The sequence below is a fragment of the Pyxicephalus adspersus genome, chromosome Z (genome assembly GCF_032062135.1).
Source record: "Pyxicephalus adspersus chromosome Z, UCB_Pads_2.0, whole genome shotgun sequence".
Classification (NCBI taxonomy): Eukaryota; Metazoa; Chordata; class Amphibia; order Anura; family Pyxicephalidae; genus Pyxicephalus; species Pyxicephalus adspersus.
This window is the reverse complement of record NC_092871.1, coordinates 7,619,838-7,722,613: the sequence shown is the minus strand read 5'-3', so window position 1 is coordinate 7,722,613 and position 102,776 is coordinate 7,619,838. Positions and strand designations below refer to the sequence as shown.

The 102,776-nt window shown below is 40.5% G+C and overlaps 4 protein-coding genes across 7 annotated transcripts in view; 3 read left to right on the top strand and 1 right to left on the bottom strand.

The window, feature by feature from the left end:
* Positions 1–4,800, top strand: part of LOC140343579 (carbohydrate sulfotransferase 6-like) — a 6,412-nt gene extending 1,612 nt beyond the window's left edge. The window contains exon 2 of the mRNA XM_072430292.1: positions 2,709–4,800. Coding sequence (XP_072286393.1) covers positions 2,722–3,840 — 1,119 coding nt within the window. The 5' untranslated portion in view covers positions 2,709–2,721 and the 3' untranslated portion in view covers positions 3,841–4,800. The remainder of the gene's footprint in view (positions 1–2,708) is intronic.
* Positions 4,801–29,828: 25,028 nt separating this feature from the next.
* Positions 29,829–38,153, top strand: LOC140342997 (carbohydrate sulfotransferase 6-like). Its single transcript, XM_072429419.1, has 2 exons — positions 29,829–29,915; positions 36,243–38,153. Exon 2 carries the CDS (start codon positions 36,244–36,246, stop codon positions 37,366–37,368), a length of 1,125 nt encoding a protein of 374 aa, XP_072285520.1. The 5' UTR covers positions 29,829–29,915; position 36,243; the 3' UTR covers positions 37,369–38,153.
* A 5,709-nt stretch (positions 38,154–43,862) lies between these two features.
* MGAT1 (alpha-1,3-mannosyl-glycoprotein 2-beta-N-acetylglucosaminyltransferase) lies at positions 43,863–69,217 on the bottom strand. Of its 4 annotated transcripts, none has more exons than XM_072429416.1 (4): positions 69,142–69,217; positions 65,244–65,299; positions 46,265–47,085; positions 43,863–45,028 (listed from the first exon to the last, which is right to left on the bottom strand). In XM_072429416.1, exons 3-4 carry the CDS (start codon positions 46,856–46,858, stop codon positions 44,276–44,278), a joined length of 1,347 nt encoding a protein of 448 aa, XP_072285517.1. In that variant the 5' UTR covers positions 46,859–47,085; positions 65,244–65,299; positions 69,142–69,217; the 3' UTR covers positions 43,863–44,275. The 4 variants fall into 4 exon arrangements, with proteins under 4 accessions (XP_072285517.1, XP_072285518.1, XP_072285516.1 ...); XM_072429417.1 differs by lacking the exon at positions 69,142–69,217 and adding an exon at positions 59,634–59,722; XM_072429415.1 differs by lacking the exons at positions 65,244–65,299; positions 69,142–69,217 and adding an exon at positions 52,375–52,469.
* Positions 69,218–69,907: 690 nt separating this feature from the next.
* On the top strand, positions 69,908–79,627 carry PPP1R11 (protein phosphatase 1 regulatory inhibitor subunit 11). Its single transcript, XM_072429810.1, has 3 exons — positions 69,908–70,104; positions 70,618–70,726; positions 77,723–79,627. Exons 1-3 carry the CDS (start codon positions 70,027–70,029, stop codon positions 77,896–77,898), a joined length of 363 nt encoding a protein of 120 aa, XP_072285911.1. The 5' UTR covers positions 69,908–70,026; the 3' UTR covers positions 77,899–79,627.
* The last annotated feature ends 23,149 nt before the right edge of the window (positions 79,628–102,776 follow it).

The window sequence follows — 102,776 nt, the reverse complement described above, 5'->3', positions numbered from 1 at the left end:
TTTATATAAAAGTACTTTAGCCTATAGAAAGGTGGAAAAGATACAGACTGAGGTCATGTGATTTTAATTTATTCTCTTAAAATATGCATCATGGATTTATTTATTCACAATAATTTTATTGGCATTTCTATTGATTACTGTTTTGAATGTTAGCAGATACACTTTGTGCTTTAGGTTTATACTCGAGTCAATATAGTTTTCCTGTTTTTTTTTAGGTAAAAGTAGGTATCTGGGTTTATATTTAGATCAGTTGTTATTTGAGTATATAGAGAATTCAGTATTTAATTTCATAAAACGTCCCCAACCAAGGATTTCCCCCTGTTGTCCAGTGCCACTTCAAGCACTGAAGCCTTTTTTCAGAGATTAGACAAAACAAAACCTGGATATAGTTGTGGCGGGGGGGGGGGTTAAAACCGTTTGTGATTCTCTCAGTCTCTTTTTGCCACCAGCTCTATATCTAAAAAAAACTCCCCCCATGGGACACAGATATAACACATTCCATAGTGTTTTAACCTTTCCCAGGTAATACAAAAATACATTTTATTTTCCACTACAGCAAAGTTCTGGGAAGGGGAGGAAGAAGCAACAAAGGAGTTGGTAAGGTGTGCTGCAAGAAAGGAAGCATGCAAGGTGATTGGCATAGAGGTGAGCCTCAGCTTCTAATGTGATGCTTCCCTTCTTCATCTCCAGTCACAGGGTGGAGATGGGACCTGTAAGTGAAAGTAATAAAGCAGAACTCCCCCACAGGACTACAGAACATATCCACCTTATGGGGATACGATGGGGCATGTTCTCAACAGGGTAAAACAACCGTGCAGAAACAATTGTTAGCTCACTAAAGGGCGGTCAGAGCTCACTGGGCTTCTGGCAGATCAACAAGTACACTTCTGTGCTTGAAGTGTTTTAAAATCGGAGAAGAGTAACAGCTGCCCAGAAAAATGGGGGAGAGGTTAAATTGAGTTGCTTTTTCTGTTCCTCGTAGATGAAAAAAAGGTTTAACTCTGGCAGTGATAAGAGAGCCCATATCAATAATTTATTTTTTTTCCAGGAAAATGCTATCCATATCCTCAAAACAGCTTCTTCCTAAGATGTCATTCTTCCTTTGGCTACTTGGTAACTTCCAACCCTTCGAAAGTGGCCATGGTGTCATGGACTTATCTCCTGAATTGCTGTATTTACATTTATCACGGAGCCATGATTTTATCTTCGTATAGCGACGTTCATATGTAGGTTCCCACCTGTGCTGCACTCTGTCCAACTTCTTTCACCAAGAATGAAGGTCATTTAGACCCTGTGATAGTTTCATATATATTTGTATAATAAAACAGCACGGTTTATGGGAATATGTTTGGATAAGTAACAATAGTTGAGGACTGTTGAGATATTCTGCAGTTAGGCTTTGCTTCGGAGCTTTATTAGATATAATGATTATCATAGAAATACTTCAGTATTTTAGTCACCTAAATAAATCCATTATGGAAAACTTCAAGGTAGATGTTGATTGTCCAAGAATAGGATGAGACGTGTGAAATTTTGTGAAGCCACCCTGTTCCTATGCCATAATCTAATCACGTGGTACCACAAATTTTGATTCAGGTAAGATAAAGGCTGAAGTGATGTGAATTGTCAGACTTCCAGTAGAGATATACAAACAGTTGTGGGTGATGGATGGTGTTTAATGCCTCCACCCATGTTTGGGGATGGTTGTTCCAGTTTAACTTAGATGACCTATTTTTATCAATCTAGTTGTTTTATCTGTCCAAGACCTGCACCTCATTTTCTTTATTCTCAATTAGCATCTGCTTTGACACAATAAAGTGAATAATTATTACACAGTATTTTATATAGCACCAACATATGATGCAGCGCTGTTTAAAGTCCATAGTCACGTCACTAGCTGTCTCTCAAAGGGGCTCACAATCTAATGTCCCTACCATAGTCATATGTCATTACGGTTACGGTTATATGTCTAAGGGAAAGCCAATTACCTTATCTGCATGTTTTTGGGATGTGGGAGGAAACTGGGGTACTCAGAGGAAATCCACGCAAACATGCAGAGAACCTGCAAACTCCATGCAGATAACATACTGGCTGAGATTCTAAACTGGGACCAAGCGCTGCAAAAGCCAGGGTGCTAACCACTGAGCCATCGTGGTGCCCAATTATGTCTTTAATTGTTGTGGTGACATTAACTTAACACTTAAAAAAATGGTTGAAATTTTTCTTAAGATTTACAAAACAAGTCTAGGTGACTATGAATAACCATCTCTAGCTAGAGCAGTGTTTCCCAACCTTCCTAACATGGGGGAACCCTTGAAAAAACTTTCATGTCTTTTCGTGAACCCTGGCTATAGTTACTATATCCACAGATCACAGTATACTAGCATGGTGGTCAGTTGGAAGAATTCCTCTTACAGTGGTGCTTGGTGGGGAAAACCTCACCATTACAGATAGCCAAAAAGATCATTGGTATCAGTTAAACTGACCATATTAAAACAAATTGCTCATTACTCAAGGAACCCCCAGCAACCTTTGTAGGAACCCTGGTTGAGAAACACTGAACTAGACCATGACCTGAATGGAAACCTTCACAGATTTAGGTATCTTTTTTTTTTCTCTGTGTATTAGAATTGTTTAACATCAAGGCCTTAAAACTTTATGGATCTTTACAATTATTTTTTTCTGTTCTTTTTTTATCCCACCACTAGGTTCATCATAACCATGTCCATTCGCTCCATTTTCTTCTTCTTCCTCTTGTTTTTCTTGGGTTTCTTCTTCTACCAGTTTGTCTATGTCAGTCAAAACCCTCACATCCCCTCTTCCGTTCAAAAACAGAAGAAACCTGTGCACATCCTTATTATATCTTCCTGGCGCTCTGGTTCTTCATTCCTTGGGCAAATCTTTAACCACCACCAAGATGTGTTCTACCTCTTTGAGCCTGGACATTCCATCTGGATGAGGTTTAGGAAAGAAGGAGCTACGCTACTTCATTACCTGGTCAGGGACCTGATCCATTCACTCTTTACCTGTGATGTGTCTTCACTTCAGCAATACCTTCCCAGAGGGGGGAAGCAAATTTCTGAAATGAGTTTCTTTTCAGAAAGTCGTGCTTTGTGTTCTCCACCATCTTGTTCTGGCTACATCCCATCAGGGGGTTTTGATCGGCAAAAATGCTTTTACCGTTGTAAAAATGCAACATTGGATAAAATGGCAGAGGCATGCACTAAATATAGTCATGTAGTGATGAAAACAGTTCGCATTTTTGACTTGTCTGTTCTCCTTCCACTTTTCCGAGACCCTGCTCTTGATCTACGGATTCTCCACCTTGTAAGGGATCCTCGAGCTGTGGCATCGTCAAGAAAATACTTTAGTCTCAGCGTTGATGACCGTATTGTACTTAAGGGGTTTATTGGGAACAACAATATCGCTAGTACCCAGGTCATGGAAAAAATTTGCAATGCTCAGTTAGCCATTAACAAACTGGCCATGGCAGCTGTCCCCGTTTTGCACGACCGATACATGCTTATACGTCATGAGGATCTGGCGCTGGAACCAGTTAAAAATGTTAAAGATATATATGAATTTGTTGGTCTAAAAATGTCTGATGATATGGAGAGGTGGATCCATAACATTACCCATGGCGAGGATAAAGAGAAAAGAGGGTTCATGACATTTTCAAGGCAATCATCAAAGGTTGTCCAAAAGTGGAGAACAACCATGGACTTTAAAAATGTGAAAGAGATTCAACATGTTTGCAAAGATGCCATGGAGCATTTTGGTTATTTGCCAGTGAAATCCATAAAGGAGCAGAAAAACATGACCTTGGATCTTATTTTATAGTGGAAATCACTTTTCTTCCCTTTGGCAGCAGATAGGTATTAAGGGACAAAAAGTGAGTGGAATCTCTTTAGCAGAGACATAACAAGCAACAAATACATTTTGTAGATGGTTGTGTAGGGGAATGGCTTTTTTCTATCTGCTAGCGGAGTTGTAACTTTGTAAATTGCAAATAAAGTTGTTGAAGTGTTTCCTGCTCCTGATAGTGTCCTTAGAAACCCCACCAGGATATAAGTAAATGCAGGAAGTACAGGGGCAGAGAGGAGAACATGTGCTCAGGCAGGGTAGGTGCCTGCATTCCTTCCAGAACACACTGACTGCTGTGTCTGTGTGTAGGGCAGTATTATATCATTACCCTCTATAATAATGGGGTATATGTGATATCTGTTATCAGAGATTATTTCCCTCTGTAATCATGGGGTATATGTGATATCTGTTATCAGAGATTATTCCCCTCTGTAATAATGGGGTATATGTGATATCTGTTATCAGGGATTATTCCCCTCTGTATTAATGGGGTATATGTGATATCTGTTATCAGAGATCACTTTGGGAAATCCCTACTGTCAGTGTATCAGCTACATACACAAATATATATTGGCTCTGCCCTTTCAGTTATCTTTGCTGATCTGCGTCCCCTGTCTAGTTACATCTAGCATAGGTTAGGCATCCGAGGGCCCATAGGTAGCAGAGGTCCGGTTGCATTGGCAGATACCTGTGATTGCACGGGTCTAAGTGGTAGTGCAGATAGATTGTCCCAGAGACTTTGCCTGCATCCCTGCAATCCAGGATCACAGCATACACAGCACAATTGTCAGTTTGAGGATTTCCTTGCTCCTGTTTTCAGGATCATCTCCTCAGGACATCTTTGCTACAATCGATTCCAGAGGTCTCTGCAACTCATCCTGACACGGATCATAACTGGAGGTATTTGTGGTTATAGACTGTATTTATACCCGGGTATATCTGTGCACCATTCTCTTGCTGTTTATTGATTGTATATATTGTTATTACTGTTTTTTTTTGAGATATAAAGTTTAGAAATACTCCAACCTGTGTGTTCATTTAGCTGCAATGGTTAATGTTGAATACTGGGTGTTGGGGTTCCTCAGGTGCTGTTTAATATTCCTGTTACTTATTCTGGTTAATGTCCCAGGAAGGGAGCCCCTCTGCTAACAGAGACCCTGTCCTGGGTGGAGGCACTGCCAACTTTATTACTATCCTCACTCTTCCACATAGCGAAGGCCCGGGATCTTCTCTGTTATCTACAGGTTAGCACCATAGCCTGCTTTGTGAGGGGCATTTACATGACCCCCCCCCCCAATAACAGGGCTACAGTTGCTTATAATAAAAAGTTCTTTGTCTCTCTAATGAGAAAATTACTTATTTTAAAAACTCTAATAGGAGGAGCTGGAACACACAAAGGTGGACAAGAACAGTCAGGAATCTATATATGCTCCCCCCACCCCCCAGCTACTCCCTTCCAAAATTTAGAATTTGGGGTTTGGACAGGCCCCTAATTATTTATATTTTAACTGATATGTGTACATTCCTTTGTAATTTTATGTTTAGAAAGTCGTTGCTTACAGTACCTATTGTTTGCTCATTCCATAGTTTACAATGGGCTCATATGACCCGAATCTTTTCAACCATTCTTACTGTGAAATATGTGACACCTCTGTAGAAATATCTGTTGTGTATTTGCATCCTGTACATACAATAAATGACATTTAGACAATTTACCCAACCTAGCAAAAGCTGGACAAGGATGACATATTGATGATGAAAAAGTGAAGCTTTTTTCAAAAAGTTATTACTTTGCTGTATGTTGTGGCATTTTAGCAATGTGTTCATGTAGAGAAAGAGTTCATCTTTTATAAAGGCTTGTTTAGATCTTTCCATTGTGTCGTTTTGCAGGAATGGACACGTTACGGTGCTATTCATTGTCAAAGGTAGCCCACCATATTAACCTATAGCACATGCCTTGCAGTAGCATCAATTTTAATTGGGATGCCTTAAAACAAAGCATGTGTTATAACACATATGTACTACCCATAAACACCAGGATGGACAGTTGTGAATGGCCCCTAATGTGTATGTCATGTAGAGACATTTGCCATCTGCATCTAATATATATATTGTGTTTAAACCTTCATCCACAATTGTATCTACCTTGGTTTTTGCTGCCTCCAGCATGTATAGTCTTTATTGTGTACCCGTGGGATTCTTTTTAAACTTCTGCCTTTAGGTAGGAAATATCTCCTGCCATATGCACAGATAGATTCCTAAGTATTCCCAAAGTTTGTAATGCAGTGGTGTCCCATACTAAAAATTGGCATTTGGAGTATACATGATCACATGATCCCTATTTAATGTACAGCGCTGCATAATATGTTGGCGCTATACAAATCCTGTTTAATAATAATAATCACATGAAGTTTTCTCCTTCCCAACACCAACTGCCTAAGGTCTAAGGTCATTTCCATTCATTATATTTCAGTTCTTTCAATTGTGGAAGCTTAGCATCACTATGGGGGTCCACATGCAATCATAGAATGCCCACTCTCTCAGATTGAACTGTATTTTGTATTGGTATAATGCATCTCAAGATCCAGTCAATACTTTCATCAGGTTTGCTGGCTATTGAAAGGTTTGATAAGATGTTATGATAAGATATGATGTGTATATAAGCTGTATGCAGCACCCATTATTTCAAGATTATATTAGCATGTTAATGAGTTAACAAAACCAGAAAAGGCAAAATAGCTTTAGGATCTCAATGCAAGCCTAAAACCACACATAACACAAGTTCTTGGCATGTGACTTTTATATGCAATGTGCTTAGTGAACTTTTATTATTTAATACAATTAATACATTGTTTTAATATATTGTTATTAAATATTGCATGCATTTGTATTTTTCTTTTCTTTACAAATCTTGCAATGTATGAAAACTCAATAATATCTAAAATTTCACAGAAGGGATTATATTACTGTCATCACAAAATGTGATTACAATATACTATTCAATAATAAATCTGTAGACCACAATGGTAATCATTGTAGTCAATTGGTCTTGAAACAAATTACTGGATGACTGATAGTCATGGTACAGCAGGAGATTTTAGTGGCATACATTTCTTTTACATGATATTTCTTTAACATTATATTATTAAAATATGTAAAAGAAAGAATTCTATTCCAATAAAATTTACTTTCAAAACAGTATTTCACTGTGCAGAATTGCAAATTCATGGTTTCACATATCATAGTGGACTCTATTTCTCATATTCTTATATTTGGTACTTGGTTGCTAGAAATAGCATTAAATTCCTTCTTATATCAATTGCATTATATTAAAATACCAATGCGTTTTGTGACACTACTTCTCTGGCTATATTTATATTCGAGGGAGAGAATCATATGATCTTTCAACAAAAAAGGCCATATTAGATGTGTGTGTGATGTTTTCACAGGTTTGCATGATCAAGGTAATAATTACAACTGTATTAGGACTAAACATCCTAATGATCCCCTGAAAACATCACATGTTGGGAATTTCAGTAGAATGAGCATCTAATTCAGCCTTTATTTAATAGATGGGATGTTTTCCAAACTGATATTGGATGTTAATTTCCCCGGTGTCTTTTATCTGCAAAACGCATTGGGTATTTCAATATAAGTCAATCAATCAATCAAAGTTGTAATCCTTTACAGTTTAAAAATTTTTTTCTATGTAAACATTATTGGAAAATAATTCTTTCTTTTAAATGATATTTTATTAATGTTTTGTATGCCACTAAATTCCCTGGTACCCAGTAATTAGCAGTTGCACTATACAGGGTCTGTCTGTTTAATAACAAGATGTGTTTCTTTATCACAAAGCAGTGAGATGATTCTGATATCTTGCCATGAATGTGTAAACTTCTCCAAACATGCAGGACAAACACTGACTAGTTTGTCAATCATTGTTTAATATTGTTGTGTTTACAAATCATGTGCTGAATTTATGAGAAGTAAAAAAGTTGAGCAATGAATCAATTTGACATTGTTTTGGCATTTGTGCTGACATTCCGCAGCAACTTGAGGTGGAGCCAAACTTTTTCCATAAAGTCATCACTTGTTGCCGAAACCCGGATCTTCCAGTATTATCCTGAAACAAAACCACAGTCACTGGAAACACCTTCATCACCAACAATCAAAAAAGCCCAAATTCACAGCCATGATCATCCTGTTTTGTGACATGAAGGCGTCATTTTGGCAGAATGGGTTCCAGAAGACACAACAGTGACCCAACATTACTATAAGGAAGACAAAACTGAGAGAAAGAGCCAGGAAAAGACGGCAGAAATGTGGGAAATGGTTTCATTCTTCATCAGGACAATGCTCCTTCTCACACAGCGCTTTCTGTGACCGACAAACACATTACTACGCTGGAACATCCTCCATATTCACCAGATTTGGCACCTTGGGACTTTCTTCTTTTGCTAAATTGGTGATTAAAGAGGCAGGCTTTAAGTCAATGGATGCAGGAAAGAAATAAACATCAGATATTAGAAACTTTTCTGCTTGTAAATGTGAATGGAGAGAATATTAAAGGGACAAGCATGAGAATTGTCATATGAATAAATAAAAGTCAGTTATTAAATCAGTCTCCTTATTTAATAGACAGACCTCGTAAAATAGCCAATTATAGCTCCATAGGCATTGCAGTAACAAATTATTTTTAGCCCTTATGATTGCTGTATTGTTTTATATCTCGGCAGTGTTATTATACACTAACGTTTTTATGTTACAGACAATGTTTTATTATAATATCAGATAATTATCAGCTCCTGTTTGACACACAGGAATTATGTTATGCTATGGAATATACAAGCATTTACTGAACTTTTCACTACTGAACATATCTATAATGATGTGTCAGTGTTCAGAGTTGAGAAAAAAAACTGATAGTATTTATCAGCATAGAGAACAATATATTTAAACTAAACCATACTCTAATCTTCACAATTACTCTTGCTGCAATCCTAACACGATAACGTTTGCTGTAACCTTTACACGTATTCTACCCAGCAACCCCAAGACTAATCTCCCCTCCAACCCTCTATAAATCGTAATACTAAACCTCAGACTAACCCTGTCTTCAAATATTTATTCTCCCCCTAATCCTAGCAATAACCTTTACAGAAACCTTTTTTTGTAACTCCAATACTAACGCTCCCCATAAACCTGACACTAAGGGCCATTTCAGTTTGCCATGGGCACAGCCACGATCCCAGCTGCTCCTATTGAAAGGAATAGGAGCAGACCATTTAGTATAGTAAGTTATACATATAGTAGTTTAGTATAGTTATACATAATGATTACCCCCAACAATCATCAAGCAATAGTAATGCTACCTACTGTACATTTTAAGTACAAGCCTGATAAGGTATACAGGGGGTCACATTCACATAGCTTATAGTCATTGCAGTTTCTCAGGAGCGTTCTTCATTGTGTAGGACAGTATGATTCAGCCAACAAACCCATTTTGATAAGTAATAAAAGTTATAGATAATGTAATGCTCTTTATTATATGCATTCCCTTATAAAGAAATATTACTGTAAAAATGATAGCAAACATATATTCCTTAAACATTTTATCATGATCTCCATTGTCTTACTGTATCAGCTCACCTGTCTTTAAATGCATCCATGTGCAAGGCTCTCATTTACCACAACACTCTTATATACAAGGCAATTGCTACTGCATCCGCAATACGTGCATACTCCGCATTCTGCTCAGTACCTCCACCAGCTGTAGACTCTTTTTGTGTTTGTAATGAAGTCGCGTCGGCCTTTCTGGAGGACATGGCGCGTTTTTTGTCTGACGTGGGTTTCTGCATGAAGGAGCGGTCTGGCTGCGATTTCTCCAAAAATGTATCCATCCAGAAGTTCTGCGGATGTGAATGAGCACTATGCCTTGGATTATAGGCGTGAAGCGGGTGAAAGCCTTCAGAAATGAACCCGGGTGAGTAAGAACCTCTCCTTGCGGCTGATACTCCATGAGGCGCCGGAAGTTGCTCATTATATTATTTTGAATTGGGGTTGAATTTTTGCTTTGTTTTTCTGCTTTTTTGCTTTTTCTTCCAGACTTACCTTGTCTGACTCCCTAACGAATGACAAATACAAAAAGTGCAATTCACAGGACTATACATTGGTTATTGAGCTGTGGAGCAGAATGAGGGGACATATTCTTTATATCATGAGTAATTCTGCACAAGTGAATAATAATATGGCCCCGTTCTGTCCTGTTACACTGCAGGTTAACACTTGATCTATTCATCTATTAACTCACTGTGAATTCTCATTACACCTGAATCTGGCATGGGCTACAGTGGAAAGGTTTGCTTTGAAGAGAATGCACAGAGAAAAATAGAATGTTCACTTAGAAAAAACATTTATCAGTAAGCAAGGTTTTTTGCACTTTGATTAGAGAATGTAATCTTTTAAAAGATTACCCAATCACGTACAAGGAAGTCCAATTATTTCCCCTATTTTCTAATACACACATTGTGGTAGCAGCCATTATGTATGGTTAGATCATTTCTTGGTCAGATAAAGAGCTGTGGTATTTTGTTGCTTGCTGTCTATTTAAGTGTCTTTCTTGTCTTTCTATACTTGTTAGGTAGAGGGTCCTAGGGTTCCTCCAGAGATTGCTAGGGGTTCCTTGAGCAATGAGCAACCCCAAGGAGCTTCTAGTCATTCCCTGCCCCATCCAAAATGAAAAAGAATGATTTAGCTGAAGTCTTATTTTTTGTCAGAAAATCCTTGAGCAATAAAACTATAACAACTTCTCTGCCATAAACTTGTAGATAAGGTCAGTCACGTTTGCGTCATATTATCAGTGATTTTACAGTTGCATGTAACCGCCTATATTAACCTGTAGCATTATTGAGCATAACTGTGTGTTTTTTGCTCTATTGTGTGTTTTGTGGTTGTCTACTGGTATTTACACAGAAGAATACTAACATACTATAAATAGTTTACAGTTTACCAAATTTATCAAAGGTCATCAAGACTTTATGGAAATGTTCTAATTATAAAAAGTTAGTAAAAATAACTTCAGGTAGACGTATATAGCCACAAAAAAAGCCCAACAAAAAATATTCAAAAATAGCTTTAGCTGCAAGACTTATATCCAGTGGGAAGGTGGAAGATTGGAGATGGTGGGGCCAAAAAGTAAAAAGGGCCTGGAGATGAAGGGAAAGTGTAGAGAAGAGGGGAAATGATAAAAAGTTGATGGGGTGAATGGGATATGAGAATAAGGAGTGGAGATAGCAATTGCTAGAAATAGCAAAATAGAGATTTACCTGCCAGGAAGATATATATATATAACCAGGAGAAAATGGATTTTTGGCAGCAAAGTTGTATATAGTGTATACTGAGATTTGAACTAGACAAACCTCAAGTAACCTTTAGGCATAACGTAGTATAGTTAACAGAGCAAGGAACGGGAGTACAATAAAATGTTTTGTAAAGCAATGTGAAAATCTCTTTACAGGATGCGTTTCGCCATATGGCTTCTTCAGGGGAGCACAGAGACTTTGATTCATAGAGTTGCTTAATGGTGGAAGCAAGTAGGTACGTATGCAGTCTCTCAGGGGGAAAGTAGGTGATTTTGATTAATGCGGTCTGAGCTTAAAAGAGTAGGAATTCATTAAGGTAGGGATTCCGATGTCTCATCCAGAAGGTCTAGGAAGGAAAAAGATCGGCAGCAATTCAGCCTGCTTGGTTGCAGCCAAGCTTATACAACTTTCCTACCCTTTTCCTCTGGGTTTTATATGATGTTTTTTTATATGGCTTGGCAACTAATATGATTGATGGAGAGTTTTGAGTTCTCCTTTATTACTTGGGAAGATAGATATAAAGCAGCATCTTACCCCTTTCCTGTGCTGGAGAGACACAAGGACAGTACTATGTCCCCTTTGGGTTTTGCAGGGACACTAGCCACTGGGGAAGAGGGAAAGGAACATAAGAATACCTAACCTACCCTCTCAACCACCACCACCAAGCCTGGGCTTGCAGGAGCTTCCAACTGGTTATGCATGTCCCTTTCCATCTTATCAACCACAATTTATAGACCACAGCAGCCTTTCTCAACTTTTTGAACATGGGGGAACCCCTGAAATAACTTTTTTTTTTAGGGAACCCCTGAGAATAGCCAAAGCCCATATTACATTAGCATGGTGGTCAGTATGAAGAAATCTGTAACTGACCTCAAAAGCATAAATTGCTTCAGGAACCCCTATCAACCACTGGAGGTACCTTGGGGTTTCATGGAACCCTGAGAGAGAACCCTGGACTTACAGAGTGGCGAGTAGCTTTTGTCCAACTTTTTTGTGCTGGACTTAGCCTACTACTCCAAGTGAAGTTTTCCGAAAGGGAGTCTGCACAGTTTTTTGGCTGCCTTTTGTGGGGAAAAATTATCTTCACTGGGGGGCAGAGCGCTCCCCCATTGATTCTAAGGTCCCCATTGCCAGTAGACTTTGAAATTCACTACTAATCGCTCCCAACCTTTGGACGCACAATGTCAGATGATAAAAGTGCAGAAAAAATAGCACATGTAGCTCTGCAAGAGTTTTCCTTTGCTTTACTAAAGCAAAATATGTTGATGTTGGAAAGTTTCCCTCCATTTCTGTCTGATAAATCATTGCCAACAGGACAGGAAGAGAAAAGTCTTCCTGAGTACCAGATAGCAGTGGTTACCTTTTGTTGCGATGAGGTGCCAAATATTCTTAATGGCATCCAAACACAGCTTTCCAGCAAACATGCACAGTGCAATAGGCAACAACGCATTAGGGTGCTATGTACTGTGCTGCCAAAAATGCTACTTACACTTTTATATCACATTTTGGTGCATATCTGTTTCAATTTCTTTATTAGTTTTCATTTTAATCATACAAATAAACAAGCCAACATAAAATGTGTCAAAAATTGTTTGTATTCCAACAGGTCATAACTAAACGGTATAATCTCTATACGACACAATCTTTAAATTTCTTTCATTATATATGTCTATCCTAAGTTTTAATTTTTCTCAGTTCTAGGTATTGCTTAATCTCTATCTTTTATTAGAATTATTATCTCGTTACACAGTATATTCCTAGTTGGTTCGTCTTTGTATTGTCAGCTGCTTCCCCTCTGCCACCCCCCTCATATATTCCTCAGTGACAAAATTATCCACTATAACCCTTTACCTATTATCACACTCAAAACAAACGTGTAATAATAAGTAATTTTATTAATAAGAGAAGAAAATAGTATTAATACCTTTACCTTTATTACAACATAATTATACAGACCCTACTTATGTTTAGTGATTCCATCCAAAAAAAAAAACCCTGTGACCTGTGAATCCTTATCCAAATCATATTTGGATTTGTGTAATTAGAAAATATCTCTCAGTGATATATAGGGAGAGAGGAAAGAGCCTTCCATACTTCATCTTTTAACAATTATTCATCCCCTATTGTTTCAATCTTCATATCTCCCTTAATCTTAGGAATACAATAAGGGTTCACCTTTCTTTTCCACTTTATCTTATACTGGTAGCACTGCATATTTTCTTAATATTTTTTGTTTTACTTTATCTAAATATAGCATACTTTTTCCTTTTTTTCCTTTTCCACTCAGTTAAGCACGACATATATACCTAAATACTCTTATTATTACATATAACATCGACAACCACTAAGACACAAAGACCAAGGAAGGATAGGGGACAGGTGGCAGGCCGACTGACAATCCCACGTATGAAAAGGGAATATATATTACAATCTACATAATCAGTAATGTTACTATATGGTCAACATTGACCAATCGCAGCCATTATTCATATAGTGCTCAATCCATGGTGACCATGAAAATGAAACTTGAAATTTAGGAACCGAAGCAGTCAATATCGCTCTCATCTTTTCATTCACCAGGACATTTTAATTTTAACTTGTTGCACATTGGGGGTTTTAGACCACCATGCTTTAGCCAAAACCATTTTGGCGGAAGTAAACAGGTACATTATCAATTTAAATTGAGCATTTGTACAAAAACAATGGTTTCAAACACAGAAGTGCCTCTGCTGTTTTTTTAGGAAATGCACAACCCATCAAAGTATAGGCTATTTGATATAACCACATCAAAATCTTCTTATTTTAGGACACTCGCACCATATATGATAGAGAGTTCCTGATTTATTACATCCCCTGAAGCATTTACCCCGACAGGTCGGTTGGAATGTAGTAAGCCTAGATGGAACCATATACCATCCTAACATCAATTTATAATTGGTTTCTGCCGCTGAAGCGTTAACGCTACTATGGGCCACCGCAGACCATATATGATTCCAATCTTCCTGTTGCAGTGACATACCCATATCTGCCTCCAATTAGATATATAGGATGGTATGGCCATACTTGTTTGAACTAAAGTAATATACAGAGCTGATAAAACTCCTTTTACCTTTATATTCTGTACACACAGTCTCTCAAAGCCACATCATATTATTAGTTCCATCGGTTAATCTCAGCCTAGTTTGTATAAAATGCCTGATCTGGAGATACCTAAAGAGTTCCTCAGATGGGGCTTCATATTTTTCTCTGATCTAGCTAAAAGAAAGAATCCCTGCAATGTTAGTAAAATGACAAATTCTATATAAGTACTTTTCTAAAAACGCCTCGGTTCCTCCAGACCAGGAGGAAACAACGGGTTCCCAGTTATAGAGCTTACTGGGCTATGACCAGACATAAGGCCCCCCGTATGTTTAATAGAGTCCCATATTTTTAATGTATGTCTCAGTATTGGATTGGTGATGAGGCGCCGTTGTACCTCTGGAATCCAGAGTAATGTATCTACTGAAATTCGTGCCAACACTGTTTTCTCAATAGAAACCCATTTGGGAATATTCTTTTGGGCATGATATTGTAACAGGGGAGTAACTTGGGCAGCTTTATAGTATGAACTCAAATGCGGCACCGATAAGCTGCCTAGGTTTCTAAAAGTATGTCTAGGGACTCGTGGGTGTTTTGCGTCATGGTCAAACCAAAGGCAATCCTTTTTGATGTATTAAAATATGGTCTATACGGGTAAATAGTTGATGAGGATGAGAAAAATATGTGTACTCCATTTCTTTAGGATGTAGTTCCCTCCACATATCTGACAACATTTCAGATCTCACCAGATCCATTTATTTGATAATGTATTATCCCCAGATACAGCAGAATCCATAGATGTTTTTCTCTTGTCCATACTTGGTATTAGAGGAACATTGGTGTCACCACACATCATCAAATAGCCTTGCATATTTTTGCGTACCAAAATCATCAGCTGTTCCAAAAAAGGCAATTGATTATCATTGGGAGCATAATAGGACACCAATGTCACTTTAGCGTGATACTTTTGTATTAGGATCAATTATACTTTCTGGTAAACCGCATATATGGAGATTAGAGCAGCGAGCCCTATTCTCATAATCCTCCATTTTATGATGTAAAAGCTGTACTTCCATTTTCAAATACTCAATGGGCCTGAGAGGATAGGAGTACTCAAGGCTGGAGAGGATACACTTTCACCAGTGAAGCTGTTTGATCCAGCAAACCTGGAATGGATTTCTTCAAAGTAATTTGCTTTTTGCTAGCAAATGTTTTGAATCCTGGACCGGATCCATTTTAGGTTTGCTGGGTCGCCCAGCTTTCACTGATGAAATTGTATCTTCTGCAGCCTTGGAGATCTTTATTAAATCCCAATATCCTCTTCATGCCCCTCCAGGTCAGTGGTAACATCATCTACTCGACCCTCAAGTTGTACTTAGTACTTAGCTCCCTTGTAAAGTGCTCTGTAATTTTCTTAGTAGTACTCTCCAATGCTGTGTGTAACAATATCTGAAATTTTTCCAAGAGGCTTTCTGAATCTGAAGGCTGTGGTTGTGCAACTGATTCTGGAGTTGAGGGCAGGCTCCCTGTATACATCTCTGGTTCACTGGAGCTCTCACTCCTTTCCTGACACATGTGAATGGAGGAATCCACAATCTTGGCTTTCCTGCATGCTGAGGCTCCCCGTGTGGTAACATATGCTGCTGTCGGCTCTTACCGTGAGTCAGCATCTGTGTTCTCCTACCGCAAGCCTCCCTCTGTATTACTCCTCGCTCAGGAAGCCTCCTGATGCCAGAACTGCTGCCTGATGTGCACGCTTCAGCCCTGTTTGTCACGGTGTAGAGCGGAGCAGGCTCAGGACCCTGGCATCCGCCTGTTCCGCGCATTCGCCCGTTCCACATTTTGGTGCATATATGGATCCCCAGAATGAATGAATGCCTGTGCATTCATGAGAGTTACATCATGGCGGCCTGTCGGCCAATCAAGGTGGCCAAAGATCCCAAAACTAGAAGAAGAGCGTGAGAAAATGTCAGTGTGTGAGGACAGGTAAGCTTACCTAAATAACTGGGAACATCAGTTTTTTGCAGAAGAGATATAGTCTGAGCTTTCTGCAATAAAGATCCTGCCTGCTCACTGTTCTTTTATTTTTAGGTTTAGTTGCCCTTTAAAGCTACATACTTTTAGTTCAAAATAAATGTTTGGTAAAATAAAACCATTCAATGACATCAAAAGATTGATAATTCTGGGGTGAGACATAGATCCATCCTGATGGTTCCTTATCGTCCTGATCATACATGTAGCATCATCATCTGATATGTTGCTCTTTGCAAACACCCATTCATTAAGGAACAATTTTAAACAATTATCTAACATATATGTAGCTTTCTGTAGAATTCCAGTGTATGGTGTGTGGAGTTTACTCATTGTGAGTGCATTGAGATAAAAGCGCAGCAGACACAGGAGCATAGTTTGAAAGAATTCAGTATTTGGATTTGTTAAAATGTATTTTGACCTTTTTTTGTACAGTACTGTGTTTTTGTCTGGGTTGCTGTTGTTTCTTTCTTTATTACTACTGGTGTGACTGATAATTGCTAAATAATAGGCGTGTTCCAATTACAATATGTACGTGGGTTAAGGATTCATCATAATTGAAGTGTTACACCACAGGGACTGTTACAGTGGAAGTTTACTGGTTACGTTTGCATCGGCACAGAAGTTTTGGATTAAAAAGAATCACAGACAGCTATCTTTTTTTGGTAAGTACCTATTTTTTTAATGTTTTAAATGCTCCTTAACACCACCATTGTTTTGGCTGGTTTCCCAATAAAATGGCCAGGTGATTAGTTTTGTTTCCCTTGGTTTCAATGTACACTAATCTGTTGCATTGGTGAGCTCAAAAAAGTAAATTCCCATCAGCCAGGTTTGTACAGCTCAGTGTACAATACAGAGCAGAGCTGCTTGCGAGGACCCATAAGAGCTACATCCAATATCTTAAAAGTGATTGATATCGCTGAACTCATAAACACATGGGAACTTTAAAGAGGAATCAACATTCAGGTTTGGAGATTGGCATTAGAAAGGATGCAATTAATATAAGGGTTGCATAGGTGAAAATACATTTTAACTGATTTGATGTTTCATTGTCTTAATGGCGTTAAAAGATAAATCTTAAATAGGATATAAAGGACTTGAGATGTCCAACCGAACATGTCCTTCTGAGTATGCCCTTGTGGGGAAACCCATCAAGGGCAGTTTAAATGGAAAAAAGAATACCTGTTAAACTAATGTACTCCAGAAAGAAATAATGACACTCACAAATGTTTTGTATGTTTTTAATTATTTGTATTGAGAAAATAAAATAGTACAGTAAATTTTAAAGAAAAACCTTTGTAGTAACACTTTGTACACACCTAAAAAGTCCAATCCTTCAAGAAAAAAAACTCTTTTTTGATCTTACAATACAGAAAAGACTGTGAACTGACAGGTAAGTTCTTTCATTGCAAACAAGTATGCATGGAATGGACTTTTGGATTATCTTTTGCAATAAAGAACCTACCTGCTTGCAATTTTACATTTTTGAAGTTTAGTTCCGCTTTAAGGAGGTGAGGCATTAATCTGCTGCTATTGTAAGGAGACATAACAAGCTCAATGTACATTTGGCACAACTGATAGTCACAAATGCAAAGTTAATATTTTTGTACATATTTATCCTAGAAACAGGGGATATCTACAAAGGACTTACCAGAACTTGAGCCAAGTTCTGCACAAGGTAGGTCCATACCATTATATTTTCAGAGGTCTTACCTGCCTTTAACACACAAAACAGAAAAATCTTTGATAATATAAAGTTCAGTTTGTGGTTAAAAGAATAGTAAAAAAAAGTCATCATGTTACCAGGTAATCTGATATAGAGACCAAGAACAGATCACATCAATGGTCTGATATGGATATTTTTAGGCATACAAATTCAGTTTACTGATTTTAAAGAAAATCAATACAATAGCAACAATTGATAAATAGACAAAAAAAAAGTGAATTTTGGCCCTTTTGGCACTTTACAAAAGTTACATCTGCACCATATGCAGAGCATAATATTCAGCATAATCTGCTGATAGTAATGATCCCAACGTGTTTCGCCACAATGGGCTTTTATAGGGGTAGTAGCGACAGGCAATATGAAATAAATTGCAAGTAACATTATTATTAATATTATTAATAAACAGGATTTATATAGTGCCAACATATTACGCAGTGCTGCACATTAAATAGGGATTGCAAATGACAGACTAATACAGACAGTGACACAGGAGGAGAGGACCTGGCCCCGAAGAGCTTACAATCTAGTACGTGGGGGAATTTCACACACAATAGGATGGGAGATATGTAGTGGTGGGAAGTAGTGATGGTTTCAAAAGTCAGAAAAAGACAGGTAGGCAAGTTTGAAAAAAGAGGGGTATTTACCAGTAGAAAGGGAGAGGTTGAATAGTTCGGGTAGGGCAGGGGCCAGGGTGGAAGAATGGGCACGTAGGAATGGGTCAGGACTAGTCGATTCGACAGCTATTCAATAGAACAGGAAGATATTGTTCGGGTGATGGAACTTTGAATTTGAACACCATCAAAGTGTTATTTTTCTGGACTGTGTAGAACTGCAAGACCAATCAGGGGAGCAAAGCTCACAGCTCCGCTCCCCTGATTGTTCTTGCAGCCCTTTACTAGTTGTATGTGTTCTTGGATAGAGTTTCTCTATCCAAGAACACAGGAGTCCTGTGTTCTTGGATAGAGAAACTCTATCCAGGAACACATACTACAGGGTGGCAACAGCAATCAGGGAAGCGGAGCTGATAGCTCTGCTCCCCTGATTGGTCTTGCAGCCCTAGCATAATTATAGTAAGTGTTCTTGGATAGAGATTCTCTATCCAAGAACACAGGAGTCCCACGGGATCCCAGGGCACTAGAGGCTAAATGGGGACAAGTCTCCCCATTCATTCATCTCTAGTGCTCTGTGATTGGCTGGGTAAAGGAAAATCCTGATGAAGCTTGAGCTGTCATCAGGGTTTACCTTTCCTCAGCCAATCACAGAGCACTAGAGGTGATAAACGTGGAGACTTTTTAAAAAAAAACGTGGAGTCCCCATTTAACCTGTAGTGCCCGGGGATCCAACACTGACAGGAGGATTCCCACGGCTGTGCAGAATCATCCTGTCATTGTGGGATAACCTGTAAAAAAAAAAGTTAGTTACACAAATCACACACATTCAATCAATTACTTTAACATTAAAAGTTAAGCTTTTTTTAACACATTTTTATTAGGCTCCCACTTTGAGGAGTAATCTATATACTTGTTAAACTTCCAGATGAAGGATAAGCTTCCCAGACAAAGTGTGAAAAGTGTCCTCCTATTTGTGCTGCATGTGTGCAGCTGCTTGTAAGCGTTCAGCACGGCTTCTATCCAACTTTTATTCAAAACTTTTGGTCATGTTATACCTTTTTCATTTGAATCCAATGTAGAAAAATGTGTAAATTTTAGGAAAAATATGGGTGAATATTTAAAACATTTTATAGACCCAATTGTGTTCTAGCAGCATGTCTCTTGGGCTGGTAGCCAGGTGCTAAAATTGTAAATGTCACATGCATGGATGATTATTATTCAGGTAATTCCACTCAATCCACAGATGGACGTTATTTGACTGGGAAATACCTATACCAGGGTACCTATTGTACCTGACGAACAGAAATGAAGGGAGGCGGAATTGGTATTTATGTCAAGAATAACATTTAATGTAGATTCATTCTGGAAATACAAGTCAGACTACATGACCCCACCCTGGTTTGTCTATATGCTGGTCCTCCGGACAGTGTGAGGATTAGGACAGCCTCTTCTCTGAGAAGGAAACTCGAATGACAGTGAAGGGAGAGGATGTAGTTATAAGTAACATGCCAGAATGACATTTTGAAATGTTTACAAAAAGGATCAGAAGAAAGCTAGAGGCGCTGAAAGGGTCCTTTCAGTTACTAAAATGCCAAACCAGAGGTTATCATTACCTAAACATATAAGGATCGGTTGTCTGCTGTTGCTGTAGAAGAACTTTTAGGATTGTACATAAGAATCCAGATACAAAAGTGACTTTCATTGGTTGGTTGATAATTGTTAGGAAGAGACCTCCCTAATTACCACCAGCCAATGGAGGCTCTAGCCACTTGACCATTATAGCGGGCTTGCAAACCAAAGATATGCACAAACAAACGAAATAAACAAATAGCCAAATATCAATAAAAAAGTTAAAGGTCCACTCTTTTCTGGAAATCTCGCTTCATTGTTTCTAACTTGTAACTGTTAGATGGGGGTATAGGGCGATTATAAAACACCAAATATACCCCTCTATTCTCACAGTAAAGTTGGGTAATAGACTAGTTAGATGTGTTCTCACTGATGCCAAATGGCAATCCCTAACACCGGTTAAAATATATGGCCTTATGTTGATGGCATCAGTTTTTAATGCTTTTAAGATTATTCAGATTTAATTAATGGATACGCTTGTACTGCAGTTCAAGTAGAATACATATCCATAGGAATGCAAAAGACATTTGATGCAAGCAAAAGCCATTTGGGCACTTAAGAAATTCTCCAAGCCTGTAATTTAATAATTATGTCTATTTTTCATGTGATCCACACCTGTTGTGCTTTTTAGCCGTTGGCACAGGTCCTCCACAGTGGTGTCTCACCACTTTTTAAAGAATATTTTCCACTTCTTTTTCCACATCTGAAAAGAGATAGGTATTGGGACTTTCTAGGTACATTTTTATCCTTAAAGTATAATACGTTATTATAAAACCATAAATATGAAGGAAACAAGAGAAGTGGTAATAGGAGGAATTCTGTCTAGTAAGACCAGCGATCCAACTCACGTTAGCATCATAGTAACTTTTACTTGTGATTTTTGTTGTTGTTGAAACACTCACAGGATTGTAATGTATATTTGTTCATCATTATAGCTAAGAAACCTTAGTTTATAAAGTTCTATTTTTTGCCACACAAAACCTCTTCTCTTGTTTCCTTCACATTTAATCCTTTACCAATGGGTGACTAACTACAATAGTATCAGGAAAGACTATACCTACCTCAACCTTATCTCTCATTATAAAACCATACAAAATGTATTAACATTTTTGAGCAGTGTAAGGCTGAGGAGCGGTCCAAAGGAGTATCCAAAAAGGTATATGCGTTGGCTCATCTAGTCCCATCTCTTTCAAGAAATTGTAACATCCAGGGGCAAGGATACACCATTCTGTAACTGGTTGAACATCACGTAGATATATCAGATAAACGTAATTAGTCATCATAAATTAGGCACAAAGAATTTTTATAATATTTCAATTAAGATGAAGACAATTGGTGAAAATTTAGTTCAAACAGAACTCTTTGATCATAATACAGCGTAAACAGAACTTCTCAACTAAGCTCTTCAGATAAAACATAATTTGCGAAACGCGTCAAGGACAAGAGACCATGTCAAAGGTGCTTCAGGTCTTTCACAATCCGAGGAATGCCCCTGGCTTCTGCAATATTATACCAAGTTGTCAAGTAAAGTACTTAAAGAATCCAGCAGTGAGAAGGGAATGTACAGATCCAGGAATAGATCTCCTTATGTCACCATGCTCACCCGGTGATGAACTCTGGCCAACAATTTAAACAGGAAATCCCAGGGTTCCACTGATTTTCTACAGCACTGATTTTTGAGCAGTGGAGCAGAAACACAAAGGCAAAGTTGCATTCCTTCTGTTGTGAGTAACTCTACAGATTAATGTAGTGGCATGTTCCATCCTGGTACTGAATGCTAACACCTGATCTGTTCACACCACGCCTGGACTCATTGTACATTTTCATTAGGCTTGTATCCACCCCTCCCATGTTCTATGTATTCCCATACTCTTCCCCCATGAAAATATCAGTAAAACTGTGAAACATTGCCTTAAAATACAAACAATGGACATATGACCTGCCCAGATCTTCTTTTATACCTTCAAGTAGTTACTTTCAGCTGCTTTTAAATTGCTTTGTTACCATCGACCAGATGTTGTGGGGACACCATACATTGTGGCACCACTTGGATGGTTAAAGGGTTTATTTGTGACTTTAGCTGTTTTAAAATCAGACACATTCTGTCTTTTCCTGCCCCTTCCTTTGAACACAAGACTCCTTATGCTCATGGTCTAGCCTCAACTACTTTTTTTCTGAACTGTTTTGCACTGCTACCAACCACTCCATGTGCCAAGGTGTCGGTCAATGCTTACTCCAAGTAGCATAATGAATGTAGCTGGGTTGACCATGCTAGGTAGACCTTCCTTTTATCCCTTCCATGACCAGAGGTCATTAAAGGCAAATGTCAAATATATCAGTGTCATTATGCATTGATTAACTTGCATAGATTTTTATTTGTCATAAAATGAAGATAAAAGGACAAAAATAAATTTTCTACTTAAAGCAGAACTGAACACACTGAAGAGTAAGGTGCAGTGTGAGATGACTGGTATTGGAGTGAGATTTGGTGATATCACTACTGTGCTGCTCTCTGTACTCCTTCCCTGAGGCTCCGACATAAAGGAAGCAAAGCCCTTCCACTACCAAGTTGGCTACCCCCATAGAGAAACAAAGAGCACACCCTACTGTGGTGTACAACCAAGTAAAAGCCCACAAACTTAAATAGTCCTGGGAGAAAGTAGTGGCCAGTAGGGATGGGTGAGCAAGAATATTAAGTTCGATCTCGCGGCGAATCGGGCCTTACTCACTTACCGAAAATGTAAGCGAGAATGGCCTTCTGATTCGCTGAGAGGGCGAGCTCTCACCGAATAGGGAGATTTCCAGGACTGCATCATGCAGCCCTGGAAATCTTCTGCGATCCCCGGGCACTAGAACTTGACTTCCCAGGGAATCCTCCTGTGATCTTCCAATGGTTTCGCAAAATCGGTTCGCCAAAATCTTGCAGAACCATCGGAAGTTCAAGGAAATTTTTGCAAGAATGCCAAAGGCTTTCTCGCTCATCACTAGTGGCCAGAACAAGGATTTTCTGGGAGAATTTATTCACCAGCCACATCGCACACATCACTAGCCCGGCACCAAGGGACAAATTGCTGGGGTGTGTAAACAGCGTTCTGTAGGTGGTCAAGTCAAACATTTAGGGAAGAGGGGCAGGTGTACAAGCAAACATAGGACTGTGCAAACTACTACTGATTAGGGAGTGTCTGGGTCCCTTGTTCACTGACTCCCTTTTGGCACTGCTATGTTTACCCCTGTGACTGCTCCTTTCCCTCTGCCTATCTTATTTTTCGGCAGAATGTAGAATTCAGCCTCCAAAATTCAATTTCTCTTTGATTTTTTTTGACTTTCTAATTATTTGTTGTTTTTAATATCATCATATTTATTTCAGTTATTTTGTTTTAGAGTTGGATATGCATTTAACAACTGTGCCTTCCTTTGTGAGAGGCACAATGACAGGTGAGTCAGACCGCCTTGTATTTATGACCGGCTGTGATATTGATCACATCATCAGAAATCACACCAACTGGTTCCAGTGTCAATCTGAAAATCTTTATCATTGTCTTATTGTATGTTTGGGGTTCATTATCTCCTTACAATGTATTCTCCCACCTGCAGTACTATATTTCCACCACGAGATGTCATTCATATCATAAAGTAAAATATCAGTTACAGTGAAATCTGCAAGAAGTTATTAGGCTGCAGTGATATATATATATATATATATATATATATATATATATATATATATATATATATATATATTGTCATAATAGCTTTTTAATGATAAAAGGGGGATTTTTTATTGATACTATTACTATAAAGCTGTGTAAGCTATTAATCCCATAAATCCATCATGTAATAGTGATGAACAGACATACAAAAATTTAGGTGGTGTGACAACCAAGGCTCCCTTGATAGATACAGAACCATGAGTAGGTGTTGTCACCCCAGGACAAGAGGTATGAAAAAAAACTCCAGTAGAATAAAAGGGAGGTAGTTGTACAGTGCAAAGCAATCAGAGCAATGGAATTGGAACAGTTATTGTGTACTTGGAGTCTGCAAAAATGTACTGACACCGACACTGACTTCACAGCCCTGGCAGCAATACCCAATATTCATTACACTGTTTTTGTTTATGTATGCCCTGAAAAGCCCCCGGTGTTATAGTATTATAGAGTGGTCCTTTCCTTTTTTATGCAAGAATTACGGCTGTATTAGATCCCTAATGCCTCCCCAACATGGTCCCATAATACAGGAGAGCAGGAAAGTTCACTAATCCTGAGCGTTTCATGGTCATCTAAGCTGAGGACATGGAAGTGCTCAGAGTGGAGCACTTCCAGGCTACATGCATGGAGTAGGGTCTGGGTGTGACCCCCATGCTACCCACTGGCTATCCTGACAGTAGTTTTTTGAAGTTCTGGGCTTTAAAGAGCTCTGGAAGATGGGCAAACACACTTTTTTTATTTAAGAAAACCAGATGGGTTCCTATGCCACCTATGTCAGGTGGAAAAAAAGGACCTCAATATTGTACAAGTGCCAACCAGCCAGTGAACCAATCACTTGCCTTATGCTTCTAAAACAAAACCCTGGTGAACCTGAAAAAGAGCCAGTGCAAAAACACCATCACCAAGTCCACCAACACCAAGTCCACTAAGGTGCTTTTGTTCCTTCTGCAAAGAGGACAGGCCTCACATCCCTGACCCCCCTGGGGTGTAATGCACCAGACGCGGGATTGGGTCAACCTGACCCACCTGGCCAAAGTCAGATGGATCCCATTCCTTTGAGCTTGCCATACCCAGCCTGCTGAGTACTAGGTTAGTAGCTCCTCCCACGGGAGACTTCCATTAATGGAGCGCTAACTAACATTCAAAAGTCCAGGAAGGGCTCCAATCACACGACACATAGAGGTGACAGGGCAGCTTTACAGAATTGCTTCTACGTAAAATCCCAGAGTCTGCAGTTGAAATGTAAAACTATTGCATCATTGGTGCAAAAAGCTCACCTCCATAGGCAAACATACCCATACAGCCAACAGCTGTGGCCCTGACCCCGCCTCCCTCTTTTCCTGGCCAATCAAAATAGGAAGACAGGGGCTATGTGTTTATGAAGTATAGCTAACCATGTGCTATTTCTGGATAAAAGGACCTTTTTATTGGAGAAGAAGTATCTGGAAAAGAATACAATACATTAAGTACATTTTCTTCCTGGAGTTTGGCCTTAATGTTTAAAAAAAAAAGCCAATAAAATCTCTGACGGATTTGTTTTTATTATCAGTGTCAGATAAATGTGAACGCTTTACAGCATTTGGCAAACAAGGAATGGACTGGAGTGAGGTTTATGAACTAATCAGTTAATGCAAGCCTGACTCAAAGGACAATTAAAGGCTAGTATCTCCAGACAGGGCCACCAGCCCAACATATCTTAATGCTGGCCAAGGGGACAAGTTCCTTTCTGCCGACCATCCATGTCTTGTCCAGTTAACTTCTCGGTTTACCAGCTATACTCAAACAATGTTCCTCTAGAAAAGTTCTAGAACCAAGGTTTCTCAACTATTTGAACTTGGGAGAACCCTTGAAATAACGTTCAGGTCTTCAGGGAACCCCTTTCTCATAGTACACTTGTCATGAATTATGGGGAGGGGGGAAAGTTCACCAGAATGAACACATAAGGATAAAGACAAGCGACTAGGCCTTCAAAGGCCAGGGAGAGGGAAACGGTCACCACCTACGGACACCCTAACCTAGCCCTGACACCAACTTAATGGCCAGCAATATTACCTACATCATAACTTTTTTCTGCAGTAGAGAGAAGGCACATAGGCGCCATTTACTAGGTGAAGGACCCTGCAACAAGACTGCTCCTACCCCTACCTCAGATGTATCAACTTCTACAGTAAATGGTTGTGACACATCTGGTTGCACCAGTATAGGAGCAGAAGCAAAACACTCCTTCACAGCTGGAAAGGCTTGTAATGCCGCATCCAACCAGACTGAGATATCCGAACCTTTCCTAGTCATGTCTGTTAAAGGTTTAACCACAGTGGAGTAGGTCAAAATAAATTTACAGTAGTAATTGGTGAACCCCAAAAATCGCATAAGTGCTTTCAGATTTTCGGGTCGATCCTAGTTCAACACAGCAGGGACTTTTTCAGGATTCATACGAAAACCTGAAGATGAAAGTAGGTAACCCAGGAATTGCACCTCCGGGACTGCGAATACACACTTCTCCATCTTAGCATACAATTTATTCTCTCTAAGGATCTTTAACACTTGTTTCACGGGATCCTGATGAGTCACCATGTCAGGAGAATAAATTAGTATATCATCCAGATACACCACAACAAACCTGCCCACCAGATGATGAAAGATGTCATTAACGAAATGTTGAAAAACCGCAGGAGCATTGGTTAACCCGAAAGGCATGACCATATTTTCAAAATGACCCTCAGGTGTATTAAAGGCCGTCTTCCATTCGTTCCCCTTTCTGATCCTTACCAGATTATACGCCCCTCTCAAATTCAATTTAGAAAACACCTTGGTGCCAACAATCTGATTTAACAAATCCGGGATTAAAGGAAGGGGGTAAGGGTAACGGACAGTAATAAGGGTAAGCTCACGGAAGTCCAAACATGGCCTAAGAGTTCTGTCCTTTTCGTTAACCAAGAAAAACCCAGCGACTACAGGAGATTTGAATGGTCTAATATGACCTTTAGCCAAACTCTCAGCGATATATTCTTGCATGACCGCTCTTTCGGGTTCAGAAAGATTATACAACTGAGACTTGGGCAACTTAGCTCCGGGAATAAGGTTGATGGGGCAATCATACTCCTGATGTGGAGGTAACTCCTGGCCTCCACTTTCAGAGAATACATCAGAAAACTCAGAAATAAACAAAGGTACAACCTTAGTGGTTACAACAGAAAGCGATAGTGCAATAATCACTCCAATCAAGAATCTGTCGCTTGCCAATCGATGGTAGGATTATGTTTGCTTAACCATGGTAAACCTAGTACCAACGGAGCAGGCAGACCCTCCAGCACAAAGCACAAGATGAATTCTTGATAAAAATCACCCACCTTTTAAACGGATGTCCTGCACCATTTGTAACAAACAATTCTGCGTGAGTGGAGCAGAATCAATTGCAAACACTGAGATATTTTTGTCTAATGCACTAGTTGTTAACCCATGTATGCGGACAAACTGACCATCAACTAAATTAACCCCTGCTCCACTGTCAATAAACACTTCAATTCCCACAGTTTTGGAGTCTAGCGCCACCTCAGCAGACAGGAGAAATCGAGTACTACCGGTAAATGACAAAAGTAAATTCTGATTCCCCACACAGACCACCCAGTGAGAGATGAGGATTAAACACACATATTTTTTTTTTGTTTTCACCTTGGCGCTGAACATAAGGACAGATGTTGACAAAATGTCCCTTCTTATGCCCCAAGTTCTTATTCCCAGGTCCAGAGGTAGCTCCCCCCAACTGCATAGGTTCATCACTAGACATAAACTCAAGAGTTTCTCCACCCAAAGTGTCAGAGGAAGCCCCCACCTTAAATGATAGTACATCCTGGGATTGAGGAACCTTAGAGCTGTCCCCCAGGTGTCAATCCATACATACAGCAAGGGACATTGACCACTTCCAATGACCCAGGATATTTGTGAAACGCCAATGCGTCCTTCAGGCTCTCAGATAGCCCTTGACAAAATTGACTACAGTGAGCAGGATCACTCCACTCAGTATCCGTAGCCCACCTCCTAAATTCAGAGCAATAGGTCTCGGCAGAACGCTTTCCCTGCCGTAAGCCACGTAACTTGGTCTCGGCCAGGAGGATCCGACCTGGGTAATCATAGATAGGACCTAGCGCTCTGAAGAATTCATCTACCGACTGGACAGACTGTGATTCAGTCGGCATAGAAAAAGCCCAAAACTGAGCGTCACCTTTAAGCAATGAAATAATTATACCCACTCTTTGACTCTCGTCCCCAGAAGAGTGTGGATGTAGTTTAAAATTTGCACGACTCCCTTAACTGAATAAAATTGTCACTTTCCCCGGAAAACCTGTCCGGGGCAGCCACCTTAGGCTCAGGACAGGCCTGGTTCCCGCTGTCTGAACCAGCCGCCTGTGGTCTCTGGATCTACGAGACGGAGGTCAGCTACCTCCAAAGACAGTCACTGCAATTGTCTGACCAGTGCAGCAATAGTCTCCATCGCCGCACCGACACAAACAAAATGGCAGTTTTAATTTTTTAGGGCGGTTGATAATGTCAAGAATTATGGGGAGGGGGGAAGGTTCATCAGAATGAACACATAAGGATAAAGACAAGGGACTGGGCCTTCAAAGGCTAGGGAGAGGGAAATGGTCACCAGCCACGGACACTCTAATCTAGCCCGGACTCCTGTCAGTATGAATATCCCCTGAAGGTGGGAATAGTCATACACTGGAACCTAGGCCCTAGTTGCCCTGAATTGCCCTAGGAATAGTGACAGGGTTTGAGACTACTGATTCCTTCCCTGATGAATGAACCAGCGTCTCCCTGAGGCCTAGTAACAACAATAGAACAACAAAACACCAAAAGTAGTTCAACTTATCTTAAATAGCAAATGGAGGAGCAGGACCTCTGGAGAGGACAACACATTAGCTCTTCACATCCAAGTAATGAATATCAAACACATAGCATGAAGTGTGAGGCCAGACTAAATGGAGGAGCAGTAATGACCACCAGCTGCAGCTGATACAAGAGGTGCGGTCATTACAAACAACAACACAGAAACAAGTAAAAACAAAGAGACTGTCAGATAACCTCCCATGCAGCTTGTATAACAGATCCTCTTACCTCAGTCACGGAAGGGACCGTGACAATACTAGTGTGGTGGTCAGTAGGAAGAACTCCTCCTTTACATTGCTGCCCATTGGGAAGAATGTCAGCCTTACAGATAGACCATTGGGGTCAGTTAATAATGACCCGAGAATCAAAAACCCATGGCTCAATGGACCCTTAGCAAACTCTAAAGGAACCCTAGCATTTCAACCTGGTTTAGAAACAGAGGTTGCCAGGGCGTCTTTGAACCTTGGCTGCAATACCTCAAATTTCTAAAGCCTTCATAGTTCTGGAACAAGGTCACGTAGAAGTGCCAGCTGTGTCACTATAATGATCTTTTATTGTGCCTATAAAGGTGATTACTCTTAACACAACAGTAACACAAGGTGATACTGTTAACACAACATGAGGAATAATGTTTATTGGCTTTCAATACAAGAAGCTTTTTTCCCCACTTACCCCCCAATAAATTGGTTTTTGCAAAGGTTCCCGCATACCTGAACATGAAGAGTTTCTCAGGGGTGAAAAGGTTGATAACTGCTTCCCTGTATAATGACATACCTATAAAAAAAGAAAAGAAGGTTAAAGTTTTCTGTGCAAACATGTTCTGCTGTGACATTTATCAGACAAAGAGGACAACCCATGATGACTTTCATACTAGGAAGCAAAATCATTATCTCATTCTGTAAATTCCACATAGGCATAAAGGTGTGTTGTATGTACTATGAATGTTAGCATTCTGGAGAAAGGAATCTTTTGAGAACAAACCCATCCTGGAATGAATATAGAGTGAATATAGAGCGGGGTAAGACCTCTCTTCACCTAATATTTGTATATTCATTATTGTTTTATTACATTATAGCAATGCACATTAATGTCTTTATTAGACCTGTCAGCATTCTGAAATCATTTCTAGGAACACAATGCTGCTGTGCTGAACTGTTGTGTCGAAGAATTTGTACAGCAAACAATGTAAAATCTGCACTCCAGGATAAAAGCAACAAATTCAGCTTGTTTATTAACAGCCAACAAAAGAGGTCTCAAGGGCATTACATTACCCTGGATGCAAAAATCAATCCTCTAATGTGTTTCACCCCTCTCAGGAGTTTATTCATAGAGGAACAGCTCCCTAGGGTATAATATGGATATATACTGTACATACATCTGTCATCAATTCACTTCTGTGTGATCTAGATACACATAGGGATCAAGTTAATAGAAGCAATGCATACAGTATCTTGTTCTAACATTTACCTGCTCAATGTTAGAACAATAACTGACAACAAAATCACAAACAAAAAATAAAATCCTATCATTATATAGTTAAAAAAAATACATAGCAATAGAGAAATGTACCCTATGTACCCTATAATCCAATCTCTCTTCCTAATGAGTTTTTTGCTGCCACCAATAGGATTCTTTATTTGTCCAATAACCCGTATTTTAAAGATGTTTGCACAGGGCTGTTTCAAGGGAGAATATATGGCTGTCCCTACTGTCCTTGAACTGTCCCTCTTTCAGATTCAAGGCCCTCTGTTTCTCTTTCTAAATCAGTTGATTTGTTTGGGGGTGAATATATACACCTCTATAAAATGTAATATTTAACTATTATATATATATTATTTTGCAGTAAACATTCATCCAGCCATCTCATTTTTTGTGCTCTGTGGTCTGCAAAATAGTGGCATGTTGGGGGGCCATTTACCTACATATTATAGGTATCCCTTTCCCCATCCCCAAATGATGTGACTGTAAGATTTGTTGATTTAATTGGAACATTTTACACTTTTTTGCTTTTGAACTGTTGCTTCTTTGTTAAAATAGAATGCAAAAAGTTTAAAGAGCATGAAAGCCCAGTTGATATTACATTTACAACAACTAAATACATTCCAGTTTTGGAAACAAAAGCCTGTCTCTGCCAGAATGCTGCAGAGAGGGGTGCTTTCTCTGTGGAAACAGTGGTGTCTCTACAAAGGTCAAACACACCCCCTGATGAGTCATAGCTACAATGAAATTAAAGCTCTCTGCTGATTGGTTAGATTCAGCTCCGATTCAGCAAGAGGGAGGGGTCCAGAATCTGCATAAAGACCACTGCTTCTACACAGAAAGCACAGGTCCTTCTCTGCAGCATGATAGCAGAGGACAGAAATGTAATGAGTTGTTTTTTGTTTTGTTTTTTTGAGAAATAGAACAGAACCTATTTTTCTTTCTTCCATAGAGGATTGTTGAAAGAGAATTAAAAAACCTAGTGCCTAAAATATCCAACTATATGAACTAAAATGTATGCAATGAGGTGTAAATGGGTCATGGGAGATAAAGAGATCATCAGGACTGAAATGGAAATGCAACAGAGAATGGAACATAATACTGGTAAATTGTGCTAAATAGATTTCCACAAAGAATAGGTACAATTTCTTTAATTGGATAATACATTTTTGATTGGAAAAAGGTATAAAATGTATTTTAGCTGGAATCCTGGGTGTAGCTGTAGCCCATCCCTGCCAACTCCGGTCTATAAGCATGTAATGCGGAGGACTTTGTGTCTTGCTGGCCATGGTGTCCGCCTGTTCCAGCATATATATATTTATATATCTACTCCATGTGAGCAAAATATTATACTCAATTGTACTTTGTGTTTTGTGACTATTTATGGCCATTTTTCTGGTTAATGTTTTACTTTTAATGACTTACAGTATTTTATAAAAAGTTTTTACTGCGATACGCGTTGAATTCTGACCTCCCACTATCTGTTGCTATGATTATGGAGGTTCTCTTCTGACTCCCCTATGTAGGGGCTGTCTTTGGTCTACATTGAAGTGATTTGGGGATCATTTGTATTTGGTAGCACAAATGTGCGTTATATTCATGCTTTTTATTCATTTTAGAGTGTATGTTAATAAAAATTATTGATTTTTATTAAACTGTTTAATTGTTGGTAAAACCACCAGAAAAAGTCCCATTGAAAGTAAGGATATGCACATGTTTTTTAATCCTCATATTTTTATTTCTATGTTTAATTAATTGTGTGGCTATTTTTGCATTTGGTCAGAATCATTCAATACTTCTCTCTCTCTTTATATACATACTAGCTGCCCAGGTGTTTATTTATTCCAATCTTATATTATACAGGAAAAGGAATCAAATAAAGCTATAGTGTTAAGCAAAAGGCACTGAGCCATACATTCACACATACATACATGCAAATATACCTCTGACATACGCTCAGATATACTCTCATATACCACAGCGCTGTACAAAGATCAGCAGTGCACTCACAAGAGTGATATGTCTAGCAGTTTGGTTGAAATGTCTACAAGTGTTTCCTAGTGATCACCAAATATAGCTCTGACATATAGCACAGTGATGTACAAAGATCAGCGGTGCACTCACATGAGTCTGAGTCATATGTCTAGCAATTTTGGTTGAAATGTCTCCATGCGTTTCCTAGTGACACACATACATACATCCAAATATAGCTCTGACATATAGCACAGTGCTGTACAAAGATGGCTGGTGCACTTACACAAGTCTTAGTCATATGTTAAGCAACTCTGGTTGAAATGTCTCCATGCCCCCATTTGTACTCCTATTATTATATTAATAATCCTATTATTATTATTATTATTATTATTATTATTAATAAACAGGATTTATATAGCGCCAACATATTATGCAGCGCTGTACATTCAATAGGGTTTGCAAATGACAGACTAATACAGACAGTGATACAGGAGGAGAGGACTATAAGGCGTCTCACATAGCCCCTCTTATCTCTTGTAATAATACCGACTGCCCTTTGTGGGTGATGATTGAATCGACCCTTATCAGTCCGAATCCCGTGCTAAATTTGTTCTGGAGCCCCCTGTCAATTTGACTGACGACTAGGAGTCCGTTTTTGTTTCACATGCTTCAAATTTGGGATTCTGTTAAGATCAAGGCAAAATTTATTAGTGGTCACCGTCCATTGATGCAGGTATTTGACAACCCCCGTTTTTGTAATAAACCGGATTTTGTGTGGTGGATTCAGCATAATCTTATTACTGTGGGGTCTTTGCTTTCCAACTCAGGAGTACGTGCTTTTTCCTTTTAAAAGGAGAAATATGATATACTTAACCAAGAACTTTTCCACTATTTGCAAATTCGGCATTTTCTCGGTAGCTTGTTTGGCTGTGTTAGGTTCCCTCTATGTGTGAATTTGGGTGTATGTGGGGGATAACCCAGTTACCCCTTTTTTGTACGTTTTGTATATCCTATCTGTCAGTACGGGAAAATGAACTGTCGATAGTCTTTACAGAAGATGATGTTTCGAATTTATGGTTAGCTATCCCCAAAAGCTCCAGGGATGTTATTGCTTTCTGGGAAAATTCCTATAAAGTTCTCATGCGGTGATACCTAACTCCTGCTAGGATAGCACACGCATTCCCCTCATTATCGCCAAATTGAGGATGTGCTGTGAAAGGTAATATGGGCCATATTTGGTGGCTTTGTCCCAAAGTTTCCAGATTGTGGATAAGGGTGTACTATATGATTAACACAGTGCTGGGAATCAATTTACCTAAAGACCTCATGCTTTATTCCATGTCCCTTTACCTAATGTTGACAAAAAATGATCTGTCCTTATTTCGCATGTTTTTACGGCTACTAAGCAAACTATTGCGTGTGCATGGAAAACACCTATTTTAAATTTTATAGAAGTTAAAAATCGTATGCACGGCCCTATGGTCAATGAGAAAATGATTCCCATGATAAGTTTTTGGCTGTCTGGCAACCCTGGTTGGACTATTATTTGCCTTCTCCTAGAACTCATTCTCTTCTTCATATTTGAAGTTATGTTTTTCTTCCTTTTTCTTTTTCCTTGGAACAGGACTTCTTTTTCTCTCCCTCAGTTTCTTTTTTTCCCCTTCTTCTTTCATGATGACGAGGTATAACTTACCCATGTGTGTTTCTATGTTATCCCTTTGTTATTTTTTCATTGTTTTTTTTCCATTATGCGGTTGTGTATTTGTACTAATGCTAATAACATGTTTCTATTTATAGCTGTGAAGTAACAGCTTTATATATTTTTATTTGTTCACTGTATTCTGTTTGTAACATGTTCATTTTTGTTTTTTGTGCATGGATGTACATTCTTTTTCGCTTTGTTTCTATAGTTCATTCAATAAATCTTTTGTAAAAGAAATGTCTCCATGCATTTCCTAGTGATGTCATACATACACACATACATACATACATCCAAATATACTGTAGATCTGACATATACCACAGTGCTGTATAAAGATGACCGGTGCACTCACATGAGTCTCAGTCATATGTATAGCAAGTTTGGTTGAAATGTCTTTACGTGTTTTCAAGTGATGGTGGAACATACATACATACATCCAATTTTATACATATAGATATATGTCACGTAGAGGTTGAAGCAACATACAAAACTTTATCAGAAGAGTTATAAATGCAATATTTGGCAATTTATTGGGCATCGGCTAGTTTGGTGATGTGTAACTCACCTTTATTATGGCTGCCATATTTAAAGAACATAAGACAAGCAATAAATTGACCATTTTTCAATTTTCTGTTGAAGTCCTGTGTTCCTCAACCCTCTAATCCATCTATATGTTTTATAGCCATGGTTCATCCAGGCTTTGCACCCTTGAACATGAACAAAAGCTACCAATTGAACTATCTATATATAATAAAATCTATACTGAGCTTTAGTACCATATGGAGCAATCCCAGGATCTCAGCCCATTAGGAAAAATGCGATTTAGGGTTCTTGTCTACTTCTAATAATCGACAAACCATACCAATCCATAAGGTTTAACGCCATAAGGTTTGTCAGCAACATTACAGCCATCCAGATGATCCAGATTTCAAAGGTAGTGCCTGCCTTCATTTCCTCATATACCAATGAGTATCTGGGTATTCTATGATCTGCGTGCTGACCCTCTATAACAGCGGTCGCCTGGCCAGTGCGCCCCCCAGCGGCATCACGCAAAGGACCCTGCTAGGGGGGAGCGCACCGGCCAGAGCCATGGACTATGTCCCTCGTAGGGATTGCAAGTTCGGGCGGTGGGCAGGTTGTGTTTCTGGACACAACCCACCCACTCTCCTATCGCAGGTGTGAGCCTGGCAGGTTCTGAACAAGTGGGTGGGTTCTGGCATCATGGCACCCCTCTGGGGGGATTGTCTTCCCCTTTTGTGTGACACACAGCTCCCCTGCGCATGCACGGTCCAGAGTCTGTAGCATTAGTTGTCCACTGGCACTGCGCTATATCACTCTCTAGATGTGGAAAAATCAAGGTTCCTCCTAATCCAACTCTATTTGGAACTTTGAGCTTCATTGGAAAGGCTGCAATGGAACCTCTGTATAAGTACATATAACCACTTCTTTATCCCCTGATGAAGCACATTTATGAAACACGTTGGAATCAGTAGTGGCTTAGAAATCAGTCTGACCCTAGATCATCTTGCTTCTGGCCTTTGATTGCAACTGTTGACTCATTAATGCATTTCATTAGAGAGTTTCTGATATATTTAGTAAAAGAATTTGCAATAAAATTTACTTTTGATTTGTATATATATGTTTGATGTTTTTTATGCTAATAATCAATCAATAATGCTCTCCTTCCAAATCCAGAAGAATTATATGGGTCTTTTTTGTATTGTTTTATGCATAACAGTTGGGGGTTGTAATTATTTTAATTTGGAAGGTAACTTTCTGACTTTTCTCTCTTGACACCTATCTATAGGGCCAGAAAGGACTGGATACATGCTCCCTATATATCTGTGTAAATAAATACATCTGAATGGAAGTAACACTGAGGAACATTATGTGTTAGGTTCTTGGTGCCAGATACCTCAGGATACCAAAAGAAGTTTTGTTGGACAGGGTCCCCATCAGCGGGGGGACAAAGGGTACTTCTGTACTAGGCCATCCAAAAGTATGTTGAAACTTAAAGAAAGGGGGTCCAGGAAGTTTACCTAGTATGGGGTTCATGAATTTGAAATAGAGGCCCTGCTTGCGGATTCCATGCCTTGATGGCTCAAAACTGTTTTGGTTCTACAGGATATAAACAGGTGGGTTTAATGCTTTGGCTGTATGTACATTTGATATATATCTTATTTCTTACAGAATGGCCTTTCGAATCTCCCTCCATGGCCTCATGACTGGCTGCCTTGTCATTTGCACCTTCTTCTGGCTTTTATACCTGAGGTCACATGTACATGACAGACAAGATAAACAAGTCCATATCCTTATCCTATCATCTTGGAGATCTGGTTCTTCTTTCCTTGGCCAGATATTTAACCATCACCCTGACGTTTTCTATGTTTATGAGCCAGCCAGGATGGTTTGGGTTAAATATCCTAATGAGAAAGCAAGTCTTCTCCATTACCCTGTTCGAGACCTCCTTCGATCACTATATAACTGTGATATGTCCCCTCTCCATGACTACCTACCTAGAAATGGGCGTTACATATCTGACCTTCCCTTTTGGTCGGAGAGTTGGGCATTATGTTCACAACCAGCCTGCAAAGCCTTTTCCAAGGATACAGACTATGACCGGCCCTCGTGTTTCCAAAGATGTGGTTACGTCCCCTTGGAAAAGATGACCCAAGCCTGCAAAATTCACAAACACGTAGTATTGAAGACTGTTCGTGTATTGGACCTTAGAGTTCTTCTTCCACTACTTCGGGATGACAACCTTGACCTTAGGATTGTCCATTTGGTAAGAGACCCTCGAGCTGTGGCTTATTCACGGCAAAATTTTGATCTTTTGAGGGATGAGGATCTCATAGTGGCCAGAGATACAGTACACTGGGAAAATAAAGTTACCATACCCAACATCACCAATGTAATGGCCAATATTTGTAGGGCTCAAGTTGCAATTAATGAGTTTAGCCAAAAAGCTGACTTGTCGTTGGCAGGATCTTATATGTTGGTACGACATGAAGATCTGGCAAGGAAACCCTTGTCAACAGTTCAGAAGATTTACAAATTTGCAGGCCTCAGCTTTACTGAAAGACATCAGAACTGGTTGTACAACATTACTCACCAAACTAAGCCACAAAAAGATAGATTCATGTTCTTTGCCGCGGACTCCAAAAAGATCATTCAAAAATGGAGAGGTGGCCTCCAACACAAGAACGTTTTGGAAATTCAAGAACAATGTAAGAAAGCCATGGGAATTTTTGGATACTTACCAGTCAACACTTTGAAAGAGCAGAGAAATCTAAACTTCAATGTAATGACAGAATAAACAAACGATCACTAGAACTTAACAGGCATTAAAGTGTACCTGTCATCTGTGCATAATGTATGTAGGCTGGAGCAATACTATACAGTATGCAGGAAAAAAAGATGAGCCAGCATGGAGAGTTAGTCTTTTGATTGATGTTTTTGTCCTATGGTACAAAAAGACATAAGAAAGAAGAAGTCAGTTTGGCTTTTTTACTTTAATATTTTCATAAAGTAGCTGACAATCTCCTATGTGATTGAATGTTTTACATGATAGGTCTTCTGTATGAAGCCATCAGGGGTCTAAACCCTTTTACAGTACCTAATTTTTGGCAACTGGCGGACATCCTGTGATGCAGCTTCATTGTTTAACCCCAAGTGACAATGCGGTTGGGGATGATAAGTAAAAAACAATGCTGTTAATGCTGGAATTATAACCCCAAATCACATTCATGGGCTAACACAAAGCTTTCAATAAATTATTATCTGCTGTTTTTCCATGAAGGTTCTAATTCACTTCCTATATGGGGCAAAATTCTCACTAATATGCCCCTGTGTTGTCACCTATTTGCACCCCGCCATTAAACACACCAGGCATGGCCCACAATTGTCACTACTTGGAGCCCGGTCCAATTGTGTGCAGCTGATGCTGGTAAATGTAGACAGAAGGAGGCTGAAAGTGGCTACAGGAGATCAGCAGCTCTAAAAAAGGATTGAAAAATGTAAAAACAAGACAATTGATTACAATACACAGTTTTATAGCAAATGTACTTTTTGTCCTGATGGGGTTTTAGAGTGAAAATACAATGCACTTGTCCTTTGAATCACAATGTTCCAAAAAATTTGATACTGTCAAAGGTGCAGAAAGAAAACTGTTTAACAGCACAAAAACTTTTTCTTGTTTGTGGCAGTCAATTGGAACGCCATACGGGCGCCATTCTAAGGATTTCAAATCCATTGAGCTGTGACCAGGATCATCTTGACACTTTAGTAAGGAACAAAAGTACACAAATCACAAGTGTTTAAGGAAGTGTTACTAATGGTGTGATACAGAATAATGCCCGTGTTTCTGCAATGTATGTTGATACGTTACGTGCATTGAAGTGACATGGGTACCCAAACATATTAACCAATGCAGAAGTTTTGCAGCACTGCACCACCTTGGCTATTTAAACCAGCCTTTCTTCCAACATTTGTACCCTTGTGCAATAATGTCCAGGTCTTGAGGAACCCCTGCTAACACCACATTTTTGGGAGGTCAGTGGGGATTAAAGCCAGTGCAAAAAATGTCCCTTTACACAGAGGTGACTAGAATGCAACCACTAAAAACATCATTAGATTCATGCAGATGGCTCTACCAAGTGATGCAAGCATCATCCCATGGCAGGTCAATCAGCCAGAGTTTGATGAACCCCTAGCAATCTCTGAAGCAGTCCTGCTCAACTTCTTTAACATGGGGGAACCCTGGAATTAACTTGAAGGTCTTAGGTATCCCCTGCTATAATTATTACATGGACAGCCCACAGTAGATTAGCATACTACATTGTTGGCCAATGGGAAGAATGTCACCCCTACACATAACCAAAAAGATAATTGGTGTCAATTAACACTGACCTGAGAGGCACAAACTACTCATTGCTAAGAAAGTCCTAGCTACCTCTGGAGGAACCCTGGGGGCCAAATGGAAGCCTGGTTGAGAAAGGCTGGTTATTTCATGAGATTCTTTAGGAGATAGTTTGAAATAAAAAAAAGCTGGGGGTCATTTTAGGCTAAAGTCACCAGTGGCTTGCTGCAATATTAGGAAAACAGTTGTGCACAGAAAAATGTCTCCTTGTACCCAGCACCTTGACACGACTACTTACAAAATACAAGATCAGATTCTTCATTCTGAATTCAAGCCCTCCAATGGAAATGTCCAACAATTCCCTGATTTCTTGGCATATACGGTAGTCACCATGTAATAAAAGAGATTGTGTGGCTATGGGTGACCCCTAGTGGTTAGGTTGTATGTAACCATTTCCATAACACAACACAAATTTGCTTTAACCTTCTTCTGCCCTCTGAATGACAATCTGACCGCAGCTTTTAAATTATTGGAAACCAAAAATGTTATGTTTTTTTTATTTCCATTCTTGGTAATGTTAATATTTTAGAAAACTACAATGTAATTTGTAATTTAATTGGGGGTTTTGGTGAACTTAAGCAGCATGGAGTGCAGAAAATGTAAGTGTTGTTTATGGGACCTCCTATAGATTATTCTGTTTATTTTCCTCTTATAGACCAAGTACTGATTTATTATAAAGAATAGGTACATTTATTTTTGGTTGCCATCCAAACAGTTTTTTAAGGATGAGCAGATTATTCCTTTCTTGAAAACTTCATTAGCCTTGCAGCTTACCCGGGGTTTACTAATACTTTGTAAGACCTTAGGAACATGGGGCTGATAAGGTTGCATTACAATGACTGCAGGGTCACACATCTGCACTAAATAGAGCACTTAAGTAACTTTAAATATAATGGATATTTTTGGGCATGTGCCAATGCACATTTTATATGCCCCTCTGTACTGAAACCTGGAAATTTTAGTACATCAAAGATTGCTGTGATTTTGGAAATTGCAGTGCAGACATATGCCGTTTCTTACCTATCCTGAGCACAAGGCACATGTACATTGATTAATTCTACGCAAGAACGAGGGAGATCATTTGTCTCACCTAACTGTGTGAGTACCAAATTTGGAGATCAGACAAAGGGACAGTATGTAGGCAAACAAACCACCATTTGCCAATGTTTGTAACGTCTATTTTATTTGGGGTCAGTCAATACATTGACTCCACCACAGAAAGACCTGGTAAGGAAGGAACCTGCTAGCCACACATCGTCCCTTAGATATTAGGAGCCCCTTAGTCTTCATTCAGATTTGAGTTGGGACAAATGCCTGGAAATCTATAAAGTGGTTGTTTTGAGGGTTAACAGAAAATGTTCACTATTGTAAAGAATGTGGACAACTGCATATTTATCCATATATGTTACATTATTTTTCTTTAAATTTACAAAGACCAGTGTACCCCATTGGAGTAATGTGGGTCTATTGGCAACAATGGCTTTTGGTTTAGAATGTTCTCCAAAAGTGTGACCATTAAACCGTTCACAATATGTATGCATATTTCAGAGATGGCACTCTAGGTGTACATGCAACACAAGATTAGAGTCCTCCTTGCTATAAGACATAACCATGGCAGACCGGGTTTACCAGGTACTGGATACATGGGACCCAGCTCACTAACTAAATGCCAACCAGTCAGGTCCCTATCTTGGTCTCCAAAAACACAACCTAGGTTTCTTCCTTTTAGAAGGACAAGACCTTCATCAAACGTTGAAATATCATTACCCCAGTACCACAAGGCAACGACCTCAGCTTTTCCTTTATCAGGGTTCCTTGCTCTGTGACAATTTAAAAAACTTGAGAAAGATATTATTTGCCTCATATTGCATGGTTTATGGTAATACATTTACAAGACCCTGTCAAACCAAGATCCTTGTGAAAGATATTGAATAAAGTTTTAAAGGGAAGCAAATAATCAAATCTGCATTCTCTTCCATAGCTTCAGGTGCCACTAATAATCAATACTTTGTCAAAAAATGTCCCCCCCACACTAGTTTGTTGACCCTCGCACTGGCTCATAGGTACTAGTAATGTGTTGCCAATAGGAGGAACCATTTTTCTTGAGGGGGGGGGGGGGGGGCACTAAAAAACACTAATGGAAGTGTTGGTTACCTGTGCACCTGCAGCACTGGAATAGAATAAAGATACAATGACCTGCCAGTTGGGTAGGTACAGTATATGACTTCCTTTACATGGTGCAAGGTGCTCCACTCTACAATTATACATACACGGTTACTAAAAAAAACACATTTTTATATATCATTTGAAATTATAAGTAAATGGGGCTGACAGATTCTTGCAAAGTGTGCATGTAACACATTCTCAAAGTGTGAGGGAGGGAAGTGGACATTCAGTGGTGTGACAATGCTCCCTTGTCATGAAATGTTCCCTTGTAGGACGGAGAATTCTGGTGTTCTTGGCTTTTGTCCTGAAGTTACATTGCTTACAGCTGTTTTATAATTGAGGAAGGGAAACAAAAATGTAACAGTCAGCTTTCCCAGAATTTGAAAGGAAAAGGGCATAAAGACTACCGAGCTAAAATATTAGAGGAATTTCCTACACTCTGTCAGAATTTATTACTCTCTCTGTTCCAAAATGTTTTAGTGGAAGGGGTAGGCTGAGCTAGAGAAATACAATGCAACACAAAGAAGTTTTATACCCTCATCTTATATACCAATTCCCTTCTTGACCATTATTTAGGAAACCCCACGATTTTACAATCTGATTGCAAATAATTTTTTTAACTTACAAAACTGGAGCTGATGCATGCTCAGCAAGTCCCTAAAGTGGGGCAGCATGGTGGCCTTTGCAGCACTGGGTCCCAGGTTCAAATCTCAGACACTATCTGCAAAGAGTTTGAAGGTTCTCCCTGTGTTTGCATGGGTTTTCTGCGGGTACCGCAGTTTCCTTCCACAATCCAAAAACATGCAGTTAAGGTAATTGTCTTTCCCCCAAAATTGAGACTATGGATTTGAAAAGGAAGAGTTACACTGTACTGAGTTCATGCTCCTTGTATAAAGGGCAGGCAGGTTGCATCATCTTAGCATGGTGTCTTTAAAATGACACACATTTATTTTGACACACATTTATTTTGACACACATATTTATTTTGTATTCTCTGGTAACCCCTATTCCACACTCCACACTGGCCAGCTCAAGTTGACTGCACGTAGATTTCACCCATCACAGTGCCGAGCCACAGAGCAATCTATGTTCCAGGATAATCACCACAGAGAGAGATGCTTAATGAGATGTAGAAATTTCCATTGTATACAAATCACAGCTGAGCCAAACACTATGCTTGCAGAAATTTACTGGCTCAGGTTCAAATCATTGCAATTTGCATAAAGTTTGCATGTGATTAGCATTAAGGTTGAATTTTCTGCATCTCATTGACCATCCCTGCCCAGAGGTATTGTAAATAGCAATCTGAGTGACAAATGTGTTAAAGAATGAAGTGATATACATGTAGGGTGGCTATGCCGAAGGCTCCAGGAAGACCTAGCAAGGCAATGTAGCCATTTATCAGAATATCCCTATGTATCCCTTCCAACATATTAAATGTCATTATTACATTACCCTGGCAGCAGCTCTAACGACATGTAAGTGTGGCTTTCATATGATAAAGTTTTTATTCTGCTTTTGTTCTTGCTGAAGAGAATCACCCAATTTCTAGTGCAAAACATCATGGACCCACCCGAGAATGTTTCAGCAAACCACTTTGAACTGATGTGATGCAGTCAATGAGGACCATTCAACCTAAAAAGAAGTGAAGCACCATACTATAAGACGTTATCAGACTACATCTGGAACCTGCAAATATAAAGAGAAAGTATAAAGAAAAGAAAAATAATGGGGGGAGCATCAGGAGGGTTATGGAGTTTGGCTTTAATACGCACATTTTGCAAAGCAAAAGAGTTTGGCACCCCTGATGAAGCAGATTAAGAAGATGCCACCATGTTCAATTACCTGGAAAGTGTAAAGAAGTTGTTGTTAGGTATCAGCCTAAAATCAAATTTGACCAGGTCATTCAGAAGAGGTATGTTGTAAATTTAAGGATTTCCATCTTTCCCATGCTGCCCTCCAAGACAAATGAACTGGGCTATCCCCATAGCTAGACACATTTTTCCCTTTTTTAATTAGCATAATGTTCCCAGACATTTGGTTGTCTTCCATGGCATTTTGGTGCAATTAATACACACTTTCCAGAGATCAGAACAAACCAGCAGAATTTTTTTCCTATTGAATTCAACTGGAATGGAACGGAAACACTAAAGACTACACTGCCAGAGGTAGATTAGATATGAATAAAATACCCCTGATTAATTTGTTTGTTTAGAATCTTTAGGGAAAAAAGTTATAATTTATTCAAACCCGTGAACGTAATTTTTCCTGTGCAGCCTGATCTGCATAATAATGTGTAGAAAACAAAGCCATATGTGGGGAAAATAGGAATCTGTGTACTGAATACCGGCAATCTATGTACTAACCTCATACAGTTATAAACTACTTTGCACATTTGATGCTTTACAGCAAAATTCTAGCTTTTTCCCTCATTTAACCCAGAAGATGGCAGCATCAAGTAACAAGAATGTATCAGAGGTCTTTATAGAAGGTTAATGTGCATGTAGACACAATAAACTTTCACTCCTTTCTTCCTTGTAAATCTCCAAGAATTTGTTTTAGCTTTTAGGTAAAAAAAATAAATGTTAAAATACACCTAGCATAGGTAATCCACCCTGCTTGAGGACATCTGATATTGCTCATTCAACTAATCCTATGTGCAAAACCAAGGTCAACTCCTTTGCAGAAAGATCTTTCTTGTTATCACATGCCATGAGGAATCAGACTTGTTTGGCTATAAAGGTCACTTTATTGAGGTGAATTAATAAAAGGGGAAGAGACTTGGGAATCCAAGCTTCCCCGTGCCGTAAAACATGGTTGGCTGAGATGATCTCTTCCTGAGTGCGTAGGTGAAGCTCTGTTTTTTCAGTTCTTGAACTTCGAAGACTCCTTGTCATCTCCTAACAACTCAAAGTGGTTTCTGAGGATTCTTGTGTTGCTCCTGCACTGCAGTCACACTTTTTCAGCAAAATGGTTTCTGACCTTCAACCGGATCCCTTGGAACCTAGAGCTCTTTAGTTGTGCAGTGACCTGGCATTAGATAGCACCTATACATATTGGACCCTCTGAACCTCTCATAGAGAAAATTACTTTATCTGCCACATATCCTCCCCTAAATCCAGAGAAACAATGGATCAGCTTAACTCCATGATGGGTCATAACCTGCCCAGTCTTTAGGGGGAGCCAAAAACACTCTCCTCCCCCTATGTGTAAAAGTTACCACACCTTTATAGGCAACTCGAGCCACACCAGACTTCAGGTCATCCATAACACCGAATGATCTGGCCATGGCCTTGAAAGTGTCTCTAGTGGAATATTCCACCCTCACCGTCCTTCCTCCGGGCACTTGCCCCTGAAGCACCTCTTCTGCACGAGCTTTGGGTGCTTCGTAAACTTGCCCCACAAACCAGGGGTCATAATTTTCTTTGAGGAGATATGAAAGGTCTATTTTGGTGAAGGACACTGGGTCCTGGTTCAATTTGATGAACCTTAAATGCTGGTCAAAAAACTGTCCTTGGCTAACCCCTTTCCTTCCAAATGTTCGAGTGCGAGGCAACTCTGGTCTTATGCATGCCCTCCCAAGTCTCTGTTCGGGACGCCTGACCCAGTCGTCCCAGAAGGCAGCTGGCCACTTTGGCTCTAGTTCCTCCCAAAGCTCCCGAAGCAGCAACCAGCCAAGGCCTGGGAAGAAATCGGAACGGTGAAGAATGGCACTGCCCTTGGGCTCCACAAGATTCTCTTTTCCGTTGTCATTCCAGGCAGAGACACACCACAAGCTGGGGTCCTTCCGGAGGAGGGAATGAGTAGCTAAGAAATATTCATAAAAGTCTGGGGCTACTTCCAAATCGTCTTCTACTACAATGGCCGACTTGTAACCCAGCACTTTTAAGACCTAGGTGGAGAAGAAAATATAATTAGAAACTCACCATAGAACATTCAACTATACAAAAAAACCCTTAAAATGCCCGAAGATGAGGTACAGATTTTGTTTCTTCAGGGGAAAAATAGATCAGCTTAACTCCATGATGGGTCATAACCTGCCCAGTCCTTAGGGGGAGCCAAAAACACGCTTCACCCCTATGTGTGAAAGTTACCACACCCCAATGGGTATGCGTAAGACCCAAGTCTTTGTTCATGACGCCTGACCCAGTCGTCCCAGAAGGCAGCTGGCCCTTTGGCTCTAGTTCCAGAGCCAAGATGAGGTACAGCTTTTGTTTCTACACGCTCAATGCTTACGTATTGTATGCACTGTGAGCTCTTTAATTCAAAGGTGGAACTCCAACTAAAAACAAATACAGCTTCTCCTCTCCATCTTTTTGCTTATCTACCATTTGTTTGGTCGCCAAGAACAAGGAGATCAAGACATTACCCTACTAAAGTTCCAATATAAGACTTGGTGCTTACACAATACTGGGCAATCTTTACCCAACCCTATACAACACACTGAAAGCCCAAGGAGCCAATCATCAAATCAGAAGAGAGAAAGTCACATTGCTTCCTAAAGATCAAATAGTCCGATATTGGTCTTCCCTCCTGGAAAAGGTGGATGTGACAGTATGTGACAATAAAAGCTGGGTGAATTTATTAAAGCAGAGCAAGGTGTGATTCAAGCTGTAGAGGTGCATTATGATATTGGTGTACCAAACATGAATCACCATCCCAAAATAACTTGATCCCTCCACTCTGATTTCTACCTAAATTCTCATAACTGTTTGGTTTTAATATTGCATCCAGGTCATAAAATAACATGAGTCACCATCATATAGCAAACACCAGCACATGATATCACATGGATTTTCCCATGGTGTTAAAAAATTCTTGAAGATTGCTTGGAATTTGAAGACTTGGACTTTTCCACCCAGCAATAAAAACGAATGTATTTTTTAATAAAAGACTGCTTAATTTCAGTCTGTAAATGAGTTATCTGCTGTGAATGAACACTGATTAGGAAAGCTATGCAGGGATGAAATTAAAAGGAAATAATGCAAAATTGGATTGAAGACCTGATTTCTTTCATCTGCATTAAGCAGTAGCAGCAACAGCCTATCCCTCTCTCTTAATGTCTTCACTTGTCCAAAGAAAGGAAAGAAAAAAAAAAAAAGAAAACAGCTTCTTTAATTCCACTTACCTGGTTGAGTGCCCATCGATAGTGTCTGGAAATCTTATAGTAGCCCTGAAACTTTCTATGTTCTGGTGGAGCGGGAACCTCAGACAGGTCGGGCTGGTTGATATGCGTGATGGCATCACCGTACGACTTAATGACCCTCGATGTTTCAGCATGGCCGCAATCTTGGCTAACAATGATGGGGAACTGCTCCACCGAGGGGCGATATTTAAGCAGCGAGTCCAAACACTTCCTGACAGAGGGCCGGTCACATGCCACTACGAGGATTGGAATGACCACAGATTGTGGATCAGAGGCAAAGGGTGTTGGAGATGGAACAGATCCGTTAGAAAGTCTCTGGAGTATTTCAGGGCCACGTGCAACATTGGGGGCAGCCGGCTGATGTTTAAGGAGACCACTGTAGTGGTGAATCTGTTGAAGCAGTCCTTTCTGCTTCTCCAATTCTGCTTCGGCTTCTTCAGCCAGTCTTATGACGTGTGCCGTAAGGTCCGTGGCATCGGGACCCTTTGGTCGGCTCATGAGGTAGAGGAGGAGAATAGCATTCCATGAAATAAAGAGGGCCGCCCCCCAGGCCGCCACGCTAACCTTGCGCGGCATTCCCCTGGGGGGTTCTAGATAAGGTGTAGACCCTCTAAACAACCAGTCTAATGTTCCAAGGAGGGAGAGGCAATATCTTACAACAACCAGTTACTCTCTGTGGATCCAGCTACATGTCAGGCCTTCAAAATTCATCAAAAACATTGCATATCTTCAGGCAACACTGGTTGGTCCAAAGTCAGATTAACAGATCTTCAGTGGCCAGAATGATTTTATTCTTTGCCCACCTAGGGAGAGAAAAAATGATAAACAATGAAAAAATTCTAGCTAACCAGAGGTTAGACTCTGATGAAGCCAATCAGATACCAGAAAATGGCAAACAACAAAACGCAAATTTGAAGAACCCTGAGCATCTAAAGGTGTGTTTTGGCTTCAAAACTTAACCCCCCCCCCCCCAATCCACCATACAAATGTCAATCTCTATCATTTTTAAAAATGGTTAGCACTGGTCACTTCTAAAATATCAGATGCCTGGACCTCTTTGGTATTATGTAGGCTGTTGGGTCCTGCAGTCACTGGTCTGGAGGAAATACCCACAGAGGGCAGAGGGGGACCCAGAATTCAACATTATCAAATGCTTTAGATATCTCAGTCAGTGGAGTTCTGTGGCAGTGGTACCCATTAAAGGGGGAAATAGAAGGAAGAAAGGACCCAGCCCAAAGGAGCATTCAATCTATGAGGTGGGGGACAGATTAGTACACAATTGGAGGGGGATATGGAATGGTGGCTAAGTAGTAAGGAACAGAAGACAAAGAAAACAGGTAGAGCAATTTAAAAAGATGAATTTTATTTTTTTTTGTTTTTTTTATGAGGGTAGGAGCAAGCAGAATAGGGCAAGAAGAGACATTCCAGAGAGTCAGAGCAGCTCTAGAAAAGTCTTGGAGCCGTGCGTGTGATGAGGTTATGAGTGATGAAGTCATTAGTAGGTCATTGGAGGAGTGAGGAGAGCGGCTAGGGGGGGTATTTTTCTAACAGATCAGAAAGGTAAGTGGGGCAAGAACTGTGGGGGGATTCGCAGGCAAAGCACAGGAGATGAATTTGATTCTCAGGTGAAATAGAAGACAATGAAGAGAACTACAAGGAGAGGCAACAGAAGAGGAGCGGTGGGAAGGATGGATGAGTCTGGCTGCAGCATTCATAATAGATTGTAGAGGAAAGAGTCGGGTTAGTGGAGTACCAGAGAGGAGGATGTTACAGTAGATAATGAAAGGCTGCAAGAAGATGTAGTTATGGAGGCATACCTACATCAGAAATTTGTCACAGTAGAAATTGTACAAATGTGTGGTAATGATATCCCTACACAAACAAAGTAAACAAGAGAAACCTGAACATGGTCAAGAGGGAGGTGTAAGAGAACATTTGGGCCATGCCTGGAAATTAGCACACTGATGACTTTGCAGTCACCTACAGCAGCAGCATGTAGCAGATACAAGTTACCACAATATATAATCAGAGAACAATTGCTGCTTCCGAGCCCTGCTACAATATATTTGCTGTGATGACCCTATGCAGATACAAAGCTGTAATATTATTAGTAAATTTGCGTTTGTTGAATGATTGTAATAATTGTCAGAGTTGGGATGTGTTACTTTTTTTTACTGTTTTGGCTCATGATGAACCTTAACATAATTTTTAGAAATGATGCCTGGTCACCCCCAGTACCAAATGCTTAAGCATGCTCAAGTATCACACGAATGTAAGTAGATTAGAAAAGATTCCACAAGAATGAACAATAACAAAGCATGGAGATGAATGAGAGTTTCACTAATTGTCTTGTAACTGCGGTCAGAAGTCTCTGTGTTTCTGACCTTTTGACTTCTGCGGAGGAACCTTGCTATAATGACCGAGTGGCTGCAGCAACAAACAGAGATTTGCCATCTGACAAACTGCAGACCTCCAGCAGAAACTTCCTGTACAGAACACAACAAAGGAATGAATGGTGGTTTTGCACATGCCAATAGCAGAGATGTAGTCTGCTATGTAGTCTCAGTACTCCAAATGGCTCCAATTAGACACATTTAACATTTACATGTGCAGTGTTCGACCCAGAAATGTTTTAAAAGCTGGGTGGGAAGTAATTGTAGGCGGGTGGAAGTCCCTTTATTGTGACCCAGCTCATCAAAAACCACCCGGCTGTTTTTGGGTGTTTACTGATGAGTAAAAAAAGTGCCGGGTGTGTTCTTCACAGCTAAAAGGGGCCGGGGAGAACACTGCGTGTGGTGAAGACTTTTCTTAGTGTTCATCAGGCAATGGTGACAACACATGACAACATTCCTTAAATTGTTTTCAAAATCTCTCCTTTTTGAAGAATGTTGGTCACGGCTTGAATTGTCACTTTCAGCCTGATGTAGGAGTCCAGAGAGGCTCCAAAATGTCCTTTATGTACGGAGATAATTTTGAGGAGCCCTGGATGGAAATGAAAACCTGACAAGGACATTTAACATTCTATTTAATTCTTAAAAAAGATTTAGCAGGACTTACACTTTATATGTGAAAACGGGTTACAGTTAGGGGAGCCAAAAGGAACCATAAAGCCCTCCCCCAAGGAACCAGTGTGAACCACAATAAGGGGTTTATTTGACAATTTAGGATAGTGGGTGGAGGCAAGTGGAGCTGAGAAAACATTTATTCTGAATTGTGTTTCCTGCTTACAGACCATCATCAGTCATGGCTTCTATAAAGCACGGGAATTAGAGAACCACATAAAGTTATAATCTATACCCAGGCAGTTTTCCTGAATTACATAAATTTAACAAATAATTTCTCTTATCTCTTGAGGTTTTATGAAAATGTTCTCTTTATAGCGACAGTCATATATACACACAGGACACATACGGCATAGTGACTGTGCTTTAATGTTAGATTAAAGTCAATCAGTCTTTTAGGAATCGCTGTTACAGTGTTCAACCCAGAAATTTTTTTTAAGTTAGGTGGGAAGAAATTGTAGGTGGGTGGCAGCCGCTGTATTGTGACCCAACTCTCTCAAACAGCTGGGTGGTTACTGAAAAGTGCCGGGTGGTCCGCCTGGCTAAAAGGGGCTGGGGAGAACATTGTTATTATTATTCCTAAACAGCATTTATATAGCGCCAACATATTACACAGAGCTGTGCATTAAATAGGGGAACTATATGACAGATACAAGGAATGACACAGGAGGAGGAGAGTCTGCCAATGGTTTTTTAATTAAGTCGCAGCAGATTTTCAGAAAAAGTGCCGATTGTCCTGCCTGCCATGGAACATGGAGACCATGAAAAATGGTAATTAGATATCTCATATCAGTAAGTGATCACAAAGCACCTTTAGAAATCCCCTGGTGCCTCGTGGCACCAGAAAGCCCTCGATAAGCCACGTTGCCTATAGGTTAGGTTATCTACTTTTATCCTGTGAGCAGGCCCGGTCTTCCTGGTATTGTCAGCTGGGGCTGCACCTCGGCCTTTTTTCACCTCTCACTTCCTGGCTCCTTTCTCACCCCGCCTGGCTTTGTAGATTAACCTGCTAATAAGAGATTAGATGTTTAAAATAGCTAACCAACAAGATTAGGCCCTGGTATGGGGTGCGAAGCGTGAAATGTGAGGGTGGAAAAACCTGAAAAAGTGACCACTGGGACCAAATGGCAGCATGAAAATTAAATAAAGACAGAGATTTTTGTTCCTTAAAAAAGTAAATAAGAGTGCCTGAGCCAGAACACACACAAAGATTTCTGCAGGACTCAGCATTCGGTGTGAGGATATAACCTGTGCCTATTGGTGGGCAAATTCACACCGAGATCAATAACCAGCAAATCAACTCTAGAGGTCAGCTGACTCTGAGAAAGAGAATGTGCGATTTGCTGAAACAAAGAAAACTTAATTCAGTGCAGCAGCTGCCACACATACTTACCACTGCACCCCAAACTAACCATTAAAACTTAAATCTGTCCCCCAGCAGAGTTGCACAGCTAACTCTACGTACTGAAACTGCATACTCTGATGTTACTGCACACTGTGACCCTAGCAAGCATGCATTAGAAGCAGCAGCAAGTCCGATAAAGCCAGTCTCATTTCCAGACGGACTGTACTCAAACCCCCACCCCTCCTATTCACTGATTTTCAGTTATTTCAATTATGTAAGTTGAGTGTCACATGCGGGCATTGCTTAGGGCAATATGCATGCAAATTAAATCTGCCTAGGTCCACCCACTCCTTCAGTTTTCTATCCAACCATCAAGGCCATTCGATATTTGCATAACTCCTGTTAGGAGCCAGCCCACTGCTTACATCAGCGCTAAGGGGTCCCGAGAAGAGTACCAAGACAGGGTGCTATGTTTTCAGGAAGCTATGACTAGCACCCTGCCGGCCCCTCCTATTAGCCATGGCATGCTTGCACTGCATGCAGAAGTACAGAGACCGGGAAACAACATAGGGTTTAAACTAAGGTTGTGGGTTTTAATGGCAACCAAAAAATAATTAGCATATTGATAAGGGTGGGAGGAGGTGCCATGGAACGCAAAATATAAGCAGAATAAACTTCAGCTTAAACTACCCCATAACAATGAACTTACCACCCCTCATGATTAACATTTAACCCTAAAATGTATATGCCTTAAAATCTATCTTAACACCCAATACATGACACTAACACTTCACAGTGTTCTCCCCGGTACTTTTCAATGTCCACCTGGATGTTTTACTGAAAAGTTGGGTCACAACAGGGGCTGCCACCCATTAACAGCTTCCTCCAGCTTTTCTGTTGAAGCCTTTCTACAGCTTCAGGCCATCCTGCTTTGCAATAATTACTGGAACCACTCCGGACCCTTTGCCAGAACCAGTTACGCCATGTCTAAATGAAGATTCCTCATTAAGCACCCGGTCCTACTTTACCACCCACTTCTCTTAACATGCAAATATCTACTGTGCTGTAGCACACTGAAACCAGTCCGTCCAATCAGACCTGAGACTACAGGAACACAAAGTTTCACTACAGGAACACAAAGTTTCACTCACTCACAATACAAAGTTTTTTCTTTTTTTCTTAGTGCAAGCTGTGCACCCAGCCCTGTAATATACAAATAAATAATTTACGCTGCAAAAAAGGTATAAATGCCCGCTGCTAAAAAAGTAGAAACTTCTTGTCCACACAGTTTAGAACTTCAAATATCTGCACACCTGGGTACACAGCACTCGTAGGTAGAATAAGAATAATAAACCTTGAATGCAACAAAGAGGCCACATGTGCCATGAAACTAAAGGTCCCAGCGGACCTGACCAACAAACCTACTGGGACCTGTAGCTTTCCAGGCGTTGGAAAACATGTTGTCTGTATTCGGCGTGTTAAGTTCATGAAGAGCTGCTAGTGAATAAATATAAGAATTCTCTATATAAAAAAGTACAAAAATAGAGAACGGAATCCTACGGCTGTGATTATCATTTAACTTGCAGCAATCAGGGTCTGGAAAGAGAAAAGTTTCCAGCAAACTTCCAGCAAAGTTTTCCAAGTCATCCCAGATTGGGGTCTCCCCGACTTCCCCCAACACTCACCCAGGTCCCCTGAGATGTCCCTCTCTCCTCCAGAGTGTCTCAGGACTGCTGGGCTTCTTCCTGCTCTGTTCAGGAAGTCAGCTGAAAAAGTATTAGATTACAGGAGAGAGACACAGACAGCCCTCAGTGGGAGGAGAGAATAATGAGCCATTCCTAAATAGACACGCACAGCAAGATGACTGCCACATGCAAAACAAAACCTGCAGACTTGTAGCAGCAAACATGACAAAGCTGAGATACATTGTAACTTCTATGGCTTGTAACCCCACACACACATACAACTTGCTATTCAACCAAGGAGGATTGTATCCTAACAGTCACCACCAAAATATTGCTTTAAGGTTATATACACATTCGATCATGTCTGATTATCGCCTCACTATAATCTAGTGTGTGTGTGTACAGACGTCGTTCCTAGATCTGTCCTGGCGGATCCAGGCACGATGAATGATCGTAACACAAGCGAAGAGAAGCAGCGGGGTGCCGCTTTGTAGATCTGCCCCCTCCTTTCACCGTAGGCAGAACAGCGCTTGTTCGTGCATCATCGTTTGTCGCTGGAAAGGATCGCGAAAGATCTTTTACTTTAATGAAAGTGAAGGGAAGTGGATCTGTAGAGCAGAACAGCGCTCGTCCATGCATCGTGCAGTCGTTTGTCGCTGGTAAGGATCATGAAAGATCCTTTCCAACGATAATTACTGAACGCATGTGCGTCGCCTAAAATTGGGTACACACGTGCAATAATTGTTGTTTGAAAAAGATCATTCACGATCATTTCTAATGACAAAAGACTGCACGATGCAGAGAGGTCTGCTCTATGGAGAGGGGAGGGGGGAGAACGACAAAGCGGCACCCCGCTGTGCTCTTTCCTCTTCACTTGCATTACGATGAACAACATCAGACCAGCGCTGTACTTCAATTCACTGTCATTACAATTGTTCACCGTCTGTGGATCCATCAGGATGGTCGTCGGAACGACACACAATGAGTGATGTACAAACGCCAGATTCTTATCTGATATCAGCCCAGAGGTGATTTTTGGACAAGAATCATCTGACCTGTGTACATAGCCTTATGTTCCTAACACAAAAAAACAAACAAAAAAAAAATCTTCTAGGTACTTCTTGGAGGTAAATGGTTGAAGGCTTAAATTTAAGGTGCTGGAAAGGATCTTTCATGATCGTTTTCAGAGACTGATATTAAAAGAGGAATAGACTGCAGAGATGGAGAAATAATCCTGCCCCTGTACAAAGCATTGGTCAGACCTCTGGAATATGCAGTCCAGTTTTGGTCATTAGATCACATAAAGGACATTGTGGAATTGGAGAGAGTGCAGAGAAGGGCAACTAAACTAATAAAAGGAATGAAGGAGTTAAGCTATGAGGAGAGATTAGCTGAACTGAATCTATTCTCCCTTGAGAAGAGACGTATAAGGGGGGATATGATCACCCTGTATAAATATATAAATGGTCCACATAGAGGACTCCCTTCCCCATTATTCACTTTGAGATCATTACAAAGAACTAGAGGGCACTCTTTGTGTCTGGAGGAAAAGAAGTTTAAGCTCCGGATAAGGAAGGGATTCTTCACTGTAAGGTCTGTGAAAATGTGGAATCGGCTCCCTCAGGAAGTAGTTACAGCAACTACTATAGTGTGTCGGCGCCATTATTAAACCTGGAAGTCCCCAAAAATGCTGAATCCAGTTATGAGGAAAGAAGCAATGTTCTCCTGAACTTTAACAAGCAAACAAAAGCAGCCACCACATTGGTAAAATGCAATAGATTGAAATGTATTTAGGGTTTTTAGAATCTTATTAGAAAGGTATCATTGGAAGGGAGAGGAGATGTCTACCTCCGGTACAGCCTCCATCACAACTGATTTCTCATTGGAAGGATTTCCCCTTTTTGTTTTGAGGAATCTAAGATTTCCCTTATTGTTCTTGTGGTAGCAGCAAAGAGAGAGTCAGACTAACATCACATGCGAGGCTTTGTGGTGATTGACAAGCTGCCAGTGGTTTGCTGACTGTGCCATGGCTGATCCTTCTTTATTGGACGCTGATTGCAATGTTCTACAGGTGGCAGGATAACAGTGCATGAAGAAGAAACTGCTCTGCCAGAGATACCAAATCTGCTAACCCTCCACCACATGTCTCCTATTCTTGTTTTTTTTTTTTACCTGTTTATATAAAGTAAAAATTGGATTTCTGTGCTTTCCCCATGTAAGTCATTTGATCTCATGCCTACACGGTGCGAGACCAGGTGAGGTACGAAGAAAAACCCAGAAGAAAACGAAAGAAGATGGTGGCGCCTGGCGCGTCCTCCGCACCAAGCCAAAGAAGGATACCGGGATGAAGCGGATCTGTCGATCCAACAGATTTCATTGATCGGGTACCATGCCAATCCTGTAACCTGTTCTCTGGAAACCAAAGCCAACATTGCGCATGCGCAGCTCAGCTTCGACGCCAGAAACCTGGAGCCATCAGACAGTTAAAACAGATTATTGCAGAAGGGGCATCGTCTGTTCCTTTCTACAATAACGACTGCCCCGATCATGCAAACGTAAAAGTTGAGCTTTAGTTCCATTTTTGAGGGCCCAGTTAGCTGTGTTTTAGTGTAGTGATATGAGAGGAGAGAGAAAGAAGGACAGAGATAAGCACAATACGCAGCTTGCTTTTTATTTGTTAAGCAGTAGAGAAAAATTAGGCCTCCTGCGCTGAAATGGAAATATACAAATTCTTTCTCAGACAAAACAATATATATATATATATATATATTTATTTATTTACACATACATATATACACACACACACACACACACACACACACACACACACCAGTGATTAACCCAGACATCTTAAGCCGGGAGAAAATTGTAGGTGGGTGGCAGCCCCTATATTGTGACCCATCTCTTCAGTAACCACCCAAAAACAGCAGGGTGGTTACTGAAAAGTGTCGGGTGGTGCACCCAGCTAAAAGGGTCTGGGGAGAACATCTATGTAAACGTACATACACACACAAGAAAATATTAACTTTCTCCTCTAGGCTCATTTTGGTTGTACCGATACACAATGATTTATGAAGGGAGAGAAGTCTCTGATCTAATGAGCTTCCCTTGCTGTATCCAGCACAAAGTCGGCTCTAACATTCATAACTACATACGTAACCATCCCAATGTTTGTAGCATTGCCCGTCAGATTACCAGTCATGTCTGAAAAATTCCTTATAGGGTTTACACCGGTGGGAGCGCGATTCGCACTCATTCCTAGGCAGAGCTGACGTAGCCCAGTAAGGGGTAAGCATGCAGTGCTGCTCTATTAAAAACAGCTGTGTGTGTCTAATCGTTTACCCGACACTGTGCTACCTCCAGAACTTGGTCTCTAATATAGAAGACAACAATATTTGTAGGCAAATCTGTTTCTTGCACTCAGAATTCTGGAATCTGTCCCTATCAACTGAGATATTGTGAGACAAAAGCCAAACACTTTTAGAAAACATGTTTACATTCTCTTAAATTTTAACCGGTTGGCAGAGAATAGCCAGCAATGGATGAACAAGAGCTAAGAGCTGGGCTGTGTACACACATGCAATAATTGTCCTTGGAAAGATAATCATAGACCAGTATGGGGAACAGAAGAAGAAAAATTGTGGCGTGCAGAACAGACAGAGGCAAATTTTCATTGGGTTTAGTTCCACTTTAACGATATTGTATTATTAGAACTTAAAAGTCCAATTGGACTTTCAGTTTTAAATCAGCTGAATACATTACAAGTTCATCAAAACTAAACATGTCCCAATTCTTACAGTTCCTTTTCAGTGTTCTCCTCAGGTCCTATCAGCCGGGTGCACCACCCAGCACTTTCCAGTAACCACCCGGCTGTTTTGAGGTAGTTACTGAAAATTACAAAGGTGTTAGACACTTGGGACATAATACAAAGAAAGATAAAAATGGGACATACTAATGGGTATAAAGTATAGAAGGTGGTAGAAAGCTAACAGAATTTTAGAGCTTACTGGATTCCTAAAGCAGCAACAATTGATAACACTAAATTTGTCATGTCTTGTTTGTTTTTGACCACCCACAACCTTTTCCTGCCCAGCTTAAAAAATAATGTCTGGGAAGAACACTGTTTCTCTTTAGAAAGTAGCCACAGTCAGAATAGAAAGGCATATTTCCTGCCAGCAGTCACAAAGTGAAATCCCTGCTCTCAAATGAGAAAGCAGTGGTCTCTCAGCAAAGGTCCACTATGCCGAACCAAACCTCACCAATAAGCAATGAGTACGAGCTTTGCTGATTGCAGATTGGTCCGATATCATGCAGCAGGCAGAAGTGCCGATACTGACATAATCCCCAGTTGTGTTTAGTCAGCCTGCAAAGCCTGAATGGGCTGCTAATGTATTAGAATATAAACTGAAGAAATGCTCTCTACTACATGCAGCAGACTGAGGACGGAGTTTTTGGAAAGTGGTACTGTTGCTGTATATTATGTCATGTCAGGAATTTATTCACGCATTCCAATAGAGTTACTGAAAGGTTCATTATCAGGATGAGCTTCATTTTAGCTGCATGGAAAAGGTTCCTCTCGTGTTTAAATTCATGGCTGCAGAGTGTACAAGTCGGATATCTCTGTTCCCATGAAAACTGTAAAGCTGTAGATTTTTGGAGTGTTTGTTCTGGAACAAATACCACATAGGATCTGGAAAAGCAAGTTTGGCTGGAAACCAGCATTCCTGGCTCCATTCTCTAACGACAGCGAGAACAGCACAGTCCGCATTGTCCGGCTTTGGGCCAATTATCTCATGTACAAAGGGAATATAGAAGCCGTCATACCATTTATGTGTACATTGTCAGACTGACAACCCGAGGAGCTGCAACTGAGCCAAAAGCTTCCAATGCACAGAGGATGGACGTCTAATGACAAGTCTCAGTGTTCAGCAGATAATCAGAGAAATGATTAGATTATCAGATAGATGATCGATTCTTCAGACCTCATCGGGGGGCTGATCTATGTTCTATGACACATTACAAGCAAAATAACCAAAATCCTAAAATATCTCAAATCTGATTTAGTTTTCCTTTCCTGGGTACGTTTGCTGGGATTGTTTTCGTTATACAACGTCTTCAGATTGATTTCATGCAGATGAATGGTTAAGGATGACAACTAGAATTTGTTCCTTGCTGGATTCCTGTGCAGTAATCTCCCCGGCCCCTTTTAGCTGGGCACACCACCCGGCACTGTTCAGTCACCACCTGGCTGTTTTTGGGTGGTTACTGATGAGTTGGGTCACAATACAGAGGCTGCCACACGCCTAAAGCTTCTTACCACCCAGCTTAAAAACATTTCTGGGTTCAACACTGCTGGGGCTAATGCGTACAGCTGCTCATCTACATTTTCTGGTCATTACACACACATTGAACGTTTGCGAGATTCATGAGATGTCGTTAGATTGCCTATACTGTGTATTATTATTAATAATAATAATAAACAGTATTTATATAGCGCCAACATATTACACAGCGCTGTACAATAAATAGGGGTTGCAAATGAAAGACAGATACATATAGTGACACCAGAGGAGGAGAGGACCCTGCCCTGAAGAGCTTGCAATCTAAAAGGTGGGGGAAGTAGCAAACAATAAGAGGGGAAATGTATGGTGTACTTTTATCTAACTATACCTGATCCCTCCCCATCTTCCCCTACACAGACCTAACCAACCCCACCCACCTGTTACGCAGTTCAGTCACTCCATTCACCAAGTGCGCCATTTGTTTTCAATGTCTTCCTGCTCTGCTGCCCAATCACAATGCAGCTCCATTGGCGTCAATGGGTTCCATCTATTCTCTTCTGCAGGAAACAACCCATTGAAGCCAATAGGGCTGTACTGTACAGGCAAGTGCACAGCAGAGCAGCAAGACAAAGTAGACAATTTTCAAACCCCATAACTGTATCAAGGGAGGTTGTGAATTGTGGAGACAGAGGGTGGAATAGATCAGCATAGGATGCGGAAGAGGAGGAAGTGACAATTAGAATAAAGTACACCCCGCTTTTAAACTATGGTACCCATCCACAGTGAACGGTAATCTAATGTTGTGAAACCCATCTTAACCTAGGGAGGGTTATATTAGGACAGCATGTAGGGGGGCATGAGGGAAAGGTATATGAAAGTGGACTTTTACAGTGATCTCTCCAGCCCGGGCGCACCAACCAGCACTTTCCAGCAACCACCCGGCTGTTTTTGGGTGGTTCCTGAAGAGTTGGGTCACATTACCAGGGGTGCCACATACCTACAATTTCTTCTAACCCAGCTTAAAAAATGTCTGGGTTGAGCACGGTTAGTATTTAAAAGGTAGGTCTGGGAAAAAAAAGAACAGATACTTATAAAGGCAAAAAAATTCATGCAAATCTTATATCTGATCATGAAGTCATTTAGTTTCTAATCCACGGACGACACAACCACTACCTGACCACACTTTTCTCTGCCAAAGTTAAAGCAATACAACTTGGTCAAAGACCGGCCCATTTTATGACAGGACACTAAACATATCAGCTTGCTGCCAGAGTAAAAAAAAAAAAATTAATTGGCTTACAGAGCTATTATTAGGAATTATTTGAAAGGTCCAGCTCATTGCTTGAATCAGGGATGAGGGTTCTTAAGGTAAGTACTGAGGCCAGGTACTTATCAGAAAGCTATGCACAGGACTCGCTCATGATCTGTGTGCCCTGCATAAAGAAGCACAGAGATCCAGTAATACCAGAGCTTGAAATAAGGTATGCACAGACGTTACTTAATTAAAAATTGTCATTTGCAAGTTGATGAAGCATGGAATGCAAAATAAAAGCAGACTGAACTTCAGCTTCAATAGGATTTTTTTTTACAAACATGTGACTATTTACAATGGGGGATGGTCTTAGATATATTAAGTGAACTTTGCTTTTTATTGCAAAGTCTGCTTTAGTTTTTTTTTTTTTACTACCCTTTTAATGAGAACCAGTCCCAGTTAGAACAAGCCGAGTAAAGCTAAACAAGGAGGTGAATATAAAGCTTGCAGATCATTTATAACAGAATGTTAAGAATCTTGCTGATGCCCGGCAGAGTTTGTCTCGATTCAATCTCCATCTTTCCAGTGCTGAGTCACACGTCCGTCTATTATCAGAGCCGCAGTGTTTCTGTGATTACTTTCCATGGCTCATCACATGCTACCTTCCTATTATCTGCACACAGAATACAAGACATGTAAGAGGTAAATGGGGGAATGTAACCTACCTCTCCTTGCAGCACCACAGCTCAGGGGTCAAAGGTAAAATGGTGAAAGATTTCAGAACGCACAATTTAACGTTTGACACGCTGGCAGCCTAACAATGCAGGAAAAACAATTGAGAAAGACAAGCAGTTGGCTCTTTGTTGTAGCAATCATCACTTTCCTGCTGCCCTTGCTTTGCGAAATAGGCTGATTTTTTTTTTTTTAAATATAAAAAAAGTCAGCAATCCTGTAACAAAATTTGTGTACAATGAATCTGTAGCCCAAATACTTTTTGCTTGGGATAGGATAGTGTTACATCCCTCCTATCAGTTTATATTTTGCTGTCTTTGCCACTTTACTTCCTGTTCTAGGCCAAAAACAGGAAATGAGAGGTAATCCCTGCAAAGTGAGGGGAGTTCCCTTCTTATGGCTTGAACCAGTAGTCTCTGTGCCGCTGCAATCCAACGTCAATTCTGTGCATGGGCAGATCAGCTTTGATGGTAAGGCAGGTAAGACAAATTATTGTAGAAGGGACACCGCCTGCCCCTTTCTGCAATAATAACCGGCCTGATCATGCAAACTTAAAAGTAGAACTTTAATTCCACTTATTTGGGGTGTGGTAGTCATTTTCGTTGTATTGCCTCTTCCCTGCTGCTACATATAAATTACATTCAGGGGTGAAGGGAAGAGGAGCTAGGCCAGCATAGAGTGTGAACAGACACTAGTTGGTGACAGGGTCTCTTTAATGACATGAAGTAGAGGACAAAAGGTGCCATGGCATAACTGAAAAAACTCAGGCCATCTACCCTGAGCACTGCTGGAGCCCACTGACACACCAAATGGCAATGCTTGAGTCTTATGATAAAGATGGTTTAGGTATACGGCACTGCCTTAAGATGGAGGATTTGGCCTATTCCTCTGCTGATCCAATCTGTCATTCTGCTTTAGCAATGCATTGGCATCTACTGCTCAGCTGTATCACTACCTGATATTGCATGTAATGTCTATTGGTACACTCCATAGAGATCACTCTGCTCTCTCCTCCTATCAATAGGTTTGTTTTCAGCACATGTGCATTCAGGAGAACCCTATTGGTCAAAGTGCAGCCCCTCCCTCACTCCACGAAAGTTGAGCTGTACAAATTTGAGGTATGGACACTGCACTGGAGGGGCATATTCCTGCAAGAAATGTACGTACCCATTCTTTCTCCGGTCAGCTATTAGCTGCAGTTATTTGTTTGCGTTTTTAAACTGCTGATTAATACAAATATTGTGGTTAGCACTCTGCTCTTTGCAGCGCTGGGTTCAAGGTTAGAATCTTGGCCAGGACACGGTCTGTAGGTTCTCCCGGAGTTTGGGTGGGTTTCCTCCCACATCCCAAAAACATGCAGTTAGGTTAATTGGCTTCTACAGTCAGTGTTAATGACATATAACTGAGGTGGGGACATTGGATTGTGAGCACCTTTAAGAGACAGCTAGTGACATGACTATGGACTTTGTACAGAGCTGCGTAATATGTCAGTGCTACATAAATACTGTGTAATAATAATATTAACAATGAAGAATTATTGGCTATTATTGGGCCGCTTGAGTGATCCTGAGACTAACCTAGCTCAGAAATGATTTAGGTGCACTGCAATAAATGGTCCTCCATTTCATCACACCCTTCTAACCCTGCCCAGGTAATATAAAGCAGTTCTGTGTGTCATAAAGGAATTATTAGGAGTGTTATGTTTCAATACATTGCTATAAAACTGGATAGGAACTTGTTACAATAATTGTCAAAATGACTCAGAAACCATTAAACCAGCCAGAGAATGCTGCCAAGTGAGACCGATTCCAGCCAAAAGGACTCAAAGCTGTCACTCAAGCCTAACCTCCTCCCCCAGCTGCTACATCAAAGGTTATAGGGGGTGGGGCAGAGGAGTTGGGCCAGCACACACCAATGTTAGAAGAGCTATGACATGTTAGGCTACGTACACACGTCAGATGATTCTCATCGCTTCAGGGCTGATATTGGACGAGAATCTGCATATGTTCAATGCTCGTCCAACAAACGATTGTAATATAAATGAAAGTAAGAGAGCACAGTGGGGTGCCGCCTCGTCTTTCTCCCTCTCCTCTCTTCATGGAGCAAAGCAACGCTCGTTCATGCATCGTGCAGTCTTTTGTCATTGGAAAGGATTGTGAAAGATCCTTTCCAACAACAAAACAAACGTGTACGTAGCCTTAGATAAGAGGGCAGTGCTCGGGATTTAATGTTCCAGTAGTAGATACATTTTTTATTGGGTTCCAAAACTACAAGTTATTAAACTAATTTATGAAAAGAAAATTGTACAAATATTTAAAATATTTGATTATTCTGTGGCTTCAGCTATATTTTATAAATTGATGACAATGTCTCTTCATAGAAAAAGTTTTGCTAAAAAAGAAAAGGACCCTGGACAGATTAGTTATTTTAGATTGCAGATTTTATATATATATATATATATATGATATACACACACACACATACATATATACATATACACATGCAAGTCATAAAATGTCTAACCTGATCTACAGGAGAACCAGCTGTGGATAACAATGAATAACCTGAAAGGAGGTGAACATCAAGCACATTTTTTGAATAATAAACCTAAACTAGGTTATTCATGGTCTTATAATAATAATAATATATTGTCTTTGTACTCAGCACAGTTTGCATAGAGCTTGAAAAAACACAATTCAGTGTAATTGTTCAATAAATCTTTATAATCGGGCAGCATGATGGCTCAGTGGTTGGCACTCTGGCCTTTGCAGGTCCCAGGTTCAAATCTCGGCCAGAACAATATCTGCATGGAGTTTGCAGGGTCTCCCTGTGTTTGCGTGGGTTTTCTCTGGGTACTCCAGGTTCCTCCCACATTACAAAAACATGCAGTTAGGTTAATTGACTTCCCCCCAAAATTGATCTTAAACTGTGTTACTGACATATGACTATACTAGGGACATTGGATTGTGAGTTCCTTCAACAGCTAGTGACATGACTATGGACTTTATAAAGCGCACCATATGTTACTATGAAAATACTGTTTATTAGTAATAATATTATTAATAATATATTTATTGATGTTTTTAGGGCACGTGAACAGTCTATTCACGTTGTATACAATCAGGTTGGCCTTTGCATAGTCTTTGTAGGTGTAATGTGCAGCCATCTTTACGTAGACTGAATTATATAGGTCAGTAAAACCTGTAGAGCTCTGTACTCTGACAATAGTTTACATTCATTTTATCAGGCAATCAGGGTGTTTCCTAACTCGCTCCATCCCTTGTTCTCCCTAAGAGACACTTCCCCCACTTCTTAGATTGTAAGCTCTTCTGGGCAAGGGTCCTTTCCTCCTTCTGTGTCACTGTCTGTCATTTGAAAACCCTATTTAATGTACAGCGCTGCATATTTATGTTGGCGTTAAATAAATCCTGTTTATTAATAATAATAATATTATATAACAATAATAAAAGAATATAACATAATATTTTAGGTGCTGATATACGATCACCGATTTACCAATCGACAAATGATCCAATTAGAGTCCCTTCACTGGGACTGGTGTTACGTGATGACATTTGTTTTAGAAAATAAAAATGTAAAGTTTTTCTCCATCAAGATGGACTGTAACCTTTAAAAAAAAAACAGCATGAAAGGGAAACCAGAACTGGGCAGAGAAAAAGAAAAACCTGTTAGTTTACATATCAGGTTCAGGACTTTCCAGTGATGTAGCTATGGGACGCCTACGAAGCCAGAGATCGTCCCTTTAGTGTCAATCATGTAGTGATCCCTTCCATGTCTTTACGTTGTCTTACGTTGGACTTGTCTTTACTTTATGTTACGTTTTACCTGTCTTTACGTTGTCTTACGTTGGACTTGTCTTTACTTTATGTTACGTTTTACCTGTCTTTACGTTGCTCCTAAAATGTCTTACCTGTGCATTGCATGCACTGTGCCTTGTTCACACCTGAGGTCTGTAATGTGTAATATAACACCATGAAATCTATTATGTAAGATTCCAGAACAGGGCACGAGCTCAGGCGTTACACTGATAGCCGTTGCAGAAAGACAGAAGATGTGAAGATGACGGCACAGAACATTGACCTGCCGGGGCAGGAGGTGGGCTCGTAGGTAGCCAAGTCTGCTATAATGTCAGACATTGTTCTTTTAGGGGGGCTTTAGCATATCTCCTCTTTGATTGTAAGCTCTTCGGGGCAGGGTTCTCTCCCCCTTCTGTGTCACTGTCCTATTTATTGTACAGCGCTGTGTAACATTTTGGTGCAATATAAATACTGTTAATTAATAATAATAATACCCCCAAGTAAGGCGCTGGGGAACATTAGGCAGAGTATGGGCAGGAAGGGGTTAGGGGTGTCTGTAATGCCCATAACAAATATCACATGTCTGGAGAACAAACTGGTTTTACCCCAAAGTTGTAGATGAGCCAAGCACAGCATTCTTGTAAATGTTAATCTATTGCAGGCTTGGTAACTTTTATTTGTCTCAGAAACAGAAAATTCCACAGACTTCTACTTCAGTGAAATCTGTATACATCACTTGCTGTCCTGGTGACAATGGTTCCCAGGACAAATAGAGAGGATGAATCTTCTTTGTATTAAACTATAAGCAAGAATGCCAATACATTTATCTGAAAGGCATTGATGAAAGAAATACTTTAAAGAGACCCTGTCATCAACGTATGTTCAATTTATTGTGTCCTTTTACCTAAAAACAGTTATATGCTCACTTGCAGCATTTTTATCTTTCCATTAACAATTTGTATTTACTTGCACTGTGTCTTCACTATGCCTCTAAACTGGTTAGCAGACATGACTTAAAGAAAAAGTTAGTTCCCAAGTACAGCTTTCCTCCTTGCACATCCCAGCTCTATTACGTTTGAGGGCCATTTTATTATGGCCTTTTATGTTGCTGTCTAGGGAGGAATATGGGGGGGGTATTATAGATCAGTGTTTCTTGGCCTTTTTAACATGGGGGAACCCTTGATATAACTTTCAGGTCTTCAGGGAACACCTTCTATAATTGTTATATCAACAGATCGCAGTATATTAGTGTGGTGGTCAGTAGAAAAAATGTCTCTTACATTTCTGGCCAATGGCAAGAATGTCACTCTTACAGATAGCCAAAATGATCCTTGGTGCCACCTAAACTGAGTCACAAGCTGCTCATTGGTCAAGGAACCCCAAACGACCTCTGTGGGAACCCTGCTATAGGCTGTGACCTAAATAACAGCTCTGGGGCTGCTGAGCTCATATCCAAGATAACAGTCCCAAAAAAGAGCTTGAAGTCTACACAAGAGAACTTTGTAATACATAAATAGCATGCATGATATAAATAAATATTACACAAATAATCTTATGGGAAATTTTTGGTTGAAATGAATGTTCTGGTAACAGGGCCACTTTACATGTAATAGGAAATCACAGCAATCCCTTCTCACACTGTACAATATACAGGAAAATCCTAATATTAGACCAGGTACCCTTATCATAAAATAATATTCGGCTACCTATAAATAATGTTTCACCTTTAGGAGGTACAATTATTCATTCTTTACACACCATCACCCTTTTCACATAAATACTCACTTGCTCCAGGTTTCCATCTTGACAGCCATCCATGTGATTTCATTTTCATATCATATCTGTTCAGGAAGAAATAAAATCTTGATGTCATTTTGTGGGGTCAATAAACTATGCAGAGTTTAAATCAGTGATATGAAAGGGAAATGTCTCATTTTGTGCATATTTTAGATTTGTGTACACACACTAGATAATTGAGATAAACTCAAATGAAAATCCGAGCAGTGTTCCCCGGTGGCATTGAGTTATTGTGAATTACTGAATAACTAAGCAGGGACACGTGCTGTCATTTCCTATGGGGAGGGGGGATATACAGCGGGGTGCCTCCTGCTGGTCCTTCTCCTAGAGAGCCAAACAGTGTTGTCAGAGCAGCATTTGTTCTCCTGTCACTGGACTCAATCAACAAAAGTTTCCAGCTACATACATTTGACACGTGCACCTAGCATACAATTTACGAATTCCAACTTCCCCTTCTCAGCACATACCGGTATTTATGTCTGTATTTTCATACAGTGAGAAAAGTTCGGGGTTATCGATAATTGTAATTATTTTAAACCCGAACCAAGGTCGGGGTTATCGCTCGGGTGGTTAATAATATTGGGGAGCCCTGCGATCACTGAAAGGGCACAACCTGAAAGTCCTGAATGTGATTGGTGGTACAGGAAGCAGAAGAGAAACCAATCACAATCTTCATAACGATCCCCCCAGTGACCATGTGAAGATTTGGCTAGAATCTGGCTGCAGCGGATCACGGGATCACATTTCCTCTCCGGAGCTTTCCAGGATTGTGCACAGTTATACTATTTGCAGGATGGATGCATTGTTATTATATTACTTCATTGTACAGCGCTGTGTAATATGTTGGCGCTTTATAAATCCTGTTCATTAATAATAATTGATTGGTTTTACTTGTTGTGCTCATTAAGCCGTGCTGCCTCGCAGTTCCATGGCTGGCGCCGTACAGCTTGATCACTAAACGCAAGCTGGCACCGGCAACCCGCTGCTTCCCAATGAGATCCTGAGGCCTCGCCAAGCAGCTGCTGAGCAATGGCAGAGCCGTTCATGGGTATTGTTATACGGAACATTTGTAGTATTTTAAGGTCCTGGCTGGACCCAGACGCCACACAATGAAAAAGCTATCACTTTTATTATCCAAATAAAATCTACTCCTAAGCACCTTCTCTAAAAAATTTGAGAATGGGTAAACTTTTCACAGTAGAAGAGATTAACCATGGGCTCTATAAGTAAGGCAGTGAATCAAACATTCACTGAAGCATTCCCTGGAGCAGAATCAACAACTGCCATTGAAACACATGGACTTGGATGATTCTCCAGCAGGGAATGTTTCAGTGAATGTCAGGTTCATTATTTTATAAACTGCAACAAAGCCTGTCCTGTATCCTCTCCATGATGTGCATTGGTTTATGTGCAGCCCGGTCTCCAATTAAGTTTATTCAACGCCCAGAATATAAATGGAGAAAGATGTTGGCAAGGGATTTACCAGACATTGAATCACTGGATGTTAGGAGGGAAAACATTTGCTTCTTCTGAAGCCTAAATACTGCAACCCATCCAGAGTCTGAGCAGCTGTGTGAAAACTACAGAAAGGGGGCGGAGTCCAGACCACTCCCCGCACAAAGAGAGATGGCAGCAGTGGCCGGTCTGAATACAGGAAGCTCCTGCACATAGGCAAAGCTTTACACCAGATTACGGCACAGGTCTATAAGAAATACACAAAGCTCACCAAGATTCAGGTGAGACTACACATGGCTCTACAATAATTTCCTATACACAAGTTCAGCTTTAAAATGGACCTTATGTTCTATATATAGCAGTACAGCAGAGGTTACTTAAAAGCAAAGGAACCAAAAGACAAGGGGCACTTTCTGTCTGGGTTTTTGCTATTTTGCCCTCACTTTGAAAGGAGAAAGTAATAAAAAAAAAAGCCACATTTTAGACAGAACAAGGGTTGGAATATCTGACAGCATGTTATCACCTTCTTTATCTTCCTGTCTAGGTGACTACAGGCCATCAATTCTTGTGAAAGGTTACATTTTCCCAGGAAAAGGGGACAAACATTTTAACTCTTCGCAACTCCATCCGAAATGTATAAATATGGCTGTTGGGCTTTTATAGTTCCTGAGGGATACATGGAAGCTGCAATGCCAATTCTGCTCTCAGCATGCTGCTTGTTTGCCTACTACATGGAGCAGAAAGGTTTAATAAGATCAGAGGCACCACAGAGTAAAGGCGGCCATCTTTACTTGTATGCTTCTTACAGCTAAATGACAAAATAATGAAGCAAGAGAATAAAATACGAAATCCATGGAAAGCAGCCTCACATTCCAAATATCCCCGACATATTTCTAATTGTTAAAAACACTGTTATTGTGCCCTCCCCTCAGGCACGTTGTCTTGGTGTCACCTTTAATTCTGCCCTCTCATTTTCCCCCCATATTCAGAACATTTCCCAACTCCTTGTACACACTCTTATCATCTCTCGTCTGGACTACTGTAACCTCCTCCTCTCTGGTATTCCACTAACCGACTCTCCCCTCTACAATCTATTATGAATGCTGCAGCCAGACTCCACATCCTTCCCACCATTCCTCCTCTGCTGCATCTCTTTGTAGTTCTCTGCATTGGCTTCCATTTCACCTTAGAATCAAATTCATCTCCTGTGCTTTGCCTTCAAATCCCTCCACAGTTCTTGTCCCACTTATCTTTCTGACCTGATAAATACTCCCCTAGCCGCTTTCTTCACGCTCCATTGTCCTACTAATGACTTTCTCACTCACAACCTCCTCACACGCACGGTCCAAGACTTCTCTAGAGCTGCCCCGACTCTCTGGAATGGTCCTCCTCGTCCTATTCGGCTTGCCTCTACCTTCTGCTCATATAAAAGAGCCCTCAGAACCCAACTCTTCAACCTCACCCAACCATCTTCTGTCTCCTAAACCCTCACTACTTCCCACCAATCCATATCTCCCCTTCTATTCTGTGATACTTCCCCCACCTCCTAGATTGTAAGCGCTTCTTCTTTTGTCACTGTCTGTATCTTTCTGTCATTTGCAACCCCTATTTAATGAACAGCGCTGCATAACATGTTGGTGCTATATAAATCCTGTTTGATAATAATGTTAATAGGTCTCTTGGGGTAACCGCCATAAAAGTCTCTCTGTGGCCACGCACAATGCACATTAGCATGGTGATGATTGGCACTACAGTAGCTTCTCCAGATCCAAGAGCAGCCGAGATCCTTAAGAGGGAACAACAAGCTACTCCTGCAGCTACGGTAGCTGCTGGCCCTTTACTTACCTATTGCCCTGGTTGACAGCCTCACCAACCAATCACAAGAGACCTTGTATAGTCAAGCGTCTGGAATGGCTCACCAATCAGATTCCAGTAATCCAAATGTTGATAACACATCTAAGGGTGCATTGCATTTCTTTTGTCGCAGCAAAACGCTGCAAATCACAAGCAGCCACCTGACAAAGCGCAATACACAATCACATTGGAGGTTCCTTTTATCGGTTTTTGTGAATTTGGAGTGTGCAGAGCAGGTGTCTTCATCCATTCATAGTTATATGATAGGATTTATCTGGGGCCCCTGGTCTTTATCACATGGGGCCCCTGGGCTCTTTTTACCAGTACCCCATTCACACAGCACTGTCCTCCGGTAAACATTATGTGAAGCTGCCCATTGGTTTTGGAATAAATGCAGCATTATATGATAATAATGGATGCTGGTTACATACAATGATGAGGACACATACATGGGGGTTACAGGTGATGATGGACTCCAGACACACACAAACTGCTGACGTCATAGAACACAACATACAGCCACAGAATGGCCTCATGATGACGTAATGTGTCGGTCAGTGACATCAACAGCACCTACCCCGCAGTCACATGACTCCCTCTTTCTTCCCCTGTCTCAGGTTTCTGCAGCCTCTGCCTCCCCCTTTCTACTATCCCCCTCCTCCCTTCCCGGTTCCATTTCCGCCGGAAGTTGTTACTAGGACGCCGTCACTATAGCAACTAAACGTCCGGGACCCTCTCAACCCGAACCTGTCACTACCGCCGCTGTATTCCAGCCAGATTCATCAACACTAGAGACACATGTGGCACGTAAAGGGCTTTGAGTGCTGATTGGTGGGAGCGGGTGTCACATTAGCAGGAGAAAGTTCGCTATTGGATCTCCCACACGTCAACCAACGTCCTCTAGAGCCACTGTGTTATACTATGCTTTATGTCTTCTATAGCGGACATTTTCCCGAGGACTATTACGTCACACGATGCGTATCTTCAGAAAAATGTCCGCCGTTCTGGATTTTTTTTTAAAGCAACATCAACAACGTGCGTTTTTCCTCCTTTAATAAATCATTATCAATATTACATTATAGTTTAGTCATATTTGAAGCAAAATTAGGTTCGTGTATGTAAGGTTAAATAGTTTTATATACACAATCATGAGAATGTTTTCCATGCTGCTCCATTTTTCTCACTGGCGGAAGTAACTTTTAATATTTTATGTTTTATAATATGTGCTATTCATACAACTTTAGCGTCTGATTTGTGACCGGAATTCGCCATTAAAAATCTGTTTCTTTTTCATTATCAATGGCAGGGATGCTCGATCCTCCCTGACCACAGAGACGGGCGGAAGTGGTGGGATAGAGAGCCGGAAGTAGTAGGTTCGACTGTCTGTACGAGCCGACGGTGATTGCGAACGATTCCAGGGTGTTGTATTGTGTGGCCTGGGGGGAACGCAACGTCACGTGACATGGCCGAATGCTCCGGGACGGCGGTGGGAGGAGAGGCTGCGTCCAGTACGGTCACCACCGAGAGTGAGGCCCAGCCGGTGAGTGACGTCAAGATGAAGCTCACACATTTTCCACATCATCCCATTGGCGTCCCTGCTACAAGTCCCAGCACACCCCACTGACAGCTCAATGACATCCTCCCAGTCCCAGTACTGACATACAATGGGCCTGTTTTATCCAAGACTGGAGAAGATGCATTATTATGGGAGAACATGGGTGATCCAGCAAACCTGGAATGGATTTCCTTAAATATCTTTTGTCATTATTTGGCAAATGTTTTCAGTCCTGGACCAGATCTATTCCAGGTTTGCTGTATCACCCAGGTTCTCCCATGATAGTCCACCTTCTCCAGTCTTGGAGATTAATCAGGCCCAATGTCTGCATCAGTCCAAGCAAACCCTTCTGACGTTCCCCATGTCCGCACACCCGCCCAATCCCAGCACACGCCAATTTATTTAACACCCTCCCCGCCCTCTTCAAACCCCCCTGAAATATAGTGGCCACCCCTCTGACCTACAAGAAATGTCTGATGCTGACTTTTTATTTTGAAGGAGCCGCGCTCACTGACACTGAAGCTAAGGAAAAGGAAGCCAGACAAGAAAGTGGAGTGGACGTGTGACACAGTAGACAATGAGAACCTGGGGAGGCGTTCTTCAAAATGTGAGGCTCGCTGTTGTATTTATCGGTAACTCCCCCCTCCCCCCTTCACTCGTATGACTGTCAGCTGGTGGAATATTGCCGAAGCTGTTCTATTGCCATTCAAGTCAAATCAGCAGCTTTCCTTATCTTTCTCTGCTTCACTACTAAATATTCTGGGAGCCAAAAAATAAAAAGAAATACTTCCCGTGGTACTTCCAGGTATGAGGAAACAGTGCTGAGCCAATCAGCAGTGTCCCAGAAAAGTCCCACGTGGTGCCTCCAACAAAATGACGGCTTATGTGACAGTACTGTAGATCTTTTTTTTTTTTTTTTGCTGTCCTTTAGAAATGCTCAGTACTGATATTTTTAGTGGAAGGTCATCTTTAACACTAAGGGACACCGGACCCACTATGAGTCCCTTCCCTAAACCCCTACTCTTTAAAGAGGAACTAAATTCAAAAACGGCCAAAACAAAAAAAAAATACACTTCCCTTTAATCCCGCAGCGCAGTCGATCAGTCTGGAGGTGTCTTCCATCGGGTCCCGCGTTGTCCCGGTATATGTCTTCAGGCCGGCGCTCCCGGTGCCGCCATCTTCTCTACTTCCGGGTTCTCCTTGCTACGTCACCTGACCCAGGCACGGTATCAGGGGACAGTAGTTGGGGGGGAAAAAACTTGCCAATCTCACTGCGCATGTGTAAGATCTTTTTTCCCCCCTTTTAACAAAAGGTCTCCTTCTGTGCAGAAGAAGCAGCCAAGAGCCTTCTAGGATGTGTGACGTAGGTATCCCGGGAGGCTTTGCGCTCCCATTCATTCTTGATCGCCTGGGCCAGGGGTCAGCAAAATTTTTTTGGCTACTAGGCCATTTTAGGAGGTTAAGAAGGCACACTAGGCTGGACTCTCTCTCGAGTCCTGCACTGATGGCTCCGCCTCCAGCGAAACGCCCCTGAAAGGGAAATCCCTCTCCTCCGCAATGCATATGCAGGAGAGGGAATATCCCCTTACCCCTGCATGCGGCCCAGTTGCTGCGGGTTGCCGGAATTAGGCCTGATCGAACGGGGTGGGGGGTGGCGTTAGACCGGTACGACTACTGGCTAGGCTGTATCTGGCCTAAAGGCGGGAGTTTGCTGATCCCTGGCCTAGGCACTTACAAATAAAAAAAAACACAGAATTTTTACTTAACATAAAAGGGTTGTCTACGTTTAGGTACCCTTTAAAGCAGACCAAAACTTAAAGTTTTTTACTTTACATAAGGGTAGTGGGAGTGACATCTCTGTCTTTCCAGGAGCTCAGAATATGTAAAGATTTTACAGGAAGACACTGCAGTTCTTTCCAGGAGCCTCTTCCTGTTCTGCATTCCACAGAAATCTTCCTGGAAAGACAATGGAATCCCCCACCTTGGCACCTGGGGAGATGACGAGCATAAGATAAAAGTCTAACTTTTCAATTTTAGGTGAATTTATTACTATTATTAAACAGGATTTATATAGCGCCAACATATTTGTCAGCTATTTATAGTAGGTGATTGGGAGAGGACAAGCGGCCCTTCCGTTTTATTGGAAAGACTTCCCCTAGAGTAGCCCGGGTAAGGAGTGATTTATACACCGCGATCATCAGCTTGTAAGCAAAACATTATGGGAAGATTTACTCCAAAACAAGTCAGGATTACATTCTATTCCAACAGCAGCACAATATACACAGCCATCTTCAGGACTTTGCATTTATATCTTTCTTGTTCTGTTTTTGAGCAGAACAGAGAAGTGACTAACATCTGATTAGAGGACAATCTCTCTGATTACTTTTTTCCTAGAACTTATGTTGTTGCTATAGTAACTGCCTTTCACTGCCAAGAATGGCATGGACACTTTAAATGCCAATAATGTCCTTAATTCTCTCCAGTCTGCTAGGCATTGGGGGCCTGTGATTCATTCCTCCTGGCTAAATATGGAACGTAGATATTTGGGAGAGCACAGAGCGGCATCTGATAGTGGGTGGTAGTGACAGATCTCCAATAAATTACCATGGTAACTGGTACTTTCTCATCTGCTACTTAAAGGACTTGGTTCATCCATGCATTAGATTATCAGCCTATTACTAATTATATTATAATAAGAATATAATTTCAGTAAATAAATAACGCACAGTGCTGCGTAATATGTTGGCGCTATATAAATCCTTTTTAATAATAATAAAATACACAAGTCAGATGATCCTTGCCCATTACAAATGGTCTGCTTGTCTCAGACAAGATCCTGACGTGTACAGCTGTCACCTAACCTTGATCATGGATTCACCCTGATGGATCCATGAACGCTCGACGGCGAACAACTGCTGTACAAGTCGTTGGAGAAGAGCACAGTGGGGTGCTGCTTGCTCCCCCTCCCTTTTTCATAGAACAGAACGGCAATGTTGTATACAGTTCTCACTCATAAATCTGTCACTTCTTTGTCTCTGGAAACAATCATGAAAGATCGTGTTCAGTGACAAAAAAAATTGCACGTGTTGGATTGGTAATTTATATCCATCAATAACGTGATTGATTCCATGCCGAAAATCCAATCTCACTTCTCATACATCAAAGGGTCTAACCCCAATCCCTGTGGGTCAGAATCCACCCCCATTTTTAGTATTTATAAAGCAGCAGTAAATTTAGTAAGGGATGGTGTACAAAGGTCACGGCAGGATCTAAATAACACACAGTAACAAAGAAGGCATCTCTAGTTCACTTTTACTGTTTTAAAACAAACAGGAATGTGATAGGAAAACCAAGTTGGACACAAAATAAATTAAAATGGAGCTCAGTTTTTTAATGCTATACAGAGTTATCCTCAGAAATGTATTTCAGCTGGGTAAGGGAAGCCATAGCTAGGTGAAAGGGGGGGGGGGGTAACAAATATGAGGGTACTGGATGTGCATCATTTCAGCAGGTGGTGCTCTAGGCTGTGTTTCACTGAGCTGCACGTTAAGGCTACTTGTTTTTACAAGGCTTAAGGGTCAACTCCACTTATTTTGAGAAAAAACACAATCCATTTAAGGAAATGTTTGTACATTGTAAGATTTTTAGCAATCTTTGTCACAAAGAAATACCAGCAGTAAATTTAGTAAGGGATGGTGTACAAAGGTCACGGCAGGATCTAAATAACACACAGTAACAAAGAAGGCATCTCTAGTTCACTTTTACTATGTTAAAACAAACAGGAATGTGATAGGAAAACCAAGTTGGACACAAAATAAATAAAAATGGAGCTCAGTTTTTTAATGCTATACAGAGTTATCCTCAGAAATGTATTTCAGCTGGGAAAGGGAAGCCATAGCTAGGTGAAAAGGGGGGGGGGCAACATAAAAAAAGGCTGGGGAGAACACTGAACAAATTTAATGCCACAGGTATCCAGTAATTGTGTAAGCTTTCTACCACATGTTTGATTTGAATTTGAATGCCCTCCTCCTTAATGCATCCTGTTTTTCTATCTTCTTTGTAAGAAGAAATTGCGGATGGATCAGGCAATGAGGTTGAGGCATTATGGGTGGAGTTGAATGTGCGGGTGAATAACAGACAATTAATCACTGGAGTCTGCTATAGGACCCCCAGTGCTAAGGAAGAAATAGAAAATCAACTACTAGCACAGATAGAAAAAGCAGCAAAAAGTGGAAGTGTTTAATCATGGGAGATTTCAACCACCAACATTGACTGGAGTAATGGCACTACAGGAACAGCAAAAGGGAGGAAATTTGTGAATTTAATACAAGATAATTTTATGGTACAGTTTATAGAAGCCCCAACTAGAAATGATACTCTGCTGAACCTAGTTCTTTCTAGCAATGCAGAGCTTATACCAAGTGTGGATATAAAAGAGAATCTGTGTAGCAGTGATCATATTATGATTTAATTTAATGTAAGCTGTAAACAGGAAGCAAAAACAGGAAAGATAAAAACATTTAATTTTAAGAGAGCAAATGTTCAGTTATTAGGGGCAGTTTTCTTTGACTTGGAGACAATATTGTCCTCAAAGAACACTGAACAGAAATGGGAATTTTTCAAGTCTGTTCTAAAAAACCCATAAGGAACAAGAAAAGGGCATCCCAAAAATGTAAAAATTAAGGATCACTTTCATCATTTGAAAAATATAAAGAACATAACAAAAGATGTAAAAAGGAGATAAAATGTGCAAAACTTCAAAATGACAGTTTGCAAACAAAAGTAGGGCAAACCCACCAAAGCATTTTAAATATAATAATAGCAAAAAGATTAGATCTGAGCATGTAGGCCCATTAAAGAATGTCGCTGGGTTGGTAACTGGGTATAAATAAAAGGCAGATTTACTAAACGCTTTTTTTTTTTAGCTCTGTGTACACAAAGGAAAATCTCAGAGCTCAAGTCCAAAATCATATTAGCAATGTCACTGCCTTAAATAAGTCATAATAGCTCAGAAAGAATATGATTGAGAAACAGCTGGTAAGAATTAAGGTTGACAAAGCAGGACCTGATGGATTACATCCACATGTCCTCAAAGAGCTGAGCTCGGTTTTTTCAAAGCCATTATTTCTAATTTTTAGAGACTCTTTAGTCACTGGCAGGATACCGATGGATTGGCGTTACTACAGACCGGTTAGTTTAACATCCATAGTTGGAAAGGTCCTGGAGAGTTTGATAAAGAACCACATAGAGGAGTTTCTGCTAGAAAAAAAATAATATAGGTGATAGTCAGCATGGCTTCAAGAAAGACAGAAGTTGTCAAACAAATTTACTCTCGTTTTATGAGGAAATAAGTAAACAGGCATTGGAATAGCAGTTTATATGGTGTACTTGGACTTTACTAAAGCATTTGACACTGTAGACAGTTACCGTATTTTTTGCCGTATAAGACGCACTTTTTCTTCCCCAAAACTGGGGGGGAAAGTTGGTGCGTCCTATACGACAAATGTGTTTTAAAATAATTAAAATAAGATACTCACCCGATACCCGATCCTGCGTGTGTCTCTTCTCCTCGCTGGCTGCATGCAGCGTGTGTCTCTTCTCTCTGGCAGCGCGTGTCTCCTCCTGGCTGCAGTGAAAGAAGCCGGCACAGCGCCCCCTGCTGTTCCCTGTCCTAACTGCCGTACAGTGGAAAAAAAGCACAGAGTGATCAGAAGGGGAATTTGAATGGCACATGAGTGATCAGAAGGGGAATACCGGTATGAATGGCACATGAGTGATCAGAAGGGGAATAATCTTTCAGAATCTTTTTTTTCTAGATTTTCCTCCTTTAAAATTGGGTGCATCTTATATTCCGGAGTGTCTTATACGGCGAAAAATACGGTAATATGCAAGTTAGGGTCAATAGGTTTAGAAAAGTCAATCTGTAAATGGATAGAGAACTGGCTTAAAGATTGCATACAGAGAGATGTAATTAATGATTCCTACTCTGAATGGTCTAAGGTTATTAGTGGTGTACCCCAGGGTACACCACTACTGTTTAACATCTTTATAAATGATACAGAGTTTGGGATTAAAAGTACCATTTCTGTGTTTGCAGATGACACCAAACTATGTAATGGAATTAAATCCATACAGGATGTCTATAATCTACAAGCAGACCTGGATGTACTGTTTTATTGGTCAGCCAAGTGGCAAATAATATTTAATATAGATAAATGAAAAGTTATGCACTTGGGAGCTAACAACATGCATGCTTCATACTGTCTAGGGGGAATACACCTAGACTGCACCTGGACTTAGGTTTTTTTTTCAACCTAACCTACTATGTAACTATGTATTATACCCCGGCTATTCAGCATCTCTGTATTGTGATACAGCTTCCTGGTGTCCCATGTTTTGTACAAAGTATGAGAACTTACAGCAAACCTACTATAGGCAGTGATCTCACGCATGTGCAGTGAGAAGGACAAGAAGGATTTTAGGACCTGATCCAGAAAACCTCAGAAGGGAGCAACTTCCGCTTTAAAGGATTTTAGTCTTTTGTATATGTATTTTATTCATGCCTCCACTTTAGGAATGTAACAAATATGAGGGTACTGGATGTGCATCATTTCAGCAGGTGGTGCTCTAGGCTGTGTTTCACTGAGCTGCACGTTAAGGCTACTTGTTTTTACAAGGCTTAAGGGTCAACTCCACTTATTTTGAGAAAAAACACAATCCATTTAAGGAAATGTTTGTACATTGTAAGATTTTTAGCAATCTTTGTCACAAAGAAATACCTTTTTGTCCCCAATGTCTGATTTCTGATAGGACCACCTGAGTATATCTCATTGTAACAATGGAAAGCTGTAAAGTTTGCACTCTTCATTATACAAACCTAAGAAAATAGTTCACAAAAAATAAAATTCCTATAGCTTATAGAGTTGTCCCCAGAACAGCTAGAAGGGGAATTCCCCCTAACTTTGAGAGATTTCCCCTAAAGCTGACCCAAACTCGGAACTTTTTACTTTACATAAAAGGGTAGACAACCCTTTTATATAAAGTAAAAATCTTATTTGTTTTTATTATTAAAAAGCACCACCCCTTTCTGTCTGATTGGGAGTGCTATGTCATGCATCTCGCGAGGCTTCTGGGTGCTCTCGGACATGTGCAAAAGGGGAATTTTCTTTACTGAGGGAAAAGAGATGCCCATCTCGCGCATCTGCAGGGAGATCAGCTCTCTTTTTTTCCCCTTTCACAGCGGGCTACATCAGTCTCGCACCTGTGCAGTAGGAGATCAGGTGACATACCCCCGCGCTGGGACTAGGATGAATTTCAGGATGGCACGGAACCGGAATGAATGATCCAGTGCAGTCGAGGGATCTGCGGGATTAAAGGTAGGTGTGATTTTCCTCAGTGAATGCTCAGCTATATCCAGGGCTGAACAGATACCAGGAACTGGGAATACCATGCATTCAATAACTGGTGCCATCTGTATATTAAATCCTATTTTTCTTGACTTCCAAAGAATGCACTGGCAATGGAATTTATCTTCAATGTACACCTGCTGCCCTTACTGTTGACTTCTTGGATATTAAAGCTAAATATGTTCTTTATCCCACAGGCTGTTGCATCTATGAGAAGCCAAGGGCTTTTGGGGAAAGCTCCACCGAGAGTGAAGATGACGACGAGGGCTGTGACAGTGCCCACTGCATCCGGGGCCACAAGAAGAAGGCACCTGGGTCCGGGGAGGGCCCTCCATCGTCAAGCCACGAAAATGCCCGTGCCATGCAGCACTGAGAAGACCGGGAGAGAGTGACGGAGTGCATCATAAACACATGGAGACATCAATGTATTATCTGAGCTGCTGACTCCTATCTCGTCCTGAGTATAAGACCTTCAGCAGCGAGTTGTTGGTTCAGTGTTTTGTATCAGGTCGCCAATTGAGGAATACCATGGCTTTGACACCGGGGCAAGATAGCATGTTTGACCTGATGTCTCATGAGATGGCTTGAAAAGCTTTTTATTCACTCCGATCTTTACTGAGCAGGCTGACAGCTGTCCTACCTACAGGGAGCTTAGGCCCAACACTACACATGTTTAATGCACAGTCTCTCTCTTCTTCTGTATTGGCATAAAATCTCATCTGCCAGAAACCGAATCTCGGTGAATGTACATGCATGGAAGCCCCTCTTCCTCCAATGCTGCTATCTTTCTCTTGTCTAGCCACTGGCTACCCTCCATTCTCATAATAACCTCATCCAGTCACCTCTCTCGCTTATCTCAATATTAGCATTCCTGCTCCCAGAAAAATATCTAATGAATGTACTTTGTCAGTGAGATTTCCCAGGGAATGCCCTGTCCACTTGCCTTTAGCTTTTGCTCCAAAATCATTATAATTAAAGTATGAATGGCCTGTCCATGTTCCATACTGTCTGATAGCCAGAATGGAAGTGCTGTATGCCATAGCTATAAGATATTTTACTTTATGAAAATCAGAGAAGAGTAAAGAGGGATTGTGGCTCGTACAAATTTTGGTGCTGGCATTTTTCTAGGTTGGTTTAGAAATGGCAAACAGGGCAATGCTACCATGTTTCCTTTATATCAGCAATGGCTGAACTTTTTAATCACCCACAGGTATTGGCTTTGTATTAGGGAAGGTCTTTTTCATAAATGATGGTGTGACCCGTCAAGAAAGACCACTTTGAGAGACGAGGCTTCCATAACCTGGAGACAGCAGTTAGTACAGCAGGAGGAGGCATATTTCAGTATGATCAGTCACTCTGCACAGTTATAATAATTTGTGTATGCCGAGGTTGTGAAGAGGTGGAGATGTCATTGGCTGACTGCTAGTCTTTGACCTTTGAAATTGCTTCAACGTATTCAAAAAGAGACCCATTTTTTGAAGCTCCACTACATGTAAAAATGTGGCAAATAAAGCACAGAAACATCCTTATTATATTTTTTCATTCAAGCTTTGCTTTAATGGGAAAAGCCCCTGCAAGGTAATGTGTACTTATTTGGGGTACAATATAATTTATGAAGAACCTGAAAGCTTCCTATGCCTCATACCTACACGAAAACCAAATGATGGAAGAAGCACTTGTGGGATAAAGCAAGCATGATCTATTGTTTGAAAGTTTACAGTGCATTGCCCATTACAGCCGATCGGATTCTGCTAGTTCATCATATTTGTTAGGAGGCGAGCAGTCATTTATGATTCTGAGCCTTCATTGTAATTTACCAAACCTTAGAGCGTGCTCTGTTACATAATCTCATAAAATCCATAAGCATAACCATTTCATTGGCTTTGTTTTATGATTTACCTTAATATTTGTACACTTCTCCCAGTGCTCTATACGTGCGCCATTGGGCAGGTGTTGTGAGATGCACGGCAGATGTAAAGTTGGGCTTTATGGACCTTAATGACCCTGTTAGCCTGGGTCCTATATGATTGTTCAGTTTGCTCTTTATAGAATCTGTATATTGTGTTTTTTTTTCTTTTCAAAATTAAACTATTTTTGTTTGGTATCGGTGTCCAGAATTTTGCAACAAACCAATGTTTTTATACCACATAGGATTTGTATTTTTTATGTGGTAAGGTAATGATGAGGGATCACATGACTGTATAATTTTACCTCTGTTTGCTATTTGCTTCATGTAAAGGATAAATGTTAATCTCCCCAAATCTCTGACTACAGCACACACCTGGTCCTTTACATGCCTTGATTTCCATTGCCGCTATCTTCAGTGTTGAGCCCTGGCTGGATCATGCAGATACCTTTTTTTTTTTCTGCACAAGTATGCCATGGTCCTTATTATTCTTTTGGGTGAACCCAGTTTGCCGCTTAAACTTTTAAGTTGTGCGGGAAGAAGCTCCAGCCCCTATATTGTGATCCCACCTATAAGTAAGAACCAAAAACAGCCTGGCAGTTACTCAACAGTACCGGGTGGTTCACTCGGCTTAAAGGGGCTTGGGGGAACACTGGTTGAATCATAGTCCACAAACAAAAAATAAAAGTCTTAGCATTGACTGGAACTGCAATCACTTTCTATCAGAAAAATGTTCATAAGTACAAAATATTGCACACATATGCAAAAGAAATGGCCCCCAGTTCTTAATCATCTGTAAAAAGGTACCACATCCCAAGTGTACGATACGAAATAATGAAACCTAGAGAGAGGTTTACGATAAGGGGTTTTTAAGGTATCAGAATATAACATTGTACCTATAACACTGCACAACAACGATTTTGCTACTTGGAATAACACATGGTTTTCATGATATCGAGTGCCGATTCCAAATCTGAACTCAGAATTTGCCTATCACATACAGATTTTAAGTTATAGGTGTGCTATAGCTGTTCAAATGGTCAGTAATTGGGTAATTTATTTTTACATGGGAACAAAATTATAACAGTTGCAGCTACCACTATGCCTGCTGCTGCCTCAGCTGAGTCACATCCCTTGGTGGCATGCATGTTCCAGTAGCGGCTGGGCATGTCTGGTCAAGTCAGTGAGCTGACGTCAGAAATAGGTATATACGGCGAGATGGACCAAGGGCTTGTCTCTTATTGGATAGTACAGCTAGGCCATAGTGAGTTTGTTTTGAGCTAAAGATGAATAGGTGCAGCTGTGTTAATAAACCAGACAATTTTTGCTACATTTGTGGCAAATATACCCACGTGATCAACGCAAGAACCTAACCAAGAGGGTGAGATTTGCTTGCAAGTATTACTTTGGATGTGAAAGTGGAGATCAGGTTTAAAGCTGGGCACCTCATATCTGCTGTGAGGTGTGTTATGTTGGCCTAACACAATGATTGAATGGGAAAAGGAATAAAATGCCTTTTTGCTGTGTCTATGGTTTCACGTGAGCCAAAAGACCATCACTCAGACTGCTACTTCTGTATGAGTAAATTGCTGGGTTTTCAAAGAAGACTAAGTCAAAAATCGTCTATCCCGATTGTGAATCTGCTCTGAAGCCAGTGCTACTCCCTCCTACATCTGTTGTTACTGATAGTGACATGTCAGACAAGGAACAGGAGGATGATGTTAATGTTATGAACCCCAGTTTGAAGAGGGTAGGCCACATTTTATAAGCTGATTAGATTTAGATGATCTAGATTTAGATGATCTAGTAAGGGACCTATCTTTGTCAAAAGAGAAGTCTGAACTTAGCCTCCAGATTAAAGGAGTGGAATGTGCTACAAAAAGGAATGACAACTTCACATTTTCGTGATCGTCACACAAAGTTTGCAGGTTAATACAATCTGGTAAACTTCATTTGCTTCTGTACCGGCTGGAGTGGTCTTTTGATGGAGGATGGAGTTAGGTTGCGAATACGTACCAGGGCAGTGGAGATTGCTCATAGACTCGAGACTCAAAGCAAGTTTGAAAGCGGTATTACTGCATTAAGGTAATGAAAAATCTTCTGTTTCTCTTGCTCATGCTGAGGGAATGAAAGAGACATACAAATCCATGAAGGTCATTCTGAAATTGAATAACTCTTCAGAACACAAATGGAATGTTTGTGGTGGCACTCCTTGGCCTGCAACTGGAATATACAAAATATATGTGCTTTCTGCGCCCGTGGAACAGTCGTGATGACATCAACCATTACAAAGTGAAAGAATGGCCACCCAGACCTGAACACACCATTGGCTAGCTTAACGTGAAGAATAAATCACTCATTAATCCACAGAAAGTTTACATCCTGCCACTTCACATTAAACTTGGATTAATGAAAAACTTTGTCGTTGCAATGGATCGTGATGGTATGGGTTTTCAGTATCTGAAGGACAAGTTTGGAAAAGTTATAACAGATGCTAAACTGAAAGCAGGCATTTTTGTTGGTCCCCAAATCTGCAATTTGATGCCACATTCAGCGACAATCTCAACCCACTTGAACTTGGTGCTTGGGATTTATTTGTGCTAGTTGCACAAAACTTTCTGGGCAACCAGCAAGCTGGAAATCATGCTGAGCTCTTGAACAACATGCTAACAGCATACCATCAACTTGGTTCCCGTATGTCGCTTAAAATTAATTTCTTACATTCCCATCTGGACTTCTTCCCACAAAATTTGGGGGATGTGATTGATGAACAAAGGGAGAGGTTCCACCAGGACATTTCTGTTATGCCAACAAGATATCAAGGCGGGTGCAACCCCAACATGACGGATGACTACTGGTTTATGCAACGCAAAAGCAAGCGCCTGAAACACTTCCATAGTGTTTTATATCTGGGATATGTTTATTTCCCTAGTGGTTGAACTTGATGGACATAACTTTTTTTCAACCTAACTGATTATGTAACCTAATGAAAAACAAAGGTTACAAAGAAGATTTTAATTGGAAAATCCAATGGTGATAACTGCACCCATAGACGGCAAGGATAAGCCAACTCCAATGATCAATGCATAGATAACATATCTATTATGAATAGAAGATAGCAAATCATGAACCAGGATTTAGTGCAGAAGCAATGCATACATACAGATTTGTATTGTAAGTATGAAACCGTTCATGAGTGAATTTATGCTGAGATGATATTTAGTTATGGTACCTATGTACAGTAGCTTCAGAAAGTATTCAGAACTCCTTCACTTTTTCAGATTTGTTATGTTTCTCAATAACCCCCAAGTGGTATTCCCGAGTGTGGCTTGGGGTAAAAAAAACATGCAAAAAGCGGTAAGAAGCTACTCTCGGGGTAGCTAAAAACATGAATAAAACCCACTTACCTGGTCCCATCGGCGTCCTGCTCTTCTGTGCCCATCCTCCGGCCGCGTCCTGTGCCTTTGATCTTTAGCCGGCGAGTGCAGAGACTTTCCTGGGGAGTTCCCGGTGACATCGGTGCGCGTGGGAGGCGCGGAAGGAAATTTAAATTTTTTTGTATTGGATTCAATACAAAATCACTATTGAAGCCAATACAAACTGATCTAACAGAATAATACTCTGCGTATAACCTGTATCTGGGGCAAATGTACCTGTCATCCTGGACGAAACCCTGTGATTTTTGGCCAGCTGTCACAATATATATATATATATAATTTCATAATATATATAATATATGTGCTACTGTACAGTTATATAACAGGTTTCAGTATTTTTATGCACCCTTGTTTTAACAGATTTTTGTGTTTTTTATTTAAAGTTTATTAAATATTGGACATATTTCGGTGAGTTATGCCTAAGAATTATAGGCCTACAATGTAAAATAAATTTCCATGCAAAATAATGTACTGCTTTTTGCATACAAATACGGACAGAATTAGAATGCCAGGGGGATTAATCTACACCCAGAACTCCATAATGACAAAAAGAGGACAGAAGTATTCAAACCCTTTGCTTAATACTTAGTTGAAGCACCATGGCAATTACAGTCTTTAGTCCTATTGGGTGATGATACAAGTTTCGTGCACCTGGATTGGTGGATTTTCTGCCAATATTCTTTGTAAATCCTCTCAAACTCTGTCAGGTTGGATGGGGCTGTCAGTGGACAACCATTTTCAAGTCTCTTCAAAGATGTTTGATAGGGTTCAAGCCATAGCTCTGGCTGGGCCACTCTAGGACATTCACAAAGTTGTCCCCAAGGTAATCCAGTTTTGTCTTTGCTATGTGGTTTGGGTCATTGTCATCTTGGAAGGTGAATTCTAGGTGTAGTCCGAGGTCCTGAGCACTGTGGAACAGATTTTCATTGTACTGTGCTCCATTCATCTTATTCTTCAACCCTAATCAGTCTCACAGTCTTTGCTACTGAAATTATTTTTTAGGCCAACCACAGCATGATGCTGCCATCACCATGCTTCACTGTTGGGCTGGTATTGGGCAGGTGATGAGCGGTGTCATCAGACCAGAAAGTCTTGTTTCTCATAGTCTCAGGTGCTCTTTTGCACACTCAAAGCCGGAGAAGCTTCAGTCTAGCCATATTCTGATATAAATCCCAGATCGGTGGAGGGCTGCAGTTAAGGTTGTCCTGGAACTTAGTCTCATCTCTGCACAAGATTTCTGGAGCTCAGATTTTTGGTGACCCCTCCCATTAAGGTCCTTCTCTCACAATTGCTCTGTTTGGCAAAGCAACCTCTTGTAAGAGTCCTGGTTGTGCCAAATGTCTTCCATTTGAGAATTATAGAAGGCACTGTGCTCTTGGGAACTTTCAGTACAGCAGAATTTTTTTGTAGCCTTCCCCAGATCTAAACTTTGCAACAATCCTGTCTCTGAGCTCTGCATTCGATTCCTTTGACCTCATGGCTTGGTTTTTGCACTGATATGTATTGTCAGCTATGAGGTCTTTCATACAGAGGTGTGAGCCTTTCCAAATCATATCCAATCAATTTACCACTGGTGGACCCCAATTAAGGTACAGAAAATCTGAATACTTGAGTGGGTACTGAGTATAGAATACTGAAAAAAATTAATTTGAACAATTGTAGCATCAGGCTGCAACAAAATTAAAAAAGTTAAGAGTCTGAATTCTTTCCGAAGTTATTGCATTCCTTTATATCCTTAAAAGATGTTTAAAACTCGCCCTCCCTAATCTCTGCAGGTTTTACTACTGTGGAATAAATTATTCTCAAAGATTACAAGATAGATTGATTTTAATTAAAGGCTGGCAGGCTGCCAAATCCCTGCTGGGAGTAAAAATAGAAGAAGAGCTGTGATTTCAGATTTTATTATAAATTTTGAAGTTGAATTTCTCCAAAGCTCAAGTAGCTACAGAGGTCAGTAAGGGCTTGATTTAAATCCCTTTTACTTATTTTAGGATATCTCACTATATGTTATTACCCGTGGTCTGAGCACAGGTGCACCATAGATTCAATGAACTGCACTTGAATGAACTGGGATGGCATATAAAGTAGGCCTGTGGTGAGCAATACCTGGGCAGGTATTTGCACCAACTGGGACACTGCAGAGTGACACTGGGGTTGTTGGGGCTGAAACACTTTGCATTCCACCACCCGGTACTGAGAAACAAAAGGAGAATTTATGAGAAAACTCACTCCTGAATATCACCCAGCCTCACTGGAGGGAGAGAGACGTGGGAGCAATTTATCAGATAAGTGACACTGATCATCAACGAAGTGGTTATTTTTACCACACTGATACCACTGTGGGGGTAATTATTGAAGTCACTGACACCAATATGGGAGTAATTATTGCAGTTACTGACACTACTGTGAGGGCATTACTGTCGCCATTAAACCAATGTGGGTCTTTTTTTGCTGTACTGGCACTAGAGTAAGGGGTATTTTTTGCAACAACTTCCACCAATGCTGGAAGATATTATTGGAGACACACCAGTGGTAGGGAATTATATTCAGATCATTAAAACTAATATGGGGGTTATTATTGTAGCCAATTTTTTTTTTTTCACTCCCACTTTTTCTTAGATGTATTTTGTGGTATAATATAAAAACACAGGGTCAAATTTCCCATTTCTTTTTAATAGACTGGCTAACTTGAAATGCATCTCAGTGCACAAAGACAAGCATGTGGCTTAAAGAAAGCTCTGGATTTTGAGAAAGAAACATTTTTCATGTTATACTAGAGAAATAAAGCAAAAAACAATTTATATACCCTTTATCATAAGTGACTCGTCTTGATGATATGAGATACTTGAATGCAGTAAAACACATTTGGTAAAATTACAAAGCAGTTTTGTTTCAGTAAATATACATGTATATTTACAGTTTTCGTTCATATACATTTTTGCCCCTCTTTAATGTGTGGATCACTCATTTTAGCTGTGCCATATCTACTTTGAACTGAACATATAGTTCTTTGGATGTGAGCAGCCTCACCCTTGTAGCAAATAAGGATGTCTAATTCTCTAACACATTTTCTTATTAACTTTGAAAAATTAGGGAGGACAGCTTATGTTCCTTAGAAGTTGGCATAGTTCGTGGGCCTTGGTCAAGTGCACATAAAGAAAACTATCATGATGGTAGGCCCAAAAGAGGTACATATTTTGGTTTTCCAATCTTGGAAAAAACTATGTTTTGGGAACTTTTTAGATAGTTTCTTTCAAAACATTTTTTTTTCATAAAAGAAGCAAAATGTTTGTGATTCCTGGGGAGACAGGGCAACTAGGGGGTGCTATCACTTGCACAGTGGTGTGAGACCTGAGAAGGGCCAACTCACAGAGTCTAAGCGGTAACCAGCTCTTCTCCAGAGCCTCCAGTGATGAGGATGTTGTGCCGCTGGTTACTGCCAGGTTGCGGTACTTGGGCACAGCAGGGTGGGCAGGAAGACACATGGTACCAAATCACTAAGTAGACAAATTGGTAAGGAAGGCCAGGGTGGGGGCAGGCAGCAAGCAAGAGAAGTCAGGTCATAAGCCAGGGGTCAAATACCAGGGATCTAGGAGACAGACACCGGTGACATGGGGGCCACTGCGGACACAGGGAACACAGGAGACACCGCAAGCAACAGGAGGCACAAGTAACACAGGAATAACCACAAACAGAGAGGAACACTGGAACAGCACAAGGAAATTGGCTCGGAAACGAGCCTGAGCCTTAAGGGGTTAACACAGGAGCTGGACAGGGGAATCACTGAATTAGCCAACAGGTGTACAGGAACTGCTCAGCAGAGCTAGGGGGCTCGGCACTGGAGGAGACTTGTTGCACAAACGTTGTGTGAGTGCTGTGTCTGAGCTAGCTAAATAGCCAGGGAGGATTAAGAGGCTATTTAATGATTGGCTGGCAGGATGGGCGAAACTGATACAACCTGGGAGCGCAGTTACACTCAGGGTCAAAACTGGCCACACGTGCAGGAGTTAGGCATTGAGGAAGAGGTAAGTGTGACAAAGTTTTAAATATTATTACAATATGATGTTACATAACCGTCAAGAAACCCTGATCCATTTATAATGTGTTTCGCTTTGTCAGCTACTTTAGAAGAACTCCTTATATGAGATTCTGTCAGGGCTATCAATCCTATTACAATGACTCAATATATCAAAAACTCAACAGTAAAGTTAATTTCAATCCTAAAGAGGGCCAAAATTAAGAATTTAAAAAGTTGTTGCATATTTACCAGGGCGACCCAGCAATGGGTAAAGGAAAAGGCTTACAGGTTTACATACTGGTACAAAGTTAGGTTGGAAAAAGACATAGAACCATCAAGTTCAACTACTAGGGAAATAAACATATCCCAGATATAAATCTCCATGGACATATTTGACTCAGAGCAGGGGTCAGCAAAGTTTTTGGACTACTAGGCCATTTCAGGAGGTCAAGAAGGCACACTAGGCTAGAAAAAACAAGGTGTCCAAGGAAAGGTTTTTTATTTAAAATTACAAGACAGATACAATATCCGGTTGTAATGATGAGGAGTTCAGCAACAGTATCAACGCCTGGGCGGAATGAAGCCCAATTGGGCTACTGAGTGATGATGATAGGGGTCAATAATAGGTATACTAAAAGCAAATGGAAGGTTAGGGCTAACTTGTGATGATTATTAGAGTCCTGGAGAATGAGTCCTGCATTCGGTCCTGGGTATCAAACAGCCACATGTGCTGTGAGCACGCTGGGGGCTAAAGTCACTGCATTGAAGCAGGCATGCCCCGTGGGGTGTGTGTGCTTAATGCAAATGTCCGTCAGGATTCCCTGAGGCGTGATAAAGGCTTCAGAGAAGTGGCATTGTGCAGCACAATGGGCATGATGCGCCTCCCTTGTCACACAGCTGCTGCTTTGCCCTGTCACAGCTATGCCTTCCTTCTCTTACCCCCGGCCAGGGTTATTAGGGTATGTTTGCCATCTCCATGTACCACTGTCAAGCTAGTGCCAGCCATAGTCATTGTCCTTATCTTAGGAACGGTGCCCGTACCGGAGGGGGTACTCAGTGGTAGAGGTGGTGCACAGCACGGGAGGGGGGTGGCTCTTCTCATCCCGATTCCTGATGAAGTTTTTTTTTCTTGTCGCTGGAGAGAGCTGATCACGGCAAACAGAGATAGCAGGACATTGGCGTCTACCGCCGAGCACTGGTACTTGACCTGAAGGCCGGAGTTTGCTGACCTCTGATCTAGAGGAAGAAAAAAAAACCCTGGTACAATTTGCTTTAACGGGGAAAAAATTTCTTCAGATGCCATGAGGCAATCGGATGTTCCCTGGATCAACAGTCTCTGTTGTCTTTACTTTAAAACTTTAATACCCTATCTGATTGAATGATCAAGATGAGTGCCAAACAGGCATCTCAAAGGAGCTGACAACAAACTTAGCAGGAATTATTAAGTGGAACAGAAAATCGAGAGCAAGATCATATGAACAGGATCCTAGACTCAGAGAGAGACATTTACTCAAGCAGGCTACTGGAGTTAAGCATTTCTTCAACTAACACACAAATAAATTTAATTCATCGGGGAAGTTCTGAGGAATTAGTTATACTAAAAACTGTTACTGTGATGGCCTGGGCACACACCTAAGCAACACTCAAGGACATTTTCCAAAAAAACAAACCATTAGTTGGCTCATATCTGTAAACCATTTGAGATTAAGACTCACTTGAACTTTATTTTAAATTAACTAATTACCATCCCCGTTGAGTCAGATACAGAGCTCTCTAATAGGCAGGGCAGGTAGACTTTGTTGTAGAACTCTAGTTCTGGCACAGTAGGGAGCACATGAGACCTCTTCTTCCCTATAGAAAGCAAGGATCCCACTCTGCAGCTGCTGGGAGTTGTAACACTTTTCTACGCAGGCAATGGTGCTTTAGAAAGAAAAAAACGGTAGGATATGAAAACCCTTTTTATGCATTTAGAAGAGTTCATTAGGGCTTTAAAGCTTGAAAATTCTTAGGGATGTTTCAGCAGGAGTTAATGTTAGAATTTGAGAAGCAACCATAAAAAAAGTTCTGCATTCCCAAAGTGGTGTCAATAAGCCAGGTCTTTATTGCAGAAAGGGACAGACTTACCTACCTGATTGCTATCTTTTTCTGAAGAAAATGTATCATACTGGGAATGTGCTGGGTATCTCAGCACCCCAGGGGGCATTAGGACTAAATAAACTCTTGCAGTGCTTAACCCAGAAATGTTTTTAAGCCGGGTGGGAAAAAATTGTAGGCGGGTGGAAGCCCATGAACTGTGACCCAACTCTTCAGTAACCACCCAAAAACAGCCAGATGGTTGCTGAAAAGTTCTGGGTGGTGCACCCAGCTAAAATGGGCTGGGGAGAACACTGTCTTGTGATTGGGAGTTTCGTCATCCTGACCAATCAAGATGGCCAAAGATCATAACCAGTGAGAATAGAAGAAAGAAGATGGTTCCAAAAGGCAGGCAGGTAAGGCATCGCCTATCTATTTGACAATTAAGGATCTGCTTGGTCGCTGTTTTTTTAGTTTTATGGAGTTTAGTTCCACTGTAAAGCTGCCACCCAGGGCTACAGACCACTGTTGTTTGTCATCTGGCATCGGTGCTAGATGCTTTGCCCAAAATAAGCACCAATTTCTGTGGGTTGGGCATTGTTAACCCATGGCTTTGAACAGGAGCCATGGCTGTGCTAGATATCAGCTGCTATGGCGGGTTCTAAAAAGCTGCTGGTGATTGTTTTAGCCTGAGAATAAGTTTACATTAATCATCTAACGCTATGCCAACCCCTGGCACCAAATCCAAAGACTGAAAAATATATTTGTTCAGTGACGATACCATGCCCTTATCAAAGAGGCCCTCCCTAAGATTACACCTGTAATATGCGATAGGGTGGGGTTTAAGGAGTCCTAATTATAAAAACAGATAAATTTCCTTGTATTTAAAATCTGATGAATTTTTTTCCGCCTGTTTTATTTCTTTATATACTTTCTAGAATAGGAGAATCTCATGACCGCGGAATGGGGTTCTGGGCAGCGGCCACCAATGGATATCTATTGCTTTTTGGAATATTTTGTTTGCCTGATTCCTCCGGTAAGTAAAAAATATTGTGTAATTTATTATGCTTCATTATGACAATTCAAGGATGATTACCAATAGGGATTTGGGCAAGATGAAATCCCAGCAAAAGGAGAGGAAGTTTTATTCTAAAAGTTTAAGTAAGAAAAAGTTTTGCTTGACGGAAAGTTTTGTGTACGTTGCATAAAACAAATTTGGTATGCTATTATTATGTGTAATAATGGTCATATTGGTATCACACCCTGGGGTATGCCATACATAGAGTAGACAAGACGGATGGCTGTGGAAAATCTGTGGTCCACAGATGCTGATCCCAGTGCCTATCACTTTTAAAACAATTCATATGCAGTATTGTTGTCAAACATGTTATAAAAAAAATATAGCACAGCTATTCAAAATACAGTGGTTTGCTGCCTAACCTATTGCACACGGTGCCAATCTAAAATTACAATTGTATAATTGTTTGTACAGCAGGCCCAGCCTTTTTCACGCTCTTCCTGGCTGGTAGTAAACCAATAAATTTTTATGTGAAGGAATTTTTGGTTTTCTGTTACTTTTTACAACTAGAGGCCAAAGACTTATACAACATAACTCACAATTGCTTTCTTCACCGTTGGTAGTTAGTGTTGGAACACAAGCCAGGTTTTCTCCTCCAACATCAGTATCTGATTGTGGCTGAATGTTCTTTTGGCAAAAGGGGCAAAATTTCCACAGACACATTTCAAATTAGTAGAAAGTCTTCCCAGGGTGAAGGTGCAAAGGCAGTTGGGTGGCACTTTGTATTAATGGCCATGGCATGACAGCAGTGTTCTGAGGAAATAGCACTTTCAAGCTTTGTAATACCCACTTTATGCTTAAAGCCCACCGATGCAGACTACTGTTTGATAACCATTGGCAGACTTCATGCCAATCGGAAACTTCTATTCATTTCCAGGTAAGAAACGAGGGTTCTTACCTGGAAATGTACCATCTATGTTGTAAACTTGACCAAAGTGCATAGTAAAATAACCCAAGGCTAATGGGTAGAAGCTTCCACCTTCCACAATACCGAATTCAAGTTTAACAATCAGTGTCAACCTAACTCCAAAGTTCATTACTAAAATCGTGATTTATTTGGTTGCATAATGATTTACCCTTAAAGGAGTCCACTGCTGACAGTTTTAAGTCCCTTGCCCTTTCAGATGGTTTACCATGAAAGAAAAAGTCCAGCAGATTGATTGGTCATTCTACAATGTACCCTTTATAGACAAGAGTATATGGTATTGTGTGTTGGGATAATAGTTGTTGTGCCCCAAAATAATAATGTAATGTTATTTTCTGTACTTTGGATTGATTGGTATTATGGCCGTTCAACAGTTAAAGATCGCTATATATATATTTAATGTAATGTCTTTTGGTCAGGTTATCTATGTGGTTTATTTTGTATCCAGAATGGCAGAGAATGGCAGCATCCAAAAGTCAAGCAACTCTTAATAATTCTCAAACCCACCATCCTAAAAATATTTATTATTAATCCAGGGTAGACGTTGTTGCTGTAGACAAGTTTCTGATTTTAAATTCCACATTTAAGGTGTTTACAGAAAAGATCCCAACTACTGCTTCAGCATTATAGACAATTGTGTCCTACTAATCTTTTGGTCAAAGTTTGGGGAAGACCCTTTTTTGCTCCAGTATGAATGTACAAATCCATCTTCATGAAGACTGGTGTTGATGGGTTTGGTTGGGAGAAACCCAAGTGGCCTGCTCAGAGCCCTGACCTCAACCCTATTGATCACCTTTGGGATGAACTGGAACATCAGCTAGAAACCAGGTTCTCTAAACCAACATTATTATTATTATTATTATTATTATTATTAATAAACAGGATTTATATAGCGCCAACATATTACGCGCAGTACATTAAATAGGGGTTGCAAATGACAGACTAATACAGACAGTGATAAAGGAGGAGAGGACCCTGCCCCGAAGAGCTTACAATCTAGTAGGTGGGGGAATTTCACACACAAAGGATGTGAAATATGAATGGTGGGAAGTAGTGATAGTTTCAAAAGACAGAAGAAGACGGGTAGGCAAGTTTGAAAAAATGGGTTTTGAGTGCTCTTTTAAATGAGCAGAAAGTAGGAGCAAGCCGAAAAGGACGAGGAAGCCCATTCCAGAGACTGGGGGCAGCTCTTTAGAAGTCTTGGAGCCGTGCATGTGATGAGGTTATGAGTGAGGAAGTCATTAGTAGGTCATTGGAGGAGTGGGAAATGTAAGTGGGACAATAACTGTGTTGGGATTTGAAGGCAAAGCACAGGAGCTTGGATTTGATTCTAAGGTGAAATGGAAGCCAATGAAGAGAACTACAAAGAGATGCAGCGGAAGAGGAGCGGAGGGAAGGATGGATGAGTCTGGCTGCCGCATTCATAATAGATTGTAAAGGAGAGAGTCGGGTTAGTGGAATACGAGAGAGGAGGAGGTTACAGTAGTCAGTAGTCAGTAGTACAGGAGTTTGGTGGTCTCAGGGGACAGGTAGGGGAGGATTTTGGAGATGTTGCGTAGGTGAAAGTGACTGGACCTGGAAATGTTCTGAATATGGGGGGTAAATGAGAGGGCCGAGTCAAAGTCAAACATTAATGCCTGACCTCATAAATGTTGTTTTGGCTTAATGATCAGAAATTATCACAGAAAAAAAGGCTTTGGAAAGAAGAGGGACAGGGCAAATGCATATAAATATCAGTGGTTTTGGAAGAGGATGCCCAATAAGGTCATAGATTGTAGGTGTAATGGTCAGATATCCATAAATATTTTGCAATATAGTATATGGCTGGCAAACATTTTTATGAAGTTTTAAAATGTGTAGACATGGGTAAACCCCTGATGATTTTTTTTATTGCTGTGTCTCTGCTCTTCATTTGTCCTGGACAATTTGTCCATTTGTAGACTATTATCTACAGCACAGAAAGTGATGATCCTCAAGATCTTCAACATCTGTTCCCATGACAGCTAAGGGAAGATTAGTTTGGTGAAATTTTGGCTTACTTCCTCTTATGTCTATGCGACTAAGGGACATCTCCCTAAAAGAGCACAGGTGGAGAAAAAATGGACAGGTTTTGTAGCAATATGTTACATGCTGTGTATGGTCTCTGGTACAACTGTATTATTGCATCTCGTTGGTGGGGGTTGAGGAAGTAGTTTTATATATATATTTATGGATAGATATATGTAATGGCAGCGGGAATGAACACCAAATAAAAACATCTGCTACTAACTACTGTGTGTGAGCATCTGGAGCAGGACCAACTAACAGAACATGGTGGCAGCGGTGCACAGGACCTCTGAATTGCAAGTCTGCTGTCTAGAAATACAGATTGGGTGACACTAGAACTGTTAAGAAAATCGGCGACTGTAAGTACCTATCATACTGCAATATGGAGAGTGGCCTGAAACCCCCTCAGAGACGTCACTTCTTCAAATCTCTCACAGACATGGGGACACTGGAAGGAAGAGTTTACTCTGTATGTGGATCTGACAGTGGCACCTAGAGATGAGCAGAGGAAAGTAAAGCTGTTTTATTACTTAATTGGGGAAAAAAACAGAGAAATAGCCCAGACTTTGCTGACAGACATACTGTTGGCATTTGATAAACACTGTGACCCTAAAAATAACGAGACAGTGGAGAGATACAAATTCTTCTCAAGGAATCAGGAGGCTGGGGAAAGTATGGACAGATATGTGACAGAGCTGAGGAGACTGCAACCTGTGGATTTGGGGACATTGGGGACTCCCTCATCAGAGACAGGATAGTGTGTGACATCAGAGACTTGCACCTCAGAGAAAGATTACTGAGGGAGGAAGAACTTGCTTTGGAGAAATGTATACAAATATGCAAGGCTGCTGAGCTGACTAAAGACAGCCTGAGATGATGGAGGGCACCAGTGATGCCTCAGTACATGCAATATCTGTGAACGGGAGAGCAAGGCCCAGGCTCCCTGTGAGCTCAGTCCCGTGTAAATACTGTGGAAAAAGACATGAGAGAGACAAAGAGAAAAGTCCAGCATATGGGGAGACCTGCGGGGCTTGTGGCAAGATGAACCACTTCTCAGCTGTGTGCAGATTGAAAACCAGCAAACAGTATAAACATGTCCATACAGTGACCACGGGCACAGACAGCACAGGGGACATTACATGGCTGCAACAGACAAGGTCACTGTAATCAAACATCCAGAAGCCAATAATACAAAGCAGCGCTTTGCCATATTTATAGTGGATGAACAGCCCATAAGATTTCAGCTGGATTGTGGAGCAAGCTGCAATGTCATTCCTTTTACTCTGCTTAACAAACAGGTTCCCATTGAGCCGACTGGTAAGGTACTGGTGATGTATAACAAAAGTGTTTTAAAACCCATGGGAACATGCAAGCTAAAATTAAGAAATCCATGTGACAGAAAGAGCTACAGAGTGGAATTTACTGTGCTGCAGGAGGACGATCACATTCCTTTGCTGGGAGTGAAAGCAGTTCAGGATATGGACTTAATAAAGGTGCAGTCCCATAACATCATGGCTCTGGAAGTTTCTAAAAATACTCAAAATCCTAAACAAAAGGCAGAATGCAGTTTGGATTTTCAGCACATACAGAGTATTCTGATTTATTTGAAGGTGATGGGTGCCTGGAAGGTAAATACAAACTAGAAATTGATCATACAATACAGCCTTCCAGACTGCCCACAAGAAGAGTAACTGTAGCCCTAATGCAACAACTTAAAGAGGGACTGCAGGAGTTGCACAGCAGAGGCATGATAGCACCAGTACAGGAAAGCACAGACTGGATAAGCAGTTTGGTGGTAGTGAAAAAACCATCAGGCAAGTTAAGAATATGCATTTATCCTAAGCCACTGAACAAGGCTCTTAAAAGAAATCACTATCCAATGCGTTACAATAGAAGATGTTCTCCCTGATCTCTCAAAGGCTAAAATATTTTCAGTATTTGATGTGAAAAATGGGTTCTGGCATGTGGAGCTGGATAAAGAATCAAGTTTATTGACAACATTTTCTACCCCATTTGGATGCTATAAGTGACTGAAAATGCCCATGGGAGTAGGCCCGGCTACAGAAGTGTTCCAACAAAAACTGATGCAAGCTTTGGAAGGACTGTCAGGAGTAAAAATAATAGCGGACAATATACTAATAGTTGGAGAAGGTGATGATCTAGAATCGGCAACAAAGGATCACAATAAAAAGATGATACAATTCCTGGACAGATGAAGAAAACAACAAATCAAACTGAACTTGGAAAATTTCAAATTAAAAATGACAGAAGTACCGTAGATTGGACATCTACTAACCTCAAAGGGTGTTAAAGTGGATCCAGAGAAGGTGAGGGCAATACAGGACATGCCTTTACCTACAGATATACGGGGAGTACAAAGATTCCTGGGCATGGGGAATTATCTTTCTAAATTTTGCAAGCATTTATCAGACATGTGTGAGCCACTGAGACAGCTGACTCACAAAGACATACTCTGAGAATTGACAGATAGCCATGAAACTGCTTTTAAGTCAGTAAAAAATGCTATTGCAGACACGGCAACACTAAAATATTTTGATCCAGATCAATCAGTGGTAGTACAATGTGATGCCTCAGAAACAGGCCTTGGAGCCACACTAATGCAGGATAAACAGCCAATCACATATGCAAGCAGAGCTTTAACTCAAGGATTTGCTCAAATCGAGAAGGAACTACTAGCTGTAGTATTTGGGTTGGAGAAATTTCACCAGTACACCTACAATCGCCAAGTAGTGGTGCAGTCGGATCACAAGCCGTTAGAAAGTATTACAAAGAAGCCACTACTGAATGCCCCAAAAAGACGGCAGTGTATCCTTTTAAGGCTTCAGAAATACGAAGGAATTTGCAGGGAAGGATTTACCTAAGCAGAGCTTACTTACTCATCACATGTGAAGAAGAAAAAGACATTGAAAGCATAAATATGTTTGAATATCTGTCTGTCTAAAAAGACAGACTGAAACAAATACAGACCAACACAGAGGATGATAAAACTCTACAGATCCTAAAGAGTGTCATCTTGAAGGGATGGCCAAAGTACAAGCATCATGCTCCTATGGAAGTTTCTCCATTTTTTCTCATAAGAGATGAACTCTCTGTGCAGCATGGTATCATCTTCAAAGGAGAAAGGGCTGTCATACTGGTATCCCTCGGAAGAGACATAATAAAAAGATTACACTCTACTCACTTAGGTGTAGAAGGATGTCTACGTTGTGCACGAGAATATGTTTATTGGCCTGGAATGAATGACCACATAAAAAACTTTTTAGCACAGTGTGAAATATGTGCATCATTCAACGATAAGCAACCGAAAGAGACATTGCAACCACATACAATTCCAAACAGACCATGGTCAAAAGTAGGAACTGATCTGTTTACGTGGAACGACAAAGAAAATCTGGTAACTGTGGACTATTATTCCAACTTTTGGGAGATAGACTACTTACAGGACAAAAGGGCAAAAACAGTATTTAGAAAACTGAAGGCCCATTTTGCCAGGTATGGCATTCCTGATATTGTGTTTTCTGACAACGCTGCTCAATTTACATCTGAAGAGTTCCAAAAATTCAGGGAGAGGTGGGAATTTGAGCACCATACATCATCTCCAGGATATCCTCAGAGTAATGGTAAAGTAGAGTCAGCAGTAAAAACAGCCAAAAGACTCATGCAAAAAGCAAAACAGGCAGGTACAGATATATACCTGTCCATACTGGACCACAGAAACACGAGGTGCCACACAAGGCCTAGACACCAGTTCAGCACAGCGGCTTATGAGTAGACGTACAAGGACGCTCTTACCAACTGCAGGTCAACAACTAAAGCCAAAGCTTGTGGGCAATGTTAAAGTCAAACTGAAGAAGAATCAAGATAGGCAAGCTTTCTATTACAATAAATCTGCTAAAGATCTGCCTGTTCTCCAGAGAAATGAAAATGTACAGATTCAGACAATAGGCAAATATGACAAACACTGGCAAAAGGCGAAGGTCGTCCAGAAAATTGCACCACGGTCCTATGCAATTTTAACAGAGGAAGGAAGAATATTGAGGAGAAATAGGAGACATCTGAGAAAAACATAAGAAAAAGAGGTTACAGGGCCCAAGGAACAATATATAGGCACTCAAAGCAATGAGACTATGAATACTGGCAACAAAGAAACAGAGACTGCTGAGGAGCTAGGGGAGGTTTCTGGTCAGAGACAGCCAGTCCCAGAAAAGAGACTGCCAGAATCAGAAAAACACCAAGATTTGTGTGAATAAACCGTAAATATGTTACGCGAGCGGGCAGAACAATCAGAAAGCCAGCCCACCTCAAGGATTATATCTAACTTATAGTTATGTTCTACTTGTTCTTGTTCACCATTTTGTGTTAGTTAGATTTCATTGTTCCTTCATTTAAAAGGGAAAGGATGTAGCAATATGTTATAAGCTGTGTATGGTCTCTAGGGGTCCTACTACTGAGATACTGGTACAACTGTATTATTGCATCCCGTTGGTGGGGGTTGAGGAAGTAGTTTTATATATATATTTATGGATAGATATATGTAATGGCAGCGGGAATGAACACTGAAAAAAAACGTCTGCTACTAACTACTGTGTGTGAGCATCTGGAGCAGAACCAACTAACAGAACAGATTTTGTTAATTTTTTACTCTAAACCCTAAATGAGGTCACTGGGAGAACAAAATCTGCTAACAAAAAATTTCAGTAGGCATCTCCTGGTTCTTTCCTACTTGTGTGCAATCCTTTGCTTTCTTGTACTGGCTTTTGTCTGTCAATTGCTTATCTCCTATCTAACAACCCATCTCTCTACTCTACTTTGTCTACTATCTACCTATCTTTCCATTTGCTTCTTGCTAACATGTTATCTTGCATCTTCTATGTTGCTTTGCATTTTGTATCCTATTGGTTTGCTATCTTGCTTGCTGTAGCTCACTAGTTTGCTGTTTAGTATATTTGCCTTGTATCCTGTGCCATGTTATCTTGCAGCTTTGCTTGAGCTTTATCTCTGAGATTACCATGCTTTTGTGTCTGATTCCTTTACTTTTTCCACCCAGTTTGCTGTCTGTGGTTACACTCACTGCATTTCAGGCTGGTTAGCCAGTATTGAATAATATTCCTCTGTGTTTCCTTTTTGTGCATTTCAGTTTCATTGCAGTGTTTTTATCACTTCTGTAGCCTATTACCCCCCAAATGTGTTGAACTACACCCAGCGTTCATCCTACTCACAAAAACTCACATTTTTAAAATAATTTTGACAAGTTCCAAATGAAACCATTTTAAACTATTGTCTTTCTGTAAAATGAAGTTAAAAAATTGGCAAGACAACACATATTTAAAGCCAAGATGGGATTGATTTTGCATTGAAATTTAACTCATTAGCATCACAGTGATTTGATCTGTAATAGGTTTTTGTCCTAAATAACTGGTACTATCACTTTTTCATGTGCACACTGTTATTAGGAAAACTTCCAGTTCACAAATTTTGATGATTGTATTACATGACACTGGAGACACTGATTGCTGCAGGTCAGCTAACATATTTCTGGAATGTCCTAATATCAACACCAGACCTACCAATACAGGAACAAGAGCATCAACAAATTTGGTTTTAGCATTTAAGTTAAGATACATTACGTTCTGTTCTCAGTATTGGAGGCTTCACCAGACACCCCTAATTCCTGCCACTCACGGTGTGCTTGTTACCACCAACTACAAACCTCTCAATAGTCCCTGATTTGGTAGAACTGTATGGCATTTTAGAAAACACCCAAGGGCTCCTGGCGAAGGATAATCTAGGTATGTCTCCTATATGTCCTGCTGCCCATAATTTCTGCCACCTATACTTTGCTCATGTAGCAGATAGAAGCATGTGGCCTCCAACAGTCCTTCAGAGTTTGTCTTTCACTGTAAGAATAAATAGGTGGCTCACATGCACAGAAAGGTATGCAACATTTCCCTGCTGTACCTTCCCAGGGTCTGAGCTCAATCTGTTGTCTTGTTTTTGCTTGCCCTCTTAGCTTTGACTCTTACTGACATCCATCTCTACCTCCTAACCCTCCAATTACCCTTTGGATTGCTTTTCCACTTGTCTTCACCCCAGGAATTTTGAACCTTCTTAACCTTGTTTTGCAGATCCTGAATCATGAAAACAATGTTATGTTACCCTTGTAATATTTATTCTAGTTTTTCCCCTCTTTATGAAAATTCAGAGTGCTTTACCTACATAGATAAGACTTGGCCTTGTTACCAGTTACCAGCTGATGGGTGGAGTAGATTACATCCCACAGACGCTACAAACCACTGTGTTTCTGTTGGGCGTTCAATGATCTGGTTGTTTGCTAAAATAAGCTAAATATATTACTCATAGAACAATCATACCTATGGTATAAACATCTTTTCATCTGCTACAATAGAAAGCTATATTGGTAGAAATATGAAGGCAGCCATTTGTGACCTAACTCCAAAACACTTGGTGCCTTGGTGTCTTGGGCTTCAGTAATTTCTTTATTCCAGAAGCAGCATGTATCCTGTTATATCGAAACTCATATTCCATGGTATCTGTAAACCAGTTCTTTTTCACTAACCTGGTTATTTTTTCTTAAAAATGCCCAAAATACCTATATGACCGCATGTTGTTCTGACTACAGAGCTAGGGTTCAAAGAGGTGTAGTTAAAAGCTGAAAGTAGTATAAAGGTAGACAATCATTTGCATAATATTTTTATTTTTATTATTACACAGTATTTATATAGTGGTGATTTATTACACAGTGCTGTAAAAGTCCATTTTCATATCACTAGTTGTCCCTCAAAGGAGCTCACAATCTAATGCCCCCACCATGGTCATATGTCATTGATACATTCTAGGGGCAAGCTAATTAAACTAACTGCATTTGTTTGGAATGTGGGAGGAAACGCACTCAAAAAACTCAGTGTCCCTAGTGGCCATATCTCTGTATTAGCCTTAAATAATACCAGTTTATAAAAAATTAACAGTCGTCATATGTTCATTTTCAGCCAATAGAGATATTGGAAAGAGAGGGATGTGGGTGTCAGAACACTTTGTTTTGAGGGGACATGAGGACAAAGCAAGACACCATAAGAAAAATGTAGATGGTAACAGCATCGCTCACCAAGGACAAGTGAGGGTACAAATCCGCAGAGATTTACAGAAAAAATCTTTTACTGAGACTAAGAAACCTATTCTGACAGTAAGAAGCAATCTGTTCCACTCTTATATCCCAGCTGTATCTGAGAACACACTTAACATTAAAACTTATAGCTATACTCCAAGTGTATCTGAGAATACACCCTACACTGAATCTAGGAGATCACGACTAAATGAAGTCAAAAGTACACATCACATTGAAACGAAGAGATCCATTCCAATTGTTCATGAGAATTCTCACCATGCTGAAACTGAGAGATCTTCTTTAACAGTACTCAATAATACACACCACAATGTAACTAAGAGATCTTTGATTGATAATGCACAGCACACAGAAATTGGGGGATCTTCCCCAACTATATCTGGAAAATTATACCCCACTACAGAGAGATCTTCTTCAACTGTAGCCGAGCATACACACGAAACAGAAATTGGGGGATCTGCTCTAACTTATCTTGAGAATACTCATCACAGTGAAACTAATGAATCAACTCCAATTGTCTCTGAGAATACACACAACAGTGCAACTAACATATCTACTACAATTGAAGCTGAAAATACATACCACACAGAAACTGAGAACTTTACTCCAACTGAAACTGAGGGATCTACTAAAAATGAACCAAAGAGTACGTACGACACTAGAGCAGAAGGATCATATGCCACTGTATCTGAGAATTCACACCACGCTGAAACTGAGGGATCTACTGCAAGTAAGCCAAAATATTTGCAACACTCTAGAACAGAAGGATCATATTCAACTGTATCCAAGGATACACACCACACTGAAAATGAGAGATCTTCTTCAACTGTATCAAAAACTACACAAGACACAGAAGCTGATGGATCAATTCCAACTGTATCTGAGCATACACACCATGCAGAAACTGAGGGATCTACTCCATATGAACCAAAGGATGTACACCACACTAGAACAGAGAGATCACCACAACTGAAAGTCCAATTCCTATTTTAACTGAGAGTAAATTACACAATACAACTGAAAGATCTAATAGTAGCCTCAGTAATAATACCTTCCAAACTCCTACTGAGATTTCTGCTCATACTATAAGTAAGAACACATTGCACACTACAACCGAGAGATCTTCTCCAAGCATATCTCATAATATTTTCTACACTAATGAGATATTTACTCCCACAGTAAGTGAGAATACATTTCCTATTAAAACTGAAATATCTACTTCGACTATAAGCAATAGTACATTGCACACCACAACTGAAAGTCCACTTCCTACTGAAAATGAGAATACATTCCACACTACAACTGAGAGATTTATTAGTAGCATAAGTGAGAATACCTTCTATACTCCAAAAGAGAGTTCTGCTCCTACTATAAGTGAGAGCACATTCCATACTACAACAGAGAGATCTACTCCCACAATAAGTGAAAATGCAATTTCTATTACAACTGGAACATCCACTCCAACCATAAGTGAGAGTTCACTCCACACCAAAACTGAAAGACCACCTCCTTCTGTAACTGCGAAAAGTGTCCACATTACAACGAAGAGATCTACTGGAAGCATGAGTGAGAGTTCCTTCCACGCTCCATCAGAGAGTTCTGCCCATACTATAAGTGAGAACACATTCAATACTCCAACTGAGAGAACCACCCTAAATACAAGTCATCATACATTACACACTACAACTGAGATACATACTCCCATAGTAAGTGAGAATACAGTTCCTTTTACAACTAGAATATCTACCCTGTCCATGAGTGAAAGTACATTCCACACCACAACTGAAAAACCAACTCCTACTATAACTAAGAACAAATTCCTCACTCCAACTGAGAGCTCTGCTCATTCTATGAGTGAGAATCCATTCCCCACAACTGAGGGATCTTCTAAAAATGTAACACATACATTCCACACTACTACTAAGAGATCTATTCCCATAGTAAGTGAGAATACATTTCCTATTACAACTGAAATATCCACTGTTACCAATAGTGAGAGTAACTTCCATACCACAGATAAAAGTTTTCCTCCTTCTTTAACTGAGAATAAACTCCAAACTGCAACTGTGAGATCTACTAAGACCATCAGTGAGAATACCTTTCACACTCTAATAGAGAATTCTGCTTCTACTATAAATGAGAACACAATCCACACCACAACTGAGAGATTTAATCCTACAGTTAGTGAGAATACAATTCCTATTACAACTAAAACATCTACGCCGACCAATAATGAGAGTACATTCCACACCACAAATGAAAGTTTACTTCCTTCTTTAACTGAGAACAAACTCCATACCGCAACTTTGAGATCTACTAGTACCATTAGTGAGAATACCTTCCACACTCTAATAAAGAATTCTGCTTCTTCTATAAAAGAGAACACATTCCACACCACAACTGAGAGATCTACTCCAAATATAATTCATCCTATATTTCACACTACAACTGAAAGAACTACTCCCATAGTAAGTGAGAATATAATTTCCATTACCAATGAAACATCTACCCCGACCATAAGTGAGAGTACATTCCACACTACAACCGAAAGTCTACCTACTTCTGTAACTGAGACAAAATTCCCTAATACACCTGAGAGATCTACT

Coding starts and splice junctions, on each gene's coding strand:
- PPP1R11 (XM_072429810.1), top strand. CDS start 70,027: ATGGCCGAATGCTCCGGGACGGCGGTGGGAGGAGAGGCTGCGTCCAGT. Junction 70,105..70,617: donor CCGAGAGTGAGGCCCAGCCG/GTGAGTGACGTC, acceptor TTTATTTTGAAG/GAGCCGCGCTCACTGACACT. Junction 70,727..77,722: donor GGGGAGGCGTTCTTCAAAAT/GTGAGGCTCGCT, acceptor TTTATCCCACAG/GCTGTTGCATCTATGAGAAG.
- LOC140342997 (XM_072429419.1), top strand. CDS start 36,244: ATGGCCTTTCGAATCTCCCTCCATGGCCTCATGACTGGCTGCCTTGTC.
- MGAT1 (XM_072429416.1), bottom strand. CDS start 46,858: ATGCCGCGCAAGGTTAGCGTGGCGGCCTGGGGGGCGGCCCTCTTTATT. Junction 45,029..46,264: donor ATCGATGGGCACTCAACCAG/GTAAGTGGAATT, acceptor TTCTCCACCTAG/GTCTTAAAAGTGCTGGGTTA.